The 134,002-nt window shown below is 49.0% G+C and overlaps 4 protein-coding genes and 1 long non-coding RNA gene across 11 annotated transcripts; 2 read left to right on the top strand and 3 right to left on the bottom strand.

The window, feature by feature from the left end:
• The first annotated feature begins 25,568 nt into the window (after nucleotides 1-25,568).
• CORO2B (coronin 2B) lies at nucleotides 25,569-70,528 on the top strand. Of its 4 annotated transcripts, none has more exons than XM_027811395.2 (14): nucleotides 25,569-25,796; nucleotides 32,913-33,002; nucleotides 39,103-39,169; nucleotides 48,238-48,438; nucleotides 60,876-60,992; nucleotides 65,090-65,239; nucleotides 65,610-65,774; nucleotides 66,356-66,472; nucleotides 66,571-66,675; nucleotides 66,984-67,080; nucleotides 67,619-67,731; nucleotides 68,407-68,497; nucleotides 68,607-68,746; nucleotides 69,350-70,528. In XM_027811395.2, exons 3-14 carry the CDS (start codon nucleotides 39,119-39,121, stop codon nucleotides 69,479-69,481), a joined length of 1,479 nt encoding a protein of 492 aa, XP_027667196.1. In that variant the 5' UTR covers nucleotides 25,569-25,796; nucleotides 32,913-33,002; nucleotides 39,103-39,118; the 3' UTR covers nucleotides 69,482-70,528. The 4 variants fall into 4 exon arrangements, with proteins under 4 accessions (XP_027667196.1, XP_027667195.1, XP_014138866.2 ...); XM_027811394.2 differs by having other exon boundaries at nucleotides 48,235-48,438; XM_027811396.2 differs by lacking the exon at nucleotides 39,103-39,169 and having other exon boundaries at nucleotides 25,570-25,796.
• A 7,144-nt stretch (nucleotides 70,529-77,672) lies between these two features.
• ANP32A (acidic nuclear phosphoprotein 32 family member A) lies at nucleotides 77,673-100,892 on the bottom strand. 4 transcript variants are annotated; one of them, XM_055716689.1, is made up of 8 exons: nucleotides 100,314-100,654; nucleotides 84,441-84,590; nucleotides 84,168-84,290; nucleotides 82,467-82,665; nucleotides 82,162-82,260; nucleotides 80,487-80,584; nucleotides 79,307-79,367; nucleotides 77,673-79,104 (listed from the first exon to the last, which is right to left on the bottom strand). In XM_055716689.1, the coding sequence occupies exons 1-8, from the start codon at nucleotides 100,365-100,367 to the stop codon at nucleotides 79,043-79,045; spliced, it is 846 nt and encodes a 281-aa protein (XP_055572664.1). In that variant the 5' UTR covers nucleotides 100,368-100,654; the 3' UTR covers nucleotides 77,673-79,042. The 4 variants fall into 4 exon arrangements, with proteins under 4 accessions (XP_055572664.1, XP_014138875.2, XP_055572666.1 ...); XM_014283400.3 differs by lacking the exon at nucleotides 100,314-100,654 and adding an exon at nucleotides 88,826-89,316; XM_055716691.1 differs by lacking the exon at nucleotides 82,162-82,260 and having other exon boundaries at nucleotides 100,314-100,892.
• On the bottom strand, nucleotides 97,836-98,580 carry LOC129736517 (uncharacterized). Its single transcript, XR_008733246.1, has 2 exons — nucleotides 98,453-98,580; nucleotides 97,836-98,127 (listed from the first exon to the last, which is right to left on the bottom strand). It is a non-coding gene; the product is annotated as an uncharacterized LOC129736517 (long non-coding RNA).
• LOC129736516 (transcription initiation factor TFIID subunit 4-like) lies at nucleotides 98,518-100,259 on the top strand. Its single transcript, XM_055716688.1, has 2 exons — nucleotides 98,518-99,225; nucleotides 99,802-100,259. Exons 1-2 carry the CDS (start codon nucleotides 98,540-98,542, stop codon nucleotides 99,995-99,997), a joined length of 882 nt encoding a protein of 293 aa, XP_055572663.1. The 5' UTR covers nucleotides 98,518-98,539; the 3' UTR covers nucleotides 99,998-100,259.
• LOC129736475 (uncharacterized) lies at nucleotides 100,516-101,946 on the bottom strand. The gene has a single exon (XM_055715871.1). It carries the CDS (start codon nucleotides 101,518-101,520, stop codon nucleotides 100,516-100,518), a length of 1,005 nt encoding a protein of 334 aa, XP_055571846.1. The 5' UTR covers nucleotides 101,521-101,946.
• Between the last annotated feature and the right edge of the window lie 32,056 nt (nucleotides 101,947-134,002).

The raw sequence follows: 134,002 nt of genomic DNA, 5'->3' as shown, positions 1-134,002 counted from the left end.
ATCATCTTGAAATTTGCATCTCGCTTCAGTTTTCGGAGAGGTTGTTTGGAAGCAAGTCACTGGAACCACCCGGCTTGAAGGGTTTTGGGAAATAGCACCAGAGAAAGGGTCCTGGGTCCCGTGTTAACCCTCCCGCCCCAAACAGAGCAACAGGGTCTCAAGCGCCACATTTCAGAAGTTAAAACTCTCCATGGAAAACCAAACAGCAGCAGCTGCCTCCTGCCTTGAACTCCCCAACCTGGAAACCAGAGGAAAGTCGGATTTACAGGGATCCACTTCTCCACTCCTGCCAGGGGACCGGCCCGAGAGTTTCTCTGCACCCACCACAGTTCCCGTGAAGCAAAACAATGGGAGACCCCCCCCCACCAGCTGCGTGGGGCCCACCAGCGGCTCCCCCCAGACCCCTTCTGCTGTGTCTCTCCTTGCTAGTTGTCTGCGAGCAGCCTGCAGGTCCCTGGGGGTTTCTCATTAGTCTAGATTGGACCCGACTGGGGTAGCAGGGGAGCGGGGTCTTACTTGACTCATCTTCCGCGAGACTCGTTTTAACTAGACGGTCACCCACGTGGCTGCAGACCCCTCCTCTGCCAAGTTCTCAGTGCTCGCCCTCAGACATCTTAATAAAACCGAGAGAGAAATGCCAAGAGTTCAAAGGAGAAGAGCTGTGCTGTGATGATATTGATGTAATACTTCCAAAATGTAAACAGCTGTCAGTGGAAGCGATGGATGGGAAAACAAACCCCAAGGAAATAATGGTATTTATAAGTATTGCATCCTTAATATCTAAAAAGCCTACGGAACATAATTTTCATTTATTAATCATATGATATTAATCCAGTAAAAAGCAAAAAAGCTGGGCACATATTAAGAGCTGCCTTCCCACTTCATTTTTGGATCCTGCTCCGATTTCAGTGCTGTTTCATCCAGCCCAGGCAATGCTTTCCAAAAAAATCTCTGCCTGCAGTGGCACGGAGCCGGGGGCAGCCAAGGAAACCCACACGTGCTGCCACAGGGTGAAACAAACTCAGGCAGCTGAAGGAGGGTTATTTTATTTATTTATCCACCCCTACTCCCACCCTCCCCATCTCCCAGCTGCTGACTGCACTGAATGCAGCAGCAAGGGGAGCAGTTTCACACATGAGCATCACGGGGGATGAGGACTGGCCGGCAGCATCGCTTCCTCGTGGGGCGAGCACACGCCAACCATCTCCAATAGAGACCGGCGTGGCTGCAAACAAACAGCCGGTCCCTGCGCAGGCGCTTGGAAGGGCGGTAGGAAAAGATTTGCTGCGAGCTCTTCCTGGCTGTCAGCAAGCCCTTGGGATTTTTTGCTTTATGTTGGGTTTTGCTGGGGGATGTAGGGGTAAGGGGTGCTCAGAACCAGGATGCTGCGCTTTGCAGGTGTTTGCAGGATCCACCCCACCTGTTTAATCAGGCATCCCACCATGCTGCAAAACAACCTGATGAGAGCAGCATCAAGGCCTCAGGGATCTCAGGCAGCCAGGAATAAATTGGTGGAGAAAGTGAGAAACAAAACAATTTTCTCCTGAAAACAGAACAAAGCAACAGCTTTTGGTGGGGAATGGCAGTCCTCAGCTTCCAACCCTGAAAAAGTCTGGATCGTGAGGAAAGTTTCTTCTTATGGCTCAGATGTCTGAAGTCTGTGACCAAAAACCCCTCATATTTTCTCTGCCAGCCTGACAGTTTCCAAGTGTCAAGGTGCAAACTAAGGCTTGGGCACATCAGAGATCATCCACGCTCTGCAGCTGGACATCACTGGGCTTAAATCACACACCCCCCTTCTGCAGAAGCAAAATCCAGGAGCTGAGCTCTGCACCTGAGCCCCTGGCAGTCTGTACCTTCCCGACCATCAGGACTTTCTGCAGATGCCTGCACGAGTCAGTCAAAAGCAAGGAGAGAGCAGGCAGGGACAGTTTCAACCCAGGCAGCAAGTTCATCTGGCTGCAGATCTGGTCAGGGAATTACACAAGCCATTCCTGAGCCATTCCCAAAGGGAAGATCTTATGTCTTCCCCAAATTAACATCCTTGGATGGCCTTCTTATAAAATCTGGAGAAGTAACACACTGCACTGACCATGCCCTTGCAGCTCGTGTGAGGATGACCCCAGTCTGCACAGCTGAACCAGGAGATCCTTCGTGCACCACTTAATAGCAAAGCCTACAAGTAACTATAAATTCCATCCATGCATCCCAGTCCCAGCTCCAGCTCTCACCCCGATGCCTCCAAACCCTACACAAGCTTGTGCTACTGCCTCACTGGCTGCCTGACCTTCCTCCTCTGCATTTTGAAGTCGTCCCAGCAGTTCACTGTAGGTTTTCCCAGGTGTGATCATTTTTTTCCAAACTTCAGCCTTTCCCTGCGGCAGATGCCCCCTTGAGCCTGACCTTTCGGAGGGTGTCATGTATTGGATGCTATTGCTTCTGGAGTTTTGGAAGAATTAAACTAGGATACAAGGAATGTAAACAGAGGCCAGGAATGAAAACAAAATCCTGAATTCACAAATATAAATGGAGGAAGGGCTGATGGCGTCATGTGGGGATTTAATTGCCAGCTGCCCCAGGGTGATGGTGCTGCAGAGGGTCTGGGATGTGCCCGGTGCTCACAGGGGTGCTTCTCCCACAGTTGCAGGGGAAAGGCTGGGTGCAGGCTGGATGCTCACGTTAAACACATCCCCCAGCTCAGGAACACCAAACACTGCTCAGGACCTGGGTCTGGGTTCAGGATTACACCCACAAAGAGCTTTGGCATGGCAGGAAGGGAAAAGGCAGCATGAAGCCAGACTGCCAGCAGCTCCCTGGGGGTCTCTGCGTGCTCGGACCCCTGGGTGGGCACAGTCAGGTGCAAGCAGATTTGTGACAGGTTTGTCACCCTTGGGTGGTGGGGAGCAGCTCAGAGCCGTCTGCCGAGGGCGAGCGTGGGCCAGCACAGCACGTGGCGCCGTCACGCCTGGCCATCATCAGGCAGCCCTGCTGAGCTCAGGGCTCTGGAGACGTGGTTGTCCAAAACAAAAGCTGATGTAAACAGAAAGCCAGCCTCTCCCAGAGACTGTCAGCTTCGTGTGAAGCCAGGAAACCTTACATCTCTACAGAGCACAAGACTAGGAAGCCAAGAGCCTCCCCTGCCCTGCCAGCACAGTGCCCGGCGGGAGTGACCCAGAAGTTTCGCACTTTGGGATGCTCCAGGATTATTTCTGTGCCCTGGGGTTCTCTCCATCACTCGCACTATCCCAAGGACAAGAGCAACATGCCAGCTGGGATTGCCCCGGGTAGAGCCAGGGGAGCAGAGGGAGACCAGAGCCTGGGAAAGGAAGGGAAGATGCTGAGCCAGGACCCAGGGCATCCACGGGGGTGTTGCCTGTGGGAGCCAGAAAATCCCGAGTTATGCCACACGACTGATGTTCAACATCTGCCTCCTTGCTGGCACAGTTCAAGGTGCCTGCTCACAGCATCCCACACCAGCTGCGGGATCCCTCCACCTGCACTGGCCATCCCAGGCCAGGCCAGACAGACCCAGACAACCTAATCCATCCATTTGTCCAGGGAAGCTGAGGAGGCGGCAGCCACGAGCAACACCCAACTCTAGAAGCAACAGTGGGGGACAAAATATACACTAACCCAAGAGAAATTCCTTCAGTGAAATGGTGCCGCAGAGACCAATTGGCTTTTTATTTTTTTTAGTCTTTCTAAAAGGAGGAAAGTAATTTAACCTCCGGAAAGTAGAGACTTGGCACCTGTGCCATGTTTAGAAGAACTTTGGCCCTCAGCTTCCAGCACTCAATTAGCATAAGCTGTATTTATTAGACCTCGCCAAAATGCTTCTTTCCTTTTCTTCCGTGCCACCAAGCTCGTGCCAGGGCCAAATGCTTTTGTAGCTGGACCAGGGCTCACAGGGGCTCAGGGGTGCCAGGCTGAGGTAGGCAGCAAAGCCCTCGCAAACAATATTTTTGCAAAAATATACACAAAATTCAATAGCCGAGACGCAACTTGTCAGGTATTTCTTGCCGTCTTGGCAATTGGCGCCCAGCTGTAAACATCCACCTCCGAACAGATGGCTTTACACTCCGAAAGCCGCTTTCTGAAGTGGGCGAGAACCCTGCTAACAGAGTCACTGGAGTCCCAGGACCCGGCGGCAGGGAGCTGGGGGAGCCGCAGCCTCTCCAGGGGGGACTGCGAGGCTGCAGGGGGGGGAGGAAGCAGCTGTGGGGGTGGGGTCCCCCCTATATTTAAGGTCACTCCTCTCCCAGCTGGACCCCAGACCCGAGGCTCCCCAGGTGTCTGGCACTGCTGTGGTGACTTCACGATTCAAGCAGCTTTCCCAATGCCGTATTTACAAACCACCAACGGTAAAAGCAGTGTTTGCTACCGAGGAATTTCTTTGTTTACTTAGCTAGCATTTTTTTTTTCTTCTATTTATTTAGTCTCTCCCTGTTTATTTCGTACTGTGAATGAACAAACATCTACTCTGCCTGGATAATGAATTGTGAGGAAGAATTCCCTGGGGCAGAGCTTGTGCTAAGTAACTGTGGTCCAAATTCCCCGCCTGGCCCATGGCACACGCTGTCTAGACGAGTTCCCAGGTACGGCAGCTTGGATCCTGCTCGGATCTCTTCCACACATATGGTGCACACACACACACAAAAAAATCACACAGTTGGGTTTTTCCCCCCGTTATAAGAAGCATCCAGGCTGGATAGATCCCAGTGCATCACCCCAGAGGGGCCCTGGGAAAGCCCTAGCATCCCAAGCACTTAACCCGTTCTCAAAACAAGAGAGATTAAATACAATCAAAACAAACTTCCCCCTGGGAAATTTTCCGTTGCAGAAAAAACCTTACGTAACTATTCCCAGCTATCTATTATGAATATTACTTTATGTCCAGCTCCACAGCAGTGCTATTCGCAGCCGCAGGTTTCTGCTACCTCCATTTGCCTGCACGTAGCAATTTCTCCCTGTCTGGAGGCAACGGCTGTGCAATATGAATTCTAGTTTGGTGGGATGTTCCAGTTTAATTCTACTGAAATGACACACAGAGCTAAGCCTGAAACACAAATGGTAAAGCTATTTAAACCTTGATTTGTCAGGGAAGATGCCAAACTGTCTGTGTGCAGTTGGCAGTCCATAAAAATCACAACATCAGAGGAGAGCTTGATTAATACGCTGCTGAACCTCCTGGACAGGAAAATATGCAATGGTAAAAGTTACTCTGGGCACAAAATCGTTTGCAAAGGAGGGAGAAAAAAAAAGCTTTTTAGACCTGCTTTCCTCCCTGTTGTGCGAAAAAGGGAGGCACAGCCAAGAGAAGAGTGGTGCATCCATCTCCTGCACACCATCCATCTCTCGTGCACCATCTATCTCCACACACCACCCACTCGGACCCCCCACATTCCCTGGGGATTAAACAAGGGATATTGCTTGCACCCGCACAGCTTCATGCTTTGTGGTGAAAATAAAAAATTACCAAGGGGGAAATTGTGTCAATTCAGACAGAGTGGGAGAAAAAATCCACCCACATGATGGACTCCGCATAGGGAAGGTGCCCTGGCAGCATCACCCAGCCAGCCCCTGCAGAGCTCAGTGGTTTTGCTGAAGGTGCTTAAGGAAAGGCAGGCGAAGTTTTACACTGAGTCCAAAATATGGGGTTTCCTTCTTAAAGGAAAGCAGTCTAATAGCCTCTCTTAGCTCAAGCTTTGAGGGGATTCAAAACTTTCAGAAAAGGGAAATACAAATTTGACCTGAAATTTGGTGGAGGCTCGAGACTGTCATGGCACAAGTCCCACCAGTTCCTCCCCACTGCTTGCCTCCACGCCAGCTTCCAACACTCCCTCCAGACCAGCAGCATTGAAAGGGTAAGACCAGCCCTCACATCACTTTATTGGGAATTATTGCTCCTCGATGCAGGTTAGGAACTGAATATTTTGGTCATTTCTCCAGAACAGTCCACTACAGAAAATAAGCATGTTACCCACTCCAAGACACAACTAGGTTAGTATAACAAGCCTTCATGCTTTTGCAAAATACCTCCTTCAAGCAGCTCAAATGCCTTTCCAAACCAGAAATGCCACTGGGCAGCAAAATCTGATCCTCAGCTCCCCATTCACCTGACTCCAAGAGCACTCAGTGCTGGCATTTTCTAGACAGCCCTCTCTAAAAAAGGGAAGGATGAGCCATTTTTAGACTCTGGAGACAGATTTAACACATTCCAGGCACCTGAAGAGCGCTCTGCTTTGCTGTCCATGCTCTGGTAAGGCCATTACTGGCTGAGCGCTCCTGCAGAGGATGAGTGCTGCGGTCCCCTGCCTTGCCGATGCTGATGCCCAGCAGCCAGGACCCAGCCATGTCACAGGATATTGCCTCTGCTGTAATGTTTGCAGACTGATAGCAGATCCCTGCTGCCCTGTGGTTCAGCACCCACATTAACTTAAGCATCCTCTGACGGAGGGTTCACTCCCAGCAGGGTGGCTGGCAGCAGCTGCCCTGCAATGAAGCACGTGGAGAGGGCTTTGGCTCTTGCAAGAGCATCCCGGTGTGCTTCACATCCCCAGCACACGCTCTCCCACAAGGCAAGCTGCTCTGCTCTTCCCTCCCCATTGCCAGTATGACAGAGCAGATACCTTCGCGTACAGGATCATGTAGGTTGGCAAAGAACTTTGAGGTCATCGAGTCCAACCATTAACATGGTCCTTTAAGGCTTTTAAAATGCCCCCCCTCTTTGCTTTCCATTTTTGAGTCTGCTTGCATACCCATTCAGTTTGTCAAACATCAAAGCTTTCCTACTCCCCAAGTTTCAAGCACAGAGGTGTGAATTCAGCTGCGTTTAGTGCCCCTTTGGCCACCATCTCCAAAGCCGATGGACATTGCCAGGAACCACGTTGAGCCTCCAGTTTCCAAAAGATTCTCTTGCACATTGCAGTCTCACAAGCTCTGCCCATGTATTGAGAACGCCGATGTTTAACAATGATTTAAAAAAAATGCTTTTAAGCGATTTTTACAAAGTGCTTAAAAAAACCAACCAAGCCTCCCTGGCTGTGGCTGCTGTGATAGGAGAAGGGATGCACGCTGACCTTGGACATGACAGCCCAGCCATGGCCATGCCGTGCAGACTGGCACCTGGCTAGGTGTCAGGGATAGCTGAGCAAGGCAAACAAAAAGCATCATCCTCAAGGCATCGTCTCTCTCAGTCTGCACTGCTTTAAGTTTCATACTAGAGTCAGTGCAAAATTTCCTGCTTCTGCTAAAGAAGAATTTGAAAGTTGTTTTTTTTAAGTAAAGATCAGCCAAAGGAAGGTGCTTTCTTTGTTAATGAATTCAGGTTTTGCTTCAAAGCTGAGTGCCAGCACATTCTCAGATTTATTTATTTATTTTTTCTGGAAGAAAAAGTTGAAGACATTATAACGAAAGCCAGTTCTTCACAGAGAACGCTGACCCTACTTTTTACCCTTCCCTGGCTGCCTGTGCTGGCCGGAGCACTGGCAGCTCTGCCATGCAGCATTGTCTGCAGAGCAGGAAATGCCATCTGAAGGCATCCTGCTAAAGGAACCAAGAGAAATGGAAAAAAAAAGGAAAATGTGAAAGCATTTAGGGCCACAGCTGTCAGACCGGCTCTCACCAAAACACATTCTCAATGTCTAAGTAAATACCTCACAGATTCTGGAGATCCACACAAGAAATATTTCAGGCTAAGGAACTTATTACCTCAACGAGCAGGTGGTTTCTTTTCCTCTCTCCAGTCCATAAAACCCACCCAGAGATGTCCCAGGGACAAGATTGCTTTGAAACCACACTAGCACCACAGCGGCTCGCTCCTGTTTCTGGCTGGGAATTCACTGAAGGTTTAACTCCACTGCTAGCTTAAAATCATATAACAGCATTGTTAAACTTTCTCCTTGTCTATTTCTTGGATTTTGGCTCCCTCCATGGCTTTTGCCATGGAACGGGATGGAGGAAGAGCCACCCCTTCGCTGCAGCAGCTTCAGGGGAGAAATCTACCAGCCGCAGGCGTCTGTACTCATACTCCCTATTATTTTTTTTCCCCCTAGTTCAAGCTTCCAAACTACAGTTCTCTCTGGCTTCTCACACCTCTTCCCACATGTTATTTTAATATTATTATTATTTCCCAAGTCACGGCACATGCAGAAGCCCTGCCTACAATGGCTAGCGTGGCTTACAAATGCCTCGCTGCCTGGTGGTCCCGTAGCTGCTCTCCACTTGCCCGTTTTGGGGAGCAGACCCCGGGACCACCCCCAGCTGGTGCTGCCAAGGCTAGGCAGAGGGGTGGTTAAGCAACTATTTCAGCAAGTGATGAGTCAGTGTCACAGAAATGCCAGCTTCGAGGGAAGGATGCAGCATCAGCAAGAAACCTGCCTTGGCTTGTAACAGGAAAAAGATGTTTTGCTGCCCAAACCGGCCCAGGGCCTGGGACAGATTAGGAACAGAGAAAACTCCCTGCCAGCATGCACCAGGGATGTGCCAGCGGCTGCAGTGGGCTGGCACCCACTCGGGAGGACAGAGCAGGGATTAGTTAATCCCCAGGGCTGCCTGCCTTCCTGGCCATTCACTGGTTTTAAACCAAATTCCAGCATCTCCTCCAACAGGCTGAGCTGTGCATCACCCTCAGCCTGCATCACTCAACCTCTTCCTGCAGCCAGGACCTCCCTGGGCAGCTGAGTCCTGCTGCTGCTGGTCCTTTTCAAGCCTGTCCCAAAGCAGGGACATCCCCTGACCCGGTCCAGGGATGTTACAGGGGGACCTGGCCTCCAAGCAGCCCGGGCAGAGAGTGCAGCCACCTGTAATGCTCTTCGCCACTGATAAAATCCTTTTCTAAAGAGATTCATGCATCAGAATGAAATAAAGTGAAGAAAACAGGCTATTTTGTATTTTGCTAGTTATGAGAAATGAGAAGTTATTCCATCCATGGAAGATATTTATACCAAATGCAGCACTGTAATAAATAAGCACCTTTGTAAACCAAATAAATCTGTCAAGAAGCAGGTTCTAAGATCTTTAAGATCTTTCAGTGTACAAGCGATTTTTCCTATACCATCTGCATGCCATATTTGTGTTGGAGTCAAGTATTATGTATAAAGGCACCTCTTCCAGTGTCAGGATGCTGTTGGGATGGAATAAAACCTGGTGTGAAGCTCAGCTGAGCACCACACACTGCTCGTCCCATGTGGGTTGACATTGGTGTCTCATATGAAAATGACTCTGGTTTCAGATCAAAAAGGCAGCTTTATAATTTAACAGCTACTTCAGCAAATCTCATTTTCCAGAGCCTTCAAAACCCAAGGAGTCAGCACCCGCTTCCACTTCTGTCAGTGCTCCCGTTGCAAAGTGGCACCGACTGCTTACGGCTCATCCCAGCTCTCTCCCTTCCACTGCAGCTGCTTCTTGGGAAAACGCTGCATTTTTCTTAAGCTCTCAACATCTTTTGGTAGTTACAGATTTTAAAAAGCTTAAAATAATCTTATAAACCTGGAGTTTAATTATTCCCACGTCGTTCGCTTTTAAAACCAGCCTTTTCCAGCGGGATGGGCTGACGCACACCAGGGAGGGCTCCACGGGAGGGACCCTCGGCTCAGCCGCCAAGCTCAGCTGAACGTGAGAATTCACAAGTATCCTTTTTGCTTCCTTTTTAATGAAGCACGTAATAAGGAAAGACAAGTTTCAACGGCCCACAAGCACTACCCATATTAAAGCAGACTTTCTCCTGCTCCTCCACGGCTGCCACCAGCGTTGCAGCACATCTACTCTGCTCCCTCCTACCACCCAGCCGGCAGAAGCAGTCCCACTCCTGACTCGAGGAAGCTATATTTAACATTTTAGGAAAAAAAAAAACTAACAACAAACAATTTTGCAAACTGTAACTGGAAAAATATGTCATTTTTCAGATATTTTCCTCCAGGCCAGACTGCTGGGAAAACATGTGTTTCATTAGATGCAGTAAGTCGTGCAGGTGGTCAGGGCGAGGGAAACCAGCCCCGTGGCAAATGTGCTTGTTTATTGTTTGAGGAAGGGGAAAAAAAGCCTCACATGATGTCATGAAACCTCCGGACACTGCAGTCCCCTGCTCTAGAAACAAGGATGGACTTGCCAAACCCTTTAAAGGTGCTTTTCCCCCCCAGCTCCATCAGAACTGTATCAGGAATGTTAGACAGATACTGGCTGGAGACTGCAGGGAATCAAGGAGCCTGGCTGCAAGCTTAGCCTAACTTTGTAAATCACAGCTTACCTGGGAAACCTGCAGCCCCAAGGGAGCCGGTCCTCGTAGGTCAGTTCTGTATTAGAAACACAGCAAGAGCTGGTTCCTGCGCCAAAGGCTGAACAGCCTTCACCCACCAGCATCCCCACGACAGAGGGAGCCGAGGCAACATCCTGCAGCCCCTGCACAGCAAGCCAGGGAGGGCTGCAGCCAGGGACCTTTCCTCCAGCAACCACCTTTCACTGGGACCAGTCAGGTCCTTGCTGGAGACTGTACTGTGCACCCACCAGCTCTAGGCTCCACCAGACCTCAGAGACAGAGGGTGCCCAGGCAGGGGCTGCAGTGACATTTCACCCTGTTCCACAGTGATCCCAGCACAGAACAACCCGGCAGCAGCACCTGGACCACACCGAAATGGCACAGCTGTTATCCATCAGATGCTGCTGGTACCTGAGCATCCTAGATCCAGACCCAGTCTGGATCTCTCCAGTCCAGAAACCCTGCTATAACCATCACTACAGGACCTTTCAACTGTAAAATTACTACTTCAACTTTTTTTTTCCATACTTCTATCACATAAAAAAAAAATAAAAATCTTCGTTTATGTAGCCAAGTCTCTATTACTTCTAAGTATGATGTATTGTTAATACATTTATGGAGGCAAAGCCATTCCTTTCATTTAGTGTTATAGCCCATGTTATGCTACCTACTCACACCTGAAAACCATTTAGGGGAGCTCTAAATTATTGTTCTGCTGCTGTGCTCGCCTAGGTCTGTTAGAAAAATCAAACCAGAGCGGGTGGATTGGTTTCTCCTCTGCAGCACTTGGCAGCCTGTCCCAGGCCCCCATTTCAGCTGCTGGGATTTACAGAAGAAGAATCTTTTTACAGTATTTTTCACTTCACACACATGCACACAGCCCCTTTTCGTCACCTTTTGAAGTGTTAAGCGGGTCCGGACCAAACGCCAACGCCTTTGATCCAGCCCCACAGTTACCCGGGCTGTTTTGCAGCCAGACCCCTGCATCCACCACCAGGCTGGGCAAATATAAAGCAAAACTGGAACACCCTATAAAGAAATTTTGCAGATATTTCTGGCATTTTGGGGGCTGCTCTAGACACTCCAGCACCAAAAGTGAACCTGCCATAGCCTAGCAGCAGGGGTTTCTCATGCTTGAGGTGCTTTGATTTCTCATGCAAAGCTCATCTAGCTCAGGGCTGGGGAAGGATATGCCAAGGTGACAGTGGTCAGCACTTCAGAGAACCAGCCTTTGCTTGATCCCCCCCTGCAAAGGATGGCACAGGTTTGAAAATAAAAGTCCATTTTTCATTCCTGAGAATGAAATCCACTCTTTGTGCGGGGCAGGCAGACTGAGCCCTACACCTCCTTCTACTTTACTGCACCACGGGGGAGGACAAAGCTGTTTAAGATTCAAGATTCACATCCCCAGGCCAGGACCCTCAGCAGCTACAGGGACAACCACCCAGTTACCAGCACAGCTGGCCCCAAAGCACTTGAGGAGGTCCCCGAGCCCCAAATTTCCATGTTTTGTCATTTCAGCTCCCTCCGCTCTCTTCCTCCTACATGCATGCACGTTCACAGACAGATACAAACAACATTGCTATTAAAGCTCCCAAGTTTATTCGCAGAAAAGCACGTAATATGTAAAAAATGAGCGTGCTGGGCCCCCCTGCTGCCTGCAGGCAGCTCTCCCCTGCCTGCTCCTCCACAGCGGACACCGCACCGGCTGGCTCTTGCTCACTGGAAGGGAAACCATGGGAAGTCACCCTGTACCAGCAGCTGGGTAGCACACATTGTCGTCCCACCCCAAAGCCCTCTGGAGATGATCCCAGCTAAAAGAAGGGGGATATCCCACCTCCTGGGGCTGCTCAGTGTCCCCAGCTCCACACTGTGCCCAGCCACGGAGCAAGCATGTGGCCACAGCGTGTAACGGCACGTCCCGTTTGGGGTGCAGCAGCCCCTGCCGAAGCTTGCATGCTTATGGGCACCGCAGGGGCACACATGCCAGCCAGGGTGGCACTGGGTGTTTTGCTCAGCAGGTAGCATTTGAGCTGGGAAAACAGAGGTATATGCTAATTCAGAGCAAGTCAAGAAAAGAGATTAAGGCATGTCTTTCTACATAAGAGGGACTTCCTATTTGAGAGGTGAAACGGGCATTTCCAGCAAGCAGCTGAGATGTTTGACAGCAGAGGGGTTGTGTTGACCTGGCTTCATCAGAGGGGGAATAAAGAGCTCCCTTCCAGCCTGCACAGAGCCAGAGAGGAGCCTGCATGGACACTCAGGGCTCCTTTCACTCACACAGGGGTACATTTACATGGCACATCAGGAACAAGCCCACAGCCATGCGGCTTCATGCCCGCATAAGCAGCATCCTCCAGAGCTGAGCCCCAGAGCAAGAGCTAGCGGCTTGCACCAGCCTTCTCCCACACCCCTTAGAGCAGCAGGACCATGAAGCGCTGCTCAGAGGAGAAGCCACCTCTGCAGAGCCCATCAGCAGAGCCATGCAGACAACCAACACCAGGGCCAGACTGGACCTCCAGAAGCCCAGCAGTAAAGTGCTCTGAGCCACCTGGCACCTCTGGGTGCTGCAGCAGTAGGGTCCAGCAGGCTAGAGACAGAGCTGAGCTTTGCTGACATCCACAGACCAACGAGGAAAGCACCTCCCATGCTCAAGCAACCCCAGTACTCACCCCAGGCAGGGCCAATTCACTCACTGTCACAGCCACATGAGTCACCTCTCCTGGAAGATGCACACAGCAGCAGGTGCCACCAATGGGACAAGTCTCAGGAGCAGACGGAGGTTCACTACGCACCATCCACAGCCAGAGCAAGGGCAGGTTCCTCCAGCACAACCTCACGCCATCCTTCACGCAGAGGCACAGAGCCAACCTGGGAAGATGCTTACTCTGGGTGCAAAGCTGGGCAGAAAGGCTTTGGTGTCCCTGCAGGACAGACTCCCACACCAAGGAACCTGCAGGACACCACAGCTCCTCGCAGCACCAACAAAATACTTCCCTTGGTCCAGCTCCAACCCTTTTAAGCAAATGCTGCTCATTAGCACTTGCAGCCTAATGAGTTCATTTATCTTTGAACTCACAGCTGACAGCCCACTCCTGCTGCAGCCCCGAAACGGAGCAGCAAGGTGCTGGGGTGCTCAGGAGGGACATGGGGGACAGAGGGAGGTGAGGCAGCCCAGGGTGCCGGGGGGAAGGACCCTGCCTGGTGTATCCCCTGGGAGAGGGCAGGATTTGGGGTCAGCTGTGGCTCCGGCAGCTGCTGCACTGGATCAGACCCAGGTGGCTCCAGCCCAGCCGGGGCCGAGCACACGGATGGCCAGAGCTCGTGACATGCACCCACGCTTTGGCAAAGCTGACCGAAACCTCCCTGTTTGAGCTCACCGATGGGCTTTCTCCTACCAGCAACCACAGAAAATGATGAAAATAAGCAGGGAAGGAGAATCAGACAAAACTGGTATGAAGCAGCAGGGAGAGACCTTTTCGCAGCAGTAGTTGGCCAAGGTGCACTGCACACGGCTGTGCTTCCAGCGTGAGTCATCCCGCGGAAGCGGGCTCCATCGCCAGCCCCAAACCCACGTTTCCAACAGGACCCTGCTGACATTTGCCAAAAAATTAACCCGGAGCTGTGTGAAACGTGTGCAGCATGTGTGGGTGGGCCGGGAGCGCTTCTGGCACCGTAGGAGGGTCAAACAGCCTCTTAAAAACTGCCAGGAGAGGCAAGAGCTGATGCACTTTCTCCATGTGTTATGCACAAAGGGTCGCTTTCCCTCGCTCCCTGGCTCGGCCACGGAGCTGCAGGCAGTAGGACCAAACATCACCCCTCCTAGGCAGAAAAAGCCTGTATTTAAATGGGCGTTTAGAAAAATAAACGTCACTGCTAGCAATGATGCTCAGAAATTTTTATTCTGGGGGTGTGACGTACTGTCCGGCCAACACGGCCAGGGTGCTGCAGAAACCCTGTGCCTGCCTGCGGTCGGTGCTTGGAAAGTAGCAGCTTCCATGCTCTGTCTGGGTAAACTGAGGCACGGGAGCGCAGGTGGCCAAGCAGCCCAGTGGCCTCCATCGCCGTGAGTCTTGGGGCCAGCGATTACCACGTGTAAAATACAACTGAGCTCTGGCAGAGCTGGTGAAGCTGCCAGTCACTGGAACTGCGCCCCACTGGGCCCAGCTCCTCGGTCATGCTTTGTGGCTTTCCTAGGCAGCGCTTTGTTTGCTTTTATTTATTTTGCTTCAAAATATTTGTAAAACGATTGGGGAATGTAAATAGTTCCATAGCCACTGTGCCAGGCACATGGCTCCGGTCGGTGTCACGGTGCATCGCTGCCGGGCTCTGCCTGGTGTGCGCGGTGCATTGTGTGCTGTCCTGTCCCATCCTGTCACAGCCATGTGGCCATGCTGGCATGCTGTTGGGGTGCTTGTCCCCTGCGAAGGCTGAGCACCCCATCCGGTTAACACACGGGCAGTTAGCCTTGGTGCTGCAAGCCCTGGCCTCCCGCGCTAAAAGGGGTGTCAGGGGAGAGCACTATGCATTTGGCTAAAATACACAATTATTTCATGGCTCTGGTGGGAATGGCAGCGGCTTTGTGCACCTTCTCTCACGCCCGGTCCCGCACAGAGTCGTTGCTGTCGGGTTTGGCACCGCCAGCTCAGCACCGTGCTGCGGCTGGCACCGGCACAGGCTGGGGCTGACGTGCTGTGCCTGGGCCCGGGTGGGATTCCTGCTGGCCGAGGTGGGGGGCACCGCGGGGAGACCCCGGCAGGGGGGATGCAGCAAGCCCTCCCCAGGGTACCGGGGGGCAGAGGGGAGCCGGGGGCCTGGCGGTGCGCCGCTGGCTGGGCCCCCCGCCGCACCGGGGCAGGATGCGGCCGCTGCGCAGGGACGCGGTCGGCGCTAGGGGGCAAGCGCGGCCGGCGCTGCTGGTGCTGCTGGTGCCGCACGTCCTGGCGCTGCTGCCCCTGCTGCCCGTGCTGCCGGTACTGCCCGTGCCGCCCGTGCCGCCCGTGCCTCCCGTGCTACCCGTGCTCCCGGTACTGCCCGTGCTCCCGGTACTGCCCGTGCCGCCGGTGCCGCCCGTGCTCCCGGTGCCGCCCGTGCTCCCGGTACTGCCCGTGCCGCCGGTGCCGCCCGTGCCGCCGGTGCCGCCCGTGCTCCCGGTACTGCCCGTGCTCCCGGTACTGCCCGTGCCGCCGGTGCCGCCCGTGCCGCCGGTGCCGCCCGTGCCGCCGGTACTGCCCGTGCTCCCGGTACTGCCCGTGCTCCCGGTACTGCCCGTGCCGCCGGTGCCGCCCGTGCCGCCGGTGCCGCCCGTGCTCCCGGTACTGCCCGTGCTCCCGGTACTGCCCGTGCTCCCGGTACTGCCCGTGCCGCCGGTGCCGCCCGTGCTCCCGGTGCCGCCCGTGCTCCCGGTACTGCCCGTGCCGCCGGTGCCGCCCGTGCCGCCGGTACTGCCCGTGCTCCCGGTACTGCCCGTGCCTCCGGTGCTGCCGGTACTGCCCGTGCTCCCGGTGCCGCCCGTGCTCCCGGTACTGCCCGTGCCGCCGGTGCCGCCCGTGCCGCCGGTACTGCCCGTGCTCACGGTACTGCCCGTGCCTCCGGTGCTGCTGGTACTGCCCGTGCTCCCGGTACTGCCCGTGCCGCTGGTGCGACGGGCTCAGCCCTAAAACGCTGCAGTGTGTCTTGGGATCAGCACCCTCAAATGTTGGGGTGCATCCCGGGCTCAGCCCCCCAAAATGCTGGGGTACATCCTGGGCTCACTCCCCACCCCCGAGCCCCAAATGCAATGGTGTGCCTTGGGTTTAGCCCCCCAGACGCTGCGGTGCACCCTGGGCTCAGCTCCTCAAAATGCTGGGGTGCACCCTGGCCTCAGCCCCCCAGAATGGTGCAGTGTGCCTTTGGTTCAGCCCCTCAAAATGCTGCTGTGCATCCTGGGCTCAGCCCCACAAACACTGCAGTGCACCCTGCACTTGGCCTCCCAAAAGGCTGCGATGGATCCCAGGCTCAGCCACCCCAAAATGCAATGGTATGCCTTGGGATCTCCCCCCTCCAAATGCCGTGCTGCACCCTGGGTTTCAGCCCCCCCAAAATGCTGCGCTGTGCCTCAGATTGAACCATTGAAAGACATTGCTGTGCATCTTGGACTGAGGCCTCCAAAACGCTGCAGTGCCCCTGGCTTAGCCCCCCCAAAAAGCTGTGGCACCCCAGCTTCAGCCCCCTAAAAATGCTGCAGTGCACCCTGAGCCCCGTGCCTGAAGGGTGCTGCAGAGCCCCAGGCTGGGAACCCAGAAATGCTATGGCGTGCTTCAGGCTCAGCCCCCTGAAAGTGCTGCAGTGCCCCAGGCTTGGACCCCAAAAATGCAGCGCTGTGCCCAGGCTCAGCACCCAAACTGAAGGGCCATAGGAAGGCCACAAGACCCACTTGGAGAAGTGTTTGACTTGGGGCTCATTTCTCAGTACTTTTCTTTCCCAGCTTGTCCAGGTGAACCAGGAGGGAATGGCGGACAGGGGCTGGGGGGCACAAAGGCTGGGGGTACTGGGAGGAGTGAGGAGTTTCTCTGGGCTCCCATCAGCTGCTGCTTCCCCAGGCCCTTTCCCAAGGACTGTGTGGGGTCTTCCAGCTGGGGAGCAGATCCCATTACTGGTGACGTGATCATTGTGGGGATCCTTGGCAGGTTGCCCACATGGGTCAGTGGGAGTGACTGAGGGGACCTGGTCACTCTGTCCACCCTGACAGTGTCAACTCCCCCCCCCTCACCACCACCACCCCTTGGTGGATGCTCAGGCTAAGAGGGGAAAAAGAGCAAGTGGGCCAGGCGTTTCAGGTTTGCCTTTAAAATGCATGTTGGAGGCAACTGCCAAACACATTCACCAAACAACAGACTCAGGCTATGGAAAACCCTTCTTAAATGGCCTGGGCTGGCTTCCCACAGCCCAGGATGCTTGCCAGGATGCTCTGCTTAAAATGGAGTCCCGTTTCCATGCCCTCCATGCTGCAAGGAGAGCTCCCAAGTCTGGCCACTTTCCGATCTGCCACCGTATCGTCCATGTTTCCAGATTCAGTGTATGCTTTTCCCCAGCTGGAGATGTGACTTAGAGCAGCCTTAAATCTGGACTCCATTTAAGTAGAAATCCGTATCAGGCATTTGCCTGTCTGAGCAGCAGCGGTTCAGCCAGGCAGACCCACGCTAATGAGGGTTAGGAAATTAGCTCCCTGTGTGGTTCAGGGGGCTCAATTCGGGTGCCCACTGGGAGACTTTGCACTGCACTCCCTTGTCCTTTCTGCCGCTCTTCCCCGTGTCCACCCAGCACCTCTCTCTATAGGTTACAATATTAAGACACTTGGAACCTCTTGAGATTAAGCCACAGCTCGTGGGGCCCATGGTACCCAAACACTGCTGGGCTGGGAACTCCTGTAGGAGATAGCTGAGAGGCTGAGGCTGGACCTTGGTGCATCGTTTTAACCCGATATTGTCCCTCTGGTCTCTTGTGCTTTAGCCGCCGGCACTGGAAGCGAGAGGAGCTTTGCAAGAGAAGTGCAGGGGGCTACCATAACACACAGCCCATGGTGGGAGCCACAGTTCGGAGCTGGAGGGTGGGGGAAGCGTGTCGGGAGTGTGTTGGCTTTGTGGGACAGCAACGGAGAAGAGTCACCTGTGCAAGGAGGGCTTTCATCTCAGTCAGGCTGGTGGGAAAGCTGCTTTCCACAGGATTTTTGTAATCACCTTGAGTTTTCCCACTTATCACTCATTTAAATTTCTCCTGCCTGGGTTTAGGGTTAGAGCTGCTCTGGAATCCCACAGGTGTATCTTCATCAAGCTGAGAGCAACGGAAAAGCTCCAGCAGACCCCAGCTTCTCTTCTGCACCATCTGCTGCTCTTCCCTTTGGTTTCCCAACAAGAATTCTGTATGGGCAAAAAATAAGGAAGCTGGGAAGTATTTTCAAAAAGGAGGGCTAGGTCCTGGTTTGCATGAGGCACAGGACAGACCTTTTATAAAAAAATTAGTCTGGAGAGCAGTGAAAGCTTGGTTCACAGTGCTGCCTCTGATCCATGCCAGTCCTTCTGCACCTGCCAGGGCAAATCCACACGTCCCCAGGGAGCCCAGCCATGCTGGCTGGGGACCAGAAGCACCAGAAGCACCTCCGTAAAGAGGAGAAGAGGGGGAATGACATTGCTGTGCCTCACAAAGAAGATGGAGGCTTCACACCTCCTTTGGGCAGCAGCGTTTCACCCAAGCTCAGGAGCCAGCACCCATCTGTGGGTACCCAAATGAGCTGTCTGATTTCAGAGCTCCTTGTGGCACACGTTGGGTTAGGCAGGCTGAGTCAGAAAAGCTGCTTTTACCAAAAGCCCTCTCCTTTCAGAGGGTCAGAAAACCTCCCTGGGTGGGCAGCTCAAGGGGGAGCCACCGTCTCCTGTGCCGTGACAGAGCTATCAACATGGAGAGTGATGCTGCATGGGAAAAGATGCAAATCTGTCCATAAGCTGCATGTCCAAGAGGTCACTGGAAATATCCTTGCTGGGACACAAGCCATCAAAACCACAACGCGCCCAGCTCATGAAAAGATAGCGAATACTTTCAAAGGGCTTATTTTTAAAAGTAATTGTAAAGTCCTTTGCGCCCCCAGCCCAAGCCCTTGGATTAGCAGCGAGAGCCCGGCTGCCTCCTGAAAAGCCCTGGAAAAACCCACTGATCTCAGGGTGTTCTCCACCGCAGTTAGCCCAGAGTCCACAGATCACAGCCGTTACTGGTGTGCTGAGATGCAGGGGAAGGAAAGCCTGAAACCACACATATGCTCAGCATGGGGCATGGTGACAAGCACCGCAGGAGCCACCAGCTTGGTGACAGGTGCTGCTGCAAGCTGGTGGCTCTGCTGAGCTGGGGAAATGCCGGTGGGCACGAGCAGCCTCTTTGCAAGGTCAGGGATGGGGTGAAACAAGTTCAAAGGCGGAGACCAGCTCTGTGTTTCCAGTGAAATCTGGCTCCCCTGGACGTTGGTGCAATGTCCCTGCCAAGGGACAGGTTTTCTGTGCTAGCTGGCACTGGGTGAAGCCGAGTTCAGAAGGCTTCACTGGCTGCACACACCATCCCAACACCTGAATAATCACACTTCCCTTTGGGTAGAGTGGAAACATAAAAGAGCAGCGACAGCCCTACGTCTTGGCTACTCTGCAGTGAACTGGGGCTGCTTCAGACCTACCTCCAGACAGCAGCCCCGAGGGAGGACACACAGGCGGGTGGTTCACTCCAAGCACATCCCGAATTCTGCTGCCATCAGAAGCTCAGGCACGCATTGAATCACTCTCCCGTGGCCGGGGGACTTGAGGTCTTTGCTTGCAGTACGTGACCGTCCTTTCCTTGCTGTGCTGCCCGCCAGCAGGCAGCTCACCCCTCACTGCGGCAAGCCCTGCTGCCAGAGGCAGCCCTGCTGCGTGGGTGCCTCGCGTCGCACACCCAGTGCTTCAGTGCCGCAGCAGCCGCCGACCTCCACATATGGAAGGAGCACACCAGGCAGGGTCAAGCTCTGAGCACCCCAGGGGGTATATTTATGTATAAAATACATTGTATCTATCTCTTTATCTCCCCAAAACAGACCAACCCAAAATCTAAATGGCTCTTCACCGCAGTTCCCCTGCTTTGCTCCAGCCTCTGACACAATTGCTTTGTTTCTTTCTGTCATCTTCTGCAAAGCATTTCCGATCTGTTTGCATGCTATCAAATTAGCAGCTATGGCAAGAGCTGGCTATAAACAGGCGCTATGTAAACAATAAGCCACAAGAAGGGGCTGGATTTAACTTGCTGGTGTTGAGAAGCTCCCTCTTGTTTGGTTTTTCTTGGGAATAGCTTTTCCCACTCGTGAGAGGAGGGCTCTCCTCCCAGCCAGCTAGTAGAGGCTGCTGGCACCCTCGCTGGGGAGGTGAGCGAGGAAGGCTGTCCCTCCTCCTTGCTGGAGAAAACAGCAGTTTCCCACCAGGGTAAGAGACGGTAGGTGCCAGGAGAGTGGTTTGGGACCCTCCTATCCCACTTGGTGTGGAGGAGCCCCAGACCCCGGCACTGGCTCAGCCTAACCGAGCTGGGCTGCTTCCCCAAACCCACACTTCAACCACGGCTTCACCTTTGCCAGGGGTCATTGCTACCGGTCCTGGTGGTTGCCTGGGGATCGAGGACCAAGGGCACCGCTTTGGGGCGAGAAACTCGGCTCCCACCCTCCATCTCCTGTGCCGTTAGAAGTGATTTTCCACCGGGAGGAGCTGCCATGTCTCTTTGATTCCCTTCACATGTTGGAGCTCACTGCGTTTTCATTTGTGCACCACATTCAATTCATACTTGAAATGAGTAGAAATAGCTCCAAGTTCCCCTCCTAGCTCCCTGAGCAAGACGGGACCTTATCCAGGACTAATCTGAACCAGATGACTGCAGCAGAGGGGAAGAGCAAGGAGAGTCAGTAATAGAGAGATGTTTGTTCTTGCTAACAGTGTTTTTAAATGGAAACATCTTGCTTTCAAGTAGAAGGGCTTGAGTTTTCAGTGCGGTCCAAGCACCAGGTTCTACCAAGTATTGTTATTCCAGATGAACTTTCATCAAAGCAGATGAAAGCTTGTCCCTAGACTTCTCTATAAATTATCTGGTATGAAATCCAAACATTAATCTCCATATAATTCACAGCTGCAGTAACTCTGGGGATAATCCAGGACAATTTGCCATGCACAGACTGTATGTAGTATCTATGCTGTATTTATTTCAATGTAATTTTAGCCAGCACAAACAATGTGCTCAGCTTTGTCCACCCTACTGCCCCAGTCCAGCAACGGGCGCGTCTCTCAGAACTGTAACTCATTTTTGATGGGGCAAGGAGCCAGCTCAGTGGATCTTTCCTTAAGAATCAAGTATTTGCTAAGAGAGAATGACACGTCCCTCATTTCAGAGGGAATGGCATTGCTGAGAAAGAGTATGGACCTGGAAGACATGAAGACTTGTTCCACTGCCGCTGGGGCAGCTCATGGTCGTGGCAGCACAGGGACAATCACCTCTGACGGCAGCACTGGGGCCACCGCGTCCGATGGCAGCATCGCTCATGGCCAGTCCCCCCGGCGCACCAGTGCCAGTGGAGCCCAGCCAGCCCCAAGCACTGAGCGGTTCCGTCTCCCAGCCAGATGGGCAGCCACCTCGTGCAGGAGGTTTGGGGCCTGACCTGCATCCCCAGAGCAAAGCCATCATGGGCTTGCAGCAAGCGACTTGGCGAGCTCCATTCATGAATCATCTCGTAACCGGGGCTCTCTGGTGACACAGTAATTATGTGTTACACTGTAGCTTCGTTATTATTCTCATATGTCCACAAGCACAGCCTGGTGCAACAGAGATGCGTCTTTCTGAGAGTTTCATCAAATGAAGGGCTAAAGTCATCCGTGGTTTAACCAGCTCAGCCTCAGAGCTTACCCAGAGCCAAGCCAAGCAGTGAGTAATGGGTTGATGAAGTCTCTCTAGATTCATAATTCAGGGTGGGTTCGGCAAGATCTCTCTCAGGAGCTTTCCTTGAGCAAGGTGGTGTATTGCACTGAAGACAGATATTTGTCTGCAGCGTTACATGTCCTGAATCTCCTGGACACAGGCACTACGAGCCATGCTCTTCCCGCAGCCCCCATCCACTGCGCAGCCAGCCAGCCAGCCAGGCTCCAATTTTCCCGATGACTTGTTTTAATTGCTCACATCCATCGAGGCAGCATCTCCTTCCTCCTGCTCAGCAGAGCCTGTAAATTAAGGACACAGATAAATAGAGGAGTGGGATGAGCCGCATAGCAGGAAGGACGGAAACGCAGCCGTGCTCCACGCGTGGGCTCCAGATGCTGCGAGGCGGGAGGTCAGAGGGCACAGGGCCCCCCCCAGCTGGTTTTTGGGAAAGCTTTTGTTAATTAGCCCAGCTCAGACCCTTGAGCATCCGTCTGCCTGGCTTTGCTCTGCTGCAGTGATGGCTATGGGCTTTTGCTTGCCCCAGGGGATGTCACTGCCACATCACCCCCCTCCACAGTGTCCCTGAGGTCCCCTGGCATCCTCTGTCCTGTCCCCACGCCATCCATTGCAGCTGGCGTGTGCTCACAGGCTTGCGAGCTCTCCATCCTCATGATATATGCATCAATTTTATCTCAGCAGAGCCGGGAGAGGGAGCCCAAGCCACCCCCGCCGCCGCTCCTCGCCCCAGCCCCTGGCACCCCCAGCCCTCCACACCCACCATGGCTGCTCAGCTCAGCTCAGCTCAGCGAGGCACCGCATCGCTCTCAGCATCACCAGGGACACGCTGTGGGTGGGAAATTCCAGCACCCTCCACAAAAGCTTTGCTCTGCAGCTTTTTGCAGCAGATGCGTTTGCACAGGCTGGGGGCTGCATGGCCTGATCCAGCCCCACAGGAGTGTTCCTGCTAACCATCCCATAGGTATCCTCCTGAGCCAGAGCATGGGGACCAAACGATCCTCCGCACACGAAGCCACTGTCTGATGCCGCTTTCCTCTGCAGGCAGAGGAGGCCAGGACGGATCCTGCACTGTGCCAGCAGGAGATTTTAACTCTTTGCAGGCACTGAGTATCTCATTTTCTCCAGGGGCTGCAGCAGGAGAGCAGGTGCTGTCCATGCAGGTCTGCACAGCCTTGACAAACCCTCCTTCTTGGCCCTCCCAGGAGGGCAAGTCCAGTCTGAGGCCTGAATGGGGTCCCAGCAAACCTTCAAAGCGAAACCTCAGTAACAAAGCCCCTGCGATCTATCACTGGCTTAATTTTGATCCAAACTATAATAAAATCCTTTCCAGTCTGCCAAAAGCTAGATGATTTTGGGTTGGAGTTGCTGTGCTGGTGAAACAAGGAGCCCATGCTATTTTCCTGGCCCTGGGGCAAAGCTAAGGACCTTTTTGCCCTCGCCAGCTCTCAGCAGTGCCCCACGCATCTATTAATGCTATTTTCTGCTGGGACTCATGCAGAGATGCTGCAATGGGTGCCTGCACCCTGCAGCATTGCTGGAGGGCAACCACAGCGCAGGCACTCAGGGCAGGGAATTGCCCCGTGCTCAGCAGGGCCAGCACTGTTGCGGCTTCCCCATCACTGCAAAATCCCACCTTCCCACCCCAGCAAGGGCTGAGCTGCCCCAGCACCCCTCCTGCTCCCCAGCAAGGGCTTGGCTGCTGGGGCTGCACCTCCTCACCCATCCCTCCTTGCTCCGTGCACTGCTCTGAAGGGGGTCCCAGCCCAGCCCTTTCCCCAGCATTTCTGGGCTTCCTCCCCAAGCAGCAGCGTTTGGGGGATGCTGGGGTTTACCATGACGTGGAGAGGCTGGGTGGCTGCAGCCCCCCTCCATCAGCAGGATCAGCCCCCCAGGAGCTGCGCAGCAATGCATGCCTTCCTAGCAGCCTTTCCCTTCTCACCCTACCTTCACCAGCTGTCCCAGTTCACTGCTCCAAGAGAGTTGTTTCAATCAGATAATTGGTGCTAATTAATCCCAGCGGCTCCAAATGAGCGCAGGAGGTGCAGCGGGCCCCGGGCGCTGCTGCTTCTATGGCACAAGTGACGGTGTCTGGGGCACGGCAGCTCCTCTAAGGCTGTGCAAGAGCCTGGTTTCTCCCTGTTCGGCTCTCCTGGGCCAGGTATCCCCTGTCCTGGTCACCTCCCAAGCTCTGTTCAGTTTTCAGCATCATCTCAGTGTGCGTCGAGCCTCGTGCTTCCCAGGAAAGTGTATGGAAGCGTTGGGAAGGGGTCATCACTGGGTGGTTTGGGAATTAGAGGTGGCTGCTTCTGCTGGCTAATGTCATTAGCTCTACATTAACTGCATTAACCTTTCTCACAGTTCGCAGTCCAGATCACAGCACATGGTTTATCTTTAAAAACAGAGTTGATTTTTAGGAGAGTATCAGAGGACAGACGTTTTTTCACAACCCTTGGTATTCACTTCTTATCAGACCCACTGATATTTTATGGGAAGGCTCAGCACTAGAATAAAACGCAGTAATCCTTCATCAGACTCTTGGCTGAATAATCTCCTTATAAAAAGGAAATCCTTTGTTTATTGGCAGTGTTTTGCTTTAAGGGGAATTGGAAATGTATTCGGTATCGGCCTCAAGTATTGTTAATTCAGTAACGATAAAATAAGTTGGTGCAACATCTAATCTAATGGCTGGATAATTCTGTGCCTGGGCTGTATCCTGCTGTTTTCATTCCCGTGTAACCAGGAGACAATGAGCTAAAATGCTACTTTTCCTAAGTATTGCTTCTTGCATCTCCAGGGATGGGGATCTTTAAAAATGTGAGAAAACACCTGTGTTTTGTGGCTGGTGCAGGGATGTGCCAGGGTGCAAGGCCTGGTGCCACAGGCCATGGCTAACAGGGATGCTTCAGTGCCTCCTGGTACCCTGTGCTCCTGAAGAATTTGTTTTGAGTTGGTGCCGTCAGGATGGTGGTTTGCTCAGCGGTGAGAAGAGGAAGCAGGATAAAATTACACAGAATTTATTCCCTCATCAGTGACTTGGTGGCAGTTGTTTGGGCCCCAGTCTGTGGAGGTACCTGGGCACCAAGACACTGGAGTCTGAATAACCCTGTGGGTCTGAGCGCCACCTCCAGCCTCGACCACCCTTCGTTTTCCTAGAAAATGGAACTGATGGCTCAGGGACAAAGCAGCAGTCTCTGGTGTTGTCACTTGTCACTGTCTATAATGGAAAAAAGACTGGCTTGTATGTGAAGGGAAATAAGCACATGGATGGGTGTGAAGGGACATAAGCACATGGATGGGTGCTTGTGGGTGCTGTAGGACCCCATGGCGATGCCCAGCCGGGCAGGAGCAGGCAGCAAGGTGCAAAGCCTGCAGTCCATCCCCAGCTCCCGCTGCAGAAAGTTGCTGACAAAACCAGCGCGGTGGGTGCCACGGCCGCGCAGCCCCCCGGCGGGCAGAGCCCCCCGACCCGCCTTTCTCTGCAATCGCTCCGGAGAGAGGAGAGCTACTGCGCTCCCAGTGTGGGTGCGCTGGTTTTACTGGTCCCCCCCGGAGCTCGGTGATGGCCTGCCGGCAGGGGAGCCCTTCCTGGGCCGCCACCATCCCCCTGTGCATCCCCCGGGGGGGGGGGGGGGGGGAGGGCAGCAGGTGCCTGCCCGCCTCCCTCCCCCGGGAGGGGGAGTTCGGGTCGGCAAAGAGTTAAAACACGGGTTTTTCTCTCCGCGGAGCTGCGCGGCACCCGCGCCCCCCTCCCCCCGCCCCGCTCCTTGGCTGCCTCCCCGCCTGCCCTGGCCCCCCCGCGGGAGGCGGCTCCGTCACCGCGCCGCGGGCTGACATCACCGGCCGGGGACCCATCGGCTGCGCGCCCGGGCGGGCTGCGGGCTGCGGGCTCACCCGCTCCGCCGCGGGGACAGCGGCAGCAGCGTCCCTCACCCCCCTCCAACCCCCCCGCGGCCTTTTCCTTCTTTATTTTTTATCCCCCCCCCTCCCCTTTCTTTTTCTCCACCCCCTCCTCCGCGCATCTCCCGCTCCCGCGGAGCTCTCTCACCCCTCCGCGACATCCCGCATGACTGTCACCGAGGTAAGGACCTGCCTCCCCTGGCTCGGGTGCTGGGCCACCCCCCCCGCTGCCCGCAAGGTGCCTCGCTGGGGACTGCGGAGCGCGGCCGGGCCGCCTCCCCCCACTCCCTCCTCGCCCAGGTTCCTGCTTTATATTTATTTTATTTTATCGTATTGTATTTTATTGTTTTCCTCGCGTTTCCCGCTCGCTCGGCCCCTCCAGCTCGCAGCTGTGCTGCATTTTTAACCCTTGGAGCAGCCGGCCGGGAAGGCCGGGGGGGCTGAGCATCCCCCGCGGGCGCACCCCGCCATAAGCCGCTTTCCGCGGCCGCTCGGCAGATGCTGCCCAGACCTCTACAGGTGGCTGCCGGCTTGTCGGGGGGGGTGGGTGGGGGGAGACCTCGGGAATGGGGCTGGGGGGGATTAAGGAGCGAGGCGGGGGGGCTGCGGGGTGGAAGGGGCTCAGCAGTGGCTGAGCAAACCCACCCCGCACAGAGCTGCTGGGTGTGGGGGTGATGCGGAGCTGCTCAGGTCCCCCGAATGTGCCCTCTAACCTTAAAGCTCGGCTTTCCCAGATGGCTGCCACTGGTGCGGAGGGGAAAGTTTTGCTGCCTGAGGACTGTTTCCCATTCCTCCTCATCCTCACGATCCCTCATGCCTGGGACCTGTGAGTTCATCACTTCCCACTCACCCCATCCCGCAGCAGGTCGGGCTCCCGTCGCTGAGGTTGTACCAGGGGGATGCTGCCACCGGGGTGGCCCAGAGCACACAGCATCCTGCTGAATCAGGGTGTGTTATGGCATGATATGGCAGTGTCCGGAGGATAAGGGGCCACCTCCAAACTGTGGGAGCCACGAGACTTTGGGAGCAGAGCAGTCCAAGCTGGACCTGCTTGGCCCAAGCCCTCCTTCTCGCTCTGTGGTCCTGACATGAAGATGTGGTCGTGACGATGAGTCTAATGGTTTCATACACTGGAGGGAATACAGTAGCCCCCTTGCCTCAGGAAGCCCTCCCAAGCGAAGGGCTGCCTGGCCCTGCGGCGGGCAGGGTCTGGCTGTAGCTGGAAGCGTCTCAGTGGGCTGTGGTTGCCATCCTGGGAATGGGACTGATGGGGTCCCTGCAGGTGTTGGTGCCACAGCACTGATCTGGGCTGTGACACGGCTCACGGGGCTGTAGCACAGATTTGCTGGGGCAGCGGGCATGGTGCCGAATTAACTAGCTTGGTGCAGGCAGAGCAGAAGCAAATGGGACTGAAGCTGTTGTGGTCCTTCTCAAAGTCCTGAGGCGGGATGTGCCCAGGGAGGGCAGCAGTAGCTGTGCTGTTTGCTGCCTTTCACCACATTGCTGGCCTCCCTGGCAGGAGCAGACACACATATTGGCATGAGTGGGGGGGGGGGGGCGGAGGGGGGCACCCAAAAAGCCTGAAGAAGCTCCAGAGCCCACATTAGTGTGTGCCCAGGCTCCCCAGTGAAGATGCTGCTGGGGAAGAATCACTTTCTCCCATCTTTGTCCTTAGCAAATAACTTGGATTTTGCCTGCTTGGCTTTGGCTGGGCAGTCACCACCAATTTGTTGTTGGGTATTTCTGCGCGCCTCGTGCCACATCGTGCTGTCCCACAGCTCCTGCCAGCTCCACAAACCCACCAGCACCTGTGTGCAAGAAAAAGTGTTTCCAGCTCTTCTGGATGCTGAGAGAGGGACTGATGGACAGACCCAAAAGGTCAATTGCGTTGAAAGAACTACAAACTCACTGATTTCAAGTGTCATGGTTTTAAGCCAGGCTGACTAATTTGTAGTGCTCATTAACAATTTTTTTTTTTTTTCTGAGTGCAAATGGATTTATTCAGAGCTATGCTGAGAAGAGGCTGCAGGGCTGTAAGGAAAGCACCTTCAGCAGGATGGGGGAGGGCTCTGCTGTTAGTTTTCAGGGAATGGACGTACAAACTGGGAAGATCTATGCCATGTGCACCAAGTATGCTGTTGCTAAAGCACTGGAAAGCTCTAATACACTCTATACATTTTATTACCTGCAATATGGACTATCCTGATGCAAGCTAAAGGAAACCCAAGAGCAGGCTCCTGACCTGCCACAGCATCGGTGCTGGGGTCTTTCCAAGAAAGTCAGGGCATGGACCCCAGCACCGAATTGGTGAACATGCCCTTCTCTCACCGGTCCTTCCCCTGGGTGTGAGGCTGGGACATATGGCCTAGGCTGATGGAGTGAAGGAAACAGAAAGTGGCATGAGGACCTGTGGGAGAGGATATGGGGGTTTTGTGTGGTTTTGCCTGCCAGGAGTCTGTGCAAGGTGGAGACTCCAGGAAGGGTTTGGTAACACAAGGTTGGGGGGAACGGGGGGGTTTGGGAACCGGGAATCAAGTGTGTGTTCCCACAGTGGGGCAGGCGAGGGGGAAGCTCCCCCGGGGACTTCTGGGGTCTTCACATCCTGCCCAGCAGCAGGTGTCTAACTAAAACCAGTAAAGCCCACAGCTCCCAGTGCTGTCAGGAACAGGCATTTATAGCCTTCCTGCAACAACTCCTCCCACACTGGGGCCGCTTCCCAGGCCGTGCTGGAAACAGGAGCCATGGGTAGGATTTTACAAACTTTGCAAATATTCCCGAGCAATTCATCCTTAGAGGAAAATTGATGTGAAAATCAGGTGTGGGTGCATAAGGCCAGGCAGAGCTGTCCTATTGCAAGCTGGAGACATGGGGAGGCACAGAGAGCTTTTCTTGGGGTATGTGGGGGGCTGGGGGAAGGCAAGGAAGGGACAGAAATATCTGCTGTCAGTATGTGTAACAAGCTGGTTTCATCTGTGTCCCAAGCCACCCCCCTCCCTCCCACAGGAAGAAATGCAAGCAGCTGCAGCATGTCCCCAGACCTCACTCTTTTGGGGGAGTTTGCTACCCGGGAGACTTTAGGCAGGTTAAAAATAGGATGGAGAAAGACCAATTGAAATGCAAGAGCCCATGTCTCATGCCTGGGGAGCTGCCCAGATTCTGTGACACCTTCCTGGCATCATTGCATTGCGTGGCATGGCATAGCATGGTGTTGCATGGTGTGGCATGGTGTGGCATAGCATGGCATGGTGTGGCATGGTGTGGCATAGCATGGCATGGTGTGGCATGGTGTGCCACACCAGCTCTGCTTGTCCAGGACTTTCTCCAGGCTGTGCAGTAAGAGCTGGCAAGGTGGTGGCCTTTAGCTGAGAAGGTGCTGTAGGAATCAGGAGCAATGTCCTCCCTTCTGTAGATCAGCTGGTCCTGTGAGGGTCTGGGGCTCGTGTTTGCTCTCTGTTGCTTGCAAACAGAAAACCAGCCCAAATGCATTATATATAAAGAAAAGGGTCTGTGCTACGAAGCTAAACAAATCTACTTGCAAAAGCAATAGGCAAACAGTCCTGACAGGCCCAGGTCTCGTGGCAAACGTGGAATTTCTTGATGGCTGTCATTTACTGGGGCCGGGTGAGTAATTCCTCACCCCGGATGACTTTCAGCTTTATACCAGCAAGCAGGAAGAGCACAAAGCCAGGTTGATGGCGGGCGGGCAGTGTGGGGCTCGGGGGAGAAGGGATGTGAGTCACAGGATGGAGAACAGAAGCGGGAGGAAAGAGCCCACGGCTGGGCTCTCCGAATTCATTTGCCGTTGAAAGGATAATGGGGTCTTTGGGGATACCCAAGTGGGAATCTTGTGGTCAGGGAAGGGCTAGGCAAATATAACCTCTGAGCAGGGGTTGTGCTGGGTGTATTTTGGCAGGCAGAGGCATGGCAGAAGTCCCTTGGTGCTTCCAGCTCCCACCCATTGCCAGAGGCTGTTTCCAAAGCTCTAAATATAATTAACCACGAGCACAAGTTAGTGGGGGCCTGGGGGCGTGTTAATTTGGGGAATATAGTTTTAAAATGAGTGGAGGTTTTTCTAAAGCATGCAGTTTGAAAGAGGATGCCATCTGGGAGGTCCCATGGCATGCGTTAGTCTGAATTATCCTATGCTCTCCTCTGGCTTTATTATGTATTAATTGACATTAGCCATTGAGCCACGCTGCCTAAATAATGGTTCATCCGCATAGTTCAGCAAGCAGACGAAGCCAGAACCAAAACCTAGAGAGGAAATTGCCACTGTAGCCTGTTGTGATCGAACACAGTAAATAAATGATGCCCTAAGACGGGCAAATAGCAATTACTGCAGAGGCCCTTGGGTGGGAGGTTACAACATCGTGACATCCCTGATGGCACGGCGCAGTGTCCTCGCCTCATGGGTAAGGGCAGCTTCGGAGTGTCTGGGGCAAATGCTGATCCCATGGAAATGCTGATACTGGTTCGATCAATAGGAAGCTTGATTGAAGGCACTGGGCCATGATGTCAGGGAAAATGGCTTTGCAGCAATTAGGCTTTGGACAGCACAGCATGACTTTATTTCTGGGGAAATAACAGGTGAAGTCTTCTCTAGGCAGTTGGCTAAAAATAAAGTTGATGAAGCACTGTGTGGGCTCTGCGAACCAACTCCAAATAGCATTAGTAAAACTCATGTTAATGGATTAGGTGCAAGATAACCAACATCTCTAGAAAATAGATGAACGGGATTTACCATTGCATGGGGCTTTGCTCACGCTGTTCAGAACAATCGGGCTCCTTTGCTGCTGAGCCCAGCCAGGGCTGTGCACTGGGGACGGGGGCTGGGTCCCCACGCAGGACCCAGTGTCACAGCGAGCTGCTGGCACGGTGCTGTGACGAAGGGCAGATGCTCTTCCCAGCAGGAGAAGGGCACGGAGGCAGCGGTGAGGGCAGGCACAACCCACAGAGGCTGTGGGAGGAGTGGGGCATTTTCTGCCTCTTGCTGCCGTAAAATCCATATATTTTTAGTTGGGGTTCAGCAATGTGGCAGCCAGAAAAGCCTTGCTCATTTGGGCTGCCCAGACAGATGTTGCTTGGAAGTAATTATGCAAAATGGATTCCTGAGGTGGGTTCGAGGCAGGGATGGAGGGATGGTGGCTCTTGTAGAGGAGCTGCTTTGCAGCACCTGATGGATGGAGATCATGTAATGGTGCATGGTGGCACAGCTGACGGGAGGTAAGGGGGTCGCGTTCCTTACCAGCTGGACCGGGACGGAGCAAGGCAGTCAGTACTGAATTGTTAATCAAGTACAGAACAAGTCCCCTTGTCTCCAGCAGTGTGGATGGTCACTAACCTTTAGCTTTGGTGGGATTGCTGGGGGTTAGGAATAACGGGCCGCTTTTAGTCTAAAAATGGAAGCTCCCTGTTTCAAGAAGTATTACTCTCATCAAAGGCAACTTGTCTGGCCTGCGGCTTTTTAATGAGTTTTAATTGAGATTCAATGCAGCATTAATCTGGCGCTTTAATATTGCCTGTCTGTGGCCAGCAGGCTCGCTGGGCTCTGTAATTCATACCCTGCAAATGCAACGCAGGGTCAACCCCCCCCTTCTTCTCCTTTTCATGGAAATTTTATCAAATGATGAATAGTTCAATTCATTACCCAGCTAGCAGAGAGCTCGAAGGAGTCGAATCCTGGATTCCTATCTCCCGAGTCAGTGTGTAATTACCCAAATCTGGCAGCAGGCAAAATCTACGTGACGGAGCCAGCTGCTAGAGTCCCCCACAAATCTGTGAATCCCATCGTTCCCGGGCCGGGAGGGAACCAGTGCCAAGCTCAGCTCCCAGAAATCCTGCGCTCCTTTGTTCATCACAAAGCTGTTGGCAGAGCCCCCTCGCTGCGGCTCCCTGGCCGGAGTTGGTCTGCAGAGCCTCGAGCATCGCTCTGAAAAGCCTCGGGAACAAAACTGCCTGGGGAGAGGCTGTGTGGGGCAGTGCTGGAGCTGCCAGGATGTTGCTTGAGTTACAGAGAGCAGAGAACTAAGGCTAAAGCCTTCAGACCCGAGCCCAAACCTGCTGTGGCATGCAGCTGGTGAGCACGGCAGAGACCCTGCTTGATGGGAAATCTGGGCATCCTCGAGCAGGGCAGGGTGACAGTCACCTCGCTGCACCAAAAATGAGGCTTTCCAACCTGTTGCTCCATATTTACAGAAAAGCACTGCTGAGGAAGCTCCTGCTCAGCACCAGGATGGGATGTGTGCTTGAAAGCTGCCCTCTCCATCCGATTGCTGACCACAGCCCCCATCCTCCTGATGGGATGCAGACCTGGGTTTTCCCCTCACAGTGCGGTGGTTTCTTCCACCGACAGCCTGCTGTGCAAATCCCTCAAACAAGCTGCTGGGCCTTATGGAAAAATCCTCACCCACCCCCCGTGCTGAAGGGTCGGGAATAGCTGTGCTCCAGCCAAAAAAGCCGTGGCGCAGCAGGGGAAGCTGCTGGGGCCAGCGGGGGGCTGTGCATGTGCCTGCCTTGGGGACAGGGGGGTGTCGGTGCTGGGCATTGCTGTCATAGAGTTAATGCTGTTTGGTTTTGGTAATGGGAGGGACCGAAAAGGCTGGTTCCCGGGGTTGTAGGGGTGCTGGGGCTGTTGTCAAAGCTGGAGGCATTAGCACCTCATGGATGAGGGTCCTGTTGCAGCCCAGCCCAGCCCCGGCTGCCTTCTGCTCTGAGCATCCCTGCTCTCCGCCTGTACAATAGCTGCTATAAATTCCCCAGGGAATAATGGCCTCTCTGTCCGTGCACAGGGCCATTGCTGCGTGCCTGCCCCAAGGCACGCTGGCCCTTGCAGGGCCTGGGTGGCTCTGGAACGATGGGTGCCCCATCCTGGCCCATCCGTGCTGGCAACACTTTGAGCGTGGCCGTGGTGCTTGGCTGTCCCGTGGCTGCAGGACCCACGGCTGCAGGTGTGCTGGGGCCATCCCTGTGCCAGCTGCTGGCACCCAGAGCCTCTGCACCGCGTGCTTTGGGGCTCGAGATCCCCACGGGTGAATGAGGGCTTGCGCAGCCCATGCTATGAAATCCCTGCTCACAGCTGGGATGAGCAGCAGTTTCGCTGTGCGGGGCCGGTGATGGGGGGGGGGGGTCTGGAGCTAATCCTGTTATCACTGGGAATCAGCTGCCCGCGGCGGCACAGGCTGCAGCGGCTGCACCCCGGTTTGGCACCCAGCATTTCTTGAGTGCATTTGGCGAAGTCAAAGTTCAGGCTTCGTGCCTGGTGGTGCTGCGGTAACCAAAGGGTTTCCCTTTCTTCCAGGGTCGAGGAGCACCCACGTTTCCCTGAGCCCCGCGTCCGTTCCTGGGTGTCAGGAGGCACCCAACCAGCCCGTGGAGCAGAGCAGGGCAGGTGAGGACCCCGTGCTGTGCCTGCGCCCTGACGGACCCCAGGGCAGTGCTGGGGAGGGCCAGAGAGGGATGGAAACAGCCTAGGGACATGGTGCCATGCCCAGGGTGGGGGTCTGCCACAGCAGCCCCTCTTGCCCAGCCCTAGTTCCTCTGCAGGTAGCTGGGCAGGTGGCTGCACGGGCAGGAGAGCATTTTTTTATCAGCCACTGGAGTTCTCCTCCTCCCAAAATTTCACCCTGTACCCCTGGTACATCGGGTGAGAACAGATCCATGGAAGACTCAGTCCTTGTGGAAGTGCTGAGTTCTTTAAGCCGGTGGTGAAAAAGCTGAGTGTACAGCAATATTGCTGGGCAGCGGTGTGCAGCGAGCATCCCGTGAGGGCTCAGCCTGCGGGATGCCAGCTCCCATGCCTTCCCGAGGGGTTCACAGCTCCGGGTTGGTTCACTACAAACCTCTGGCAAAGAGAGTCACATTGGCCACTCTTGTAATTATATTAAGTGCAAAGAAACCCGATTCTGGAGCACTGTGTGCTAAAATGCAGGGAAAACCAGGGAAAAGGCAAGATGTGAGGCTGAGGTGAATGCGTGCACATCACGGGGCAGGGGAGGAATATTGCAACGCGTTCCTCCTTGAGCTTCCCTGCGCTTTTGTTTGTGCCTGAATAACAAGTCTCCATTTTGCCTCTGTGGATGGTTTTCCTCTTCCTGGGAGCCGGCACACAAGGCAGGGCTTGTCCGGGCTCCAGCTCCCTGGCGGGCACCTCGCGGGCTGGCAGCGGGGGGGTCGGTGCCTCCTGCACCCCGGCCCCGGCGTCCTGTGACCTTCATCCACCCAGGCTCTGGCACTTCCTCGTGCTGGCCAGGAAACGGTTTTCTGAAGCCTGAAATATTTAGGAGATAGTGTTTGTTTTTCTTCTTCTTTTTTTTTTCTTTTTCTTTTCTTCTTTTCTTTTGGAAAACTTTTGCCCCCAACTGGGATAAACTTCCAAAAAACCCTCGCAGTTTTGTAAGCTGTCCAGGAGCGAATGGCTCCATGCAGGAGCAGCTGGGATGGGAAAGGAGCTGCTGGAGCCTGGGCTGCGGGATGCTGCCCTACACCCTGAGGAGCATCCCGGGGTGCTTGTTTCAGGAGAACATTTTGGGGATTTTGGGTAGAAAACAACAGTGAGAGTGAGGTGTCTGAGCTGCTCACCCATGCGCTATCTCCCTGCCTTGGAAAAGTCCCATTTGCCAGGATAAAGAAGTTTCTGTGGTTGACATCCTGTACAAAAATGGGGCTTTGTAAGGTTTTCTTTCAGGCTATTACAAAAGTAGAAGTGTTAGTGCTCCCAGCAGCCCTTTTTGCCCCAATATTTTTACCCTCACCCACCCCATAGCATCTTCCCAAGCCATTTCTTACCCGTGGGGTCCAGCAACCACCCCTCTCCCTGCTGTCCCCCAGCCCTTTACTGCCTGTGTGTATGGCTTTCCACCTCTTTACAATTGAAAAGCAGGTGAGTTTAGGAGGGGTTGGATTTATGGCCTCCTCCCACTGGAGGCTTTCTCTTGTTATCCAGGCAGCCCCACTTATTCTGCTTAAAACTGCTGGATCCTGGCTGGAAAAAAACTGTTGTAACCAAGTCTCCAGTAACAAGACTCAGTCTTCTTGATGACCTGTGATGTGACGTGAAATAACACTCATGGATGAGTGTCTGGCTTGGTTACCCACTCATCTCAACACATGAAAAGAGACTTTTTTCCCCTCTCTGAGTTTCCTAAAAACTTCTCAAGTTGAGAAAAAGTATGCAATATTTCTGCCCTCAAGGAAACATTATTCCAAGCTGGAGGAGGGTAAAATCCTGTGGTCAGTGACCCAGGGCAGCTCCGGGGGCCAGAAATACTTTGTGCTTCATCAGGATGTTTCCGCCAGCTTCACAGGGTGGGAAGTAGTTGGGAAACAGAGTGGGAGGAAAATTGTGCTTGTTTACAGAATTTATTGATGAGCGTGAGATTTGTGTTTCTTCTCAGCACATGGGTCCAGGAGAGGTTTGGTTTGCCTCCCCCAGAAGGTTTCCTGGGGAGAAAATGGTCCAAAATGGGGCCCCCACTAGTCCCGCAAATGCTGGTGCCAGGGATGCTTTTTGCATTGTTCCTGGGCGGTCCGGGATGTCTGTGGGACCATGTGAAGTGCCCTGGGAGGGCAGGAAGCAGCACTGTGGTCAAGGAGGGATGGGGACTCATGGTGACAGCCTAGTCCCATGGCCAGGAGACATCTGGCCTCGCTTGGTGCTTTTTTCCCAGCGACTTGGGAAGAGGAGAGGCTCTTCCCAGGCAGTCAGGGGTCTGTAGAAAGAAGACATCATTGAAAAGTTGAACTCCAGGGAAATCCCAGTCACTTCCTTCCAGGCTGGAAAAAACTCAGCTGGCAGATATCGCTTCAGAAATGTTTGACTGTCTTTTGTTTAGAACGCGTTATTGGGATTAATCCTTAATATTGGTAAAATCAATCTACCGCTCTTTACAAGTTGGATAACCATGGAGCTCTCTTCGCTTTTTCTCCTTGTCTGTGCACTAAGGACCAGTGGCTTTCCCACAGTGAACTGTGCCTGCCAAAAATCCTGTCTCAGGGCCCCCCTGGTCACTGTTAGGGAGCTGGGATGCACCCCCTGCCCCAACGGGTGCAGAAGGAGAGATCTGCCCTGGCTCTTGGCAGCTCAGCTCCAGTTGGGGAGACTGAGTCAGAGCAGTGCTGGGGGGGTCGCTGCCCTTGGCTGTGTGACTGCCTGCCTGGCGTCCCCAGTCTGTCTGCCTGGACATTGCCCCAGTGCTAATACCATCACAGCATCACACGTGTAATCACAGCATCGTTCCTGGGCGCAGAGTGCTGCTCATCCTATTGGTGCTGGCTGCTGCAGAGCACCCACCGAGGTGCTGGAGGGCCAGCACAGGGCAAAGCTGATGCTGGATTTGCAGCGCAACCTTGAAAATTGGCTTTTGGAGCATCCCAATGTGCTGCTGTCCCTGGCCCCTTTCTCTGGGCTGCTCTGGCAGGGCTCTGGGCTGGGGGCATGTGGGGCAGAGTGAGCCCAGGGGATGCCCAGGCTCCTGCCTGCTCACCTTGGTGTGTGACCTCCTCACGGGGGGACATCACCCCATGGAGCTTCACAGCAGCCCTGATGCTGCTCCCTTGGTGACATCTGGGCATGGGGCAACTCCAATGCATCCCTTGAGCGCAGCCACTGCTCCTGCAGCACTTGTATCTTGCTGTTGTGTCAGCAGGGTCCGACCTGCTCCTCTGCCGTCCCAGACATGGGGAGAGGTTTGATGTGTGGATGCATTGGTGGGGGGCACCTTTCTGGGGCGCAGCACAAGCGGATGGGGCCGGCCCACCTGGGAAGGAGGCAGCCAGGCCACGTCAGCGCTGGTGCTCCTGCACTGCAAGGCAATTGAATCCATCATCTCACCATTTGCTACAGCAAACAGGCAAATGCCAACCCCCGTGGGTAAGGACACAGTGAATTCAGCATCAAACCCCAGATCTGTGGTTTTGTAGTGCAACCTTAACCCAATGTGCGCTCTGGGGGCTCTGCTGGGCCCATGCTGCGGATGACCCTCGTGCCAGCGTACAGCTCTCCGATGGGCTGGCAGCATCCCCTGCCATGGAATAGCCTGTGAAACGGGCTGCTGCTACTAGCAGGGGGCTGTGAGACCTGAGCTACACCCCCAGCCACCTCTGCTTTCCCCTCTGCCATGCAGTCTGCAAGCTCGTCCTCACCGCTGCCATCCAGCTGTGCCGAGTGAAGCCCAGCAGGACAGAGAGGGTGGAAACATGACAGCCTGTTTTGTGGGAACATACCCTTTCCTGAGGCCCCACTCAGTGCATTTATTCCGGTGTTTATTAGAGCCCAAAGGTGTTTCCTGTGGTGGGTGCAGATCTAGAGCCATTCGCTCAGCTTCCCTCTGCTGCTCCAGCTGTTTGTGCCATCAGGCAGATGCACAAATAAGGAGAAAACAAGATTTGCTGCTTACTGTAGGGTTTGGGTCTCCAAAGTGTTGTCAAGAGCAGGATGAAGGGCTCTCCCCTGCTCTGTGGACTGTGGGGTTGATGGGGGGAGGGGCATGAGGTCTCTTGTCAGCAGTACAAATGTGCACGCAACATGGGACAGATGCTTCAGCACCCTGTCCTGTCAGGAGATGCTGAAAATGGAGCTGGTGGGGTGAGATGGGAGCAGGATGACCCTCTCCCTGCATGGCTGATTCTCCTCTCTTCCCGAGAGAGGAGGGGGCCAATGGCACCTCATCCTGCTGCGGGCACATAGCGAGGGATGCTGCCTTGTGCAGCATCAGCTGGCAGGGACGAGGACCAGCGTGCCCGTGGCTCTGTAGGCTGCTGAGCTCTGCCCACATTAGGTCAATAAAGCAAAAATTATGTAATTGTTTATCAGCCCTCAGCTTTTTGTGGGGGTTAAACCTGTATCAGAACCAGGAAAAAAAGTTTCTTCCCACAGAGGAGACTCTTTTCTCTGTTCTTGAACATTTATAACTAGTTTGTGTTATGTATCGTAACTTTTTTACTGGGGGGTTGAAACATGATTGGAAAAACTTTATTTGAAAGAAAAAGCATCTCCAGGTTGCGGATGGCATTTGGGACTGTGCTTCTGGCAGTGGAGCATTGCCAGGTGGTATTTCTGCCTGTGGGCAGCCATGGAGGGGCTTGCATGGGTCTGTGTGAGACCCCAGGGCAGGGACACGGCTGGGCTGGTGCTGGGGGGAAGCAGAGCTGTGACCAGCCCCAGCCCAGCCCAGCAGCCACCGCGCGCTCACTTCAGCGGGAGATGGATGAGGTCCCGTGGCACCACTGATGTTATCTTGGAGTCATGACTACTGAGCCATCCAAACCATAATAGCTGCATGGAGGCTTAATGGGGAGATTTATTCTTCGTTATTGTCATAGTTGTCTGTAATGGGATGTACGGTTTTGCCTGTCTCATAAATACCCATAATCTGCTTTTTAGTGGTCAGTATGCAATCCTGAACCGGCCTCGTACAACTATTAAGTCCCTTCTTCCCTTCCAGCCCCTGTAACTTTCCCGGGCTGGCAGGACTGGGTTTGGGGGCTCTGATTGTCATCGCTGCTGTGCTGCTGCATGTTGTCAGCCCAGTATGAGTGTGCAGGGTTCCGGCCAGTGTCCCCGAGACCTGGGGCTGCTCCTCAGGGGGACACGTCAACAAGCTGTGTCCATCAGCCTGTACTGGATTTCATGCCAACTGCCTTTTTTTCAAAGGGCAAGCAAAGGCTTCTTGCAGAGAAGCACAAATTCTAAAATTGAAGCCTTTGAAAGTGCTCTATTTTAAAAGTTTGCTCCCCAGCAGCGTGTAAAACAGCTTTTCCCTGTGGCTCAGCGCAACCCCCCATTTCTGGTGCTTGCAAAAGCCAGTTGCGCTGAAAATATACAGCAAAAAAGCGTCCCCCTTTCTGTTTCCCCAAGGAAGGGGCTGCCCTCGCCTGTTGCAGCCACCGCAGCCCTGCTGCCTTCTCAGGCTGTCCCCATGCGGGGTTTGGGGCCAGATCCTGCCCTGGCTGTGGCAGGTGAGGTGCCCATGCCGGTGCTCTGCAGGCTCTGGGCGAGCATCTGACTTGCCTGCAAACTTTACCTGGGTGTATGAATAGATGTTTCTTTACATGCCACTGCTGATCCCAGGGTTTCTGGACAGGCTGAACAGCACGTGAACTGGGTATGAGTCAGGTAATGTGCCGTGTACATAAATGCTTCCATTTGCTAATGGTCTCAGGAGCAAAAACTAGTTCTGGTGGAATTGTTTTGTTCTCTAGAAGAAAGTAGGTGGCAATGCATCATTATAATGGGGCTGGCAGTCGCCAGGGAGGAGGAGACGGGGGTCGGTGTGATGGCTGCTGCCTGTGGCTCGGGGGGCTCAGCCCCGTGCCCTGCTGCTGGCAGTGCTCTGGTTTGTGCAAAACCCCCCCAGGAGCAGCCCCGTGGGGGTCGGATCCTGCCATGCATTGCCCAGTGCTGCGGCGCGGAGAAGCAGGAAGGGTTTGTGTGTTTTATCTCAGCCTCCTGGGTGGTGAATTGAATGTTTTTGCTTTCCCTCTCTGCACAGAGCTCTTGTCGAGTCAATGAGAGACCTCCACAAGTCTAGCGTGCTGGGAAGCAAGCACAGCAGCCTGGTGAGTGTCCCGCGCAGGGCATTTTAATAAGGCTGGGACAGAGAGATGCATAGAAACAGCAGCTGAGCCCAAGCGAGCCAAGAGCCCAACTGGCTGGCTGTGCTCTGAAGGTCCCTTGGCACAAAAGAGAAACCACTTAATTTACACCGGAGACTTGGCGTTTCTTAGCCCGTTTGCTTTTGAGTCAAGCTCGGGCTGCAAACTGGCTCAGGTGCCCCGGCCGAAGCACCAATCCTGCAGCAATGCTGAACCTGGACTTTCAGGCACGTTTGGTGGCTGAATTACGCCTGCACACTGCGAACATGTGTTGCTCTCTGTGGTGGAATTGTTATTAAAATGAAGAACGGGATGTGCCTAAATGTTAAATCTTACCGAGCCTCGTTAGCATGAAAGCCATTAATGTGAACAAAAGCTGTTTTCAAGGTTGAATTGAGAAGCATCAGAGCATTAGAGTGCTGGGGAGATTAAAATCAGCATTTGTTTGGCTCTAATCTAATGTGCATGGAACAATAAGCATTTGATGACTAATTTTGGCAATCCTGGGTATCTTATAAAAATATAGCTGTTTAATTTCAAGCTTTTCTTTAGGGAGTGGATTCCAGCAGCATAAATCGTACATACATGCTTTGCTAACGCACCGGGCATGCACTGAGCAGATCCCATCCTCCGCATCCAGAGGAGCCTGGGCAGGACACATCTCGGGGTGATGGTCCTGCTGCAGCCTGAGCAGCTCTGCCAGCTCCAGCTTGTGCATTTTCCCTTCCGAGTGGAAAAAATACTGGTTTGCTCAAGCAAAGCGAGCGGGGATGGGGTTGGGGCGAGGAGGTGGCTTTGCAGGGGCTCCCCCACCGCATAGTGATCGCAGGGGCAGTGTTTTGTGTTTGCCAGCATTGATTTAGGCTGTGAGCGCAGCCCTGCTCATCCCAGGGCTTCCCAGGCACGGGTGTCCTGCCTCTGGCTGTTGCAGGACCTGGGGTCCCCCTCAAGTCCATGGCTGATATGTACCACGTCCTTTGGGAAGAGGTTTAATCCCCCCTTGGCCACGAGGCTGCTAAATCCCCCAGTGCTGATGCTCACAGGGTGTGGAGGGGCATCAGGACCAGAGCAAGGTTGTACCCACCTTGCAGGGACTTTAGGGGCGACGGCTCTGTCCCGGAATGCACATGGCAGCATGCTCAGGAGTCTGGCATGGCAGCGAAGCTGGTGGTGGCTTTTTCCTCTAAAATAAGCCCCTGGTGAGCTATTTTGATATTTTCTTCCCTGCTGTCTGCAGGAGGGAGCTGTGAGGAGTGTGCTTCGGTGAGGATGGGGAGGGGGGTATCAGGCAGCCCTGCACTTCCTACAGATGAAGCCATCTCCTTGGTTAAGACGTGCCGAAAAGCAGCTCCGTTTTTTGCCCAGTAACACTTTGTTGCTTTAATGGCTGATTGATACTTGAAATGTCAAACTTGAGCACCGCTGACCTTTCTGACAGAAAATAACTCCTGCCCAGTGGCTCGCAGGGATGTGCAGGCTGCAGGTCAGCTCGGGAGCGAAGGAAAATCACCCCACACAGGGCGGGCACAGGGGCAATGAGGGGGTGGGTTTCAGTTGTATTTGGTTTTCTTGATACAAAAGTGTACGTTGAATTTAACTGGAAAGCCCCGGGTAGGGAATGCTCACCAGAACCTCTGCCTGCGCCTGGAGGAGGCAAGACAAAAAGGAATAATGTGATTTTGGAAAGGCACTGTCTCCTGGACTGCCACAAAACCCCTCCTGAAAGCCCCAGATTTTCTAAGCAAAAAAATGAGTGTTGGATTTCCTTTTCCCAACACACTTTTTCATGCAAATATCTTTTTTTTTCTTGCTAGCCAACCATAACCCTGCGACTTAACCACGGGCAGAACAATAAGTCAGAGAGTGGTGATGAAAGAGCACTGGTTTCCCATTAAAAAGTTCTCTAAGGCCATGGGAGATGCTACGTGTCATCGCGGTAACCCCAAGAGCTGCTCTAAGTGCCACAGCCCCCTTGTCACCCTGCCAGCACGCTGCTGGGGGGCACAGGACGAAGGAGAAAGGCCTCCCACCGCACTGGGGCTGGGGGGGGTATTGCTAACCCCCCGAATGACTGCTTCATACAGCTGAAAAAAGCAATCAGATTCTCTGAAAGCTTTCACGACTGAGGCAGATTTAACAGCGCTATATGTAGGATATATAAGATATATAGATTTTTTTAGGGATTACAGTCCACTGTGCTGTGTGACTGCCTATTGCAGCGTTCGGGGCTCTTTGCGCAAGCTCTCCCTCCCGGCTGCTGTTGCCAAGACTCCCGATGCTTGAAAAGATGCATTTAAAAATAAACACATTGAGACAAGAGCTGTGTCCTGCTGCTGCTGGTAGGCAAATGCTGGAGCTGCCAGCAGATCAGAAAAGCCTCCAAAGAGGGGCTGGGTTTTTGCTTCTTGGTTCCTTTTCTTTTTTCCAGGCAAATAGCAGCGCTGTTCCCAGGGGGTGTGGGCAGAGCTGGGCCCCGTGGATTTTGTGTGTGCTGACGGGACATGTGGGTCAGATCCGCCTGCCCCACGGCATCTGCTCTGCCTGGCTGATGGGGTATGTGGGGTGGGTACCAGTCCTCCATCCTTGAGAGAAACCTGCAAAAAAAAAAGTTGCTTTTTTTTTTTTTATTAAAGCCATTACTCATGAAGCTGTTCTCTGCTGTAAAACTGAACGGAAGCCTGAAACACCCACTTAAAAGCTTATTTCCCCACCCTGCAAGAAGCAGGAGCTTGCAGGCTGCCCAGGATGGGGCAGCTCTGATCCCTCAGCAGCCAGAGGGTTGCTTTGCTCCTTGTCCCGGGGAGCTCCCTGCGCCGCTCGGGTGGATGCCTCCATATCTTGCTCATGTGATACATGATGCAATATTGCATCTTCAGCCCAGTGATATGTGATGCAATATTGCAGCTCTTGTGGGGGAAAAAGAGGGGTGTCAGCTCTCTGCAACTGCCATGCATGGGCCAGCCTGCGCTCTCAGCAAGGAAAACTTGCTCATCCCTTCCCTGGTACGGGCTGCAGCTGCTCCTCAGCATCGTCACCTTAATCCAACCCCACTACGTATGGGAAGTCTCCTGCTAACCAACCTGCATTTCATGCTCCTGCCCATCTTCTTCCCATACCTGCTTTTGCAGTGGAGCAGGATCAGAGTAAGACATTAATGCAGCTCTGCAAAGGTGCCAAGGAGGGCAGCAGGCTTCACCTGGAGCTGCAAACCAGTCTCCTTGGCTGTAGTATTGTGCCTGGGGGCTTTCCCCATCTCCATGTCTGTGTGTTTTCCTCTGATTTTGAGGAACAGCACAAAACCCAACGCAATGACAGGCACAAGCAATCCAGCAGTCCTCTGCATTTCTCCTTCAATACTCCTTAAAAATATTTTTGCTAACCGAGGGATGCCCCCCCCAAGGCTGGGTGCCTGGCTCGATGCGGGTGCCCGGCGGTGGCAGATATCATTGCTCTGATTATGAAACCTCAATGAGACGCTTTGTTCTTTTGTTTGGAGATGAGGAGCGGGATGGCAGCGCTGCCGGCCCCCCCTCCCCAGGGCTGCTGGGGGAGCAGGGGAAGGAGAGGAAGGGGATGAGATGCTCTGCACTGGCCTGCATCCCTGCTCAGGGCTTCCCAGCACGCCTGTTTTCTGTGCTCACTGTTGTTGCCAAAGAGATTTCCACCTTCCAGCTCAGGATTTTGGGACACACTCTTCCCCTCAAGCACTTAAAAAAGTAAAAAAATTGCAATGAGCCTAAAAACACTGGAGCAGAGCAGAGAATTTTTCTGCTTTTTTCATGAGGTTAATGCTGATGCTGAATGTCGTGATTGGGGATGTGATTTATTTTATTGCCGCACTTCAAAGTGCTTTATAGGAGTCTCGTTTTTCATGTAAGTTCTGCTCGACCCAAAACAAGGGAGGAGTTTTGTAATGAAAGGAAAAACCAGAGTCCAAGAATAATGCAGAACTGGAATGAACCTTGGAAATGGTGGCACATTAGTCTGATTCTGGAGATGGATGGAAATGACTCCAATAAATCAATAATATTTTTTAATGCCTCTCAGCCATTGGGAGTGAGGTGATGGAAAAATAAAAATGCCCGTTACCATCAGCAGAACATAGAGAATTACTCAAAAAGTGAGTTTTATAAAAATTATATGTTGTAGGATTGTAAATGCTCTGGATAATAACTTCCAGAATTGCTGGATGTGGCACATGGCGCAGTGATAGGAGCTGGTCTGTCGCTGCTGGGAGTTGGATCTGAGCTGGGGCCGACCAGGGATATCTGTGGCTTCATGCAAGTGCACCAGGGCAGGCGGTTTGTAGGAGCTAAAATTAGCAGGATATTTTCATCTTCCAGCATCTTCTGCCTTCCCAGAGAGCAGCCAGCAGCAGCGTGCCTGTCGGCTGCGGGGTGGTGGTTGGGGTCTCACAAGCATCCCTGAATTCGCCCCGAGTTTCTTCTTTGCATTTTTCTCTTCTAGAGCAGAGAGGAGGGTGTTCATAGGTGGGGAATAATTTGTGATGAAAATGATAGGTTCTGAACAAACACAATTTTGCAAAATGTAAGTTGAGTAATTTGTAAGTGAGGCAAAAAAAAAAAGGCAAAGAGGTTTGGGAAAAAAATCTGAGGAGTTTGAAATGCTGTTCATTTCCACAGTTGCTGAAATGCAGATGGAGAAGGGTTTAAACTCAAGGTGAAGACAGCAAATGCAACATTTCTCTTTAAGTTTTGGGAAGGCCCCATCCCCTGGGTCACGTCGATGCCAGCACAGCCGGGTCCGGTCGCAGCCACCTCTCCCCACATCCTGTGGGACATGAGATGCTCCGGTCTCCGCATGTGAACCCCCATGCGAAGCCCCCGGCCGCTGTCCCCGTCCCCCTGGCAGGAAGCGTGGGGCACAGAGGCCAGCGTGGGACTGTGGCCGGGTCGCTTTTTCCAGCCTTTCCTCTCCTGCTTTGTCTTGCCCGAGTCGAGCTCCTCTGGGGAAGGGGCTGTTTTCCTCCCTGACTGGGAAATGTCACACCACCTGCAAAATACTCGGTGCCGGAGGGGAATGCTGAGCTGCATCCCGCCGGTGTCCAAAGCATCCCCCACATTCCCCCTCCTCTCCATCCCCTCCTTGTCTTCAAAAGCCTTCGTGGGCTCGGCCAGGAAATAGGATGTTTGTCCAGCGCTGAGCTCCAGCGTGTCCCCTCTGAGCCCGGAAACCCAGGGGAGCGAAGGAGCACACGGAGGGAAAATAAATAAGTAAATAACAAAACTATTTCCCATTTGAAACTATACCTCTACCGTGGATTGCAGAGGCTGCGGGATACAAGATTTTCATCCTCCTGGCTAGAAATTCGACTTGTTTTCAACAATTTTCCATCATAAAGTGATGTTCCTTGTGAAATCATGTATTTTGCTGGGAAGACTTCCCACATGCAACCCATCGGCCGCCGTCTTTGCAGCATGAGGGCGGTGTATCACCCTTTGCACATTGGTTTTTCATTGACTTTCTTCTTCCCGGCATCCCTTGGGTCACTTGGTGGCCTCGTGCTCTTGTCCCCATCCTTTGGGAGCAGCCGGGTGCTGGGGATATCTTTCCAGATCAGGGCTGTGGTGTCCCCGGCAGTGCAGCCACAGGCTCAGTGCTTGCGGCCACCATGGGCTACCAGCAGAAACCAAAGGGCTCCTGCTCCTTCCCCCATCCCCTGGGTGCTTCAAAGTGCCATGAGAGAGGTTTAAGCATATATAGTAGGGAAAAATAAGTGGAGGAATAAAGAATAAATTAAAATGGGAAAATAAAGCTAGCATCTGCTTGGAAACTTGAAGTTTTCAGCAAGCCAGAACTGAAACATCACTCACAAGAACACCTAGATGGGATAATGCAATGGGAAACTGGTGATTTTGGGGGGGGCAGAGTATCTTTCTAGGTTTTTACTTGTAGGCAATGCCTCCTGCAACCCAGTGGGCTCTGTGGGGAAAGGGGTTTGGGCTGAGCGTGGCAGCCCAGGGTCGGCAGCACCTCCATGTGCCAAACCTGGAGGTGTAAACAGTGCCGCAGAGCGAGGAGCTGCTTTCCCTGGGATGCTTTCCAGCCGGAGAACACAACCTCTGCCAAAGCCATCCACTGAAGGACCAGACACAGATGATGTGGTGAAAGCGGACTTTTCCTGCACGCCCACCTCTTGAGCACCTTGCTCCAGCAACAGGACAAAACGCCGGCAGGAGCAACCTGCTTCAGAGCCTGACAAAGGGGCAAAAGATGCTGAGCTTTTTATTTTTCAACCCCAAATCCCCCATCAGCTCCTTTTCCACGCTCCTCCCGCACTGCAGCACCCTCTCCACCCAAAGGCTGATGCTCCCTGCAGCTGGTGGGGCTGGGACCCCTGTGAGCCCCCCAAGGCTCTCCCACATGGCGCAGGAGCTATTTCTGGCATGGGAAAGCCTCCGCCAGCTGCAAGACCCAGAAATCTGCAGGGAAGGGCTCAGCCGGGAGCCGGCGGCTGCACAACGCCGGCTCTGGGCAGCCTGAGCCTCTTGCCAGGGATTTTGCCGGCGTTTCCGGCCGTCTGCATCCCCGGGGCCGCAGGGCGACATGACGCTGTTTGCAGGAAATACTGACTGAGGCTGAAGGAAAGAAACTCTGGATTTCTCCAGTGAAACAGGCACTTGGGCTTATTGCTTCCGCCCAGTGTGGCGGGGGCTGCGTGGAGACTTGCCCGTTTTTTGGAGAAAAAATAAAATAGGGAGAGCTGGAAAAAAAAAAAAGAGGGATGCAAAAGTGCTGAGGTCCTGGAAGCAGCATCGCCCTGGGAGCTGGGGACCACAGTGAGTAGGGAGCATCCATAGGACACACGTGAGGACCCGCGTGAAGGGTAAAAACACATTTCCAGGCTGCTTGGAGGTCATCTGTGCTGGCGCTTCATTTGGCAGCGACTTGTTAAGTTGAATTTCTGGATGCACAAAATATTGGCAGCCCCTTTTCGGCTAACCCCACGTGGCAGGAGGGGTTTCTGCAGGGGGGGTGGGGGGGTTTTTTCCTGTGTGGGGATATGCTACAAGGCATCTGAAAAGTTTGAGTGGGGGAAGGATTGAGCAAATGTCCCTTTTGGTAGAGTTTGGGGCTTTTTTTGCAATAGGTCCAGAGCAGAGGGGCACAGCCAGTAGAAAGTAGAGCAAAGTCCTGGGATCACAGAGCAAATCTAGAGCTTAAAAATATCAAAATAATTTTTTGTGCTTTTTGAATATTATAAAAAAATTAATTTCAATATGAAAACTCATCTGTTCAGACAAAGGAAAATGTAAGACTTAGTGAAAAACTTGAAAGCCACTCCTTAAGCTGTGGTCAGGGTGTTTTTCCTTGCCCTGCCTGGCTCCGACCGCTTGGGTAGGTTTGGCAAAGATTCACAGCGCTTTGTTGGACGTGAGTCTGCATTTCTTCAGAGCAGAAACCTTTCCAGCCAAAAAAAATCTCTCTGCCTTTGTTTTGGGTTAAATCCTTAAGGATCTGTGTCCTTTTTCCTTGCAGCCTGGGGATTGCCAATAGCATTGCATGGCAAACGTGCAGCCGTGGTGCTGCCGTGCATCCCCAGAAGGATGCTGCCAGCGTGTGCTGCTGGTGAGATGGGAATACCGCTGGGATTGTGGGTGTGGTGGGTGGATATGGGGCCAAGGGGAGGCAGTGGGGTCCGTACCCTCGCACAGGTTTCCTGCAGGCAGGCTGTCGAATGCTGTGAAGAATATCAGCACAGCAGAGCTCTGCTGGTGTGAGGTCCATGCAACATGTCCCATGATGTCAGCCCTATAATGCACAGTGTGGGCTTTACCCGCTACTGCTCCTCACTGTCTTCTGCCCCACATCCGTGAGTTAAGCCGACGAGCTTGTTCATACGAGCTAGAAGTGGGAACACTACTGTTTCCAGTCTTAAAGCGTTCCCTTTTCCTATTCAGGAGCCACTGCTCAAACATGCCGTGCTCCCAAACGCATGCCCGTGGCGTTGAGTTCGGGGGCAAGCAGGGACTCGGATTTATTTAGGATTAGAGCAGCCACTGGCGCATTTCTCTGGTGTTACCCCTCGCCGAGAGATGCTCTCAGCAGGTGACCCAGCGTTTAAGGACATGCTTACACGCTCTTGTCAATAGATGCTGGTTATGAAGACGTGAGCGGCTGTGAGTCCTCAGGCGTGTGATTACCGGGTGTGTGGATAGAGCTGAGGGCTTGTGTTGCTTTAAGGTGGCTTAAACGCTTATGCTCTTCCACACACTCAGAGTGCCTTAAATCTTTATAGATTTTATCATGAACACCTGCGCTACCATAAAGATTGTTCAAAAGATGACTGAAATGAAGAAGGCAGTCTCTCTTTCTCACTTAAAAAAAGCAAAGTAGTGAGGACAAGCGAAAGCACGCTCATTTCTGTGCATGCAGCTGCAGCACTTGGACTTGCTCTGGGAAAGCAGGGTGAGCTAGTGAGTCCTTAGGATTCCTGGTCCATCCAGATCAGCTGGTGGGTCCTTGGGAGCATCATCAGCAGAAGTGACTGCAGCTGGCCTGCAGCAAGTGCTTCTGCGGTGTTACGGGTTAGCCCACGCAGGGAGACCTCTGCAAAATAAGCTGAGACAGCTGAACGCAACGTGTACCAGCTCTCTGATGCTCACTCCCTGCCTAAGTGCTCTTATTCTGCCCTGATGCATGCTTTCATGTGGTCCAAACTAATCCATTTCCAAGCCATCGCATTAAAAGCCTTAATTCATTTGTCATATGCACATGAAGGAGTAGTGCTGTGTGTTCTAGATAAGCAGTTCATGCTGAAAAGGAGATCAGCTTAAATTTTGCAACAGTAGAGAGCCTTTTAATGCCTTTTGTGAGTAGTACCTTGCACCAGGGAGACATCTTACATTTTTTCAAGGGTGTTTTATTTGCAGGTCTGGGCCGCCTTGATACTGCCATGCCTCGTCAGGCAAAAGCCCTATTGCAGCACAGGTTGGAAACTGGAAAGCAACTGGGAAACAGACCAGGCGGGGTATTTTCGGGAGGCTAAGACCTCTGTGTTTGCCCAGCAGATGTCATGGCGCCCGCAGTACCGCAGCTCCAAGTTTCGGAACGTCTATGGGAAGGTGGCGAGCCGGGAGCACTGCTTCGACGGCATCCCCATCACCAAGAACGTCCACGACAACCACTTCTGCGCCGTCAATGCCCGCTTCCTCGCCATCGTGACAGAGAGTGCCGGTGGGGGGTCCTTCCTCGTCATCCCCCTCGAGCAGGTAAGAGGTTTGGCCCCGGCAGAGGTGACTCTGATCCAGAGCTGGTCCCTAAGTATGGGTGTGTGGATGCTCGCTCCATCCGGGAATCCCCTCCTGCAACAGGATGTGTTGAAGACTGCTGTCCTTTACTGGGGTTTCCTTGTGCAGGAAAGGGAAGATTTACAGCTGCCTTAGTGAATTGGGTGTTTTCTTTAGGAAGAAAATGAAACATTTGTTAAAAGCGTTTTTGGCATCTCTCAGTGAGCACATGCTGGCAGGGTGGGCACTGGGCACATCTCCACCCTGGCCCTTCGCAGTGGCAGACGCCACTTGGGTTTGTGACCCTGGTATTTGACCGACACAGCTTTCAGAAAGCAAAGGAGTCCCCATGGGGCCCATTGTCCTGCCAAGCAGGTAGCAGGTCCTCGCCATTTATTTGAGCTTGTCCATATCATCTCAGCCCTCAGATGTGATGCCCTGGACAGCCTGAGAGGGAGAGCACAGCTGTGCACCCAGTTTTCCTGTTGCAAAACCCCAGGGCTTTTGCTTTGTGCACTGCAGCAGATGCCACCTCACACCAGATTTATTTTTAAGACTCCATCACCGAGCCGTAGCCCCTTACAAGCAGCCGATGCTCAGGAGCCATGTGCTGTGCAGAGGGCTCTGGGCTTCGCTTTGCGGCTCTACCCATCTAAAGCACTTTGCAGGGGAGGAGCGCACACACCTCTGCACTATTAATCCTGTTTGCAGCACATACCCCTTGTCCCCACCGTGCTGTGCTTTTGCTGCCCCAGCTAAGACTTGCCCCAGCGCTTTGCATGAGTACCCATGTGAATCAGCACATCTCTTGCTCATGCAATTTTAAACTCCCGTAAATTCAGCTGATGCTTCAGAAGTCGCCCCATGGGACCGTGCTTGGTGTGCAGCGGTGGCTCCTGGCTGGGCACTCATCCCCACAGCAGATGCAGAGCTGCCTCTCTTGCAGGAAAAGCCAGACGGCAGTGACCTTGAACATGAAATAAATATTACCTTTGCTTTGCTCCTGAAATTTCAGCGCAGGGCACCACTGCGGGGTACCACGGTTGCACTGATGCTGTTGCTCTCCAGTTGGTGCTCCAGCCTGTGGACTGGCAGCTCTGAGTTGGTACCCTCATCCCATCACCGGGCACCCTGCCCTCGTGCCATGGCTCTTGGGCTGCAGGAGGGGACACAAATGCTCCCAGTCACTCATTCTCAGAAGGATTTTTGACATCGGATAAGCTGCCATTGCTCCCCTTAAGGATGCACCTACTCCATGTAACTTGAAGACACGCCACCTGCACGGGGAGAAGGTGTTGTCTCTCAGGCTCCTGGACAGCAAAACTGCAGCACCAAACCCACTGGGAGGGGAAGGTGACAGAGCCGGCCACAGTGGGATGGAGATGAGCTCCCTTCCGAGCCCCTCTGCACCCCATCTCCCCATGCCCTGGCATTCCTCTTAGACACTTTCCCCATGAAACATTCCCATCTCTTCTGAATTTCTCTTTAATTTCTGGAGTAGAATCGGCTACAGATGGAAGAAATTATAATCAGCGTTTTAATTGCAGCGCACAGCTTGACTCTTATTAATATTCGAAAAAACAGGAGCTTTGTCTGAGCACTTGGAGCGCTCCAGACTCCATCTCTGCCTCCCTCCCTGTGCCACCAAGCCGGAGCTGGGAGGATGCCTATCCACACACCACTTGCTTGTGATCCTAAATCCTGAGCTAACAACCTGGTATTGCCAGAAAATTACCCTTTTTTTCCTGGCAAACGTAGCCTAGTCCCAGTGGGATAAAAGCAGAAGGAGCGCAATGCCATTTGCAACCTGTTTTGGAGGGATCGTCAGCTCCGTGCAGAAATCCTGTCAATATTGCACCCAATAAATCCCAGCCGGAGTAGACCTCGGCACTCCATGTCAAGTGGTTGCACACGCCTTTGTACAATATAATAATTTCATTTTTTTTTTAATAGGGACTGATTAGCTCATTAAGAGTAAACTAATTTTCTTTGGAAATCAGCAGCCCTCTAATTAATTGGCATCCATATTTAGCAGAACATAATTAAGGTAACCTAGATACTGCAGATCTACTCAGGATTTGATTTGCTGCCATCCTTTTTTTTTTTCCTTCCCCATTTCTGCCCTCTGTTCTGCTCAGAAATGTTCACCAGAAACCCCTCTGCTTTATGCTTCAAGTGACAATGCATTTGCATACATTGGGCCATATGTTCCTCTGCCTGCACATCAGAAATGCTGGTTCCTCACTTATTTATGTAACGAACTAGGGGATGTGTAACCACTTCTGCAAGGCTGTGTGGGTTAGAGGGATGGAGCACGGCTGCATTTTGTTCCCCCATCCTCCCTGAGCCTGTCCCCCCACCCTGTGCTGCAGCAGGATCCCAAATTCTGGAGCCTTGGCCACTGGGAACCAGCCTCTCCCCAGCACCGCAAAGGTTTTGTGCTATAAATATTCCCAAAGAGTGGGCGAAGGAGAGCTTGCACGCTGATGCCTGGGCTGAGGCTCAAGGAGTTGATGATTTGCTCCCCAAACCTTAGCAATAGAAGGATTCGGTCCAGGCTTCAGCTGAAGGGGAGAGGAGACCACAACAAAAACCTCTGTGTATTTTGAGTCAGCAATAATCGGTTGGACTCCGTCATCACAAACAAAACCTAGTCCTGCTCAGATGGCATAATTCTGCAGGAAAGCAGCTCAGGGAAGCGATATCCCTGTTTGTAGTCCAGCATGGACCACACTTCTGCTCCATCCACTCTGGACATGCTCCTGGCACCAACTGTCCCTCACGAGCCATCCCTCATACTCCTCACCTCGTGAAGGGATGCGTGGGTGGAGAGGGGCTGAGCAAGAAGAACCTGTGCAGTTACAGGAAAGCCAGGATTTGGGCTCCATTTTTAAAAAATCTGTGCAAAAATCCCAGAAACATCAGGAATGGTGTGGCTACATTTTTTTTCAGCAGAAAATGCGCTTAACTGGGGAGACTGAGATGGGACATTTTAGAGCCCAGACAGCAGTGCTTTCCCCAGCGCTGCACATCCCTCAGTGCCAACACTGAAGCCCAGCATTGCCACCAACGTCATCAAGTCACCTACAGAGAAGCCTTCACATCTTCTAGGCTTTCAAATGCTCCTGGCTTTTATTGGTAGCAATGAAGCATTTCTGCTCCTCTGAAAGGAAAGCCACAGCTCTCACATCTACATGCAACCCCAGAGCTAGGATGAGGCCAAGCAGCCCCAGGAGCACCCACCCTACCCCTCCTAGGGGCTTTTCATCCCTAAGCTGTTGTGTTCAGCTTCAATCTGTTTAATTTCCAAAATGCTTTAGCCTTATGCAAAGGCATGGGATGCCTTAGAGTGCACTAAGGGCCAGGGAAGGAACAAAATACATATAGTACTTTTTGAAGATGCTGTACCTGCAGCCCTAAAGCCAGAGAGCTGTTCTCCTCCCAGTCCTATGGCTGGAACAACTTTTAGCAACAGTTATTAAATTAAAAAAAAACAAGCAAACAAAAAAACCAACAAAAAAACAGCCAACCTGGTGTATTCACGCAGCAGCTCACCTACTGCAACCAGCACCAAGGAAGCCCAGAGAGCCCCAGGGCTTTAAGCACCCCCAGAACTTTTCTGACCCTGGGCTGGCTAAAATAGCTGGGGAAAAAAAAGCTCCAGCAGCATGTGGATCTATCTCAGCTGTGCCTGATTTAATTAGCTTCATTTAAACCGGGCTGGGGCTAAGGAGGGCTGTTGGGAGCAGCTCTAGGAGGGGAGGAGGTTGTAATGCAGCTTGCTGGGGTCTCTTAGGGCAGTGTTTGCAGGGGATGGGTGGCTGGCATTGCTTTTGCTGCAACAGGAGGAGCTTTGTTTGTAGAGGGGATGAAGACAGCTCCTTTTCCCCACCAGACAGGGTTATCTGCCTGCGTGCCTGGAGGAAGCAGCAAGCAGGAAGGGGGAGTCTCTGTTTACATGCAGGAGGCTGAAGTCCAAAATTGCGTGTGCCAGTGCTGCCTGTTGTAGCAGTGGCTGCCTGTGTGTGAGTTGCTGTGCCCGTGGCATGGGGCTGAGTGTGGGGCAGCCCCCTCCCCCTGCTGCAGGTAGGGCTGCTATGCTGCTGGCAGTGGGTGGTTGTGCCAGTGGTGTGTGCCCTGGCATGCAGAGGTGTGAACAGGGGGGTCCTGGGGGGCTGGAGGGGGAGCCAGTCCCTCTCTGTCCCTGTGGGACACTGGTGCCCATCACTGCTGCTGTGGGGGTCTGTATAAGCCTCTCTGGAGCAGGGACAACCCAGGGAGGTGACAGACCCATTGCTAATCCCTTTGGAGGCCCCAAAGCTCTGCAGCAGCCCTGGGGAGACAAGGACAGGGACAGCAGTTGGGCAAAGCCTGTGCTTGCCTGTATTGCTTGTCCTTTCGTTACCCAGCACAAAGGGGTACAACAGGGGAGCAGCCCCTGCTTCACAAGGAGCAGTGCCACTGCCCCTTGGCTGCTGGGTTGGTGGCTGTAACCTGCTGCCAGCTGTGTGCCGGGGTGGCAGCTGGCGAGCGGGAGGAGTGGGCTGCGTGCCCTGGGCAGCCTGCCCTGGCTCTGGCATGGCTTGTCTTGGCTCAGGGTCCTGGTGGCATCTGCTCTGCCTGTGTGCTCATGGTACCACCCAAGAGACCCCCATGCATGCCCCCCCCTGCCGTGGGGACACCTACTTGCCAAAGGCAGGCAGAGAATGGGCCAGCTCATCACATAGCTGCTTTCCTCGCTTCTCAGAGCTGCTGTGCTTCAAAGTACCTGGAGGTTTTCTGCAGGCAAAAATACAGAATTTGCTCTAGTTCTCTGTACATGAACCAATTTTCATGTCCTTAGAGCTTTGCTACCTTTAAACTCAGGACACAGGAGACTCCCTTGGTCTGTGCTACTTTTTTTGTTTTCTGTGAATTTTTCTCTGATTCTTAGTCTGCAGGAGACATTTGCTTTGACCTAGAGTTGGCCAGGAGAAAAAAAAAAAACCCAACAAAACAGATGACCTGAGACTTACAAAAAAGCTGACACTTCAGTGTTACAGCTCCACATTGGAACACCATCTGATGTCCTTGCACTTATCAAGGAGATAATGTGAGAGCAGCTGCGGGAAGCCCAGACCTGGGCCCTGGCTGGTTTTAAGCACCTGGATCAGTCAAAAAGTGTTGGTGTAAGATTTTTGTGCTGCCCTGAGAGTTGGTGATGGGTCAGAGGAGGAAACAAGGTTTGAAAATGTGGGTCCTTGGGCTTGGGAGGGGAAAATGTGGATTTTGCCCCACTTAATGCTGCTGCATTTGCAGCAAAACCTGGGGAAGCAGGAGCTCAGCTTTGCCTGGGCCAGCACAGTGCAGCCCTGCCTGCAATTGCCTGCCCCCTCTGCCGGTTAAAATAGAGAGAAACCCTGTCCTCGCTGGGGAAAAGTGGCTTTTTGTTACCAATAAACATGGATTTATTTTTCCATGGATTTATTATTCCATAATCCAATTTAACAGGGACATTATACAGGCTTTTGTCTTTTTAATTAACAAGCCTGAGCCTGGCTACTGCTTTTATGGTGCAGAAAAGTACTTCTGCAGCAAGGCTTCAGGGTTATAATCTGTGCAAATTGTTTGTCAAAAGCTGCTGTGCGCCTTGCTTTGTGGGGTTTAGGGCTATAGGGCTCCGTGGGTCCAGTGTGGTTGGAGAAGCTCATCTGACAGTTACCCCAACAGCCCACAACAGTATTTCTATTTGATTTAACACCATTTCTGTCCGCACAGTAGGAGTAACTGATATTTAAACCTTCATCCTGGCAACAATGGCGTGAAGCAATGCTGATTTCTTTTCCCGCTTTATGACTTGCGTGGTTTAGTTGTACGACAAAAAGAGTAAGTCTATAAATTGTACTTTCTTATGGCAAGTGACCTGATAAATCTGTGACAGTTCATTCCAAAGCACCCCTGACCATGGGGTTTGCCAGGGACAGCGATAGCATCATCACTCCGGGGGGAAACTGAGGCAAGGGGACTGGTGATGCTCGCTCAGGGAGCGTGTCACGGGGGCTGAGGCAGAGGTGCCTTCCAACTGCACCGCTGGTGGAGCAGCTTCTGCTGGGGCTGGGATGGCTGGGAGTGCTTGCTGGGCAGAGACGGTCACTAAAACCTGCTTGGATTGCAGCCTTCCCCGCTTTCCTCCTCTCCCCACTCACGGCGAGGCTGGCTGGGGAAGGTGCCTGTAGACCCGAGGGTGCGGGAGATGCACAGGCAATAAAATTTAAGGTCTAAGCAGAAATCCTGCCCGGTTCGGTGCACCCCTGCCTGTTTGCACTGCTTGTTTAAGAACACAAACACTGTTTTAGCAGGGGCTGGGGGAGCACATCTCCATCTCCCTCCCCTTGCTGAATATCCCAGGTGTTACAGGCTGGGAAAAGGGGCGGCAGCTCTCACTTGGGGCATTATTTTCTTGGAGGTGCACATGTAGCTAAACAGCTTCTTCACTCAAGAGTGCCAGAACAGGAGCTGAGCTTTTAGAATTTGTTTACTGGAAAGTTGGCTCTTGGTTTAGTGTTTTACTTACAGCTGCCATTCACAAGAGCAGTCGGGAAGCTTGGCAGTGTGTTCACCACAACCTGGTTACTCTCTGCAGGACCCAGAAGCACATTCAGACATTTCCAGTGCCTGGAGTTAGTGTTTTGATGAACAGTTTTGTTGATGGCATGCATGGAGTTCTTCAGTGGTTTGGTTTTTTCTTTTTTTCTTGTCTTTTTTTTTTTTTTTTTTTAAATGGTTTTATATTACTGAGAATCCCTGGACCAGCTTCCAGCCAGGTGACTTGTGGGCCCCATCCCTCCCAGGGTGTGATCCTGCTGGGAACATGTGTGGTTGTCCAATCTCCTCAGCCTTGGCTGGCTCTGGCCAAACTGGGGCTGTGCAATCGCGCCCATCTGGTGGTTTGCATCTGCTGGAGGCTGGATGAGCAGCCTGGCAGAAGGGAGGCTGCTGGGGGAGAGCGGAAAAGCTGGAGAAAGGCTTGAGGTATCTGTTTTTATATTTATTCAGTTGTTGGAGAGAAACATCCCCAGTAGCAGCATCGTTCCACCTGCACGTGGGAATTTCCTTGGGGAATTTTTTTGTGCAGCTGCACAAACTACTAGGGCAGCAAGTGCTGTCTCCTGGTGCAACACCTCTGCTGGCCAGTAACCCGTCCCCTTGCGTTCAGGCTCTCACCACTCTTTGCTGGAATAGCTCGTGTTGCAGATGTGATGCCCAGATGTGCCGAAGCCCTCCTCTTGCCCTCCCCCTTCCCACGGGCTCTCAGCTCAGGCTGGTCCCTGTTACCGTGTGGGGAGATGTGCAGCCGGCAGCGCATTGTGGCAGTGGGTTTTCTGGGTCCCCCAAGGGTTTGTCCAATTTCTCTCTCACTTGTGCTGGTTCTGTTACCGGGTTCCTGGTGAAGATGGGTTAACCTGCAGCGATCTTCCCTCGTACCCAAATCAGCCAGGGATCTACTCCAGGTCAGCAAGATCTGTCTAATTTCCTCCTCTTTGGCTCTCAAGTAGGAGAGACCTTCTTTAAAAAGACAGCAGTAACTGTATTTACTCTTAATCTCAGCCACTAGAGACTCGTGTGTACTCAAGGATTTCCTGGGAAACCCTGTAAATCCCCTACGGCTCAGGCAGCGCTTCCCTGATCCCCCTCTAAGAGCTAATAAGGGGTTAGGGAGCATCTGGGGGAAGCTGCTGGGCGGGAAGGGTGGCCTGGCTGGTCCCCAGGGGCTGCTGGTGGGTTTCCCCCGCCTCCAGGAGGTTTCTCACCCATGGACAGGTGCTGGAACTGCTGGTGTCGATGCCAGATGGATGCTGCAATTGTTTATGTAAAGTTTTCTGTGTGTTTGAGGGTAGAGTTGAAGGTTTTCGCCACACTTGCAGAGCCTCGTAGGAAACATGAGGATTTGGAAACATTCTGGGCTTGTAATTCCAGGGAACCTGGTGAAAAGCAAGTTTTATGAAATATATTCAACAGATTTATCTGAGTGTCCTGCTGGTTGGTTGTAAATCAAATGTGGAGTCCTGCCATCACCAGCCTGAAGCCTGTGGTGCTTAGAGGGTTGGAAGTGATAATGCTGCCCATCACTTGAGTCTGGTGATGCCAAGGGGTTCACTGAGATGGGCTCCATCAAAATGGCTCGTGAGCTCACAGCACTCACAGCAATGCTTTGGTTGCTTAAAAGTGGTGCTTCTAAGAGTAAAGAGGCTTTGCTCCTCCCGGCAATGGTGTTCCCCTTCCTGGGGCAGTCCAACCTCTGTGGACCGTGCATCCATCCCTCCTGGGCTCCACGTGCTGCTGGTCCCTCCACCCTTGCTGCTCTTCCAGCTGTTTCGAGGAGAAGGCTTCCTTCTTGGTCACCAAGCTGCAAAATGACTGAACTAAACAGACTTAAAAATTTCATTGTCCTTTTCCCCCAGATATCATACAAATAACTTTCTCCTTTTTAAGCGCTCCTAATTGCTTCAGCGAAGGGAGGGCTTTGAGTGGCTGGAGTTGCTGGAGGATTTGCTCCTTCCAGCCCATGCCGTGCAAAACATCAGAGCTGCTGGAGTCTGGAGAGCCACGGCACGGCATGCTCTCACTGAAGGGATGGTATCTGGGTCACCGAGCTTCCCGTAGCCAGGGGTCAGGGATCCAGTGATTAGGATTCACCATGGCTTAATGCAGAGCTGCTGGCACAGTCCCTCTATGAATGACTAAATAAGAAGCTATGGCATGTATTCCTGATTTTTTTTTCTTTTTATTTCCTTTATTCAGCTCTTTCTCCTCTTCCAGGTGCCCTGAGCATAGGCACAACCCACCACTGCTCCGGCGCAGGGACTGTCCCTTGCCGCGGGCACTGTGGCAGCTCCTGCGTGCTGGCTGCATTCAACTAATTTTAATCAAAACTCTTGATTTCTTGGGCAGGAGCTATCCCTAGTAACCAAACTCTGCTTTGTCCTCTTGAAAGCCTAATGAATTTTGACAAAACCCTTCAAATCTACTTTGCAAAGGAAATCACTCGGCTGGTTGCTCAAAATTAAAGTGATTGCATATTAACTTGTGCCGTTAAAAGGTCTGTCCGCCTGGAATTTAACAGCTGTTGCATGAATTTCTGCTCTAGACTGTGTTAATAACGTCATGCTAATGCAAATACGAAAATAGGGGGAAAGCTAGATAATCTGAGCCATTTGGGTGAGCAATGTCTGCTAGCACACTTATAATAACCGCTAAAGCTGTGCTTTGCATGCCATTAATTCACAGGAGGGTCCTGGGTGGTACTGGGAGGCAGAGCTTCGTGTGCTAATGAGGCACCGAAGCCGCTGTGTTTCCCTCCACCTTTTGTGTCTCACCTTGAGGTTTTCCCTGTCCAAACCTTGGCTGTTTGTCCCAGGGCTGCATCCCTGCAGAACTGTGGGGGTTTTTTTTCCATTTTTCTTCATAGCTTTTCGTGGCAGGGTTTTTGCAGTGGAGTTTGGGTGAAGGCAGGGGCTCTGTGGGTCTCCCCAGGTGATGGGCAGCTCTTGCCCGATGTCCCCAGCATCCATCAGGATGAACAGCCCAGCAAAGGGTGCCTGACTCACCAGGGCCCCGAGGAAACAGCTGCTGAATGTGAACAGTTTTAGATATTGAGATGTTTTTAGTGAAAAGCAATATTTTCCTGAATCTTCCCCTCCACCCTTTTTGGAGAATTCAGTTTAGTGGAAAACTGATTTTTTTGATCAAATCTGTTTTCTGGGCTCCGCACTGGAAAGACTTTATTTAAATGAAGGGTTTATCTCCTCTAATGATTTCCCTTGTGTCATGGCCCGCGTACTCTCAGCACTTGGTCAGGCGATGCTCCCCCTTTGCCTTGCTTTTCCTGGGGACCATTGGCTCCCAGCATGGAGATCTTGGTGTCCTGGGAGGATCCCTGAGATGCTGGGGGGGCATTGCCCCCCCCCACGCAGGTCTGGTGTGACAGTGACTTCCCAAGGGGCTGTCTTTGCCACTGAGTAAAAGAAAAAATTAAAATCCATGGCTGATGCGTACTTCAGTGTATTGTCCTTCCTGTGGGATGCTCCAGTGTTTGCAGTGGTGCTGGATGTAATGTAGAGAAAGAAAAGTCTGCTGGGGGGATGAGGGGCTGGGGGGGATTCAGGGGACTGTCCCTCTGGCCGTCGCATCATCCAGAGCTGCCAGCTGCCAGAGGTTTGGGTCACCCTGGCAAAACTGTCAGAAAGTCACTTTGCTTGTTTTTATCCCTAAAAACCTGAACTGATTTATGATCGTGCTAATGAAACCCAGGTCTGGGGCATTAATCAGGAAAATGCCCTTTCAGCTCTTCGGTAACGTCAGGAACATTCTGTAGGTCAATCGCTGCTGCTTATCTGGGGCGAAGCTGCCAGGTAAATGCGGGGAAGAAAATGCATTAGTGAATGGGAGGAGGCAGTTAAGGGTCCAGGGCTGACGTGGCAGCTCAGATCCGAGCCAGGTTGTTGCTGATGGGCAGAATTATAAAAATTTAGACTCTCTGAGTGAGCCAAAGTGATGCTGTTGGCAGCTGAAGGAGGAGGCGGGTGCAGCTGCCCCATCCCAGCTCTTCCATCCATCCCTGCCCTGACACTCCTGAAATTGGCCCTAATGGAGGTTAAAATCGCACCAGCAGCTATCAGTCACCACAGGGAAAGTGAACCCTGCCCTGTACGGGTAGGAAATCTGCATAACATGCCCTAATTAGAAAGAGGCTCATGAGTTAGAAATCAGTCTTGCGTTAAATGCTCATCACAGACCAGCTAACGGGGATGTGATCCCGCGCCCGTCACACGCCGGGGAATTAACGAGTGTTTGTAAGAGACAGCACGGGGGGCAGAGGGGCAGGGCTGCCAGCCACCCTGTTAGCCAGCCAGCGATGGAGCCGAGGGCGTCCGTTTCTTCACGTACTGAAGGCAGTGAGAGCAGGCACCTTTTTTTTTCTCCTTTACCTTGATACCTGAAATGACCCATGTGACGAGGTCCCCAGTGTTTTAAGGCCAGCCTAGTTCTCATCTTATAGATGGGCCGTGTCCAAGGGGTGGCTTAGAGCTGTTGTGGCAATGGGAGCAGGAGCTGGCTTTTCACTCTCATCATAACGCTTATGAAAAGTCTTTTAAAATTGATAAAGCAGCTGGGGGAGAGTTGTGTTTGCCTGTGTTTCTCAGTGCCTCATGCGATGGTTTTCTGCATCTCCATGCCTGCCGGATCAAATCCAGGCTGGCAGAGCCACTGTGCCCGTGCATCCCGTGCTGCTCCCGGCTGGCATTCACCGGAGCTGCGACTGACCGTGCAGTGCTGCAGCAGGCACCAAGGCTGCCTGGCAATTAGCAGCCACGTCTCCCTGGGAGCAAATTCATTGAAATAACCCTTCCCACCAGCAGCAGCACAGGGGTGAGCCCCTGGGCCTGATCCAGCCACCCCAGAACACGCCTGGCCATTGCCCTTAGCTGCAGATGGTAAAAATGCAGCGTGTTCTCTTTGGTGTGTTTCTTTGTTCATGTTAAATGGAGCCAGGAGCTTGATACGTTAAAAGGTCAGTGCTGGAAGGGCTATGAAATATTTAGTGGCTGCGTTGTGCTGACCTAGTTAGTTTGCACGCTCCAAGTGTGCCACCACCTCCGGGCTGCGGCGAGGAGCCAGAGCAGGGGAAGGAAGGGCAGCGGGGTGGCTGGCCCCGGAGGCATCCTGCGAGGTCCCTGCAAGGAGCAGGGGGTCCCTGCAACCCACCTGCCATGGGAACCTGAACAGGAGGCTCTGCTGCGTGCTGGGCATCGTCCTCTGCTGTGCAGCTCAGCACGTCCTCGCTCTGCGGGGGTGTCAGGAGTAGACCGTCCCTAAAAGTCTTGCAAGGTTTTCCATCCATGTGGAGGATCCCATTAGGTTAGTAGTGTCGTTAAGCAGAGTATTGACGATCCTGAAGTCACTGGGGGCTTGTCCTGCAGAGACCTGTGCATGCCTTGCTCAGCATCACTTTCCAAGTCTGGGAAACAATGCTTCCCAAACGCTTCATGCACAGCCCAACATCTGATCTGCCTAGAGACCCAAGGATTGGCTTGGAGTCTCTCGAGTCCCCTCCAGCCCTTCCACCCATGGTTTCAGACTGTCATGCAACAATTTCCTAGGGAGCTTCCCAGCTGGCGGTGTCCCCTCCTGGGGCTGGGCAGGGCAGCCCCGTGGGGTTGTGTTTGCAGAAACCCCTTTGCATACACGGAGCAGCTACAGCCCCCCCCGTGACAAAACCAATCCCAGACTTGGCTGGGTGTCTCCTCCTGCCAAATATCCCATCCCAGGGTCAGTTGTGGAGCTCACTTCCACAACAAGGCTCCAGCCTTAAAAAGACCAAACTTATCACTAAATTTTTTTGTTTGTTTGTTTGTTTCTGGGTTTATTTTAAATTACAGACAGGCCGGATCGAACCCAACTACCCCAAAGTCTGTGGTCACCAGGGCAATGTGCTGGACATCAAGTGGAATCCCTTCATTGAGAACATCATCGCGTCATGCTCTGAAGACACCTCGGTGAGCTGCAATGCTTTGGGCTGGCACCTCCATGGAGCCATACAGCTCCGTGCACCCCCTGCCTTTAATTTATAGACCCGGGTGATGCAGGAAGGGGCTGCTGGAGGCACTGCGGGTGGGTGATGGCTCAGCTGTCTCAGGAACGGAGAGGGGTAAGAGATTGATGTAGAGCAAAAGGCAAATTTTGCCAATCCCCAGCTGCTGTGCCAGTGGTGCAGGGACTGTGGCTGGTGCCCAGCTCCTCCACTGTCCCCAGTGTCACTTATTGTCACAGTGCTGCTCTTTCTGTGTCCCTCACTGCAGATAAGCTGTACAGCTGTGCACAATGAGGTCTTTTTTTTTTTTTTTCTCCCCTTCCTTCAAACCCAACAGCAATGCTATTATTAATCCTTGCTCTCGGGGACTGCAACTGCTCTTGTGGCCTGATCCATCAAGTGATATGAGCCAATGGCAGTTTTGCAGGCTGGGATAATGAATCAGGTCATCTTTAAGTAGCTGTTCTTTGCATCCTCCTCCTCTTTATTTTCTGAACACAAACAAGTCCATCCCAAAGGCTGTATCATAAAGGGAAAAAACCCTTTGTATGAGGGAGAAGATTTGGGATGATCCAGTTTTTAAACCAGTTACAAATCTGCCTTGCCTGATCTATAGCATTTCACTGTATTATCACCTAATGTCTCATCCTCTCCTTAAGTTCAGTATATTGGCATTTTTTTATTAGCTGAGAGCTTGTCAAGGAAGATATTGAGTGGGGAAAAAGAGTCAGATCCTGGCCATGAATCATGGTGAGCTGTCTCCTTTAAATTGTAACCTTTTATATGCAGTCGCTAGGGAATAGGAGGTGCTGGGAGGGAGGGAGCATACTGGGAAGACTTCGTAAGACATCATTAAACTTGGGAAATTAATTGCCCCTGAGGCTGTCCGGTGTGTGGGGGGGGTGTCCCCCCTGATGAGGAAGAGTTGGAGGGGAGCATCCCTGCGGCTGGGTGGGCTTCTGGCTCCCAGTGCCACCCCATGCCCAGGGTGCTCATGGGCAGGTCTTGCACCTTTGGGCTCTCTCTTGCTCCCAGGGGTTTAACAAGCTTCAGGTCAACCGTTTTGTCAAAGAGAGAGGATGATCAGGTCCTTGCCAAGTCCGAGCTGCAGAAAACAGAGTATTTGCATGACATTTGTCACCTGGGTACACCATCCGTCCCAGGCTGGGGGCACCGCCACTGTGGGAGACACGGAGGACCTGCCACATGCACCGCCGGCCCAGTGATGCTGCTGGCTGGTCCTGCTCCAGACTCATGTCTTTCCTCCATAATGCCCTATGCAGAGAGGATGACGTATGCAGCCTTGTCCCTGGGGCATCACTGTGGGTTAATCCTCTCCAAGGGGTTGATGAGGATTTTACGTCTGGGCAGCACCTGTTATTAATGCTGCCTCGCTGGAGAGGGATCGTTCTCGCAGGCCACCCGGGTTATCGTGCTGCTTGAAACCCCTCCTGTAATTATTCCCTTGCTATCAGACCTGTATCCGTTCATACCTGTCCATCCCCGCTTGGATAACGGCGTCTGTCCTCACCTGATGCTCTCCTGTGGGGTGCCAGGGCCATTAATTCATTATTTGTTCTTGTGGGACAATTAGCAGCAGGGCTGATCCTCTATAGTTCCGGGTCCCTGCCACGGTGCTGTGAGCTGCTGGAATGATGTGAAGGCTTTTTGGGAAGGAGCTTTTAAAGGGCAGGACAAACCAAGCGGGAAGATTAAAAGGGGAATTACCCAATCTCCGTAAGTGTTTCAGGCTCCGCATTTTCTCGTGCCGGAGCTCTCCGTGCACTCGGGCACAGTGAGCTGATGTGGCACATGCAGCTGCGGGGAGGGGTTCGCAGCACAATGTCTTGCTTGCAGGATACAGCTCTCCTTGGAAAGAGGCGTTTCAGGGAAAATTTTATCAAGAGGGTTTCTTGAGACGGGTTGGGAGAGGAAGCCTCCAGTTCCATAGGCTGCATCCCGCGCTGGCTGCTCTCCCTGGTGTCACAGGAGGAGGTAGAGATGCTTCTAGGGCTGTTCCTCTGGGTCTTTTTTTAATGACAATTTTCTGAAAGCATCATTTCCGTCCCAGGGTGGGACCAGGTTGTGAAACGCAGCATTGGATTTTTGGGTTAGCTCCAGCTATGCCTACACTGGCAACAGAACAGCATTAGTACTACAACCAGTTCCAACACGTCTATTTTCAGGTCATAGTGACCGTGGTAATGGGGAAACCTGCCTAAAATAGCCTGTCCCTGGCACTCACCCCTTTTTTTTTTTTTTTTTTTTTTCACAAGACACAAAGAATGATGCAACTTCGTTAGGAGCAGACTGCAGAGGTGATGCTGTGCTGCAAAGCCCCAGCGATGGTTCTTGGCTGAGCACAGATGCAGGACACATTTAATAACCAACCTTTAGGCTACTTGCCCAGTGCAAGGCAAGAGGTAGCTCCTATCTGAGCAGACCCTGACAATGCAGGGAGCCCAGGCATCGCAGCTGAGCGCAGGAAGGTTTCCCAGTGTGTATCCCCTGGGTTTGATGACACGTGCCCTGAGCAGCGAGCATGCAGCAGGCACCGCGCCGGTGGGCAGAGCTCGCTGGATGCATTTGTGGATGCAGATCGCTGGAGTGAGGCGCAGCCAGAGGTTTGGTAACAGCCGTTTCGTAACCCACCGCTTTCATAACCGGTTCCTTCGACATCAGGGTTGTGTTGCTTGTTCCTCATGTTGTGCCTTGTTTGAAAACCGCTGATGCTCTCAGAATTGTCCCTTGGAGCCAAACCAGCCTCTTAACCACGTCTCTCTCATAATGCCGTTTCCTCTGCATGCCACGCAACCCAAGAAGCAGCGTCTTTCACCACTAAATGTGCAGGTTCAGGGAGAAAACTGACAGCTCCACCTGTACATCCCTATGCAGATTTTTCACTTGCATACTGCAAATTAAATTTTGTGTCACACACCCCTCCCCTGCTGTAGCTGCTGAGCTGGATGGGGCAACCCTTGTGGGAGCTGGAGTGGGAAGAGCAACCGAAGGGGCAGCAGGATCAGTTCTCTCCAGGCAGCAGCCTCCCAGATATTCCCTACGTTTTGGCAAAGCTTTATTTCAGCTCAGTGATGCTCGCTGGGGCAGCACAGCCCCGGCCACCGCATCTGCTCAAAGGCAAGCTCATCTTTCGAGATGCTGGTGGAGGAGGTGAAAGGGAACGTGCACAGGCTGCATGCTGCATTCAATACGGTTGGGTTTTTTAAAATGAGCATTACTGAACGGTGGTGTGATGTGTCTGCAACTGGTATCAGAGCGGGGGCGAGGCAAGGGCTCCGGGATGGACGGGTGTGCTGGCCAAGGCAGCCTGCCGTGGGGAAGAGCTGAGAGTGCAAAGCTCAGCGGTTTCATCTCTTCACCTGAGCCATGGGGACATGTACACACCACCAAATGCTGCCAGGTTTCGGGTGGCTCTGGGAAGCCGCAGGGCTGGCAGGACCCTGGGTCTTGCTGCTCAGACAAGTGCAGGGTGCTCCGGCACGGAGCAGACTGAGGGTGGGTAGATAAATGCGCCCTGTCACTTTGGCTTCGTACTGGTGACCTGCCGGGGAGATGAAAGCATCTATACTGGCTCTCTGATAGCATTAGCTGGAGCTGTTTAATTGAAGAAGAGACACTATAGAAGCCTTATTCTGTCTCAGTGCATCCCCTCCTTTTGTTCAGCAAGCAGCTTTTCAGGCTTGTTTTTAACCCAGGTTCTCTCCCCTGGTGGGTAGCAGCTCCTGGTGAGGCTGGTGGCAGCAGGGGAGTCTCCCCTGGCCCTGCTCCTCCGTGAGCGCTGCTTCGTCGGGTCCTTCTCCTCAGCACCCACAGTTCGGGGCGAAACCATTGCCTTGTTTTGGGCTACCCTTTCCCCCCAGAGCTTGCTGGTCTGATGGGATGGATTCTCTGTGCCTTCCCCCTGCCCTCACGGGGACCAGATCACCTTGGGACAACCATTAGTGCAGGATGAGGCCGCTGGCGTCGGGACATGGCAGGGATTCAGCAGCTCAAGCCCCCTGGGGCTCCCAACCCCCTCCCGACGCCTGCCCCATCCTGCAGGTGCGGATCTGGGAGATCCCCGAGGGTGGTCTGAAGAGGAACATGACGGAGGCTGTCCTGGAGCTGTACGGGCACAGCCGGCGCGTCGGCCTCGTCGAGTGGCACCCCACCACCAACAACATCCTCTTCAGTGCTGGCTACGACTACAAGGTGAGCTCTGCCCAGCCCCGCTCCTCACACTTGGCTGCTGCCCTTGCAAAGGCTTCCCGGGCTCGTGGCACGGGTGGGAGCCACCCGCATGCAGCCATCGGCGTAAAATGACCCACTGTGTCTGCAGCAGGAGGTGCCTGCCTGGTGCGAGGGTCTTGCACCCGGTTGTAAGGAATTTCTTCATTTTGCACAAACAGCAGCTGCAGGGCAGCCCTGGGAGGAGGGAAGGGGGCTCTGTAAGTGACAAGCAGGGGGGATTTCAGCCCAAACAGGTGATATTAAGACACCTGAAGTGGATGTGGAGGTTGCAGGAGGGGTGGGAGGGTCTTCAGGAGCAGAAACCCCAGCGCAGCCTCCCCACTTCCCACAGGTCCTCATCTGGAACCTGGACATTGGGGAGCCGGTGAAGATGATCGACTGTCACACAGATGTCATCCTCTGCATGTCCTTCAACACTGACGGCAGCCTCCTGGCCACCACCTGCAAGGACAAGAAGCTGCGGGTTGTGGAGCCGCGCTCCGGCAGGGTCCTGCAGGTGTGGTGCTTGTGCTGGGGCAGCTGCATGGGATGGGGGGAGGATTAGAAATAAGATCTTGGGGAGGAATCCTACTGAAACGTGTCAAAATGTTTGCAAGGTACTGTACGTACTTGTGATGTGATGTTTTCCCACATGTCAGGATCCACTGTGCCACTGTGGGGAGCGGCTGGTTGTTTTAATTCGGTGGAGATGAGGAGGGCTCAGCCTCATCCTAAGCACAGGAGTTGGAGGGTTTATTCTTTTATTAATTATTTGCGGAAAGTAGCAGAAATTTGGGGGTGTGTGCACAGAACGTTCTGTAAAGAGCCACGGTTTGGAGGAAGACGGTGCTTTCTCAGTAAAGGTGATATCTAATATTAGGGAGATGGGCGTTTTTGTTCTGCACAGGGGACAGGCACGGGATCACGGTACCTCAGCGCTGTCTGCCGCCTGGCCAGCACAGAGCCAGCGTTCCACTGGGACGAGGCGGGAGGGGTTTTGTGGGGGTGGCAGGTTGGGGTGCCTAGCAAGGGGAGAGGCTTTGCTGGGGCAAGGGCCAGGGAGGGGAGGCTGCCAGCTAGCACAGCCCTGTCTTGCAGGAGGCCAGCTGCAAGAACCACCGCGTCAACCGGGTGGTCTTCCTGGGCAGCACGAAGCGGCTGCTGACGACGGGGGTGTCGCGCTGGAACACGCGGCAGATCGCCCTCTGGGACCAGGTGGGTGCCGGGACCACCGCTCTGTCCCCATGGGGACCCCCGCTCAGCACGAGCATCGGGACATCTGGCCTAATCAGACACTTTTTCCTCTTGCACAGGAAGACCTGGCCATGCCCCTGATAGAGGAGGAGATCGACGGGCTCTCGGGTCTCCTCTTCCCTTTCTACGATGCTGACACTCACATGCTGTACTTGGCGGGCAAGGTACGGGCATCCCGCAGCATCTCCTGGGGAGATGAAGGGGCCTCTCTCCAGCAAACGGCTGTGCTGAGCCCCAAGCACTGCGTTGCGCAGCTCTTTGCCCACGAAACCCTGGTTTGGAGAGGTGCCTGCTGCTGTTGCAGGAGTGGGCAGCATCCCACCGGGTGATACAGAGGGCTGCAGCATCCCCAGCCTGTGTCCCCCCAGCATTCCCCAAGGACGGGGTGCTGGGGGTTGTTCTATGGTCTTTTTTTCAACCTCATGTCTGCCAAAGCAGTAAACAGTCTCCCTCTTCCCTGTGCTCGCTCCAGGGTGACGGCAACATTCGGTATTACGAGATTGGTTCGGAAAAGCCCTACCTGAGTTATCTCATGGAGTTTCGCTCCCCAGCCCCGCAGAAAGGACTGGGTAAGGATGGCTGTGCTGCTGATCCTTCGCTCTGAACATGCAAAAGGTAGATGATGGAAGGTGCTTAATTAAATGCCACAGGCAAATGGGTTTGGCATGGGTTTGGCGGGTGCCATGATGGCTCTGGAGCATCAACACGGGGCTGCAGTGCTTGCAGGGCAGCATTCACATCGCTATGCCGTCCTTCCAGCAGTGATTCAGCCAGTCTGGGTCCCAGCCAGGCACACACCTAGTGACACCCTTCCTGCTGTCACCCGTACCACAGCTTTACCAGGGGACATCAGTCGGTGATCCCCGTGATTTGTCCTGAATAAAAGCTGCTCATCCCTTTCCCGATGTCCCTGCAAACACCCGTGGTGTGGCCCACGTCTGTGCCCCCGGTCCCAAGTGATGGCAGGGATTAATTCAGTAAAGACCCGGGTCTCCTGATGGAGAGCGAGGAGCTGTTGGGGTGTTACCTGCTGGGGAGGTGATGCGTCCCAGCTGGCTGCCCGGGGTTTGCAGCACCCGCGGGTTATTGTCTGCGCCTCCTCCGCAGGAGTGATGCCAAAGCATGGGCTGGACGTGTCGGCCTGCGAGGTCTTTCGTTTCTACAAGCTCATCACCCTCAAGGGGCTGATTGAACCCATCTCCATGATCGTGCCGAGGAGGGTGAGTCCCTCGGGGTGTGGGGGCGAGGCAGCGTCCGGGGTGTGCAGAGCAGGAGTGGTGTGATGGAGATGCCCTCGCTTGCGCTGTTTGCCTGACCAGTCCAAAGGCTGGGTCTTTGCACTAGGCTTAGACCTCCCAGTCTTTACGCTTCCCAGGCATGGAATTCCCAGGGGGCTTTTACCCCAGGCTTAATGGGAATGTTTTAGGAAGTGCATCTCTGCATTGCTCCTTACCTTGATGCAATCGTTCTGTGCAGAATCAGCTCAGTCCACTGCAACAGGTAACCAGGGGCTTGTCTCACCTGAGATTTAGGGACTGTTTCTGGTAAAATACATCTGGGAACCGGAGCAGGATTTGGCGGATGGAAGCAAACCAGGGCTGCGTGGAGGGGCCGGTTCCAGGCTCTGCTGCAGCTCGGCAGCCGCTCGTCCTCCTCCGGCGGCTCCGCTCTGCTGCTGGCCAGCATTGCCCAGATTTGCTGCATGCCCCGAGCAGGCAGCGCTGGCGTTTCTCACCCAACTTAATGGCGCAGACACCAGTTTATTGCTGCCCTGGGCGGCTGCGTTGCTGCATGCCAAAGGAGTGAGCACAACTGTTTGCAGCACGTTGCAACGTGTAGTTAAACTTGTGAGCATATTCACGGAGGCGGTTGCTTCTCTTTCCCCGTGTTTTCAGTCGGAAACGTACCAAGAGGACATTTACCCGATGACTCCGGGTACGGAGCCAGCCCTCACGCCAGATGAATGGCTGAGTGGGGTGAACAGAGGTAAGGCCACTGGTCACGCTGGGCAGGCAGCACGGAGCCCCGAAATGGCTGGGCTGTGGGATGGGGCCGCAGCCCCCCCTGACCCCCTCCTGTGCTCTGCCCTGCTCAGATCCCATCCTGATGTCGCTGAAGGAGGGCTACAAGAAGACATCCAAAATTGTCTTTAAGGCACCAGTGAGGGAGAAGAAGAGCGTTGTCGTTAATGGCATAGACCTGCTGGAGAATGTGCCGCCCCGGACGGAGAATGAGGTAGGGCAGCGTGGTCCTGACATGGGGACGTGAGGGGATGGTCACTGGCTGAGGGGGGGATGTTTTCTGGAAAAGCTACCACTGCAGGTCTCTGCTTGTATTCCCAAACTGAGGTACCTGGGCACTGTGTTTCCCTGTGGCTTGAAGCATCCCACTCTACATTAACCACAGAGTACCCAAAAGGGGCAGCGTGAAGCTCCTCCATTTTATTTATTTTTTATTATTAAAATCCTTCTCCCAGATTAAAACCCTCATCCTGGCCTAATGGTTGGACTTGATGATCTTAAAGGTCTTTTCCAACCTAAGGGATTCTATGATTCTCTGGGAACAACATACGGAGGCGCTGGGGAACCATCAGCGCTTGGACCCGGAAGGAATTTGTTTTGCTGGAGCTGAGTTTGCAGATTGGGTGCTTAGGGCATCCCTGGGCTGGAGGGTGATATATTAAATCCGAGAGCACAGGCAGCACGGCAGATGAAGGCGTGTTGCAAAAGCAGTCGAGTTATGAAACGGCCCCAGCGTGGCTCCGGGGGCTGGCAGGAGGGTGAGGGCCCAGGGGTGAGCAGCCGGCACGGTCCCTCCAGCTCCCTCCTTCCCTTCCAGCTCCTTCGGATGTTCTTCCGACAGCAGGATGAGATCCGGCGGCTGAAAGACGAGCTCTCACAGAAGGACATACGGATCCGACAGCTACAGCTGGAGTTGAAAAACTTACGTAACAGCCCGAAGAATAATTAACTTCCAGGGACGTTTTATAAATAAACTTTCTTTGTTTATACTCGCTCTTTAATTTTATTGTATCCACTTACACAGAATATGAGCCAGAAGTCAAGTGACCTGCCAAGAGCCCACTCGCTGACTGGAAATACGTCCTCCTAGTCTTGCCTAGCACTAAACCCGCTATAACGGAACAGCTGCTGCACGAGAGGTGGCTGGGGCGGCCGTGTGCCCTGGCGATGCTCTTGGAGTAAGTAGACGAGCCGTGTCCCCTCCGTCGGGATTAACCGGCACGGGGGAGCCAAGGCGGCGGTGACTCGCAAGGAGAGCGTGATGCTTTGTTGCTATTAATTTTTTTCCTATGCAAAAATGTGACAGCGGGTGCAGAACTGGAACGGGGGGTGGGGAGGGCTTAGTTGACAAAAGCTCGCTGTGGCGGCAGCAGCCTCAGACCCTTCCCATGGCAGCGGGAAGGCTTTGGCAGGGGCAGCCTGTGCGTGCCCCGGGGGTCCAGCCTGGGGAAGGGAGTTGCTCCACATGTGTGCGTGCATCCACGCACACGCACCTCTATCCTTAAAAAAAAAAAAAAAAAAAAGCTGTGTTTCCTAACTGGAGAGGGATTTTTGCTCACTTTGCCTGGGCAAAGAGGGACTTACCGTCCTCCTGTCCGCTGGGATGTGTGCCAGTGACGTAGGGAAGAGGAAAGGATGTCACCCAGCTCGCCCCGAGGGATGGACCCGGCGGGTTCCAGAGCTGCATGGGCGCTCGATGGGTCTAGCATGTGTGTACAATCACAGATTGTTGTCGATTAGGCCTGTAGCACAGGGAATGACACCAAATACTGCTAGTTTACCTATATATATATACACATATATATACATATTTTCACTAAATCAAGTTGCTGAACTGCCCAGCACTACCAGTGCAGCGGTTTCTCCTCTCCATTAATTTACATTGTGCCCCGGGCCCACTGCTTCCCCCTCTTTACGTTACATGTGCTGTCATTGCCTCTTATTTATGCTACCACGGATTAGTGATGAAATAAAATGTTTTCAAGATACCAAAACTTTGCCTGTTCCTTTCTTTGCCGGAGGGCTGGCCCCCACCCGAGGGGGGGTGGTGGGATGCAAAGGGGCGTTTTTGGCTGTGCACAAAGTCGTTCTCTGCTTGTGCTGCTGCTCTTCCCCCAGGGTGGGAGGTCCCTGCAGGGCTGAGCGATGATGTGGGGTGGCTGCAAGGGGCTTGGGTGTGCGACACAAGAAGCAGAAGCCCTGACTGTGCAGGGACAAAGTGCTGGGGACTGGGCTGGGCAAGTGGCACCTGGGGAGATGCTTGCTGGAGGCAGTTTACTAGATGGGGGAAGCAGCCGAAGTTGAATCATGGAATCATGCAATGGTTTGCTTAAGAAGGGACCTTTAAAGGACCCCCCTGCCATGAGCAGGGCCATCTCCAACTAAATCAAGGTGCTCAGAGCCCCGTCCAGCCTGAACGTGAATGTTTTCAGCGATGGGGCATTGGCCACCTCCCTGAGCAACCTGTGCTGGTGCCTCACCACACCCATCATAACAAATTTCTTCCTTATATCTACTTTGAATCTCTCCTCCTTTAGTTTAAAACTATCACCTCATTCCTATCGCAACAGGCCCTGCTAAAAGTCTGTCCCCATCCTCCTTATAAACCTCCTGTGCCAAGATTGGACCTAAATTTGCAGGTAAAATGCAGCGGTTCTGCTGCTGCCCCTGCTGCCTGCGGTGCTGCAGTCAGGCATGCGTGAGCAAGAGGGTAGCACGAGGGATGCTGAGATGGAAATAGAGCTGTAAGCTTTATTTCCTTTTTGTTTTCTTATGTTGAGGAATGTGTTATCGTTTGGTGTCAGGACCGGAGTTTTCGGGTTTTATCGTGTCTCATAATTGGAAGGAGAAACTGCTATTTAAGCACATCTCGGCTGCCTCGTGCAGAGCAGCAGTGGCTTGGTCCTGGTTGAGGTTATTTATGTCTTATGGCCTTAGTCAAAGGGGGTGTGTTGGGACTTATTGCATGAAATTATCTCTTGTAAGGGAATAGCCAACGTTTCTCCAAAGCCCCTTGAATCGATGCAAAATGAGCCCAATTACGGCTGCGGGTGGTGATGATTAATGAGCCAGTTAGCATATCTGCAAACATCAGCACAAATCCGGTGGCAGCTGCCGCCTCTGTTGCAGGTGAGGGGGATGTCTCGGGGTGCGCAGGCAAGTGATGCAGGATGCTGCCCCACGGGGTGGCTCTGGGTGGGCTCCAGCACGTGGCATTACCTTTGCAAAGCGCGCTCATGGAGCTCCCGAAACATTTGGGATTTGCCAAAAATCTCCAGCCCAAGTCATGGCCGTGCAGTTTCCAGGTTCTCGCTGCTCCTCTTGCACCTTTCCTCCCAGGCTCCCCTCTCTCGGTAACAGCTCGAGCTTTTCCCAGCATTTCCCCCTGCACCATCTGGGCTCTATTTAAAGCAGAAAAGCCCATTTTTGGGGCACTTGATACATCTGACTTCAGCACAGATTTCCCTGCACTGCTGCAACCTTACGCCTCTCCCATGGAGCAGGGGTCCCGTGCAGCCGGGTGCTATCCTGCATCGCTGCAAGGACCCACTGCAGCACCCCTCATCCCCGGGGTTTTGGGCCACTGGGGAACTGTGAGCCCCGCTCCCACACTGTCCCACATCCTTGCCTTTTGCTCTTGATGAGCCTGTGGTTGTGTTGTGGGTTTTTCAGACGCTCCTGGGTATCTTGCAGTATTTTCCAGGGTCTAAATGAGATCAATGAGTCTGTAACCTCCCAGCTTTTTTTCTTTCCCATCCTTCTTGCAGACATCACAGCATCTTTAAAGCCTCCCAATTCCTCCCTGGTCCTGCACTGGTAGCAGAGCTGATCCTGGGACCAGCTCCTCCAGGACCCCTCCAGGAACTTTATCCAGCCTCAGTAAGTCACAAACATCTGATTTAGCTGCAGCCTTTCCCAAGCTGTCCCCATCCAAACCCAGGCTGGGGTCTCACCCTTCCTGTACTGCTGCTAATTGCAATTACCTCTCCAGCACAGCTGACATCTTCAGGGATAACAGGTTTTAAGCAAAAAGGATTAAAGATCTCAGCTGTCCCTAGCAGACAGCCCCTTCCTTCTTCAAACAGGGCCATGGGGTGATTTCTTTCCTACTTTGTTTTTCCCCTCCATATTAATGCCGTCCCTCTGTGCTCATCCTTATCAACCTGACCTACTTTCTGCTTCCTGGAGATTTCGCTTTGTTTGAGGCTTGGCCTCCTCGTACGCTTCCTAGCTGCAGGATTATTGTTAATTCTCTGTTCCAACATTTTGTGAGTGCCTACTTGAAAAGATTTCTGGTGATTAAAATACCCCTGAATTTATAGCTGAAGATACAAGATCTGGGTTTTGAAATCTAAAATGAAGTAAATGCAGAGGAGAAGCCACTATGTGTTTTAGTTTAATTAAATGGGAGTTTCCCATCAATTTGCCGAGGACGATGCTCATTCTTCCTTAACCTCACATCCTTAAAAATAAGGGGTGCTTTGCACTTACAGAACTTGGCCCCGCTTGGTTCAGCATCTCCAGCTGTGCACTCAGGGACCCTCTGTTGGGAGGGCAGCTCTCTCACAGCAAAAAAAAGTAGAAATTTTTGCAAGTTGAGTGCATTTTTAGAAATTACACACTGCTGCCTTTGACTTACAGCAAGATCACCAGAATGCAACTTTCCCTTCCCCTCCCAGAGGTTTTCAAACACCAAAAGGGGAATTTGATGCTGAAAGAGAGCTGAAGCCCCATCAGGATTTGTGCAGCAGGCGGCTGCTTCTCTGGGCATCCTGGCAAGCGCCAGCCCCGTGCCACATCGACCTGCTTGCTAGGACTGATGGCCATGCTTGGGAGTACCTGCTCCAGCCAGGTGTGGCTGCTCCAGCTGTTCTGCAGCATCTGTAAAGGCTCAGCAGGGAAACACCCTGTTGCCTGCCCTACTGCCCAGCAGCAGCCAGCTTCTGGACAGGGCTGGCAAATCACAATGAGACCAGGAATTACAGCAAAGCTGGGATGTTTGAAGAAAGGACGGCTGGTGGGCTTTCACGGGAGGGTGTCCAGGGTGAAATGCTCATCTGGTGCTACCTCTGTGGCTGACTCCCTCTTGGCAAGTGCCAAGTGTCACGGAAAAATAAAAACTCCAAACAGAAAGCGTCAATAGCCTTGCCAAAAAGTTCACCGGGTTTATATTGGCTCTAGGCAGAAGGAGCAAAACCAGCAGCGACAGCAACCAGCTGACAGCAGAAAAGTCACTCGGTGACGTTACCCGGACCAGACGAGTGCTGAACAGAGCAGCAGTCAAATTACGCTCAGAGAAGCACCAGTATGAGTTAGTGGGAGATGCTGGGATAGAGGAAGCGGTCAGTTTTCCAGTTAAAAGGGGAGTGATAACTGCACTCCCGAACCACACACCCCTTGTCTGCCTCTAGCCTGTGCCCCCAGCCTGTGCTTACCCCCCGACAGATTAATCCCCCTCCCCATTCCTCCGTCCCCTTGCCCAATGCATGAAGCACAATAACAGCTGAATATTTCAATCCTCCCTCGGCGATCCGTGCAGCCATGAATCAGGGTGCTGCTGCTGCCAGAGCCTTGCCTGGAAGAAGGGCGAGGGCTGCTGCAAGCGAAGCCGTGGGTTGCTCGGGGCGATTGCTTCATCCGCCACAGCAAAGCAAGCATTCGTCAGCGTGAAGCAGAGCAGGAGGGAGGAGGAGGAGAGCTTCCCCAGCTCTGTTTCGGGAGGCAGCAGGAATTATTTGCAAGAGGAGAGCAGTGAGCCGAGATGCTACACTTGCTGCCCTGGCCACTGGGCATGGGGCAAGCATCGCGGTCCTTCTCTCAGACCCACCTGCCACCAGCCTTCATTCCAATATTCCCAGGCTGCCCACTTACCTGCTGCTACAGCCGAGCTGCCAGCCATGGTCCGGAGGAGCTGGCAGGATGCAGGCAGCAGCATCACACGCTGGGGCATCCTCCCTGGCTGCAGCAGCAGCTGCTGCCAGCCCAAACCTCTGCCCAGCCTGTGCTGCTGCTGCTGGGGTAGGTGCATCAACACATTGGCTTCAGCAACTAAAGCTGACGTGGCCTCCAGACAACTGAGAAAGTTATTTTCCCATCAGGAAGAGCTCCATGGCGCTGGATCGCTAATTGACTCTCATTTTTTAAGTACTCTGCGGTACATTTCTTCCCTTAATGTGGACTAAAAATCCTCAGCCATCTCGTTCCTGATGTAATCATCAGAGATTTCTCAATTTCAGCATGGGATGATTCATTCTTACTGAAGCATAGGATGTGTTTAAAGACAACCGTAACAGATTCTTGGTCGAAGCTGGGATTGTCCTGCAGAGGACTAGGGCAGCGATTTAATACAACCAAAAGCATCGCAGGGCAGGGTAAGACCCAAGACTATCAGTTTTGGCAAGGATGGTCAGTCGTTACAGCTGGTTGCAGACCAGCAGATTTGCCTCTCTGTATCCAAATCAAAGTGATCTGGAATGTATTTGTGGTCAAGCAATTCACTGGCCCCACCTTGGGCAAGGGGATGAAGGAATAGCTTTCCCCGACTATCACAAATTCCTAAGTTTTAAGGAAATACCATCAAAACTAGTGGTGAAGGATCTGCTGCAGAGTCCAGACAGAGCCTTGGCTTACCAGAGCCAGCAGTTAGCACCTCCTGTTTCAATGGACAATGTTGACAATCATTTGGGCTTAGAAATCCTTCCTGACCTTCAGCAGAGTTCTGCCCCTTGCTTCAACCACCACAAATAGTTCAGGTACAAGAGTGCATTATCAAATCAACCGAGGAGCAGCCGTCCTCGAGGGTGCCAGAAATGCAAACACCTAAGCCGTTATGTTGTTAGGACCATGTGGATTTGCAGTCCTCTCTGTTCAGCTTGGCACATAACGATTTTGACCAAAAGCATCTTGTCCCCGGCTTGCACGTGCCCGTTGACAGGCACTGCACAACCCCGAGCAGCGCAGGAGAGGTTGGGTTTGTGAAGAGGGGGCACAAACGAGGCTGGAAAGCCCCAGCAGCACATTTCAGGTGGTCTGAGTTTTAGAACAGGTTCAGGACAGCAAAGCAACGTAAAGCACCCCAGGAACAAACTCTTGGGGACTTGTCTAACATGGGAGGACTTTGCTTTTCCATGGAGAACCTTTCCCCAGCACCTGTCAAGTTCCAGATAACGCTGAGTTTCATGCTACACTCAAGGATGAATGCACAAAAGAGAATAGTTTTGGTATCCGGAAAACACCAAGCTCCGTCCCCATGGTCCCTGCCCAGGCAGATCCATCAGCCCTAGCCTGCTGCATGGCCAGGGCTCTTCAAATTGCCAGGTAGTTAGAAGGCAAACCGAGAGCAGAAAGAGCAAAGTGACTCAAAAACTTGGCATTTGAACAAGCTGAACTCTCCCACTAGTCATTTCTGACAGTATTTCTACCTGGGTTTTCCTGCTGAACTGTTATAAAATACTGGGGTTTGGGGTTTTGCCAAGGGTAAGTTGCTAAGTATCTTTAGCCAGCACTTCCATACACACAGAGCACTCAGGAAAACAAGCCCTTGGTTCTCAGCCTGACAAGACTGTACTTACACACTACGAAACATGAAATAACAGTGGAATTAACCACACTGGGCAAACCTCGGGTTTTGTTTTCAGTGGCAGCAGGCAGGCAGAAGTCACTTAGTTTCCCCCCTTCCCAGCACACGCAGGCAAAACCTTGCTGCCGATCAGACACCTGCCTCGGAGCTTCCCTCTCATCTCCCGGGATTAGTGCTTCGGCAGAACTGGGCGGCAAACAGGACTCTTCCTTCAAAGGGAAAGCAGTAAATAAAAGGCATGGGTATCAAAGGTCTTACTGCTGCAGTTTTCTTTGGGAAAACTAATTAATTCCAAAGCAAGGTCCGAAACAAATAATGGTATAAAGAGTTGAGCCACTTCGATGACACCTGGGCCACTCACTGCTCACACAAGGTCAACAGCTGAATGGTTTCTGAATGCTTCCAGGGTAAAACTGCTTTGCTAGCCAGCAGGGGCTTGCTAGCGCCCATGGGTGACAACGGTTAAAGCAAACGTCACTTCAGCATCACCGTGTGAGCTGGGTATTGCCGCATCCTCTGCGTGGAAAGGGGATGCTCACCTGGGCATCTTCAGGGGACACAGGCTCATTGTGCAGGAAAAGTCAGGTCCAGTCGCTGCAGATTCCTTCTAGCGGCTCGAGTAAAATTTGTGTCTTTGGAAAACTGCGTTGCCCAGAATAAAGCCGAACTGCAGTCTTAAACTAAGTTGGTTTAGAGCGACGCAAAGGTTGGTTGGGTTGCTGCTCCACAGCCGCAGGCCCTGCCCCGATTTGCTTTGCAGGAGCCTGACCCTGCCCTGCCAGTTCATAGTTTCAGTTTCACAGCAGCAGATCCCGTCTGGGGAGGGAGCAGTTTGCCCAGTTGGATTTCCTCTTAAAAAAAAAAAAAACCAAACCAAAACAAACAAAAAAACTCCACCCTACACAAACCCTTCAAAACAGTGCAGCTTCCCACCTACAAAAACCCTTTTTTTTCCCCAGAGATCCAGTTGAGAAGAAATAGGCGATCCTCCACGGCTTCTCACGCTCTTGCACGGCACAGAAACTGAATTTTAAGTACACAGAATATGCTACTTGCTATGGCCTTCACCTTCAACACACAAGACATTCACAAGAGAGGAAAAGGTGGAGACTTTAGCTCTGGACTGGCAGTAAGTCACAGCAGACAGCCCTTGCCTCAGATGACCAAAGCTCCTAGATACACTGACCCAGCACTCGCACACCGCCCCGCAGCACTGCGCTCAGACGAAGGAAATCAAGAACACTTTCCTCCAGGTCTGGATAAACAGGGACAGGGTTACACAGCACACATGGACACGCTTTACCGCAACAATCATACTGGTAATACAGAAGAAACCGGCATTCTGAAAGAAAAATGGCATACCATTATTTGCATTAAAGCCACAACCTCTCCCTTGGTGTCACCCAACCATGTCTACAAGTAGTTTTTATGGAGCAAAACATATCATCAAGCTACTAAAAATATCAGGGAATTTACCAGAATAGCTTAGTAAATGCCTTTTTAAAAAGGTATGCAGTTCCTTCCCAGTGGCCCATTTTACTCAAATAAGCCACAGAAAAAATTGTATAAAAAGATTTATTGAAATTCATCAATGACAAACAGACATAAAACTCAAAAGTTTGGCTCTTCTGGGAAAAAAAACCAAAAAACTATTGCAAATGTATTTATACAGATGAAATATTGACTAGGAAATACAAGTCACTTCTAAAGCTATTTTAAAGAGGGATATGAAAGTAAAACTGTACATTCACTAGGCATTTTCAGTCATTTTACTGACTTCCACTAGGTAAGAAAATACAATTTTGTATTAGTATCTCGTGCTTGAGTGTATGAAAAGAAACCTCCTACCCTACATGCTGAACTGCCTCCTGTATTTAGGTTTGTAAAAATTTTCAAAGTATATAGCACAAGTGGAAGTAGTTTCTCATCACTTAAAATTGACTAGGTGTTATATATTACAGACCAAAATAGTACACACCTTATTTAAAAGGGTTGAAACATTTTTTTATTACAATTGTCAAATTCATTTCACTAGTAACTCAGGAATTAGGAACACTTTTTATATATATTTATATATATATTTAAATGCCTGCCATTTTCAGTGTATTGGCTATACCCTAGCCAAAAAAAAAAAAAAACCAAACCAAAAAACAACCCCAAAAACAAACAGAAAGGAAAACACACAACACACAGGGCAGGGAGGGGAGGGGGGCGGGGATTGCAAATTCACCCCACAAACCAGATCCAAAGGAACACCCCAAAAAAACCAACAAAAACATTTGGTCACTATTTACAAACAGCAAAATAAAAGGTACCTACAAAAGCAGGGAAAGCATTGGCTGAAAATGGCAGTCATTCACGGACAGGCAACAAAGAAATCACTTTATCAATATGCCATTCTCACACCTGTTGCTGTGGAAGGATGCCTTGCCCAAATTTGCAGCATCCCCCAAAAAAATGCTTACGATGTATTGAGTGACTGGCAGTGGTGGAAAAATCCCAACAACCAATGCTATTGAGCTGTCTCAGAACAAAGTATGTGTATTTGGGGTATCATCCACTGACCTGAAACTCTTTTGTCTTTTTTTTTTTTTAAAAAAAAGATGTCAAACTATCCACTCCGATAATAAGAAACAAATTACCACTTGGTTTATACTTACTATTGCAGTTACAGGGACTAAGAGAGGGAACAAAAAGAAAAAATTTAAAATGAATAGGAGGAGGAGTGGCAGTAAAAATAGTATTTTATTCCCTTGCCCACCCAGTCTGCTTCTCCCTCTCGTTCCCACAGCAACATTACAATCAGGAAAAAAAAAAAAAAAAGAAAAAAAAAGAAAAAGAAAAAAAAAAAGGTTGGGGGTGTGGGGAGGGGAAATACAGGGTAAAAACAGTCAAATCACAATAGGAAATTTTCAAAATAGGTTATTCAGTTTAGTCATCTTCATCCCCTTCATCTTCAGGTTCTCGTTTTCTCTTCTGTCCCCGTTCTTCATCTAGAAAATAAAACACAACTTGAATTATATGAGTGTTCCCTCATGCTGCTGAGAAGTTGAACAAGTTCAACAAGCTTCTACTTTAGCTACTGGCTTGCTATCAAAGAGCAGGCATACAAACAGCCTGCTTTTTAGAAAATGGTAATGTAACTTTTTTAAGCAAGTATTATTATCTCTAGCAAAAACTGGATTGCTGCCATACCGGGCTCTTCTTCATCTTCATCATCATCTACCTCACCATCGTTGTAGCCTTCTTCATCCTCCTGGATTTAAAAAAAAAAAAAAAAAGGATTAAAAAAAGTCAGTTTCAGTGCAGCACCTTTCACAATTTGGCAATATCCAACACCATTTTATAACAGAGAGAAAGCCCTTGAAGCATCTTAAACAAAAACCAAACAAAAAGGCAGACACTTCCCACGCACTTATATAAGTGCGGTTTTTTGGTACAGTGTAACTGGACTCTGGCCCAAGTTTCATTGCAGAAAATCACAAGCAATCATAGCAGCCACTTCTAGCTTCAAGCCTTCAGCAAGAAAATGGTTTTGTACTTCACGCTGACACGCTGCTGCAAATTCTGTTGTGATGACCCCAGTTTAGTAAAACATGGTGACTGGTCAGTAGAAGGAGTAGGTGCAGTGCTTAGGGGCACGGTTTAGTGATGGACTAGGCAGTCCTGGGTTAATGGTTGGACTTGATGATTTCAAAGGTCTGTTTCCAACCTAAATGATTCTATGGGTCTAGGGGCAGACAGGGTTAAAACACAAACAGATATCTCCAGAGCCTGAGGAGCTGCTGCCAGTTTTGAGAAGAGGCTGACCATTCAGGAGTGGCAGTTAAGGATCTAAGACTGTTTGGCCAGAGGACAGATAACATGACCTCTTACAGTCAAATTTTAGCCCCATCCCAGTGATTCTGCCAACAGCAAAGTCTCACCAGACTGTAGCTGGCTCAGCACAACTACACACAGAAGCTGGGCTACGCTAAGAATTCCAGCATCCTGAACAACCACAAGGTACATGCCCAAGGAGGAACCTTGCCCTGAGAGCACAGGGTCAGTAATTCACATACCACTCTCGTCTGGAGGAAGGCTGTAACCCCAGCCCTTCTAAGAACCCACAAATTAGGTCTGTAGACATTCCTGATAGTAGTTTTGATACCAGCCCAATAAACAGAATGATTTCATGTCAATGGTCACTAGATGGCAGCTGGCTCATAGACAGGCAAGCCTCAAAGCTACCCCCCACTGTGATGCTTCTCAAGTAAAAAGGCAAGCACATGCCTGAAGTACTAAAAGCCTCTAATATTTGGTCCATTTCTTGCCGAACTATTCCCAGTTACAGCACGTTCACTCCACACCCATTATTAACTGCCTAAATCCTTACCTCTTCCTCTCCGCTCACATCCTCCTCTTCTCCTTCCTCCTCTTCCTCCTCGTCTTCTTCATCTTCTACTACCTGAGCATCATCATCATACTCCTCTTCTGTACAGCCAAACAAGATTAACCACTCAGACATTTAAAGTTTACTTTTTTTTCAGCATGGCCACCTGAGATCTGACCTCCTATCGCCACAAGGAGCAAACTGAAAGCATTGCTTAAGGGCAGTACTGTATTAAAGGCAGTTCTCCAGCTGCTAGGCGGGGCTACTAGGTGCAGTCCGGTGCCTCTTTAACCCAGTGACAGGGTAGTGTGGCAGCTGCACCCATGCTCTGAGCTGCTCTAGGGCTGCAGGGGCCTTGACAGTAAGTCACTGCAGCCTCGAGAGTGCTTTAGCTTCAGCTGCTCCGGTTCCCACTACTCATATGCATTTTTGAGCCCGTAGGATGCTTGCAGCTCTTCATCTGCAAGTGTCCATCTGCTCCCACCAGGGATGGAGCAGAACTTTACAAGCCAACCATGCACTGGGAACCCTCCCCAAGGGACACCCCTTGCCTTTATATACTGCCAGAGCAATACAAAAGGATCACACATCATCCATCTTATGGCTTTGCAATCTCTTTTTCACGAGAGGAAAGAGATTAAACGCAACTTAGCCCAAGCAACAAACCAGAAAGTGTTTTCCATGCTGCAGGAATGGGTTTTTTTGAGCTTTTTCATGCATTTGAATGCAGGCCCAGACTTGTGCTCTGATGAGAACCTGTCCCTGCTGAACCTGTGTGCTGCTGGCTGAATGCACCACTCTGCCAGGCACTGCTGCAGCACTCGCCCCTCTCACCAGAGCTCACTCACATTCAGCACTCGAGGGAAAAGTGCAAGTCCAGCTATTCTGCTTTTGCTGTGCAGCTGGGTTTGAAGAGTCTAGCAAATTCCCCAAACTCAGCCAGATACTCATCCAACTGGTACACTATGCCTCCGAGGGCAGTCTGCTGGGGAAGGCAGAACCGCACCTACTGCACATGGAACCCACCATGTGTTTTCCTAACATTAAAAAGTTGCTTGCTGCTTTGTTAGTGCCTTTCACAGAGCTTGCTCTAGGCAGACTTCAATACGTACACTCTCCTCTCTTCTGCCTTATCTCAACTAGTTCTTCTCGATCTCACAGAGCAGCTACAAACTCCTGTTAATGCCATGGCTCCCTCACTTAATTCCTCGACCCAGCTATTTTCTTCTATGCCCAACCTGGCTCTCCACCTCTCCCTTCTCCATCAGGCCCTACACAACTGCCCATGCTGTCCTGACCGTACCGTTCCTGGAAAACTGCAGCGTGTGCACACCATCCTTTCTTACCCATTTCTGCCTTCTGTCCTCACCCCCTGGCATGTACTGTTCCCTGAAGTCTTTCAGTGTCTTACTCCTCCTCTTGGCCCCTTTCTTCTGCCACCCTTTCACTCCCCACCTTTCACTAGACAGAAGACTGAAAAAGTAGCCCCTTCGGGCCCTGCCCATCTCCTCGCCCCTCGTTCCTTCAGAGGGCACCAGGATCTTTCTGCTTTACATCGGTCAGGAAGGAGCTGCTGAGGACACCCTTCTGCCAGCAAGCCAGAGCTGGAAGCAAAACATACCACGCAGCACATCAATCTTTCAACTTAACGTACACCAAGTACCACAAATTCACATACCGTCTTCATCTTCCTCCTCGTCGTCTAAGCCCTCCACGTAGCCCTCTGCATCAGAGTCTGGTGCTTCTTTGTCATCCCGATCTTTCACTAGAGATAAGACTGAGAAAGTAGCTCTTTCAGGCCCTGCCCATCTCCTTTCCCCTCGTTCCTTCAGAGGACACTGAGGTACTTCTCCTTTACATCAGTCAGGAAGGAGCTGCTGAGAACACCCTTCTCTTGCCAACAAGTCAGAGCTGGAAGCAAAATGTACTAGGCAGCATATCGATCTTTTAACTTACGTACACTAAGTAGCATAATTCACATACCATCTTCATCTTCCTCCTCGTCGTCTAAGCCCTCCACGTAGCCCTCTGCATCAGAGTCCGGTGCTTCTTTGTCATCCCGATCGTAGCCATCGAGGTATGTGAGTTGCGGGAGGAGCTTGAATACGTTTTCTCTATAATCATTCAAGTTGGTTACCTCACAATTGAAAAGATCTAGGCTCTTCAGGTTTTCTAACTTTTTCTGCAAAGGAAAAAAAAAAAATATCTCTGAAGTTCAGTGTTACAATAATTCTCTACAAAGCAGAGAATGCAACAGCAGCCAGGGTTAATGTGGTCAAGAGCTACCCATGACAAAAGGGTCATTTTGGTCTCTTCCTACTAAATTGGTGTGGAACAGAAATCTGCAATGCCTGGCCATTGCTGCTTTGGTATCTGAGAGTGGAAAATCAAGTTCAGCATCTCACAAGTAGAAGACTGAAGTCTAGAAAAAGGCAATGGTGCAAAATCATACATGCTGTGAGGGGGCAAGCTAAGAATAAATGGTAGTCCAGTCAGTTATCCCAAAAGCACAATGCAAGATACCTGGAGTCAGCAATCAGGTATATTTAAACTACTACTTTCAGTAGAAGAAGAAACAGACTATTCTTTGGACACATGTATTTTGCTAAGAGAGATTTTTAAAAATTTAACAGATTTTACCATAGCATTTGGAAAAATGAAAAAAGGCATAGAAACCGAACAGGAATTAAATTCCCAGTTTTAATATTTTTTTGGGTTTTGTTTCTTTTTTGGTTTTTTTGAGGAGGATGAGTTGGTCTGCATTGCCCATGGCATTTTAAAGTACTAACAATAAAAGCACAAGCAGTTGAGGATTTGTATCAAGTCTTATGAAGTACCTCCCTACTGGAGTTTAGCATGCGGAGTGACGGTGACATCAAGAGAACTGTAAGTCTGAAACTGGGAGCAGTTACGATCCTCCCTCTCATCTGTTTGCTACATGCGTTTAAGAGCTCTGCTTTCCCCTTCTGCTGGGGGAAAGGAGATCCAAGATGAGAACCGCTCCTCTAGACATCTTAAGAGGAAGTATTTGTGAAATAAGCATGAGCTAAAACTTCATTTCTGAAGAGCAAAGGGCACATAAACCAAAACCTAGAAAACAGCACTACCAGAACTGTCACTTGGATGCTTCTTGGAACCACCACTGGACAAACTTGACCTCAGCACTTGAAATAAGTAGTATAATGGCCGTGAGCAGGAGAGATAACGGAAACCAGCAGGAGTCAGTTGGAAGCTCAGCAACCTCTGCACAGCTGCCACAAGCCAGCCCAGCATGGAAGCACACGGTGCTGCAGCTGGCCCCTACCACCACCAGCGCGCTCCACGCCCCTGGCAGAAGTGGTGGCTGGTGATTGTAGACCCAGTGCTTCAGGGAAACCACACCGAGCTCAGGAAGAGCATCTGGGGGACAGACTGGCATTCCACGCCAGGGTGGAAAGGCTGCAGTGCCCGTGGGGCAGCCCGGCCCCGGAGCAGCAGCCACTAGAGGGAAGCAGCCGCTCACGCTGCCGGCACAGCCCGGGGCAGCGCTGCCCGACGCCCGGCGCTGGGCTGGGCCCCTCGCACCCCTCCGCTGAGAAGTGGCAAAGACACTCCGCTGCAAGTTCCTTCGGACTTTCCAAGCCCATAATGCCTCCACTCATCACAAAACAGGGGTTGATTTCACCCTGTACGGCATCAACTTACCAGAGGTTCTATTGTACCGAGATCTTTTATTTTGTTGCCGCTTAGATTTAGATGCATGAGGTTCGGACACTTTTCTGCCAACACTTCCAGTCCTCCTGAGATTCTGTTGTCGCTTAGCTCGAGCTAAAAGGCACATAAACATCTTGAGGTTTTAGTGCAAACATGTATCATAAGACAGTTTGGTCAGCTAATTATGTTTTTATACAAACAACTATTTTACACATGTGGCATACAGCAAAGAGGGAGGGATATGACACAGGACATTTTATTTACCTTCTTAAGTTTGTTTAACTTTGGTAAGTTTGCAACTGAGGCTAAGCCTACGTTGATTGTACTCAAGAATTCCAGCTCTTCAAACTCATCTGTAAGGCCTTCGATTTTGCCGTCATATGACCTACAGTTGTCAAGAACGAGTTCTTTAACCTGGAAAGAGAACAATGCAAAAATGTAAGACGTTCTGCATGGAGGATAAAGATTTCACTCACAAGCAAAGGATGACACAGATCAGGCAAAAATGAAAGGTATTCCAGTAAACTGGCAAGTATGCAATAGGTTATTTTCAGTATCTGATCCCTACTTTTGCTGCTACGGTTAGCAGTGTCCCAGAAATACAAATTATTTGGCTTTGCTTGAACTGCTACCTTTGTGTTGTTCTATAAGCAGTGTAAACATTAATAGTGGCTTAACCAATTTGGTTCTTAGAAATAGCATCATCTTTTTTAAACGCAACGAGTAAGTGTTCTAAAAAATAGGAAACCAACCTATTTTTAAACTAACCTACAACTCTGACACTCCGTACAACCCATGTGCTATTACAATGTACCATCAGCTGTTAAAATAGGTTCTTTCTGCATGCAAAAAATTATTTGAGCTTTTCAAGCATGGAGAGATCACTGCTCAGATGCTCCTGAAACCTAAAGTAGGGTACTGGTGATCCTGAAGTGGGTCTTGCTGGAGCCCACCCTCATCCCTCCTCATTAGGGCAGCTTGATGACAGTACTTTAGGGGAAGATATCCATGGATTCTTGGGGAATTAGAAGGGATGTGTCAGATGATGCTGGCAGGGGAGGTTCAGCAAGCACAGCTGCTGCTGCAGCAGTGTGCCCCTTATCTCCCTTGTCCTGCTGCAGCAGGGAGGCTGGAAGGGAGAGAGGCAAAGATAATGTCCCCATGGGCCTGAGCAGCACAGGGCTTGCCTGACAGCCAAAGCAGGGCAGTCCCACGGGTGGGTACAGCAAGTTACAGCCTGCAGGGTTTTGTGGATGGTTTTAAACAGAGCACGGCTCTTTTTGCTGGTGCTATCTTCAACGGACACAAACCAACCACATCAACACAAAAGAGCCCTTAAATATGCCCCACCCTGAATAAAACTGCTCCTTTTCACCCTAAAACCAACTCAGCCTTAGAGGATTCATGTGCCTTAGTAGCCAACGCGAGTTTTCCTATGCTCTGGGGAAGCTTTGCCACTGAGGACTGTGACCCCACAGCAAGGGCCCACCCATTCCGGGAACATCCATACATTTTCACACCAACAAGAGAATTTCTGGGGGTTATTTATCCCCTAAAAAACACCCAGGAAAACCCATCCTTCTGCAGACCCTGTCCTGTGCATGAGGTTTCTTCAGGGGTTTGGAAAGGGAAGGTGTGCTGCTTTACGCTGAGGATGGGATCAAAAGAAGTCTGCAAGAATGGTGTATGCAGAAACACGAAGCAACTCTTCAGTTCACACCAAGGACAGTTAATATGCAAATATTTAATTTTCTTAATTTTTTTTATTACTGTAATCCTGCTGCACAGAGAAGAATCCTATGTAGCTTTATAGCTCCAAATAACATCCCTAGATTTCTAATTAAATCCCAGGCACTGAAGTCAATAGGGAAGTCAGCCCAAAGCAACACGAGAGTACAAGTGATTCATTGAGAGTAGGAGGATCAGCGTTAGACAGGAAATACATTTTCCAAGACTCTACAATTTTCCTAGAAGAATTATGATAGGGAATGACTACACAAAAGTCTTCCAGAAGAATTTGAGGCTAGTCAGAAGAAACCAGAGTGAAATGCTCCTGATCCCACATATATCTATTCCACTGGGGGGTGGGCAGAAGGAAGCAAAACCCGAAAAACTAACTACAGAAAAATCCTCTTTGCTTTGAAATTTAGACAGCAAGAAAGCCATTTTAAAGGCAAACATGCTTATCTTCTTACTGTACCAGTATCTTGAGTATCAGGAACCTCCAGTGAGATCAATATGGGGACAAACACACACTTTTCTCAGTCATCTGCTTCACACACACACAGACACACACAGAGACGAGTTCCCGCCCCACCCCTAAAAAAAAGGAGGGGGAGGGGGGGAGACGAACGAAGTAAAATAAAAAAAGCTCCACCCTAAGCCCGGAATGTATAGCAGCTACATCTCCCCATTATCTGTGTCCTTCCCCAGCAGCACACGAGGCCCCTGCCTCCCCGTTATCTCCCTTGGCCAGCGAGGTGGTTCATCTGAGCATCCACCTAGGGACACGTCTCAGGGCGAGGAGGGCAGAGGAGCATGGCTGCACCACGATGCCGAGAGGAGGTTCTCTGCAGAAAGGGGCTGATCTCCCCATGCTGGGGAGCTAGCGCTTTGCAGAGCATGGGTTGGTTTGTTCTTGGCTTTTTTTTTTTTTTTTGCCTTATTCTCTTTGCAAAGGAAGTTTGCAAGAGCACACGAAGGAAGATGAAGCAAGGCGGGAGGGAGTTTTCAGGGAGGGAAAATGCTCACAGCCGCAGCAGCCAGCACTTGGGAGTCAGCTCTGGCTCCAAGCTATGCAGCAGACAGACCAAAGGCACAGAGTGAAGCAGCACCTAAACCTCACACTGAGAAAGAAACGGCATCTGCCTTTGCCCCAGGAGTTGGGACATCCATCCCTTCATCCTCCCCATGGGCAGGGTGGAGAAGCAGCAAACAGAGAACTGGACAAAGCTTCCTCAGGGGTAGAGAAGAGATTTGACGGGAGCTAGAAATATCACTGGATGCAGAAGAAAAATACTTTAATATGGCAGCAGAAGAGCCAACTGGCTTCTACTTTTAGTTTGCTCTTTTTAGGGCAAGACTGCCGATTCCTCTCCGCTTTGCAGAAAACTTTGATACAGAACTCTTCTTTGCTGTGCCCAGTACAGAGATACTGGGCAAAGGTGCAGTCAAAACAAGTCCATGGGGAAGCTCTCATGGAATAAAACCAACCAGGTTTGCAAGTGGTAGAAAGCTTGGTCGAACTGAGGAGCTCATATAAGAAACAGCAGAGCACAGACTCCTAATGCCCCACAAGCGCAACCGCAGTAACATAATTTTGGTGCTTATGTGGTCAGAGGTATATTAATGCACTGGATTGCTTCTGAAAGAATGTGACTGCACAAAATAAAATTCAAATCAAAATTAAGATGGCTTTATGCTCTTAGAGGTTTTAGAATCCCATAGAAAATACACACGTGCAAAACAAGGATGAACTGGGCTTGTAGGGCTTCTCCCAATTTCACTGCCACGTGCACGCTCACTGCTGCTGTTGTACCCAGTTCTCCTGCATACAGTACAACCAGCAGAAACTACCACCAGCTTAGTCAGTTTTGGTAAGTATTAAAATCACCTGCAGCTATTTGCCCATAGCCTCAGCCTGCAGTCTTGTCCACCCCGCATCCCACTCTCCTCCCCTTCCACTCTGACTTGCCATCTCCTCCTTAAGAAGCTGCTATTTTGCAGTTAACCAGAGAGGCAACGCCATCCCCCCTGGGCGAGGGCATTGCTCCCCAAGGCCCCTCTGGGTTGTTAATGGGGCACTTTTCCAGCTAGCCGGCTGCTGCACAGAGGTCTCTTCTCAAATCTTAGTCCCCTTGTGAGATGTTGGGCCTCATCCAGGCATACTACAACCCTGACAGTTAGTAAGCACATAACTGTGTCAGTATACAGAGAGGGAGAAGCGGAAAGGTGACCTTAGTAAAGCTACATTCCATCTAAAACAGCTCACTACCACAGACGTATGACAGAAGGGCAAAAAACCTATTCCCTGTTTGTTTTTCAGAAGTCTTTGTAATCTTAAGGAAAATTTGAGCTCCTGAATCACTCTCCAAACATCTACTGAACTTCCCTGAAAACACACAGCAAGACTACGGTTTTTACATTTCTTCCCTCATCTTCTGTCACTAAAACACAGAATAAACCTTTGCCTGATGCAGGTAGCCCGGGCAAGCACCCTTTTCTGAGTCTTGTTACACACCTGAACGAGATGAGCAGGCCTCAAGCTGGTCTGAACCAATCTAGTTGTATCACGCTGCAGTCTCTGTAATACTACAGACACACAGGTGAGCAGTGAGAATTAGGGGGGACAATCCGAACACATTTGCAGAGAGGCTAAGGGAGAAAGCGCCCTCAGCTGATTTGTGTTTCACTGCATCAAAGACAAGAAGACACAACTTGCAGAAGTTGTATATTGTTAACTTTATCGCTGTCTATGCCACAATGCATAAACAAATCAAAGCACTAACTGGAGTAAGTACTAATAAAAGTACAAGACAAACCGCATGACCCATACTTACCTTCTCAAAAACCTGCTACATAGCGAGAAACAGTGGATGAACAACATAGCACAGATAACCAACCACCACAAATGACCCCGCAATACTCACCTGAACAGCGAAGGTGGCACCCACAGGTAAACGTCTAGCAGAAAACCTAACACACAGGTGGCTAGGCTGGTTCCTATAGTACATACCCACGTCTCCGATAGCATTTACGATAAGGCACCGCCAGGTGCTTGGGTAGGGATATTACACATCATACGGCTCCAACTGCCAAGCGTTTCTTGCCCAGCCTGCTGTTCTGCCTTGTCCTCTGCATTCCTGGGGTGGCTCAAGGCTCTGCTGCCCCTCTCCCCCGTTCAGCAGGTGCCATCTGCTCAAGCAGGTGCTTCCTGGTTGTCTGTGTACTTCTGCTTGAGCGTTGCTCCATGGTTTGCTGCTATCAGTCCTCACGTTTCAGCAGTCACACATAAGCAAGTAGAGATTGCTGCTTCTCCAAGAAACTCTTCAGGCCATGCCCCTCGGACCTGTTCTCCTGTGGCCATCTCAGTTTCTATTTCTGATAGTCCCAGACGCTTTCAGCACATGACATCACATCTCTGTTAACGCATGCTACACAGTTAACCGTGGATTACAGCATCCCCTGCATCTCTACATGATTCATGACATCACACTACATTACTGCCTGCTTGATAACCGGGGACTCTTATCTGTTTCCTAGTATGGTTACTACATTAAGCTGTGTTCCCAACTGCATATACAACACCCTTAATATAGCCATGGGGTCTACTGTGAGACTCTAACCTATTCCTAGGGTAAGTACTGGCAGCCATGTGCCAGCAGCCACCAGATTTCCTGGGAGTCCTCAAAAGTGACATCTGGGACCTGCCTGCTGTGCACAGTACCTAGCAGACCTCCTCCTGCCTCCCGTTCCCAGTGCAGGCTGCCTCACTGGAACGGACCCTGCTCTTGAGTTACCAACACATACACAGCCAACAGAATGTATTACACACAAGCAACTATTAAGCCACACATGTTACCACCTTAACCTTCATCTACATTTCCATTGTAACAGATAAAAAGGCCAAAGTCTCTACTTCAGAAAGCCTACAACCCATGGGCAGGGAGATCCATTAACTGGGACTAGGTGCCCAAATCCCAGTCTGTAATTGAAAGCTTAACAAGGTGACAAAAGGACACAGTTGCGAATACAATTTAAAAAGACAAAAGGCAAATTTACATGTATAAATACCATTCTTCTGTCTTTACAAGCAGGAACAGCAAAGGCTGCAACATCTCATTTTCAGCACAAAGAACCAGATGCTTTTGAAGTGTACATTGTGTATGGTACCCTAGGACCGGAATATCCTAGGATGTGGCATTTTTATTGAAAAAAGCAGGTAAAAATGAGGGTGTTAACTCTGTCTTGCACTGCTCCCAACCAAATGATCTGGGGGAGCATGGAGAGACATGCATCTTAACTCAATGGAAACCTCATTTGGAGGAGAGCAGAGCTGTGGGAAAGGGGAAGAAGGGAAGGGAGAGCAAGGGAAGCCTGTTGTAGTATGCGGAAGTGAAGTCGAAATTACTTCTTAAAGCAGAGACAGTTTTATTCTCTCCCAGACGCACAAACAATTCTTGAAGACACTTGGGTTTCTGTCTTTGGGAGATTTTTGGTCTCGAAAGTCCATACAAAGCCCTGCATCACTCCACAGGAAAGAACAACTGTTGCTGTCTACTGTAACCAGACTGTCAAGACCTGTGTCCTCCTAGTTCTTGTACTGATTCTAGATCCATAGGCATGCAGATTTGGGGATCCTTGAGCAGAAATGGGTCACGATACATTTCTATTCCACTCAACTTGTGCAAAGTTTAAGAGAAGCCAGCCCTCCTCCACAGTCACCATGTTCTCATTTGTTGGGGAAGACATGGCTTTGACAAGGCTCAAGATAATGCCCAAGTCTTGAGGGAGCCCATCATTCATGCTTAGCTCCACCGTGATGGTGAGGATATGATGTTCTCCATGCTCACATTACAAGCTTCCTCCAAAGTTACTACTGGAGGATATAAATGTTGCATGAACTTCCATTTCAGATACTATCTGGAATGTGCCTAGGCCAAAAGATGCTTGAACGAACAGCCTACTTAATACCTTGGGCTAACAAAGCTGCTCCAAAGGCTCAAAGACATGATGCAATTTTCTACTCTAGGATGATCACCAAAATGTAAACAACTTGAAGAACTCCATTTTATTTTTTTTTTTAAAAAAAGGATAGCACCACATGCCATTTGCGACCTTGCATCCAAGACACATCTTCAGCTGTGTTACAGCCCCCTGTGCTATAAACACAGAGCAAAGCCAGGCTATGCGAAGTTCAGCTCCTGGTGGAAAACAGCGATGGAAAGAGGAGTGCAGAATTATCTCTAGCCCCAATTAGAGCAGCTGCTGGGCTGCTGTAGATCAATTAAGACGGACCTCAAGAGCTCTTCAGCCTTTCCAGGCTTGCCAGAGCACTGTCCATTCAGGCTGTACCCCCTCGTACCTCTGGCATGCTGCCCACAGGCAGGGGAGGGGAGGAAGGCAGGTGCTGTGGCATTGACTACGCTGGCTTGGTGCCATGGGGGATTCCCCTTCAGCAGAGCAATCCTCTGCTGCTCCTTCTGGGCAGCTCAGCACTGCCCAGTAGAGATGTTCAGGGATGAGGATCTAGCCACAAACAGAATTAAATTTAACAGGGAAGGGAAAATTTCAAGAGCATTGATATCTTCTTCCTCCCCCCAAGATACAGTAAAAAGCAAAGCAGAATAAAGGCACCAACTGCAGGTGACGGCAGGAAAGTTTTTTTCCTTACCAAACAAACATGTGATTCTGGATTTTGATATATCCCTTCGAGGCTTTATTGTAAGTATCTGAGATGAAATAAATAGATCTAACTCATTTGCAGTACTTGTCTTAACTAGTCAGCCAACAGCCATTTACCTTGCACAGGCTCTGGCCATTACCACATTGGGCAAAGAATCTGCAAATCCCGGGGCAGGGAGAAGCGCTATACAAAAAATGGCCACATAACACAAATCATTTCCCTTCAGATATGGGCAAGGTATCTAGCACCCAGACTACTTGAGAGCTGTATTAGCAGAGGCAGTGACCGACGGCTGAGAAGGGACTGGCTGGGATTAACGCATATACCTTGTAATTTTGAGCAGTGCTCCATTACCAGCATTACAGACAGCAGGTACAAGCACAGAGCCTCACCACAGCTGAACGGCAGGTGTCTGTCAGGACTTCAAAGCAGTTCAGGCTGAAGGTTACAGGATTTCCCCACAACCCAACACAGGTGGCCCTTCCACCAGCACTCTGCAACTGGCCCCTTCCACTGCAACCCACAACTGCTGAAAAAAAAAAAAACAGCTTTCAGTGCAACCTGGTTCAACGGCAACCCGCTCCATTGCTAGCTGTTTTGCCTATTTTATACTCACTCAACCGAGCTGGAACTCTAAATTCTTGCAACACGGTCACATGAAACTACTGCCTGACCTCAAAATTCAACTAGGGGTTTTCAAAATGATGCAACCCCACCAAACTTTCATTCTTCTGCATCTCTTTCTCAGAAACTCCCACCAACGCTTTTAAATGCATCAGCGGAAGGTTTCAGAAGCCCAAAACTGAACTTCCAGCACCATGTCGATGTAGTTTTGGTGCCTCTTGTATTTTTCACTACCAGCACCAATACACGTGTGTGTGCACAGATCCTAATACCACCGTCTTTGAACTATAATGACATGGTTCTCATACAGGTTTACTCTGTGTTTGTAAACTATACCCTAGCAAGCGCTTTGTATTTAATGTAGTTGATCCAACAGTCACATGATAAAGAAACTCAGACTTACTCCACTCGAGGGTACAACCAAGGAACTGCATGAAAACATTTGTATAGGGACCAAAAGCAATCCAGTGACAACATGGGCACCTCTGTGCACATCTGTCACAGTCCAGACTCAAGCAGCTTGTTACATTGCTGTACCCAAGTTTAACGTGATGCAGTAAAATAGGAGTTTAAAGACACCTTTCAAACTCCCCTCAAGCTGGGCTTCTGTTTCACTTCATTCTCCCAAGGATGAGCACACTTCGCGCCCTCTGTTTGCTGGCCACTCTGCATGCATGGAGTGGGCCCTTTATCACTTCAACCCTGGCAAAGGGAAAGGGAGCAGGGGAGGAGAGACGGGAAATTTTTGTTGTTTTATTTGTTTGGTTGTTGTTATGTGTGTTGGTTTTTTTTAAATCAAAGCTGCTCTGTGTTCAGAGACAGCTTAAGGCGGCTTGCACAGTTCAGAAAAAAAATCTGGCTCAGTATCAATACATTTACTTTTTTTACCCTCTTAATATTTTACATAGCATAGCTATAAACCCTGAGAGCAATACATATGGCTCCAACTAATTTCATGTTCCTTTGCTCTGTTCTCTGAGTAACTAAAGGTCCAAGTGAAACACATAAGTGGCAGAAGAGACTTGGCAATTCCGACTACTTCTTACACTGCTATCTAATTATGAGGCACCTCCAGTACTAAAAAACTTCCAGAAATAATAATCTGCCATTGCCTTTCTCAAAAAAACAACCCCCCCAACAAAGAAACCCCATGAGTCACATAAATATACTACCACACATTTACAAGGGTCAGTATAGCCATATGCACAAGCAACACACTAATTAATAAATCAAGAACACACTCTAGTGACATGGAAAGCTGTTTCATTCAAAAGCATAGAGCCGGTTTTTGGGTTTGTTTCCCCTGTTAGCATGGTAACTCCGTAAAAACTCCAAATATTTCTTTAGACGGGCTGTTTCAAATACACAATTAAATTGCTTGATCTTTGCATTAAATGCTTTTCTAATATTCACATTAACATTGCTTGCTTCCCTCTTTTCCACAGAGGGTATCGTCCACTGCAGAGCACTTGGCTCTTGTCCTGGCTGGGGTGGGTGACACTGCATGGGTCACTTCAGCTCCACGTCTTGCTTTCTCTCTGTTTGAGAAACAGAGTGCCTCATACCACATTCAAAGTGCTTTTCATTCACTGCCAGCTATTATTAAATAAAACAGAAGCAAAACAGGAGATTGCATTGCACCTTTAATTTAAAAATTTTGCAGTTAGAAAGTTTAAGCATTTAGCTGAACCGCTTAGTTTGTTCAGTTGCACGTACTCTGAATTGCCCTCAGCAACAAAGGACTGATGTAGAGACATACATAAAAAAGAAACACTGCATTTAAATGAAGACTAATTTTAAGAGCTGCATATTTAATATGGAAAGCAGTCTCTGAAGATGTCAGCTGCTATAGAATGCACTGGCAAATCTTACTTGCAAAAGATAAGCTTTTCCTAGCTTTTTTTATGGCTTTGAAGGGAAACTGTTCAATAGACCAAGTCAATGGACAAATGAGTGCTCCAATAGAGAGCACAACTTTTACACACTGGCGTAAAGGCAAACCACTCAGGCTTTTTTTTTTTTTTTCTTTTTGGAAGTATTTCAAAGGTCATGCTTACATATGCAAGGGCTTTGGGACTGATTTTAGCAACCTAGTAAATTTTACAGGCTGTGTATTTACTAGCTGTTTTGTCTGAAGGATAGCAGAGCAGGAGAGGATACAGGAAAAAATCATATGCAGAACAAGTCCAGTAGTGTCACATAAATAGCTGAGAAGTGTCCATCACTCCAAAGCACAACAAAAACATCACTGCTCTCTATTCCCACCCGAGACTTGTACCTCACTGCAGACACAGAGGGTTTGGTTCATCGAGCTGAACTGTTTGTCAATCAAGACTGCTGAAAGCCATCACGCGCTCCACAAATGGCAAGCCTGTCTCAGCGGGTGGCAAGGAGAGGACCTCCCTTCCTCCTTTCCTCCCTTCACAGCACCAGGGGCAAGTCCTGCTCCTTCCCTGCCACAGCGCTGGGATCCCAGAGGTGCCAGGATCCTGGTGGGCAAACCAGAACTACTCCTGTAACCTTCCCTTACTGTTAATTCACTCTAAACGCATCCAAAACATAGCACCCACATGTTTCGTGGGTCTGGTACTTAATTTTCAAGCTTCTCCAACTTACCAAGACATATACCTTTGTGGCAGGAGGATGGGGGGAGTAATCCACAGAATGAATGAAATGGAAGAATCAAGTAAACATTAACCTTACGGGATGTAAATATTGAAGAAAACAACCACTGATATTTGTGCCACCATTCAATGGTACATTTAAAGATGCATCACTCTCATAGATAAAGTGGTATTTTAAATACAGCAAAAGACAAAATGTTTTAAAAGTCCTAAATCTCTGCAAGAGATTAGTGGTACCTTGAAACAGTCAGGAGTTTTTGCCATACGTTTACAGCAGAAAGGTATGTTCTATTTATTGATACATAGCACACAAATCCTGTGGCAAGGATGGATTATAACAGCTAGGCTTAACCCTAGGAGGTTTGTACTAAGAAGCATTTTATTTTTTCATTGTTTCAACAACTTGTTTCATTTAGTGGGCAGGACAAGATCCTTTGTTTCTTCAGATGTGTTTCTTGACGGACTACAACACAATTACATCAACTAAACCCCAGCTATTTCTCTTAATGTGTTTTATCAAGCTTGTACTTGGACACACAACCTGAATCATACAGAAAGTTTTGTAAGTGTGACTGCACTTTACATATTGCTTGTCAAAAGGGAATTCCTGAAGAGTCGCAGGTTAAAAAAAAATAAAAATCTACCATTGTTACTTTCTAGCAGCATCACTGAGAAACAGGAAAGTTAGGCAACGTTTTAGATCTGTATACCAGTGTTTTTCAGTTTTACATGTGTAGCTCCTTTCATATGCTTAAAACTTGGTCCAGGTTAAGAGAAGAGAATTTGCCAAACACTTTCCTGGTCAGCCCAGTAGTCAGCTTCGAAACAAGTCTAAATTTGAGTGAGGACAGCTCACACATCACACCCATTCTCCAGCCTGATTTTTTAGGGCTGCAGTTCCTCCAAGATGAGCAGCCATCCATCCCACAGAACACTCATTTACCAGGTTTTGCATCTGGAAATTCAGAGCCATGAAAACTAGCTGTTACACAAACCTGAGAAGTTTGCAAAAAAGACAGCTGTTTCTTCGTACACTTACACCCTGCTGTCAGCTACGTAAGTGGTTAAGCGATACAAGTCTGCAAAATTCCACAATACCCTGCACACGCCGCACAGAGTTCGTATGTGCTGGCCTCATGCTGCCCCAGACACAATCCTATTCCACTGTGTTTCAAACCTAGGAGCACATCCCCTTCCCATTTTGAGGTTGTTCAGACTGGGGAAAGTAAAAAAGTATGTATCTGCACCCACATGCAAGACCAAAATACTTTTTTAAACACAGGTCTTTGAAATGACCTGCGTCACTTTAAACTCTTTACTCTTCTTGCAAGTATCACAACAAGGAACTAGCTGGATGAAAAGCGCCTTTTTTTTTTTTTAATATTCTTCATTCGAAAGAAGACTGTATACATGCTTATACCACATTTCCCTTCAGTGTTAAAAATCCACAGAAAACCAAAGAGAAATCAGACTGTCAAATAAGTTTTACAACACAAAGCAAGCCAGAAGAACGGTGAGAAATATTCAATGTTACAGTCAGTATTTTATCACTGTCATAATTTTGAGCTGATAAAGGACTAAATCCTCAGACTAAATGAACCGGAGTGGCAGCTGTAAAGCAGAGATGAGTCTTGTGCATGATTTCAAAAACCTACCTCCGTGTCACTTGGCTCACAGCCTTAGTACTGAACCTGTTTCACAGTCTTTGCATTTTACTAATAGAGTTTACGATGGGAATGAACAAGAATGCCCATAAATGTGCCCAGGTGAGCAGCCCTCTGCGAGGTCAGCAGTTACACCACTACCAGCTGATGGTTCTGGAGGAAACCCATGTGAAATAATTGCACCTGGCCCATTTCTAGCAGGCAGTTAATTATAGTAGAAAACCATGTCGGTAAGATAAGCAAAGTGACACAGGCTACAGCCAGTGCATTACTATGAGTGACCATTAAATGCAATGGGATAAAAGTTGAAATATCTGGGCAGAAAGTAGATATGCAAGCTCAACTCTGGCTGTACAACCCACAGATAAAACAGATTTCAAGCACCAAAACCCCAGACCTCTCACCAACACTGGATTCATATAAAAATGGACTGAATTAAAACCCAAACCAAACCAAAAACCAAAACCAACAAAATAAGAGAGGCTGAGGAAGGAAAGGAAGAGATGGCTCCTATACAATCCACTTCAGGACATTTGCATTATGCATTATTAGTCAACATGTTACCTTACAGGATTATATGACTTAACAGCTCAAAGTAGCTAGCTCAGCTGCACAGTAGCACATGGCCTTCTACTGAAGGACTGTATTAAGCAGATCAAAATATAAAATATTAATATAGGCTCAGAAAGAACCACAACACCTTATCAACATCCTACTATCTAACTCTGATTTACAAAGTTTTGATCCTGTAGGCTCTGGCAACAGGATATAGTAAATGTAAGATGTACCACAAAACTTAAGTACATACTGGGCAGAAGCTCCCAAACAAGTATATTCACAGTTATTTTCACCAAGATTTATTTACATGACACTTATAAGTTTGAAAATAACAATTCCCCCCCCCCCCCCCCGGAGGACAAACACTGCCTACCTATCAAAGCAGGGACTAATGGAAACAACTCACGGAACCATCCCCTTTGTGGCCAAAGACTTACTAAAACCTGTAAATAAATGACACTGGCATGAGAACTGCTTCTAAACGTCAGTTCCAAGTGTTTTATCTGAAGCGCTACCTGGATTCAGCTAAATTTTATTTTAACAGGCATTTCAGAGAAACAGACTTCAAACCACACGCTTAATTCTCCACGACACAAACGCACATGTGCACATCTGTCATCAACGTCTTTACAAAGCGGACTCTAAGCAGAGCAGCATTCCCAAATGGCATCTCTATCCCGCTTCATCGGAAGCCAGGAAGATCTGGCTTTGTAACGGAGGCGATTGCCTTCGCTACCTTGGGAGGACTGATGCACTTAACTCACTGACAGAGTCAAAGGCTAGCAGGTAAAAAGAAAAAGCGACAGGTTAAAGCAGCTTTGTTTTACTTTGAACTGCTGCAGATTTCGAGTTGCTGAGGAACAGTGAACCCCCACCCCATCACATCTCTCTCAACTTTCTCCGGCATAAGCTAGAACAGAGCAAAACCGGAACAAAACCCAAGCATGGAAGGAAAAAAAACCCCACACCACCAGTTTATATCTAATACATGCTGGATCAGGTCTTTAAACCGTAGGTCTGTGTTTAAAATGGTGAGTGAACCTCCAGCAGCAGAGCGAGGGGCAAATCGAGCAAAACTAAGGGGACACACACACACACAAAAAAAATTACTTAAAAATAAAAGGAGCCCCAAAAGCAGAGACCTACCTTCCCGCCGGGCCCTGCCCAGGAAGGCGTGCTGCCCGGGGGCGGCCAGCTCCTCCCGCCGCCGCGGGGACCCCGGCCCGGCCCCGCTGCCCCGGGCGGGCGCGGCGGCGGGGCCCGCTCCCTGGGGTGGGCCGGGGGCGGGGGGGGCGGCCTCCCCTGCCCCACAGCGGCACCCGTAGGGTTAAATAAAAAAATAATGACTAAAAGTAATAATAAAAGGGGGGGGGGGGCAGAAGGACGACGGCGCCTTTTTACCCTCCTGGCTCGTCCCGCTGCCGTCGCCACAAGCCTCCTCCCGCCCCGCGCTCGGCGACAAAATGGCAGCCCCGGCGGCTGGCAGTCATGTCGGAGAGGGCGCCCGGGCGCCCCTCCGCCGCCGCCGCCCGGCCCCGCCGCCGCAGCCGCAGTGCCGGCGGGAAGGCCCCCCTCCGCCAACGCCTCATGGCGCACTTCCCCACACCGCCGCTACCCCCGGCCCGCCACAGCGGGAGCCGGCGGCGGGCGGGCCGGGCCGGCGGGGCTCCTCTCACGGCCCGGTGGGGCGGGCAGGGCCGCCAGCCGTTCCCTCCGCCGCAGCTGAGGAGGAGGAGGAGGAGGAAGAGGAGGAAGGGGGAGGGGGGGGGGGAGAGAGGAAAAAAACATGGCGCCGCGTCCTACTTGCGGTGTGGCGTTGCCAGCGCGGGGCCGGGAGCGGCCCGGCGGGGCGGGGGGGGGCCGAGCCGGCCGGCCCCGCTCGCCTCATTGTGCCCCCCGCGCCCGAACAATGAGCCCCCCGCGGGCCTCTCTGCGCCGGGCCGGGCCGCGCCTCACCGCCCGCCGGGGCCGGCGGCGTGTGCCGCGGCGGTGGCGGGAGCTCTCCTCCCCCCGCACCCCCCCGTCCTCCTCCTCCTCCTCGCCCAGGAGTTTTTAAACTTTAAAGAGCAGGTTCCATCGACCTGCCCGCCTTTGTCCCTCGGACACCGCGCTTGGCCACCGAAAAGCCGCGGGGCCGCGTCCCGCCGCCTTGCCTCCGCCCTCCCCCCAGAGAGGTACGTTCGCCCCTTCTTCCCCTTCCCGTTCGTCTTCCGCGGGGCCGGGGCGCACCTCGCCCTCCCGGCCATTATGCAAGGGCCTGGCGGGGGCCGGCGGGGCGGGGAGGGGAGGGGGCTTCCCCGCCGCTGCCCTCAGCCTCCCCGAGCCCCGGGTTCGCGCCCCGCCGGAGCGGGCTCAGGGCCCCGCCTGCCTCCGGGCACCCCCCCGCTGCCGACTCTGTTGGGGTGGTCTTTTTTTTTTTTTTTTCCTCTCTCTCCCCCCCCCCCCCCCTTTTTTTTTTTTTCCACCCTCGTCCTGACAAAGTTTTTTTTCTCTCTCTCGTTTATTCCGCGAGACGCGGAACAACAACCTGAAGTCCGGCCCCGGGGGAAGGAAAGGGGAGGGGGGGGGAGAGAAAAACACGCACACGCACACATCCAGCCTTTTTGTGCGTGTGTGGGGATGGAGGGGGTGGAGAGTGCGTTTATTTCTTGCAATATTTTTTTTATTCAACGCTCGCGCTACCGGCGGCGATACCCGATCGCCAAAAACGCTAAGCATTGGTTTAAAATTCTTTTCTTTTATCTTCTCAGCATCTGGAGAGAGGGAGAGAGAGAGAAAGGGCGCGTTCATGAGGACTACAAAGTTACAAATATGGCTCCCCAGTCTCTCTTGCCTGATCACTGCAAAGAAATGAAGACGCACTTTAAACTAAACCATTTGCAACTCACTCGCAGTCCCTGTCTGCCTCTCCCTGCCCAGCACCCAGTACAAATATTTGCGAACTAAACACGCTGAGAGAGGAGCACCAACTTATTTTTATTTAATGCACGGCGAGCCCCCTCGAAGGCATCGCACACCGGCAGACTCAGGAGCAGCCTCTAGTTTCCCCCTAGACCATAACGCGTGCGCCTTCGGGCACCCCCAAATTGGGGTGCACGGCCACACACACACACAGGTAGGCACCTCAAGGGCAGCAGCGGCCCCACCGCCGCCGCCGCTCCCCCCGCGGGGCTGGGATGCACCCCCCCGCCCCCCCCCCCAAAAAAAAATAATGTGGGATGGATTTTTATTATTATTATGATTATTATTTTGCATTGCTTACATCTGAGGGCGTCCTGTTCCGCAGCTCTAAGTGGATCCTTCTATTCATGTCCATGTCCGTGGCTGGTGGGAGTCGCTCGCTGTCGCCGGCTCCGCTCGTGCAGTGACACCGATGGAGACCCCCCCAAAGCCAGCGCGGTGAGGGACTTTGAGGGCTCAACCAGCTCCGCTCGGAATCCCGAGCCCCAGCACCGCGGCGAACACTAACCTGATAACTGCGGAGGCGGGCGCTCCCGGGGGCTCCGGCCTGACTGACGTCCGTCCCCGCCAACCGCGGCGCCGCAACGCGAGGCCGGAGCCAATGGGGCGGGCAAGGGGCGGTGGAAGCCAATGGGGGAGCGGCGCAGCCGGCCAGGGGGACAGCCCGGCTGGGAGCGGAGGATCATTCCGTGCTGGTGGCTGATGGGGAAGGAGCAGCGGCGGCTCCGCGGTGGGGCTGGGGTGCGCTCTGCCTTCTCCCGCCCCGCTCCGCTTCCCCCGCCTGCTGGAGCCGGGGGGGAGGCGCCGAGGCGCGGGGCGGGGAGCGGCGCTAGAGCCGGAGCCTCCCGGGCAGGGGCGCGCAGCCAGGAGGGAGGGAAAGGTGCGGAGCGGGGCGGCGGAGCGCGGGGAATGGCGCGGGCCGGCGGCGGCGGGGCGGGGAGAGCGCGGGGCGGGCGGGCCGCCGCGCGGGGGAGGGGCGCCGATCTCCTCAGCGCGGCGCTGGCCGTGAGGGGAGGCGAGGCCAGGCCGGCTTGCCCTGCCGGGGAGCTCCGCGGGCCCCGGGCGGGAGGGCGCGCAGCGGGGCCGGGCGGCGAGCGCTCGGTCAGCGCGGGGTGCTGCCGCTCCGGGTGCCCCTTCCGCGGGCGAGCGGGCTGAAGGGGCTTCGGGCAGAGAGGGGTAGGGCGGGGAGGCGGCGCTTGTGCGGAGAACCCCCGGGTCGGTCGGTTCCCTCTCTGGAAAGCTTTCCTGGGGGATGCTTGTCGCGGCTCTGAAGGTGTCACCAGCGCCTTGCCGTCTCTCGGAAGCCCGCTCCTGCTTTTGCTCACGTCCAGTCGTTGGATGAAGCGGTGGGGCCGGCTGGCCTGTGTTGCCAGCAGAAGGTATATTCGTTCTCCTCTACCTTTTGCCAGGCGGGCTTCTGGAACGAGGTGCCAGCTGTGCCCTGGCAGGGCTCGCTGGCTGTGGCAGGTATCGGATCCGCTAGTGCTCTGACAGCGGCAAAACCCCATGCTCGCTCCTCTGCGTGTACTTGTGACTGGTTCTGTCAAACACAGGGCACCGTTTTTGATAGGCGTAGCAGGCGATAGGTAAAATGAGCTTCATTCGCTTGGCGAGACTCCTTCTTGCCCCTTCGTGACAGAGTCACTGGAGTTTTGATGGACTTGTTAACCTTGCCTTCACCTCAGGTGGTTGGAAAAGACAGGGCTTTTAAAAATCCCCAGGAGTCATTTGAAACATTTGATGCTCAGAATCAACAAAAAGATGAGAATTGCTGGAAGACTGACTTGTCAAAATATTTTGCAGTGCAGGATGGAGATGCTTCTAATACCTGTGTCGCCTGCAGATAAGCTGTAATGAACGCAGCTGGCAGCTAAGCACAAGTTTGGTTGAGAGAGTCTGAGCTGGGACAAGGGTCAAGCTGGATCCAGCTTCAGGTAAAAAGTGTACCACTGGTATTCTCTAACAGGCTAAATATTTTTGTGGTGGTTTAGGGCCTCATGATTTAGCTGTTAGAGCCATTGGATTTTGGTTTTGTCTGTGGTGTAGACGGGTCACTATTTATTGTTCTGTGGCACTGATTTCGGTGTAATCGAAGTTACTGCAGTAGTTCTAGAGTGCAAACTTTTCAAAGTGTTTAGGACTTCAGGATCAGGGTGAATTTTATTTTAGCTCTGTTTTAAATTCTCCTTTACAGGTATGGACAAAGGTGGCCCCTGGGCTGAGGCTTCACAAAGGAAGTTTTGGTCTGGGATTTGTTTTCATGGCACAGGTGAAGACCTTTGGAAAAGAACTTTTATCATGGAAACAAAGTAACTAAATTAAAGTGTATTAACTACACTGTTATAACTTTTAAAAAAATCTGAGAATACAGAGATACTTTTTCCTTTGTTTTCTCAGAAGAAAGAATGTCTTGTATGTTCTATTCACATGAAGTTGTAGAAAACGCCGCCCTGAAAACTATTGGGGGAAACTTACTCGAAGTTCGAAACCAAAATTAAATGTTGAAACTCGTTGATTTTCCCTCTGCCCCATTCACATGCGCGCTGCTTGTATTGCAAGGGTTTGAGAAGTCTTGAGAACTGTTTGGAGGACTAAAAATGAATGGAAATGTTCCATAGGCCAAATACCTAAGCATCCTATCACAACGGTAAATAAATTTTAAATAATGTCTTTGTGGAGTACAGCTCTTCTTAAACAGACGGCAACAACAACAAAAAAAACCCTTGTCACTGTACTAATACTCTCAGGATACCAAAAAAAAGTAAGTTGGATTTAAAAATGGATATGATGATGCCATTTAAAATGAGGATCCAATTTTGCTGTTTTTAATAGAGGGAGAAACTGTTTACATTTTGATGAAGCCATACTAGCTCTTAGGTGAGGAATTTTTATTATGTGTTTCTATGAATAAAGCTGTCAACTGTCTGTTGTAGATGTCATTGATTAGAAATACTGTATACTGACACAGTGTATGGAATCCTGCCTTGACGGAGTCCTTAACAGCGGAGCAGCAAAAGCAGTCTGAGCCCTGCTTACAATAGTGGGAAGCTGCTCTATAGGATCCCTGGTCAGTCTCCTGTTGGAAGATGAAAATATTCTCCATCCTTATCTGTATGTTCTGTTTTTTAAAGCTCAAGTACAAAGAAGTTAATATTGTGAGTAATTGTTATAATCACTACAGTTAATGTTTGATTTTTTTGTACATGGTTCACATTTTTGTCCAATTTCTTCATTGCCTAAAAGAGATCTGTTGTTATCTCTATGCAAAGGAGGTTCTAAATGCAGGTTTGCAGCTGAAGCTGATCATATGTCAGAATCCTGGGCCAAAATCTGAAATACTAAAAACACCCGCTATGGAAACTTCAGTTATGGCTGAGCCTGTGTTAGCTTTTCATGTGCTTCTATATGATTATTTTCCAGGTATTTTCTGATCAAGCTTTATAGACTATTTAGTGTAACTGCAGTGTGGCCAATCGGGTGATTTCATCCACACTTTATATTTTGTTATGCATGGTTTATTTGCTTTTTTTTTTTTTAACATGAGTACTGCAGCCTTGCATTAACACAGGTTTTGAATGAAGGGCTCCTATACATAAAGTGTATGCCTCATGTGTGAAATCTTACTGTGTTCTATGAGTAAAATTGTTGAATAGCTGAGCGTTTGCTGAAATGAGCTGCTGATTGTTTTTTGTGGTTTATAATACTCCTTTGTAGATCTGCTGATATCTTGTTTGTCCATGCTGCATCCGGACAATGCATTCCTTCATGTTTTGTGTAACATCGAAGTCTTCAGTCATTTCTGTGTATGTAGATACGGTAACTGGAAAGTGAAAATTTGTTCTTAAATTGTCCCTCTTCCTGCCCTTAACTTCCCCACCTGCCAGCATAGCTGGAAGATGGTCATTAAGGGCAATTTGGAACAGTATTAATTGCTGGTATCCAGGAATTTTGTGGAAAAGGAACAAAAATGAGCATTGGCAAACCATATACATTTTCTGACAACACAATCTTATGCTTTGAGACCCTTAAAATCAATAGAAGAGTGCTATAGGCAAAAAAAAAAAAAAAAAAAAGAGCTCAAGACATTGGATGAATAAGCTCTGGAGCTTATGGCCATTTTCAGAGGCTTGGATGTCAGTTGTCAGGCCTGTTGTCTGTTGTTCAGTTGTTTAAATCTCCCCAGTAGTGGTTAGCAAGGTGTAAACTGCATGGTCAAGTCTAAACCCAGAAGGGTTCTTGCTTATTGCTCGGTTTTTAAAATGTAATCAGTCCTTTGAGGGAGTTTTGGCAAGTTCAAAACAATATGTTTTTCAGTGCTTGCTTCTGGGGCTGGTGTATAATTGCTCTGGCATGTGAGTGATTCCATTGGTTTCCGCATTAATTGCTTGTGAATACTTCATGTTTGTGTCACAATATTCTGTTTTCCAGCAGTGTTTCGAGTAAGGGATTGATACTCTACTGGGAAGCTCAGACGAGAAATGAAGAAAAGTTATTTAAAGCAATGCATAGAATGGGAGGCAGCTGTTTTAAGTTAGCAAATTAGGAGGAGAAGAAGAGGTGAATACTTCTGGTATGTCTCAAAACATTTCCCTCCCCCCCTCAGAGTTGAGTGTAGGATATTATTTACCTTTTTATTCACACAATATCAGGCATACCAGCAGAGCCTGGAAATTTGTAAATAACAGAACAGGGGAGGAAATTGTTCCACACATTTTTTGTGGGTCTGCAAGAATAGACTGATCAATATATACATTGATAAACCTTCTAGAACTTGTACACTAATTTTTAAAATAGTTTAAATAGTTTTTTGCAAGTCTTTTGAAGTATGTCCCCCCGCCGCCCCAGTTTCTGTTTGTCAGAGACAGTTGTTTATTTCCTACCAAAACTGGTTGTTGTAGTTGGTGTGCTTCTAGGACAGGTTTTAGATGAGTTTTGGAGGGTGGTTTGTTTTGATTTTTTTTTTTAAACCAGGAAATGCACTGTATATGGTCTCTCTTTGTGAAAAGGATGCTGAAGAGTATTTATTAAGTTTATTCTTTGGTGTTCTTTAGATAATCAGGCAATTTCTCATGTAAACTGGCAAATTTATATGTATTTCTTTTCTGAAACAATCATTTTATTTATGAAGGAGGATGACACCATTACAAACAAGTTTGCTTTTTTATGGCTTTGATATTTGATTTTACTGGACAGGATTTAACAACTGAAAAATAATGGTTCTGTTAGTTCCAGAGGCTTATAATATGTATCACTTATTTTGAATATTCAGCCATTCTTAGTATTGTTGGTCTTCCTTTTACAAGCTGTTTTTTCCATGATCAACTTCAGAACTTCTGTAAAATCTCATTAATTAGACACTGTAAACCAACAATATTATGGATTATCTTTATTGCTAGATAAATCTTTGGGGTAATTTGTGGGTGAAATGAAAAATACCCTAAATTGAAGAACTAGCATAATTTTGAAGTCAAATGAGCAGGCCATGGAGCTTTCCTGAGTACGTTGTAGAGAATCAAAATAGAATAACCTGTTAAGATGTGTGACAAGAGGGAGAATGGGAAATCAGCACTTTTTTTTTTTAACCTGTCATAAATCTGTGAGTGGGTCAGCACAGAAGTAGGAAAAGAACTTCAGAGATTCTTGCAAAACTCCTGATAAAATTCCTTTTAAAAAGCTGACAAACTCAGCTGTGGTATGGCAAAATAAACACAAAATCAGAGGTGGGAAAGAAATGACAATTATTAGTATAAAAAGTGTAAGGTTACATAAAGAATTCAGAGACTAAAAATGTGTGTTAGTGGATTTTGTAACTAGGGTGGAAAATACAGTGAATGGTGGTGTCAAAATGAAACTGTATTAAATGAGGTTTATTGAAAAGAGTTTGCAGGACTGATTTAGCTGTTCCTGAAGATGACGAGAGATGTTTGGAGGACTCAAAATAGAAAATTTGGAGATTCTTGCCAAATCTGAATGTGTGTTGGTATAAATAGAAAGGTGTTTTGGGTTTTGTTTTTATGGCAGTTTGTCTGAGTAACTTGAAGCAACAGTAACACAATGTCAGGTTTTTACAAGGTGTGCACACCAGCAGCATGAATGTAGTTCAAAGTACAGTAACCTTACTGTCCCGCTAGGACTCTTAAGAAAACTTTTGGGACCATTTGACCAGTTCTGCTCTCTTCTGGGGGGGAAAAAAGGAAATGTGCTTGTAGTTTTTATACTTTACAGAGTTATTAAGTTTTGATTCAGCAGAAGTACTTTGGAAGAATGGAGTGTGTTTCTTTCTTGCACTCAAAATAAGAAGCACTTGCTGTAGAAAGAGTGTATTCTACAAAACTTGCTGCAGTGGATGTGGGAGCTTTCAAGTCTGACAGTTTTAAGTAGTGAAGATGAAAGTGAGGACAGTTCTTGGGCAGGGGACTTCAAGAGGAATGTGATTCATGGGACATAGTTACTAGTGTAATTACCAGTGCAGCTGCTGTAGTAACTTCTGCCAGTAGTAAAAAAATCTGTCCAGCACTCTACTGGTCGTAGTGTAAGTGATAAAGGTGGCAGCAGCTGAAGTGTCATACCTTGTTCTGCTTTCCAACTTCAGGCCAGCGCACATGGACGGCGCAGTTCCTGCAAGGTTTCACGCTGTCACCAGAGCTTCCCAGGGTTTCCTAAAGTGTTCAGGCTGGGCTAGAATTTTGGAATTGGAGGTGGTAAGATTTTGTTTTGTGTTTTCTGTACGTAGCAGTGAAAGGGCAGGGATCTGGAGGGACTGCGTTAGTCTCATAATGACTAAAATCTTTTAAATTCAGGCAAGAAAACCCCCCAACACTTAAACATAAATAAAAAAACACAAACATAAAAAACCACCTTCTGGTTTTGCACTTTCATTACACAAGGTTTTGTATCAGTAATAAATTAATTTGTTTCAGTACTTCTTGCTGTGTTAATACCTTCTATTTGCCATTCCTTAAACTGTAGGTCAGACTTTTTGTTTATTAATATGTTTCCAGTTATGTTGAATGGAACATTTCAGATTTGATTCAAAATGGAATTAGGGAGTGAGAAGCTCTTGAAAAATTTTGAGGGACAAGGGATAAGGAATGTTTTGCTAGATCCAGGCTTTTTTTAAATATAAAGTTCTAGTTCAAATGAGAAAAATCTTTCACTGGGAAGTGGGGTACTTCTGAAGTACTAACCCCAAAATATTATTTTTTTCTCACTAATGTGTCATTGAAACTCACTTTCCTAGCACTTGGTAAGTGTAGTTTCAATCCAAAATTGTTGAAGTGAATTGCAAAAGGTCCTGCATCAGTCTAGTGTCAAAGACAGGTCTGGAATTCAGGTACTCTGATTTTTATAGTCAGGGCAGTCTATTTAACTGCCTAGCCCCAACATCTGCATTAGCAGATAATAACATTTCATCTGTGCAGTGGAAATAATTATTTTGTCCTATTTAAGAGAATACTTGGCTTCCTTCCTAGCTGTTCTGCATGTCAGTGACATGTATGGAGACATATGCAGCCTTCCTAGTTTCATTGAGTCTTCCTTATCCACTTCGAAGAACTGCCAGGCTTGCTTTTCTCAACCTCTCATCTGCCTGTTGCTTCCCTTTTGTCATTTCCACCTCCTGTTTCTTAAAAACTTGCCTTCTGCAGCTTGTTTGGCATTCTTGAACAAAGGCTTTCTGGCTTGATTTGGGAGAGAGGTGAAGAGGGAATCAGAAATTCCAGTGCACAAAGTTATCACAAGATTGTTAGCTATTTCTTGAAAACATTCTATAAGCATCCCTGACTGCTCCTGGTGACTGCTGTGGTACAATTCCTACAGCCACAAATTGAGTCCTATAGTACTCCTACTATAGGATTGAACTGTACTACAGGGCAGGAAGAGACGCGCTGTACCGCTCCCAAGCACGTCCTGACAGTAAATGCAGCAATGCTAAGTAGTATAGTTTTGTAGCTTACATCTGGCATGTATATGTCTGCACTGGGGCTCAGCCCTAATAAAGTGACCTTTTTTTCTTTTTTGTGGCAATGTTATGCATATTTTCTTTGTCATAGATGGCTATAAGTTTATGGAATGAGAGTCACATTGCACTTTTGAAAATGCTGTTAAAAATTAACATTCTCTACAACATTTATTTTTGCTTGAAGGTTGTGGTGATTGTTTTGTTTGGTTTTTTTTTTTATAATGATGAAACCCCCAAGCCCAAAAATTGTAGTTTAATGCTTTTTCTGTGCCATCTTCAAAAACCTTTCCAATACGGAAGGCAGAGTGAAAGCTGATTATTTTTTAAAAAAATTAAATAATCTCCTTTTAAAGCCAAGGAAACAAAATAGTTCTAGTGCTAAAATGAAAACTACAGTTTCAGCTGGTGTAAAAGCAGATTAGCAGATCTCTGACTTCTTCCTCAGCAATCAGGTCTTCACAGTTTCCAGAGTAGGTTATCTGAGTTTAATAATCCTTTAGTTTCATTGCTTTCCTTTGTGCTTCTTAATTTTTCTGCCTAATGTAAAGGTATGGTGTGTTGTACCTCCCGCCATATTTTTTTTTTTGCCCATTGACAAATAGTTTCATAGTTAAACTTGGAGGTCAGTCACAGCTGGTGATAGGATACGAAACTCCTTATTTAGCCAGCGCTCTGAAAGAGGGTTTTGCAATTCTTGTAATGGTTAAAAAACTCACTGAGCCAGAGACAAAGCCAGCCAATGGATTGATAACTACAAATAATCATAGCATCATTTATAACTGAATAATGCCCATGAGATGTACAAACTAGTAGGAGGTCTCATGTCCATTTTTAAGGTGGGTAAGTTGAGCTGCAGTAAAGTCACCTTTCCTGCTCACCCAAAAGGACTTGGTCCTCCTTAGACATGGAGGCTAGTCTTCAGGTTTGTGGGGGTTTATGCCCAGTTAGTTATAAAAATAGATGCAGCTACTTCTAAGACACAGAGGCAGAAAAGGAAAAGTTAAATTAACAAATTGAAGACTTGACTTGTATGAGAATACATGGATACTTTTTTTTATTCAGAGACAGAAGGAGGGGAAGAAGAGGGAAGGAAGCAAATTCCATGGCATGGAAGTTGTTATCAAAACCAAATTAATTTTAAAGTAGACGGGCCTTTTTAGAAAGTTACAAAGCGGGGTTCCTTCACTGTTGATGCCTTTAAAGTGGACACGATATACTGGAATAAGGGTGATGCATTGGTGCTGAATAGGAGGCGCACACTGGATGCGATAGCCTGGCTGGTGGAGTTAATGGAGTTGCTGCCATTGGCTTTGTGAGTGCTTTGGTTTTGGCTCATAAGCTGCTTACAGTTCCGCTTCTGCAGGGAGAATAAAGAACAATCAGCAAGTTTGTACAGAGGCTGCTGGTAGACATCAGCCATGAGTTCTAGCCTGGCATTTAATTAAAATTTAATTAAATAAATGTTTCTCTGGAAATAATTGAGAATCGTAATCCCCTTGTGGCGGCATTGTTTTTCCTCCTAGGTGGGTAGGGAGTTTCTGGGTGGCAAAAGCAGGAGTTTTACAAGTAATCCCCGCGCTCTGTCCTGTAAAGCTGTAATTCAGGTACATTTTGTGTCTGCTGATGCAATAGTAGCTACAGGGGTGAAGGAGGACGTGGATAAGTAGTGTTCAGTTTTACTTGAGTAGCCTGCAGAGTGAGGGTCCCTACCTCCTTCCATGAGGAAGGAGGACTTTAAAGCATGGGAAGCGCTTCGTGCACCACCCTAGTAAACGGAGGCCTCGACTGAAAGATAAAACTTGTGTGCTGCTCCAGTAAAACACATTACGTGTTTGTTATTTTCTGGGTAACAGCCAGATCATTTGTTGTCCCTCCGCACACACACTTGATTTATAAAGGAAGTCTTCAATCTTTTGAATGTCATACAAAACTGTTCAAAACCAGATTTGAGCAACTGAAATTCAATTAGTTCAATCAGAGCAATTCAATTGACACAGCTGAGTCCTGTGATCTGAACAAAAGATTTTGCTTTAATTGTGTAGGAATATATAAATGGTGATGTGATTGTCTTGTTCCCAGTCCTCCAGATAGATTTAATGCATTTTAAAGTTTACTGGTATACATCCCATTCCACTGCTTGAGGTTTATGTGATACTTCCACCTTTCATTAAATTATACGTGAAAACAGTCCCCTGGAAAACAAGAAGGTGTTGGTGTTTTCTGTGGGCGAGGCTGGTGAACATTCGGGGTTAACGTGTAGTGTTACGGCTAAATTCAGTAGATGGCTCAGTCATCCGACAGAACAGTCCTGTAACATCCGTTTGCAGATGATAAACCATTTGAGGTTGTGATTCATGAGCAGCTGTAGTGATGCTCAAGTCAAAAACTGAGCTTTATCTCAGAGCGGAAGAGGTTATGATGTCCCATTCTCTTAAATCTACTCAACACTGGTCAGTCTACAATGTATAATGGGGTGCAAAGCAAGTGTAAACATGTTTATTCCCTAACAAGAAGACCAAGATGCTCCACTGGCTAGAAGCAGAGGTTTCCTTTGTCATCTTGCTGCTGCCACTAGCAGTTATGCTCTTGGACTTCATTTTTCCCGTGGCATCTGTGGCTGGTTGCCACCAGTCCTCTGCTCACCCTCTTAGGTGCTTCCTTACCGTGTCATGGTTGTTTTTCTGTATATAATCAAAGACTGTAGTTGTCATGTTGCTTCTTCGTCTCTCACTTTGCATAAGCGTGAAACTAGTGGTCATACCAGAAGTTCTGGTGTTACCTAGTTCTGTTTTCTGTCACAATTTAAAATCTCATTTTGCCTTTCTGAAGGTGGCTGTGTAAATGAGGCATCAGCGTACGCATCACACAGTTAAACTGGCGATAAGCTTCCTCTGCCAGTCTTCCTTCACTGTCTTAGTGAAGCAGCAGATCAAACAGCCTTATTTGCTTATCATGCAAATTAAAATTGGGCACCATCTTTGAAATAAGATTTTTCTCTGAAAACTTCCATATTTCTTTCTACATGAAATCTTAAATGATGAGGTCCTTGGCCATCTGCACATGAGAAAACTTAGGCAGCATCTCATCATTTAATTAATCACTCCTTCCAACATTGTTTTCTCTAACTTGACAAATTTCATCGTGTGTTACATCCACACAGAGTGATGCTGCGGAGGGTCTTGTACAGAATGGTGGTTTGTTATTTCATCCCTTTCTTGTGCTCTGCTCTCTTGCTTTCAATAAGAAGTGTTTTTCCTTATCTCGGATCCTGCCCTGCCTTATTTCTCATCACCTCTCCTTAGTCAGCTGCTAGTTTTGCTTGATATAGTGTGCCCAGCCTCTGTTGACTGCATGTTGCATTTAAAACCATGATTTTCATACAAGGAGGAGTATCCTGTAAAAAAACCCTTCTCCTAAATAACCCTTAATTTTCCTTTACTGTGATGACTGCAAAAGTTTTCAGAATTCTTTTTCGATGTGCTGTTGGGACTGTCACTGGTGTCTTGCTGTTTCTTTGGGCCTCCCTGCCTTGTCTTACTCTGCTGTTGCCTCTTTTATTTCTTTTTTGTGCATTTTGTGGAATTACTGTCACATATTTATCCTATCCCAGGACTAGGCATGAGTCAGTGGCTAGACTTTATGGACGTTAGAGTAAAAGAAATAAATAATGATAGAATATGAACTAATCAAACATTGACTCATAAGTACAGAAGGTGACATCTAGTCCATACTTTTTCAGGGCAGGGTCAGCTGCACGTAACTTTCTTCCTAACAGATGTTTATGTAGGCTGCTGTTGGAAGTAAATAATACTGACCTTTCTGCTCCCCCAGTAATTTGCTCTAGTTCCTTGCCATTCTTGCTGGTCAAAACATGTAACCTGAATCTTTCTTGCTGCGGTGTAAACCCATTTCTTCTCATATGGGCTGGGAAAAGGAAAAAAAGTATTTCCCTTTTCTTTCTTTCTTTTTTTTTTTTTGCCCCCCCCCCCCCCCCCTCCTTCCCCCTCAAACACTTTATTTAAAGTACTTACAGACTTTGTGGTCACTTTTTCAGGCCAGCCTCCTCTGTCTCTTCAGCCCTTCCTTGTAGGTTATTTACTGAACATCTGATCATTCTTACTGGCCTTCTGTATATAGTTTGTATTAGATACACCCCTTTCTTAAGGCACAACGTTCCAAAGCAGGGTGCTGTGCTCCAGCTGAAACCTGGGCTATATTTGTCTTTGATCCGCATGAAGTGCAGCACTGCTATCAAAATAAACACTGTTGACTCATGTTCACCTTGTAATTTCTCTGCAACCATTAGATTATTTTCTGTAGAGTTACTTAGCTCGTTCTTTCCATCCAGTATTTATGTGACTGAAGTGACAATAATAAGTAGCTGCAGTTTTTTCCCCTCAACGAGGGTCTCTGGATGATAAATGTGTCTGAAAATCTATTCCTAGAGGGAGGTGTGATCACCATGGCAAAGTTCAGTGGCCTCAAACTGGAAACAGGACTGGGGAAGATGCAGAGGCTGTTCAAAAGCCTCTCGTGGATACAAGACATCTTAACTTTTTCATGGTGGTTTGGCTGTATCCTTGGAGTCACAGCATCTCTTAGATGAAATAGCATTGCTGCTCTGATACTTATCCGTTAGGTATGTAGAGGGAGGAATTTTATCCCTTTTCAGCCTTCCTTTCTGTGAAGTGCCTATACACTTGAAGAGATCTGTTACAAAGATAAGTCTTAGCTTTTCTTCTCTGGACTTGTTCTTTACTAACAAGCCCAATTATATTTTTATTCACTTCTCTGATCTCTTTTTATCCTGGGTGATGCAACATAAGGGATCAAGGTTTCATTGCTGAATCTTGAACCTTAAGAGACAACAGATAGAAGCGTAAGTGTATCAGATGGTACATGGAAGAGTGAGTCAGTGGACCAAGTGCCTGAAATACATTTTCCCCATCCACATGGTCCCAGAGTGCTGTAGTGGTTGAGGGGCAAACTGCCAATAGTGGACCCAGCAAAAACTTGCAAGTGTTTTCAGAATGAAAAAAATGCTTGAGGGGACAGAAAAGATTTGAGTAGAAAAAGAGAGGAAAGATTTCTAGTTACTAATTGCTATCCATACTTAGTGCAGTACTACTATTCTAGGCCTTGGGAAATGACATGTTTTTTTTTTTTAAATACATCAAAAGCAAACCTAGGAGTAAGCGGTGGATATTAAATATTGAAATACCAAAAAGGATTTGTCATCTGCTAAGCATAAAAAGACTTCACTTCAAAAAGAAACAGGCTGTCTAGGCCCTGTATGTTTGTTTTTCTTTATATGGATCATGTATTCCCATTTCTGTTAAAGCAACATTGACATTTGGTTAAATGGAAGTGCTTTTACTTTACAGAAATGCTATTACAAAAATAGTGATTTAATCAAATGAGCTTCACAGAATATTCACAGTTCACCCTCTTGTGTGCTAGAGTTCAGCGCTGTACAAACAGAATCAGAAATTCTTTGCTTACCTAGCAGCAAATTGGCTGCTTAGTCAGATATGCAAAACACCCTGTTGAGCATACAATGCTGAAATAAAGTTTTGATAATTTAGCTTTCTTCTATAGTGTCATTTGTTGCGGGGTCAGACTTTTCAGATAATAGCTGTACAAAGTGCCTCAGCATTCTGTGTGTCTTCTGAATGAAGCTCAAAGCACAGATCTTTACGCTGGAATGTGTGCTTGGAGATGAGCTAGGGAAATATTCAGAGGCTCTGAATGTTATTACTGCTTATGTGCTGCATTATTCTTTTTGAAAATTCCCAGAGCTTGCGATATGTTGTGTATATTTAAAAGCCCCATGAGGGGAGGGATAAAATACAGTCTTCTTCTTTCCTCCATACTTCATGAATAGCTTCTTTCTTGAAAATACAAAATGATATAACCTTGTTTATTTTCTTACGTCTATTTCTACTGTTTTTACAGTTATCTTAAAAATGTACTCTTTTCTGTCATTGTTCCTTAAATATTTGCTTTCCTATCTTAGCCTTATGAGTGGAAAGCCATAGGAAATGGATGTTTGTGGTTTATTAACGTTTTAAATTCTTCTGGTAGTTGAGAGTTCTAGAAGTCACTGCAGCATGGGCAAAACAAGTAGAATTGCATTTTCAAATCTTGTTTCTCTATGTGGAAATTTTGTGGCCGCCCTTTGTTTTTCTCTGAGACAGTTCTGCAAGTCAGTCAGACATTTGAAACTCAAATTAATTTGTGTGAAAAATACTAAGAAAGTTAATTTGGCAGTCAAGGGGTATCTTAATACAGGCCTCAGAAAACAGAGGAGTGGCAGTCAGCATAAATGGGAGTGTGTGCTTATAAAGAAAGGTGAGCATTCATCTGAAGAAACAGGTAGATTTACAGGATCAGATCCTGAAAATACATAAGTGCTGAAGGAGCCCATGGAGGTACGTAGAGCTGTATGGCAAATGTACCTGCTCATTTGCAATGGCCATTCATGCAAATTGAGCTTTTATGGATGCAGATGAGCTGTACTTGTTCGTACCGTGCCTATATCTAATTCACACACAGGTTCAGGTCAAGTGATTATGCAAGTGAGAAGTCAAATGACATGAGTGTTTTGTATTAATTAGTATGTTTGTGAACTTTTAAAACACTCTGATATGTTTGGTCATATGTATTTGAAGATACATCTCTGCATTACAGGTTACTTAAGGTTAGTTCTAGTACCAGGAACAGTATTAATACAAGAACAGTACAATAATACAAAGAAGTCACCTTTGGTTTTTTATTCTGTGAGGTAAAATGGAGGGATTCTGATTTATTATTTACTAGCTGGGATGAGTAGTGAGGGTGGCTTTTTGTTCCTCTAAAATGAAGACAGTGGCTTACCAGCTTCTAGTTTTCACAGACACCAGCAAAACATCTTCCCCTTGATTTAATCTTCAGCTTGTTCCAGCTTTCCACCTCCCTTCTGTAAGTACTCACAAACATGTCTTTATTCAGCATCTCTGATCACAAGGGAAACATAGGTGGGACTTAAAACTAGGGATAGGAAGTTAATTTTAGCAAAGGGCTACTTGAATTTTTTTTTTTTCCTACAAAGGGCTGCTTCTGTCACAAACTCACTTTATAATCATGGAGCAATGTTGTACTCCAGAAACATCTAAACTCCACCCAAAAAACGTCCACAATAAAGGAGGAACAGGAGTGTAGAAGTACCTGTAGAGATCATGTTTTGCATTACATTTTTTTTTTTTAAAGGGCTATCTTACAGATTCCTGCCAAAAGGTCCTATTACTGAATCCCGTACATTAAGCTCCCCTTAAGTCTAGATTAGATGCCCACGTACATTGTTCCCTCTGTCATGAACAGTCTCCTTTACCTCCATTCTGGCCACCTCTTCTTGTGGCCTAATCCTGTTGGGAGAGAATCCCCCTGCAGCTAACTTGAGGCCCGACTGAGGGGATGAACCCTCGGATTTACACCACAGTTGACCACATACACAGAAAGCAATTGGTTTTAGTTGCTGGTTAAAGTGTTGAAATTGTGGAAGAAACTTTCTTGAGATCCATAGTGTTGCTGTCCTCTTTGATCTCCTTGGAAAGCCCTCTGTTTAGGCAAGTCAGGTCCTTAACGTCTTGAGGTTTTGATACAGGCAAGTCCACATCGCCACAGGGGTTAAGTGGGTCTGTCCTGCCCTTCTGTCTATAATTTTACAGTTTCTTTGGCAATTCTTTGATCACCTCCAATCTTGGATCCCTGAGAGATGCCGTAGTTTTCCAAGGGGTCCCTTCTCTTGACAAATCAGTTCTCGGTATGTTGTAGTTTACTGTCCAGCTTAGTTCCTTTCGGTGGGGTAATCCTACAGTCAAAGAGTTCCTTTTACTAGCCTGTACTGGTACCTTTTAGGTATCCTATATGAAGAGTAGAAGACATTACACTGAAGAAGGGCCCAAGCAGTCTTTTTGACAGGTACCATCATTTCAGCAGGAGACCAGTAAATCTGAGGATTTCCAGATCACTTCAAGATGAGGGCTGGAATGAGCTGTGCCAAGGGAAAAGGCAGCAGAAAGAGCAGGGTCCATAGCCTTGGTATCGCCATGACCAAAACTGGACCATGTCATCTCCAGGTGCAGGAGGCTCATGAGCAAGTGAAGGTCAGAGTGCACAGTTGTGTATTGAGGAGCCTTTGGAAACAGCCTTTGAATTAACCAGGCTGCTCCGTGCAGAACCTCAAACAGCAATAAAAAGATGACTGATCAGAGAGAGCAAGTAAAACAAGATGGGTGTCATTGCGATTGTACAGACCTGTGGAATCACACTGCTCGGAAGGGCCTACAAGTGGGCTGCAGCCGTGCCACTGCCCTTCTCCTTGCCGGCTCTCCCCAAGACAGAGTTCACAAGAGCCAAACCCTGAGGTGAGGAAAATGTGCTGCTGATGTGAGATGAACACTGGGGAAGCGTTCAAATGAGGGAGGTGGATTCCACTACCTGCTGGTTAATGAGGTCCCATAGTCTTTATTTCATAACTGAAATTGCAGGGAATATCCTGTAATAGTGAGTAGCAGAATAGATGCCACTTGCTTATGTGGTGAAGCTGATAAAAAGGACTGGGTTTGGAGTAACCTACCACTAGCTTGCCTTACAAAGCTTTTTTTTGATGTGATGAACATACCTGCTTTTTATTTGTTCATAAATACCAGTGATTAAAAGCATTAATAGCCTTTCTTTCAAGGCAGAAGAATGAACATTAAATGTGTATCTAGACAGCAGCCTGTCTTCCAAACAACAGCTATGAAGTGCCACAGTGTTTTTAACCTTCCCATTTTTTCTTGCTTCAAGGTAAGTATATGTGACTTGGCTGTCAGTGTGGCTGTAACCTACCACTAAAATGAAAGCATTGCCTGATATACATAGTCAGATATTCTAAAACCAACAACAAAATAGTTTTCTCTTTGCGTGGATGGCTGTGACTGTCTGGTGAATGTCATCTGTGTTAAAGTGCTTTTAACTTGTTGCCCAACAAAAGATGTGTTATTGCAGTACTTTGTTAGCATTAACATTTTTCTGGCCATATCCACTGCCATTTCCAGGGTCTTGTCTTGTATTTCTGGCTCTGGAATTCTGTATTGCTGGATTTCTAGAAACAGAGTTTCTTAATCTTTCACACACTTAGTAAACATACAGCCCAAAGCAGATTTTATTCTGAATTTTGCTTAGGGGCTACGTGCATAAAGCACAGCATAAGTTTTGCTAGCTATACTTGTTTTTAAGAAGTATAAGTAAATAATAAGGTAAAATCCTTATTGTACACGAGTTTGGAGCAGGAGGGATTCATATTCTATGAAATTTGCATAAAAGAAAGGTGTTTCTGGCTGTCTTTAAATGTAACATTATTTTATTTAAACACGTTCCTAAGGCTTTTGTATTGAAATTTCATTTTACCAGTACCCCATGATTTGCTGATTTGTTGTTCCTGAGCAGAAATAACTGGCTTGGCTATTTTGTAACGCTGCTGTTAGAAAATCCAAAAGTAGTATTATTTCATCGCCTTCTACACAATTTATTATTCCACTGGTACCAATCTTCAGTAGATCATAGAAGCAAAAGATTTGAGAATGATAGGAGTGACTAGCCATAGCACTCAAGTAGAAGCAAAAAGAAGGAACAGAGTGATTGAGCAATCTGTGGAACATTAAGAGTTCTCCAGATGTGACTTTGTGGCCTCATGTCCCCAAAAGGGGTTACCAGTATAGATTGGGTGTATGTAATACCTACAGAAGCATTAATCAGCCCCTAGATTCCTCAGCAGCCTGTGAAACACTCTCAGGAACACTCTGCCAAAGAATGCCGATGATCAAGTGATTTGTAACCTGTCTTTCATTGGGGAAATGTGTTGTCAGTCAATATCTTGCCAAGCAAGTTTAATGGGGTGGAGATTCTGGGAAAACTGGTGGGACTGGAAGTAAATACTCCTCCTCTAATATTAAAATTGAGTTAGGCTTCTGAATAAAAAGCGATTATTTGCCTAATTTCCCTTCAGATGTTCTAATATACACATGGGTCCAAAGCTAATTCTCTGACTATTTAATAGCTTTTAGCTGGTTAAGATGCAGACCTTAGAATTGAGGGGGTTGGGAAATGAAGACAACTCATGGCTGGGAAATCGAATATGTAGAAATTATTTTTTTTTTGTTCCTTCTAAAATAATTTCTTCATGGTTCCTGTTATTTCCAGTTCTCTTATTCCTCTGTGATCTGTTATTTCTGTGGATGTTTCTTAAAAAGCTGCTGTTCCTGTTTATAGCATATATCAGAATAGGGAGAAGTGGTTTGTAATATCGTTTAAAAAAATTTTTTTTACCATGATGCCTAAAAAAAGAGGATAGAAAACAAATCCTCTTTATAATTTCAGAAATAAGTCTTGCTGTTTTTTAAAAATCTTTTTTTTTTTTTTTTTTTTTTCCTGTTGGGAGAGTGTGAATAACCCAGAGATAGGGGGCTGTCAGCTTTGGAAACCCTTACTTGAAAAGGCAAGCATGTGAAGTCTCGGCCAACATTACTTCTCCCAAGGTATTTGAGTTAATGAACATAAATAGAAACCAGATAATTTTAAGCCACCTGTAGTAAAGCAATTTCCTTTGCAGAGCAAATTTTGCTACAGTCTCTCTCAGATTCTGACCATGCATACCCTGTGGGGGAGAAAACTTAAAAATCCAATGTAACATCTCAGCAGGCAGGAAATTTTTTTCCCCTTTTAAACAAAATGTAACTAGTTACACTGCCTTTATTTTTAGGGTATATAAAGGAAATTTGGGGAATAAAGGAAAAGGGGGAGGAAAAAACCCACCACCTTTGATCTTTCCCTCAAATTAATCAATTTGGAATATTTTCTTTGAGCAGCCTGACTTTTCTTTTAGCTGTGTGTGTCTGTCCTGTGGGCTGTTTCTGTTGCCCAAAGATTCCAGGTATTTAAGGTCTTCATTCCTTGAAGGTACCATGTGTTAAAAAAAAGCAAAACAAACACCAAAAAATCAAAACCAAGCCACCAACCCACCCCCCCCAAACCAAAAAACCCCAACAAACCAAAACCCACCACCCCTCAAAAAACAACAACCCGCCCTCTATTCAGGAATTCCTAGAGTGCCATCCACATTTGAAACTCGTCTCAGTGCCATAAGCATTTTGCATTTGAGCGACTGTTAAGAGAGCAGAGTACTTGTAGTCATAGAATCGTAGAAGGGTTTGGGTTGGAAGGGATCTTGAAGATCATCTAGTTCCACCCCCTGCCATGGGCAGGGACACCTTCCACTAGGCCACGTTGCTGCCAGCCCTGTCCAGCCTGGCCTTGGACACCTCCAGGGATGGGGCAGCGTAGAGATGCCTTATGATTAAGCTATTTTAAGTAATGGTAAGCCAAACTGCCTTGTGACATTTTGAAACAGGTAGTCATAGTTCTGGTAAACCATCTGATAGTTCTCTGTGGTGGTGTGCCACATGTTCTAGCAATTGCTGTGTTGTGTGTTTTAAGAGTTGTATCAGGGGTAATTGAAATTTGGGTCTTAATCTCAAACTGAGCAACCCCTGTGATGCTTTATGGAACCTTTACTCCATTCTTCCACCTTTTATCTCTGTTTTGGCCAAAGCAGCCTCTCCAAGAGTGTATTTTGTACCATTGTTCCTCTGGTGTAGACTGGCTAGGAATTCGGAGACCTGAGCAACTTTGTAGCAGTCACCAGCATAGTCAAATAGCAGGGGGAGAAAAGAGCAAATTAATTCTAATGATTAGGTAGAACATACCAGTGGAGAGTCTGGCAGAGGTGCAGCAGCTGTTGGGGCTGACTGACTGCATGTGCACTCCCTCTGCGTCCCAGCAAACCTGTTTCCTAAATGCTGCTAAATACCAGTTGTTTCCTAACAAATTCTTCTGTTTATCAGCGCAGAATGCTCTGTAACACCAAATAGCAAGTGGAGCTGCAAGAAATTTCGAGTATAGGCAAATCGTTAGGCTTGAGGCCTGAGTGTATTTTCTGGAATTTAATGCCATCTCTGTGTTCCTGTTATCTCTGATTCCTAATTTAGATTTTAGATCTCTAAGGGGTTCATTTGAACATACTCTTTACTAGCACTTTAAAAATGTCAGGCATATGTTTGTCAAATTTAGAGCTGGTTTAAGCACAATTATGCATGCATTTAAGCACAGTAGTTAAGTGATTTCATGAACTATATCAGTAAGTTTACACTAATGTAATTACACTGATACTAGCAAGTTTTATGAATTAACTGCATTTGTTTCCAAACAGATCTAGTTAGTTCTATTGGTGCAAAATCCAGGCATAGACAAACACTTACTTTTGCTAATAATACAGTGTTACAAAGGTGCGATGTGTTTTGTAAGATGCATCATAATATTCTTTCCTTCAGCCAAGAGGAAACTGAGAAGTCGGAGCAAAATGCTTTAGTAAAAACTGGGTGTCGATTTTGTTTGGTTTGAGGATTTTTTGGAAAGGGGTTAGGGGTTTTTTTGATTGTTTTTTTGTTGGAGTTTTGTTTGGTTGTTGGGGTTTTTTTTGTTTGTTTGTTTGAGGGAGTAGAGGGCTATATATTTCAAGGAAGAGGCACGCTTGGCAGCAATCCAGAGATTGTTTCAAGTGTACCACAGTCAAAAGAAGTAAAAAGTCAGAATAACATACAGAATAAGTATTGTCAGAATTGTCTTGACTGGTGATGGCTGGAGAAGGACATCCTTGGTGGGTGAGCGCTGGGGCTCTGAGCACGGTTCCTGGGGGAGCTCCCTGCAGCCAGCGCCATGCTGGCAGCAAAGGTGTGTGCTGGGCTGTCACAGAGAAGAATCTGGCGATTCCTTTGGCTGAGCATTCACCAGGTAGACATCAAAAAGGGAAAAAGACACATGGGTTGTGCCTGGGAAGTCGTTTCTCCATTGGATTCCACTCCTGGAATGGCAGAGCTCAGAGGGTTGCAATCAGCGGTGCTGAGTCTACCTGGAGGCCTGTAGCTCATGGCGTTCCCCAGGGCTCAGGGCTGGGTCCAGTCTTGTTCAATGTATTCATCAGTGACCTGCATGGAGGGGCAGAGCACACCCTCAGCAAGTTTGCTGATGATACAAAACTGGGAGGAGCGGCTGATAACCTGCGAGGCTGCGCTGCCATTCAGCGAGACCTGGACAGCCTGGAGAGCTGGGTGGAGAGGAACCTCGTGAAGTTCAACAAAGGCAAGTGCAGGGCCCTGCTCGTAGGGAGGAACAACCCCACGTACCAGGACAGGCTGTGGCTGACCTGCTGGAAGGAAGCTCTGTGGAGGAGGAGCTGGGAGTGCTGGTGGCCAGTAAGTTGCCCATGGGACAGCAGTGTGCCCTTGGGGCCAAGACGGATTCTGGGGTACAAAAGGAGGAGTGTGGCCAGCAGGTCAAGGGAGGTGATCCTCCCCCTCTCCTCTGCCCTGGTGAGGCTGCATCTGTCATGCTGAGTCCAGTTCAAGGGAGACAGGGAAATACTGGAGAGGGTCCAGCAGAGGGCTACAAGGATGATGAGATGATGGAGCATGTCCCTTATGAGGAAAGGCTGGGAGAGCTGGGTAGCCTGGAGAAGACTGAGAGGGGATCTTAGCTATATCTTACGTGCAGGTGTCAAGGGGATGAGGCCAGGCTCTTCTCGGCAGTGCCCCATGGCAGGACAAGGGGCAATGGACATGAACTGCAACAGGGAGTTCCATTGGAGTATGAGGGAGACCAAGCACTGGGACAGGCTGCCCAGAGAGGCTGTGCAGTCTTCTCTGAAGACACTCAAAACTCACCTGGACGCAACTCTGCAACCTGCTCTAGGAGAACCTGCTTTAGCAGGGGGTTGGACTAGATCTCCAGAGGTCCCTTCCAACCCTGACCAGTCTGTGATTCTGTGGTCCTACAGATCACGCGGTGCCAGAAACCCCTTCTGGAGCTGGGGGATTTGATGCGTGCAGGGGAACAGCTGCATGGTCTTCAGGGGTTCTCAATGCCTACAGGGAGGACCAGGAGGATGGGAATCCCACTGCAATAGCCCAGGCCCTAAGCTTACTTCTCTGTGTGTGCAGAAGTAGTGTGACAACCTGCAGCCCCTGGTGTGGCGTTCCCAGAATTAAATATTGTAATTAGCCTTTTCCTTCTGATTTCCAGTTCTATAAACCTTGCATCTGTACTGCCATCTCTAGCCCTTGGGAGTACTGCTGCACTCCGTCCGCTGCTGACAGCAGTGTCAAGCCTGATTCATTGCTGAGTGAGACTTGTTTTAAAGGGATGAGCCTATGTTTTTAAATTAGCCGTGTTTTAACTGACCTGAAAGGTAGGCCAGAGCCTGAGCTGCCAACACTCTCAACAAAAAGAAATTGTATTTTGAGAGGAATGCAGTAAAAAGTCCAGCCTTTTGTCTGGAGCGGATGCCATCTTCATTCAAACTGCTTTGCTGGTAGAGGAACCTCTCAAGATCAAGTTCTCACTTGATTTGGTTTAGGGACTAAACTGGAATGGGCAGAAATGTTTGGATAGAAGTTTCATATCAAAGCATCTGTTTTTTTGAAATTAATGTGTTAGGTGTTCCAGTAATGTTTTGGAGGGTGGGGGTGTGGAGAATGTAAAATCTTCAAAAATCAAAAGTATGTTTTGGTTTGCCTCTTCCAGCTCGCTTTACATTTGATAGTGTAAAGGGTCTTGTTTGACTTTCAGACTTCAGACTTCCCTATTTTGAGGTGGTTCTTCTTTCAGCCGTTCCAGCCAGGTGCCGCCTTTGGAACAGCTCTGCTGACCCCAGGGAATTGCTGTTTGGTCACAGCTACTCTGGTGTTCCCTTCCCTGTGGGTGCGGTGCTGGCTTGCGGGAGCTACTGCCGGGGTGCTCGTGGTGGGTATGTGGTGGCTGCGGGGCCAGCCCTTGCCCCTTGCCCCTGCTCCCAGCACAGGGCCAGCCCTGCCACAGCGGTGCCCGTGAGCTGGTAGCTGGGCCAGTCTGTTCTCCCTGTTTTGAAATGCAGGCGTCAAGGTGAAAGAAATGGTCAAAACTTGTTTTGAAGCTCTAGAAGAAAACTTTCATTTTCCTATGTGTTTTCGATTTTGTTAGTTTTGCAGTATCAACTTGTCATCCTAATTCAGATATTTTTTGTCCAAAACCAAACAAAAAATGTAGCATTTTTCTGGAACAGAAATCCCACTTTCACATATGCGTTTCCGTTGATTTTTGTGGGACTACTCACATACATAAATAGCTGCAGAATCTTATTGAAATCCGAACCATAAATTTTGTAATAGGTTAAAAGCATCCTGTCAAACTGTGGATAATAAATTCTGGATATAGTGAAATTGTTCGTAACTTTCGGGGGGAAAAAACGAGACTGCATTTCCCCTCGCTGATTTACAATGGCTGTGATTTTTAAAGGACCTAAAATACCTTTCTGATGTAAAATTACTTAAAGTCCTTCCCTGAACAAACAGTGATGCTATGTTGGCCATACTGCTATCTAATTAAAAATTTACTACGGTATCTGGTGCCTGAACCAGGAGCACGGAAGTGCTGATGCACACAGCTCTGGAAGGAGCACGGTGCCGGCTGCTGGCCCCGACCTTGGCAGGCTGACCCTCCGCCTCCCGCACCCTCGCTTTGCTCTGGCTACTCTCACCCTGGCACTGTCGCTGCAAGCCTTTCATCCCTAAAGCTCCTCTGCCTTGCATGGATTTTATTTCAAAAAATCTCTTTTGACAGGTGAAAATGTCTTTCTTTGAAGTTCCCTGGAGAGGCAGATTCCCCTTTGGTCTGCAGTTTGCCGCACCAGCGCCTGTGCCTCTCTGCGTGTAAATGTTTCTGTTTGCTCTGTAAGCCTTTTGCCTCTGCTGTGCTCTAAATATTCCTCATTTAATGAAGCAAAGTTCTTTAATTACTATTTTTCTTTGTGGAATGGCTTGTCATCCCCTGGTCTTTTGATACTATCAGACTGGAAGGGAAAAAAAAAAATCCTTTAAACAATTTTCTGACTCCCTCTAGAGGATTTCTTTCCAAGCCCAGAAATAGCTCCACAGTGGGAGAAGCTGAGGGTTCAGTCGCTGCGCCTGCACAGCCAGGTTTCAGTGCAGATTTCATCTTTTCCAGTACCCACAGACAGCTTTTTTCTGTCAGTTGCTGCTAATGTCTCCCAGATTTTATTCCCACTGTTCTTTAAATATAAATGCTCACAGTCCATTTTTCCTTAGGCAATGCAAGCCCAGCATTCTCTGTCAAAGGACCCCACTGCAGTCATCGCTGCCTGGAGAACAGCCGTTCCTGTGATGTGCTCACTCCTCTGGACCAAACTTGCTGAGACTATCAAGTAGAAAGCTTAATTTTAACACCTTTTGCATGCTTCCTCTCCCATTGCAATAGTGAAATTCTAATGTCTGATTTTCATGATGTCATTTTTTTTCCCCCCTTCACATAATTTACTTGTATTTCTGTCCTTTCCTATTGCTGTCCATTGTGTCAAGTCACAGGTGATGAAAAATGCCATTAAATTTGGACAAGAGTGGTGTGGCTTCTTTACAAAGGTCACAGGAAGAGTGGAGACCTATTTACTGGAGCATACTGATGCGAATGGTCCTTCTCTGAACGGTGGTAATGTGGTGTCTGTGGTCTGTAAAGAAAAATGCTCCGGAGCACTCTGCATGAAGGCTGGTTCTCTGACATGTTTAAATGACAAATTTAAATTTATTCCTCATATTTCAGATGCATTATCTTATGTAACCATTCAGTACCATTACCTTATTTAAGCATTTCAAATGTGTTATCTTATTTAACCAGGGGAATAGTGCTAGCTATAGTTGGAAGAAGCAATCCTGCGCTCTTCTTACTACCACTTGTTAGTTCAAAATTCTTTCAGGATCTTCCTTAGCAATCGGCTGTGGATAAGAGCTAATACTGCGTTATTGCTGCACTAAATCATTCTCAATTTGATAAAGGTTGCAGCCACCTCTAATTTACCCTCTTATTTCCTAAAGGAAATGTTAACCAGAACAATCACTTTAAAGGCAGTAGCTAATGATGGGCAATATCATTTGATTCTTTTAACGTACTTAGAGTCAAGAGTGAAGTAATCACGGTGTAACCAACTAAGTTTACTGTTGGTCCCTTGGACAGGGTGTCAGGCATGGGTGCATGCATGGACCTCTCTGCCTCAGCACTCCCTCATCAATCCGTGCTCCGCAGTTCAGCTGGTTTCCTCGGAGAGCCGGGACCTGGATGATCTTGTCTGTGGCAGTGACTGCAGTACAAAGGTGGCGCTGGGTCCCCCTTCTCACCCATCACACCCCTAGCGCGTACTGCTGGGCCATAACCCCCTGCACACCCCAAATGCAACGTACTTGTGCTGTGAGGCGCTGGGACTGCTGCAAAGACTGCTCCAATGTACCCCTTTAAAGGAGCTAAAGGTGTTCATTAACGTGTGCCGTTTACCTACAGGTTACAGGGTTGGTTTGACCCCTTGACCAGAGTCCCTGCAAAAGCACAGTAAGAAATACCTCGGGGTCTGGAAGGGCTGTAGGTGACTTGCCAGGGGGATTTGTGAAGGGGACAGTCCATAGAGGCAGCAGTGGACACCCATGGTGCGGTGGAAGAGGTCATTTCTTGCTGGTCACACATCCTGGCTGCCGCTGTGTAATTCTTTGGCCTAATTGCAGCAAATTGTGATTGCAGTAATTTCATATCTGGATCCTGCATCCCAGAAATGGCTCAGTTTTACGATGTTTCACTTGTGATGGCAGAGCACCCCCAGAGCACCAACATTTAAATGGAATTGTTTTTTCGGTGTGTGGCTGACACACGCCTGGGCCCTGCAGACCGATGGGCAGTTGGCTCTGCCCTGCGCTGGTGCCTGTTTGTTTCTCAGGAACCGCCATGGTTTGTGCTGTATTCGTGGTGCTGAGCATGTGAAAACAGATAGGAAGCATGAGAATTATTTGTAAAGGGGGTGCTGGCCTGCTTAGCTATGTATACAATTCCTCACCAAATTAAAATGTGGAATAGTGAAAAAAAATTTAAAGGGACTAGCATTATACTACTGAAACTAGTGCCATTAGATATATTCTTTTCAATGTTTCCTAACACTTCTTTTTAAAAGGTGGTTGTAAGTGCCCAGAAGCCATGTAGCTTCTGTGTGTTTATAAAAATATATTTATGTCCTCTCCGTTGTAGGTTAAGGGTTCTTACTCCATCACATCATGAGGGGCCTAAAGGAACATCATGTTCACCTATTTACGGCAGTGGCAAGCCGAAATAGCTCTTCTGCAGCGCTTAAAAGTAGCAATCTGGTGTGAACGCTTGAGCTTTTCTGCCACCAAGTGAGGCAGAGCGCAAAGTGATGACTGACTTCTCCCCACTGTCGTCGTCTCCTGTGACTAATGTTGCTTTAAAATTTCATTTTCCTCATTGCATTTGCTATCCATTTCTTCAATTTATTCTCTCGTTTCAAAGCTTGTCATTCGTTTCAAGGGAAGTGTTTGGTTATGCCCCAAACCACAGGCGTTTGCTTAGTACTAGTGCATTAGGCTGTTGGTGCTGGCAGTGGTAATTGTGTCAGGACTCCTCTTCTTGCTTAAGTCAAGGCTTTATCAAGGATGATGTTGCCGGGGGTGGTATGTGGGAGTTCAGGACATGTCCGAAGGGGAGCGAGCAGGACAGGGAGCTGGCGGCGTGGCCGTATGCTGCTGGTGCCCGCTAGCCCGGGCAGTGGAGGAGGGGGGAACACGACAATGACCACTGTTACAGACCTGAGGAAAGATCGTGGATTTATTCCACTCTGAGCTCATGTTCTTCCATAGCGTATCACTTTCTAACCCTCGAAAGGAGCGGGTGCAGGAGGGATGGGATATTTCTGTGCAGAGGGCTCTGCCTGGTGGGTAACTGTCCATGTGCCTGCAGGAAGCCCTTGCTGGCGTTGATCGTGCTGCATAAACCACCTTTTTCCCTTTGTTTGCTGAGCAATGGCTTATTAGAGAAGACCAAAAAACTTTACGTTCTTGCTCAGAGATTGAATGAACTAGAATAAATCTATGGCCTTTGCACACAGTCTTCTGTGTACCTTTGTACAAAATACATATTTTAAATATTTAACCGTTACAGAAAATTTTACAGAAATAAAAATAACACTAGGCTTTGCCTTCTGTGTAGCAAAAGAACTTTTAAATCGTCTGCACAAGACTCTACTCGAATAAACCGTTAAAACACTCTTCATACCAGAAGGCAATGCAAGGTAAACTTGTTAAAGGGCATCTATTACCTGAAACCTTTCCTTGTTGATGTGTGCTGTTCCCAGCGTGGTAGAAGTTGTAGGGGCTGTTGCTAACTGAGGCATAAGGAACATTTGAAAAGAGCAGAAAGCACCTGCAGGTGCCACCAGAGTTTATAATATTTCTATTCTGTTGGCAGTTTACTTGATAGTAGCATTTATAAATGTTTCCTATTGATACTGAGGAGGGGAAGTGTCTTTCTTTTCTTTACGCATTTCGGAGATCAGCCCATGTGATAGCTGTGCCTTTGAGTTCCCAGCTGACAGCACTTAGTGCGGCAGCATCTTCTGTGGGGTGGTAAGTGCCCTGTCAGTGGATGGGATGCCTCTCTGGTGAGCCTACGGGCGAGAGGATGCGACGTCAAGTCACCACTGACGGGCCTTCTGCTCCTGCATGAATTGCTGTTCTGGGGAGGTTTGGAGGCAATTTTAAAGAAGACAGCTGAGTACAAATCAATGTTTTTCTTGACAGCCCTGGTTGTCTTCCCCTCTTTCCAATTTACATCTGTTCTCCTGAGATGACAAATCGCGGTTAGGAACGAGAGAGCCTTTCTATCTTCTGGATTACAGTGTGGGTTTGGGGATGGGGTTTTTTTGTGATTCCATAGGCAAACCTAATTAATCGGTATACTTTGTTCACTGTAAACCCTTTGAGATTCCTTAGATTTTCAGATTCTCCCATGGCTTGAATAGGAATGTAACTGTAATTTTTTTTCCGTGTTCTCAGGTTAATTTTTAGTCATTAAGATTGTTCATCTAAATTATGAAATCAGAAAACTTCAGGCACTGCCTGAAAGTCTCTGTAAAACCTCACTGGTTAGAGAACTGATCATGTGAGGAACATTCTTTGTCATCAAAGATCAAATTTATTTTCTTGTGTGGTTTCAGCCTTGTTCCAAACATGATTTCTTGTGCGGATGCTGTTCTGTAAATAAAGTTTTAACTGAAAAAGTTACATAATCTTATTTATTATTGAGGTGTTGTAAAGCCTCATGACAGACAGGAGAAAGCCAGAAGTTTATTTGCATTCTTTCAGCAAAAATCACAGCGTTTTTCACAAATAAATGTTTGTGTTACATTTTAATTTGATTTTGTAATGGTTAGTTGCATTGCAGTTCCATGTTCCTAGCTTTGGCTTCCTGATTAGCCATGAAAGCTTTAACTGTGAAATTCTTATTTTACATTGTCTGTCTCTCAGAAAAACATAGAATTAGGAAACAATTTGCAGTACTTTAGGTTGAGCAGTTACTGTAACGCAGCTTTACTATTAAGCTTCAAGGTTCAGTATGGTCTTTGACATTTTTCCTTTTGTGTGCCTTTAGTGCAATTTTTAAATGATCTAGGTAGTAACATAGCCATAGTAATGATCACGTCATGGAAGCGGTTGTGCAAACGCATGCTGATATTTCACTAGTCCTGTTCTGCTGTGCAAGTTATTTAATAGCTGAGGTGGAAACTTGCGTAGCTCCTTCATCTAGCAGTAGAAGATCAGATCTCATTTTTATATTACTTTTCATGTATTTTTTCCAAAGCTGCTCTTTTGTATGGCTCAGGAGGGACCACGAAGATTTTCAGTACTCATGCAGTGTCATACAGGCAAATTGTGACTAGCTTTATTCCTAACTCGCTCTGAAATTGTTAGGATGAGCTGATTATGTAAGGTGGAAGTCAGCGTCCCCCCCAGATAAACCTCTGAACTTTTGTGAACACTTGAACGCTTTCAAATATGTACCTGGGGGATCACAGGAACAGCGTGGCACGGGGAAAAGAGATGCATTGTATTCTCTAAAAGGTCAATAATAAGGCTTTACAGCGTTTCGGTGGTGGGTGGGTGCGGGGGGTTAGACTGTACTGAGCTGTGAGATAGGCTATTTCATGTATTATCTTTATGAAGATACTACGTGGGGAAATAATTCATTTCCCCTTTGTTTTTAGAGGTGCTGATCCTCTGAAGCAAATTCCAGCTTTGGAAGGGAAGCCGTATTTCAGAAAAAAGCTGGACAAGTTTCAGAGGACTCATTGCAAAAAAAGAAACCTAGCTGTGAAAAAGAGACCACTCTCTTCTGTTCTTTCACAATAGAGCTGTGCAGCTTTCCTTTACCAGAACTGCTTATGACATGGCAACTTCTATTCAAAGCAGAAGATTATAAAGCACAGAGAACAGCAAATTCAAGCCTATGTATCAAATTGAGATCACGTTGTTTGTGTTTGTGCTGAGTGACTGATTATGGTTCTAAAAATTTTTTCTTTCTTTTAGCATTGCAGCATAATTTCAGGAGTGCAAAATGTGTAAAGGTAATTTTAACGAGGGGACTTTGGAACGTGGATGTATTTTTTCTCATTAATTACTCACTGTTTTGGTGCTGCTGTGTGTGTGATCAGCCAAATTCTCCTGCTTCTGAAACTGTTAGGAATCTTTCCCATTGATTTTTGTGGGAGCAATGGGAAGGGAGACAAAAGGGGATCCTAATAGGTTCCCAGCATGGAAAGACTTGCATGAATTTCATTTTAAAATCTGCAAAGTGGAACCTTTCATAAAGACCCGTATTTATTTCTAGTGAAGAGGATTAATTTCACCAACAGGCACTTTTTATAAGATGTCACTTAGTTTTGATATATCATGCTATTCCAGTGCTAGGTTTTTAATGATGTAGGAATAAGTGTCATACGTTGTTTCCTGATCTCTTATTTTTTAAACATAATAATGTGCCATCTTTTTCAGAAGTCTGTGACATACTATGAGTTTTGTGACATTTTATTGTAGTTGTTAGCGATGACCACCTTTGTTCAGTGTTTTAGAATAGCTCTGAGTGAAGAAACTTTGCTTCTGAGATGCAAGTTATTTTAAAGAATGCCTGGTACTTTTTACATAGTTGTACAGTACTCTTCAAAACTTGTACTTTCTTAGTTGTGCTGTACTGTTCAAAATACTAGGTCTACTGACAAAAGAATATACTGTATACCATGTAAGGCCACTGACTAACCTTCTATGAGGCTTTTAGGCCTGAATGTACATTAATTTATATTCAAAGGCTTGCACATGTGGAAGTTCGTATGTATGTTTCTTGCATTTCAGCATGCAGGCTGGCTAGCCATTTAGAATCTACCTGCTGTACTTTATTCCAAGAACAAAGGTACCAAAGCAAAGTGTAAATTAAAATGTTCAGTTGAAAGTGTTCATTTGCAAGTTGGATTTTGACATTTTTAAACTTCAGAAAGCCTGTGTTCTCCCCCACATAGTGCATCTAGAGGCGAAGCAAATTTATGAGTTGTGAGTATTGTAAAGAATATATTCACGAATGTACTGGCTTTTTTTTTCTTGGCCTGGTTTGATTGCTTCTTTACTAAAAATAGTAGCCTTAACTTTGAGTTTCCAGGCCTCTCTAGGCATAATGTTTTGATTAAAGTTGTCTCCTTCCACCCCTATTTTTTTACAGTAGTTATTCTTAATTTGAACCTAAAAAATTCAGTGTGATAATACAGTGATGAATATTATCACTTCAATGAGCTGGAAGTCCTGATGTGATTAAAGTTAGGGTTTGTGTTTGACAGATGATGGTGCATCATCCGTCCTCATCTACTGAGATTTCAGCTGTAGGCACGGTTGGTGCTATAGTCAATGGTAAGAACTTTCCCCTTGCACAGCAACAGTCCCCAGTTCAGCTGCACGCTGAGTGATACGGCCTTTTCCAAACCAATAAACTCTTGAGGAAGGTGTCCCATGCACATTTCACATGCTCATCAGGACATAAAAACTGCAGTTTCCAAGAGTGGATGGAAAAAAACCCTCTATTTCTCTGCAGAGACGGAGTGAACTGGAGAATTCACTGCATTATTCATCCATTCAAGAAAGCAGGGTTACCATCTAGTATGACAAAACAAATGGATTTTCTGTAAATATGAAGATCATAATTATATTGTTTGTATTAAAGTTTAGGTTATTTGTGTGGTGGACTGAAAGCATAGCAAATGTACACCTGACATCTGCATGAACATATAACTCAAAAGTTATTTAATACTCTTCTGCAGCATCTCAAGTCCCTCTAGGATGGAAGGAGCTAAAGAGGAAACCCTGAAGAACCTTCTGGACGTTCTGCAGGAAGTAACGTGCAGTGTGCCCACGCAAGGCACATGGGCTCAGCCTTCAGCTGTTACACCCACTCTTAACGATGCCATTGATGCTCTCTGGTTAAAAGTATACAGGAAATATGCTAAAAAGCAAACAAACCTAGAAAACATCGCCATGACAAGAAAACCGACCATTACAAAGCCATCAGTTTTGAGACTCCAAACTGACCCAGGTATTTGTGGTGGTTTGTGTGTTTGTGAGTCTGATCAGCTGTCAACAGCACTGAAAGGGCTAGCCTTAATATTTCAAACAGCTGCTACCAAAAAGAAAAATAAGACTCTTGATCAGTTAACAAAAGGATTTAGTGAAACCTTTGAAGAATGTTTCATAAAAAAGGAACGTTAAATATCACAATGAACTTTGAAAAGCCAAAACCTATCGGCAAAATGATGGTTGCATGAGTCTAAGAAGGTGGAACATCAGGCTCTAGGTTGTCGTCTTGGGAATGATTGGAACGGTACAGATAGCAGTGAAGAGCACACTTGAGAGCTTTAAACAAACCACATCCTGATGGGCACGTTGAATTGGCTGCAATCTAGACAGCAAGAGCTCAAGCACTAGAGAAGGAATAGAGAATTTGTAAGAACAACCATGTAATTTTTCTAATGCTTCCTCTGTTCTTCTGTCTCCATCTTTCTGTCCACCGGGTCTAGGAGAGAGCTCAGCTGAGACCAGGAAAATAACTTCTTTGATAATCTGCTTAATGATTTTAGTCAATTAAATACGTATATTGATAGTTATGTTGAGAAAATATTCTGACTTTTAAGAATGCTGAAAACACTCTAAAAAATAGTTAAATACTAATATCTGGAATATTGTCATTGTCTTTCCTTGAGGTTTAAAAGACTGATTTTCAGTTTTGTTATTCACCCAAACCAGATATAACTATATCTAGCCCAGTAATTAAAAGTTACAAATTTTTAGATATTTTTTCTCATATCTGTTATGTGACAATGATAAATTGGGCCATAGTAATGCTATGTGGCATTAAACAGAGAGTAATGCTCAGTGGCCTCTTCCAAATTTTGCTGTTGCATATGTGCATGTAAGAGATGACAAGTCACTCGTTTCTAGAATACGTTCAGTGTTCTACACTAATGGTGCAATAATAAATTGGCTCAAACAATTTCTCCCTTTTTTTTTATGTGTGTGTGTGGACATATTCCAATTTAAATTTCAGCATTGGGAAATATGTTCTTACTTAAAAATAGTGCTATGCAATATTTACATTTTCTCCTGCTAGTTGCCAGATTTTTGGAACTCTGTATTTCTATTTTGCTACTGTTTATTCGGATTTTCTTTTGAGTTTAGTTAAATTCTTAGAAAGCTTCTGTCAAATATTGTTCTTTCTTGAAATGTAGCCTTCTGCAGGGGTTGAAAGCTGAAAATGGGAGGATTTTGGGTTTTGACATAAAGATGTTTTTAAATATGTTTGCTTTTATATCTTTAAGTTCAGTATCCATGACATTAATGGAAAAATCAATAAAAATGGGTTTATACCATGATGACACAAGGCTTATATTCAGAGAATTAGAACGTGCATGTTCTTGGTATTTTAATATCAAGCAAATAAAATAATTGTATTCAATTTATTTTTTTTCTAGCATAGTCATTATTTCATAAATTTGGTGTAGTCAGTTAAAGTGTTTTCTTAGAATGATTTTTGTTAGGCAGAAGAAAAAAACAAGAGCAATAGGCTGTTGGCTTTAAACCTTTAACGTATGCAAAAGTAAGGTACAAAAAAATAAAAATGCGACATGGAGATAGCAAAAAGCACCACAGAAAGCAACGGAGTTTAGCTCCTAACTGTTGTATGACAGGCTTTCATAAACATGGACAGCCTTAGAAATGAAGGCTAAAACTGAAGTCAGTGGGGTCAGAACTGAACTGTCATAGGAAAGTTTTGGAATAGGCTGGATAAAGAATCGGAAATCTCATTTGTCTTCTATGAGCAATTGTGATGAATTTTTCTGCTTTTCCACATAGAACTGTACATAAACAAATGAATTTTTTGATTGTGGGGGGTAGTTGCGTACATTTTTACTTAGGAACAAGCGAATCTTCAGTATGCAGTTTATAAATTGTGGACAGTTTTGATTTTTTTGTTTATTATTATTGATGTTCCTTGTTTGAAGTTAATAATTCATGTTCTTTCAGTGGGTCACTGGAACTTTGAGGCAGAAGACTGATGAATAGTGAATACAGTACTCTGAACTACAGGGTTTTGTGCGGGTAATCAGTTCTGACTAGTTTTTTTAAAATTTTCTGGCTTGGCAAATACTCTCACCAGCTCTGGGTAGCTGTCTCAATAGGTATCACTGTCAGTGCAACAGTAAGGTCACAGTACAGGGATATTTCTGCTTCACGTGAATTATGAGGGTTTTTTACTTATCAAGGGTAAGCAGGCAGTATCGAAGCAAATTACGTCTCTTTAGACAATTTTAGGCACAGGATTTTGGATAGTCAAGCGCTTTCGGAACAGATGCCTTATTTTCATGGGCCTCTATCAATATAGGCTAAATATATGTGTGTTTTGGTAAAGAGAGGTATTTAAAATAACCCACCGTACCCTTAATATGTTGGAGTACAACTTTCTTACGGCACAAGTTTGCGGACATA

The sequence above is a fragment of the Falco cherrug genome, chromosome 7 (genome assembly GCF_023634085.1).
Source record: "Falco cherrug isolate bFalChe1 chromosome 7, bFalChe1.pri, whole genome shotgun sequence".
NCBI lineage: Eukaryota > Metazoa > Chordata > Aves > Falconiformes > Falconidae > Falco > Falco cherrug.
Note: the sequence above shows the minus strand (reverse complement) of the source record. Positions and strands in the feature narration are given on the sequence as shown.

Bases quoted from the DNA above. Each gene is read 5' to 3' on its own strand.
- CORO2B (XM_027811394.2), top strand. From the start codon at position 39,119: ATGAGAGACCTCCACAAGTCTAGCGTGCTGGGAAGCAAGCACAGCAGC. The intron at 60,993-65,089 runs GTGAGCTGCAAT...CCCATCCTGCAG, and splicing joins CATGCTCTGAAGACACCTCG to GTGCGGATCTGGGAGATCCC. The intron at 67,732-68,406 runs GTGAGTCCCTCG...CCGTGTTTTCAG, and splicing joins CCATGATCGTGCCGAGGAGG to TCGGAAACGTACCAAGAGGA.
- ANP32A (XM_014283400.3), bottom strand. From the start codon at position 88,909: ATGTACTATAGGAACCAGCCTAGCCACCTGTGTGTTAGGTTTTCTGCT. The intron at 84,591-88,825 runs GTGAGTATTGCG...TTCTCTTTCCAG, and splicing joins GTGCCACCTTCGCTGTTCAG to GTTAAAGAACTCGTTCTTGA. The intron at 79,105-79,306 runs GTATGGCAGCAA...TTTATTTTCTAG, and splicing joins TGAAGATGAAGAAGAGCCCG to ATGAAGAACGGGGACAGAAG.
- LOC129736516 (XM_055716688.1), top strand. From the start codon at position 98,540: ATGTCGGAGAGGGCGCCCGGGCGCCCCTCCGCCGCCGCCGCCCGGCCC. The intron at 99,226-99,801 runs GTACGTTCGCCC...TTATCTTCTCAG, and splicing joins TCCGCCCTCCCCCCAGAGAG to CATCTGGAGAGAGGGAGAGA.
- LOC129736475 (XM_055715871.1), bottom strand. From the start codon at position 101,520: ATGGGGTTTTGCCGCTGTCAGAGCACTAGCGGATCCGATACCTGCCAC.